Source organism: Siniperca chuatsi, linkage group LG8 (assembly GCF_020085105.1).
Source record: "Siniperca chuatsi isolate FFG_IHB_CAS linkage group LG8, ASM2008510v1, whole genome shotgun sequence".
In the NCBI taxonomy this organism is placed as follows: domain Eukaryota; kingdom Metazoa; phylum Chordata; class Actinopteri; order Centrarchiformes; family Sinipercidae; genus Siniperca; species Siniperca chuatsi.
Genome location: NC_058049.1, coordinates 8572197 through 8688408, shown reverse-complemented (window position 1 = coordinate 8688408; position 116212 = coordinate 8572197). Strand labels below are relative to the sequence as shown.

General features: G+C 39.4%; 4 protein-coding genes and 1 long non-coding RNA gene across 10 annotated transcripts; 2 read left to right on the top strand and 3 right to left on the bottom strand.

Annotated features, from left to right (window-relative positions):
- Positions 1-1115: 1115 nt before the first annotated feature.
- Positions 1116-71151, top strand: fgfrl1a (fibroblast growth factor receptor like 1a). Its single transcript, XM_044205316.1, has 8 exons — positions 1116-1686; positions 3267-3370; positions 30710-30982; positions 57656-57733; positions 61304-61603; positions 64882-65054; positions 65160-65340; positions 66284-71151. The coding sequence occupies exons 2-8, from the start codon at positions 3310-3312 to the stop codon at positions 66706-66708; spliced, it is 1491 nt and encodes a 496-aa protein (XP_044061251.1). The 5' UTR covers positions 1116-1686; positions 3267-3309; the 3' UTR covers positions 66709-71151.
- An 8826-nt stretch (positions 71152-79977) lies between these two features.
- On the bottom strand, positions 79978-87796 carry LOC122880590 (probable E3 SUMO-protein ligase RNF212). Of its 4 annotated transcripts, XM_044205878.1 has the most exons (13): positions 87776-87790; positions 87408-87524; positions 86543-86604; positions 86332-86406; positions 86081-86137; positions 85772-85830; positions 85624-85683; positions 84443-84507; positions 83350-83410; positions 82496-82538; positions 82247-82301; positions 81147-81216; positions 79978-80366 (listed from the first exon to the last, which is right to left on the bottom strand). In XM_044205878.1, the coding sequence occupies exons 2-13, from the start codon at positions 87514-87516 to the stop codon at positions 80237-80239; spliced, it is 846 nt and encodes a 281-aa protein (XP_044061813.1). In that variant the 5' UTR covers positions 87517-87524; positions 87776-87790; the 3' UTR covers positions 79978-80236. The 4 variants fall into 4 exon arrangements, with proteins under 4 accessions (XP_044061813.1, XP_044061815.1, XP_044061814.1 ...); XM_044205880.1 differs by lacking the exon at positions 86543-86604 and having other exon boundaries at positions 87776-87796; XM_044205879.1 differs by lacking the exon at positions 86543-86604 and having other exon boundaries at positions 87652-87791.
- LOC122880592 lies at positions 80381-93174 on the top strand. 3 transcript variants are annotated; one of them, XR_006378979.1, is made up of 6 exons: positions 80381-80411; positions 87422-87539; positions 89535-89626; positions 90214-90282; positions 90866-90963; positions 92780-93174. It is a non-coding gene; the product is annotated as an uncharacterized LOC122880592 (long non-coding RNA). The 3 variants fall into 3 exon arrangements; XR_006378978.1 differs by lacking the exon at positions 80381-80411 and adding an exon at positions 86639-87322; XR_006378977.1 differs by lacking the exon at positions 80381-80411 and adding an exon at positions 86640-87300.
- On the bottom strand, positions 88228-92551 carry si:ch211-255i20.3 (transmembrane emp24 domain-containing protein 11). Its single transcript, XM_044205882.1, has 5 exons — positions 90873-92551; positions 90185-90276; positions 89542-89667; positions 89240-89386; positions 88228-88879 (listed from the first exon to the last, which is right to left on the bottom strand). Exons 1-5 carry the CDS (start codon positions 91000-91002, stop codon positions 88730-88732), a joined length of 645 nt encoding a protein of 214 aa, XP_044061817.1. The 5' UTR covers positions 91003-92551; the 3' UTR covers positions 88228-88729.
- A 141-nt stretch (positions 93175-93315) lies between the features above and the next one.
- spon2b (spondin 2b, extracellular matrix protein) lies at positions 93316-101972 on the bottom strand. The gene is made up of 6 exons (XM_044205877.1): positions 101818-101972; positions 100071-100341; positions 99438-99661; positions 98034-98225; positions 97437-97623; positions 93316-94440 (listed from the first exon to the last, which is right to left on the bottom strand). The coding sequence occupies exons 2-6, from the start codon at positions 100303-100305 to the stop codon at positions 94262-94264; spliced, it is 1017 nt and encodes a 338-aa protein (XP_044061812.1). The 5' UTR covers positions 100306-100341; positions 101818-101972; the 3' UTR covers positions 93316-94261.
- Positions 101973-116212: the final 14240 nt, after the last annotated feature.

The following is a 116212-nucleotide window of genomic DNA, read 5'->3' as shown; positions in this document are numbered from 1 at the left end:
AGGTTTTGTAAGATTAGTCTGTTATCTTAATAAGATTATTATTATTGGACAAGTTATTATTAGTGAAAGAGTACCGCATATGCAAAAATGCACCATCATCCAAAGTGCCTCAGAGAATGTTTATATCAAGCTATCTAAGTACACTGACAATTTAAGATTTTAGAGCATGAGTTGACAACAGAAAATACTTTTCAGATGGGTAGAGGGACATTGTCAACTGTCTGAAGCTCCACTCAGAAGGAGACAGAAGCCTAAAGATTGTTAAAAACAAAGTCTGCAGGATGATTCATTGCCCTGCACAGTACCTGCATAATTCCTACAGGACTCCTTCACAACGGAAACACATTCCTAAAGGACTTTTTTGTATCAGGTCAGATCAGAGATCAACTGGTCAACCACTGTCAATCATTGCTAATCCCCATACATATCGAAAACACACTGCAGTTATGTGCATGTGTGATTTGTTTAGTTGAAGAGAGTGAGAGACTTGAACTTGAATTTATTTATCTTCTATATTTCCTAGGCCATCAATTCTGCAGGACATCTTCAGGAGGAACCAAATTTACTGTTATGTCCGTTATGTCGATTTTTTTAAAAGCACATTGCTGTACTAATGTCTAAATGCCATGAGGTGGCAGTGTTGGTTCATAATGTAACATCAAACAAGCTCGCATGGACAAAAGCAATGAGGTGCTGGACATGCACTAGGCTTCATGAATAGAACAGAAAGTAGAAAAGTAGAAAATAGAAAAAAAAATGTCTGAATTATATAGTTATTTAAATACAAATACTACTTCTACTGTTACTGCGACTACTATGCCTACTATTTATAATAATGACAATAATAATAATACAAATAACAATAATGAAACGAATAAAGGTAGGAAATTAAGAATTGTGAAAAGAACTTTTTCACATTTACTCCTGTAGCCCCCTCAGGGACCCCTGGATGAAGGTTTTAAATCAAATTATTTAAGTTCATTTGAGTTAATGCCCCCCTCCTGTACCCCCAAACCGCTCCAAATTTGTCCAGCACGTTCCTAATCGTTGATTGGTCCGCTCTCTGATTGGCCTGCCCTCTGATTGGCTGAAAGTTCTGTACTGAGACAGTCTGTCGACGTAGTTTGTTTTCTCGCCTGCGGCTGAAATTTACACTGTGAACGCTGCTGGAGGCAATATTGATATAGTATTCAGGTTTTCATTTTAATAGATGTGTGAATAGTCACGCAAACACGCAGAAAATGTAGATAAAGTGTTTCCGTTTTTCTCTTTCTTCCTTTTCCCGGTGCTGTTAGTGGTCTCCCTCGAGCGTTTTAACGTTGCATGCGGACTGTCATTCAGAAATACTACAGCCTGCATTTGGAGCGCTCACGTGTTTGACCTTAGCCTATATATTTTAGATTTTTTTTCCTACATTTACTCATATGTTTTTTCGCTCGCTTAGTTATAGCTTACTTTTGTATACTTTGTATAAGTCGACTTCATTTACTACAAGTTGGCGTTTCGGTGACAGACGCGTCTCTTCACATTTGTAAATGATTCTTTGAATCGCGAATTAAGCTATCAAAATCATACAATCATTGGAGAGGAGTTGAAGAACATTTTTCGGGATAGAGGCATGGTTTACGTGCAGGTCACCAGGGGGTAACAGACTGTGGCTATTTCATCACTGCTGGGAGTTTTACAGTAAGTCTTTATTAATAAGCCAAAGTCACTGTTATATGTAGGCTATATCATGTATCCACAGGGTCTCAATGTTTGTCGCACTTTATAGTACGTTTACAGTGAACTTGTATCATAAATCACCTTTCATTCGTATGTATTTTTCTATATAGGCTACCGAGTTTTATTTTCCCCCGATTAAGTTCATTTCAAGTTTCATTTTGAGTCAAACTTATGTCATATTCCTATATCATCTTCAACGGTATTACTGTACAGAAGTTGGTACTTAATGTTAAGTTTTGCTATATCTGTGAATAATAAGAGTTATAACATGTTGCAGCACTTGACTAAATGCATTAAGTGGTTACAACTATAGACAGCACATTCATATAGTACAATATGGTTTAATAACGTCATACTGTATGGATGCAAAGAGTTTATGATAATTACATTATTATTTTTTATTAATTGGCATGTCAATTATTTATTTTATACAAGTGATAAATAAATAAATCATTAGACCTCCAGTCTGGGATCATCATAATGCAAACAATCACAGGTTGCAGGCTGTTCCTCCTTAAAGAAACTTTTACATTTACACTTTCAACTGCTTTGTATGATGTTTATTGTAAATTTAGGGAAGAAAGATTGTTCTCCCTGTAAGATAAGAACTGTACTTATGCAAATAGAAATGAGACTAAACCTGATTTTGGTAGGTTGAAAATCTACTCTTGATTTCCACAAATCATTTATCCTGCACTTTTACGTGTGTAGCAGATTTTGGTGAACTGAGACACTGAGGTTGACAAAGGCTGATCAAAGATACAGCATGTGAAGTATTGAAATAAGATCTCATAAGGTTCAGGGAAGAATTTATGTGGCGGAAAGATTAAAACCACTGTAAGGAGAGACATATGGACAGGTGGACAGAATAAATCTGTAAGGAAAATAGTTTGACTTCCAGAAAATCTCTGCTCCTTACTTTTTTCTGACTGCCGTGGACATCTGTAGAACCAAATCATGTTTAGAAGACAGTATACACTGAATAGAAGAGATGGAAGCGAATGCATGTGTTATTTCACCTTCTATCTAATGCCTACCTTTAGAAACTTCAGCCTGGTAGGTTTTCAAAACATCTGCACAGGAACTAATGGTGTTATAAGAAATACACCTGTCTCTCAGCTTTGTTCACAGAAACTAGAGACTTTTATTTTATTACTTTCCCTGATTAAGGACTAAGTTGATTATTTTCTACCAGGCTATTCCTACTTTTGTCTCGTCTAAAATTCAAGGCAGGTTTTCACATAGATACTCACCAGATGTCAGCCAGTTGGTAGTAAATTAGGTTTTAATTCCATGGCGCTAGCAGGTATTTTGGAAGCAATTAATCAGAAAAACCCATCAGATGGTCAAATAATGAATGTGGCTGGTGGATTTTTGGAATAAATCAGACCTTGACAGTGGACAATGCAGCATTTTTGATAAATTAATGATTTATATACAGAGATGCAATCTAAAAGATTAAAATGCACCTTCAAGGTGGGAAATAATTACTCAGTATCTCCTAAATATATGAATATTTCTCTAATTTTATTTCCTTTCAGATCAAAGAGACTGAGCATTCTTCTTCCTGAAAATTAAACCAATATGAAGCTTCTCTGGGTCTTTCTGTTGCTGGAGATGGTCCTGATGTCCGCTGCTGCCAGGGGTGAGTAACAGAAGCACTGATTTCAACAGAGACTTGGAGCATTACCGTCATCAGTCCCAGCAGTAAGATAATGGCATTAATATAAATCTCTATCTGGCCATACTTGTAATAAAGTCTTCAAAAGATTCTCCTTCAGAGTAAATTTACTGTAGTGAAATTTCCTATTTTTGCGTTCTTGCTACACTGCTGTTCCAACCCCAGGAGGATTTGAAACATGGTGGTACAATTGCTTTGACTGTGTTTCAGACACAACTGTCTCATTTAAGCTGAAAGTATGATGGGAGGACAGTGGTAGATGCAGGAACGAACCCTCTCCTCTATCTTTTCTGTCACCTGTTGTTTGGAACTACTCTTAATTGTGTGCTTTGAAAAACTTTGTGCTTTGTTATCCTGTATTTGCTCATTCTGCACTGATACATTTGCTCAGATTTTGGAATATCTGCAGACACTCCTGGGGTGAATTTAACTTAATGAATGCTTTTGCTCTTTAGATAGTCAGTGAACCTTTGCCGTTGACTGGTTATTCAGTTACTGGTAGGTATTCTTGCACTTCCCTGGCAGTAGTGTGGTTTTCTACCTTCTGGTTATTTTGCAAGGATGCTATCTTGCTGACTGTAGAGTCAAATTTAGTATTTCAACTCATAATCTAAATTGAACAATACCCTCAATACTCTGCCTGCTACCTTGTTTCTTTCAATGAAACTAAACATAATAAAACAAAAAACAACAGAAGCTCTACATAGATGAGAACGATCTATGACCCAGCCTGCAGGCATTATGGGTAGACGGTTGTGGAGTTGGCGCCTATTCCCGAGATCACACCAGTGATGAGTTTTCAGTGGGAACAAAGCTGCATTCAGCGAGGCGAGGCCGGGCCAGCATGCAGACACGGGGCCGAAAGTAAACACAGGGCCATAGACCGCAAAGAGATGAGATTAGATTAGCCTATTAGGGATGTTTGCTGTGCAATGCCACAGCATTTCCTCCCCCTTACCGCCTGCAGTCTGTCAATGAAACCAGGACAGGCAGCAGAAGGAGACAGAAGGTGGGGGTAAGGGTGGAAGGGAGAGAAGAGGAGAGAGATGGAAGGAAAGAAAAGAAAGAGGGTGAATGGGAGAAAAACAGGCCTCGGGACATAGGAAAATTGGAGTAATAATGGATGATAAAAGAGAAAGAAGGGAAGTAGGGAAAGGAGAAAAGGAACTAGGGGGAAAAAGTGAGGAAGAAAAGGGAAAAAATGGACAAGGGAAGGAAACAGATTATAGGAGGGCATGTGAGCAAGAGAGCAGGAGAGCATGAAGAGGACAGAGGGGACAAAATACCATTATGAACCATTAGAAACTGAAGTTCTCCCTTATCTTGTGATAGGCTAGACTCGAGTTGCCAGACAGATCCTCTCTCTTGGTTAATTTACAGTATTACAGTATTAGACATCTAACTTAAGCTACTGTGAAATGAGGTTGTAGAAAGGAGAAAAATTGTTAATGTTTGTTTCTACATTTGTCTCAGGCAACTGATATAGAGCAGAAAGGGTAAGGTTTAATTTTTAGCAGAGGTCAGAAATAGACAGAGAGTTTGTTTATATGCAACCCAATTTTAAAGGAGAAGTAATTATTGTTATTTTTTGTAATTTATTTTGTTATTGCCTGTGTAACACTGACTGATATTATGGCAGCTGAAAGACAGTACGCCAGTAGGACGCTGGGTTTTGGTGGCTCCATGGCCTGAGGTTCATACCATGTAATTGTGAATTTGTGGTTTTAAACTTGACTAATGCAGCATGTCATCTACTCTCTATCTGTATCTAATCTTTGACGTTCCCTGTTTATAACATATAGTATAATGTTTAAAAAACTGAAGAATTATCTGAAACAGACAGAAAGAATGCAGGAAATTTTCAACAGATGTTTTTAAAACTATGAGTTGGCGATCTTGCAACTTTGAAGGCACACTCAACCAATTTCCACTAAATTTACCTGCATCTTAAGCCAATCCCTGGATTATTTTTGCAGGTTTTTTTCAAACACCAACATTTTACACACAAAACAATCCAAGTCAGAACAATGTTAAGTGCCAAGGTCAAGCTAAATCAATTTTCGACTTCTGTAGTCCAACATGCTTGCAGTTATTGCCAATGTAACTCAATTTCCCCTGAAATTGTCTTCTCAGACAGAGCTTCCACGCAGGCTGTTTGTTGCCCACTGCAACTTCCACCAAATTGCAAGTTACTTGTGGCCTTGCACTTTTTAAATGTTGCAGCTGTTTCTTGAAAATTTGCACACAAAATGACAGAAATTGCATTGCAAGTTTTTAGAAATGCAGCTGCTAGTACAGTCATTTTTGGCCACAATAGTGACACAGTTTGACCTTTAGCTGTAGTGAGAGTTGCCAAGTACAACCACAGCGATTTACCATTAAGGAGTTAAGGGCTTTGCTCAGTGGCACCTGGACAAAAGGTGTTGAGGAACAAAACAGAAACTTTCAACATCGAATCTGCAGTATTCCACTATAGCTGGAAATAATCAATCCTATAAATATCAGAATGACTAAAAAGAGCATATCTTAAACTCTTTACACTAAAAATTCATAAAAGACAGCCTATTGGAAGGTGAACAAACTTCACAACTGCCCCAGTCCCTCAGCAGGGTTTGGGCTAAGTAGGATTGTGCTGAAAGAAGACACTTAAGCTACTTAAATAAATCAAAACCTTCCAAAGGGTCACACTATTGTTCCAACCCCAGGAGGAGTTGTTTGAAACATAGTGGTACAATTACTTTGACTGGTTTCAGGCACAACTTTCTCATTAGAGCTAAAAGTATGATGGGAGGACAGTGGGAGTTGCAGGGGTGAACCCTCTCCTCTATCGTTTTCATCTTTTCTATCACTTAAGCTTAAGAAGACACTGAAATAAAATAAATAAATAAATTCTATTAAACGGTTGACAATTGTATTAGAAACGATTGTGGAAAAGCTTCCTCTCACAGTCTGCCCTTAATGACTTGGTGACTACTGAGATGTCCCAGAGAAATATGCATACCAGAGGTGGGTTACTCAGGGCAACTGTATAAAGAATGAACAATAAAAAGCAAAATATCATAGGACGCATCACAACATTTAAAATTGAAAACATGAACTCTTTTGTGGCCTCATCTGTCTGAGCAGTCTCCTTTGCACACAAGGTTCAGTTACAGTAAATGTAAAGGCGCTATTGTGTAAATCCACAAAGTTAACAGCACCTTCATGACTGCTCTAAAATGACTGCAAAGTTTAGTATTGTATTAAAGAAATCGCTGAATGAAAGCACAGCCCTGTATTGAAAAAAGAGAACAAAACCATTCCTTTAATGATAAATGAATGGCCAAATAGTCTGAACAGTTGTTACTGCTAGTTGCTTTTACCTGGGTGTCCTTGGAGTTGGTGGGGGTTGAAGGCTGTTTTCCACTGTGAGGGCTGATTGGCGAATGGAAGCAAGAACATTGGAATAGCTAAGGGCTTTACTGGACTTCTGCGACAGACATGAAAAGTGGAAGAATGGAACAGGACAGAAAGAGTGGAAGAGAGATACGGATACAGGTGAAGAGAGGAAAAGAAAGGAAAAAGGTAGCCAAAGAGAAAGAACAGGAGGCAGACAGAGAGAGAAAGAAAGACAGCGATAAGCCCAGAGATAGAGACAGAAAGAGATAAAGATGCAACATTTATGTCCTTATTGCAGCAGAGTCACATAAACTGCACTCCAGAGGCTTACACAATCACGCTGTTTGAAGCAGTGTCTGGGCCTCTGTGTGCATGTGTGTGTTTGTGTAGCTGACCATGAGACTGAGCAGCTGAGAGCTTAGCATTCTTCCCTGTTAGCTGAACAACATTGAGCATGAATACAGGGGTCAAAGACAAGTCATAGGCCAATGCATTCTGGGCTACCTGCAGCTCTAGACACAGTTCAAGTGTGAACAATGGGAAGGAAAGGTCCATCTTAAAATACTTTTTACACTGCTAAAATAATAGCGCTTTTTCGCTTTCCTATCAAGAGTTACATGACAGATCTATAGCACTCTCTTATCTGTATGCTAAATATGAAGGTACAGCCTTGGGGCTGATGATGAGGCAGGTGACAAATGAGGATGAGTATACCAAAAAATGTTGGACACTTGGAATGCACTGAACAGATCAAGAGGTTGTTTATTGGTTCATATGTGCATGCCTGTTTCTGCATGCCTCCGCGCGTGCACACACACACACACACACACACACACATACATTAATTGTGCATGTGAAATGCTACGTGTGTTTGTCAGATGGTTATTAGCATGTCAGATGGTATTTATGTAAGCCAGCTGTTAACTATTTCACGGTCAAACAACTGGAGCAGGGCAGAAAGGATAATAATAATGTGATTATTGAAGTTACTCCAGCAGAGATTTTCATTTTTTCTTTGCTTATACCTGTTGTTGAAATGACCTACAGTGTGTATCATCACATCACACTCTTGTCTTGCCTCACTCTTCTACCCTAATCATTTGAAGCAGATTCAGAAATGAAAGGATATACCAAGAAATGAGATGATGATACACTGATGCACAGTTCTGTCTTAATCGAACACCCATTATCCAGAGGGAGGGAGAGGAAAAAGACACATCTAAAGAGTTTGTCCTGTTGTCTTTATAATTAATTGTCCTGTTATAATAAACCATGGCAAGTGTTCAATTAAAAAAGAAGAAAAAAGAAAAAGAGACAGAGATGAGAGCATTCATTTGTTGTTATACCAAATGTAAAGAGCCACAAACACATTAAAAATGCACCTTCATTGTATTGAAGCTGCCAAAACAGAGACGCACATGGAGCAGCAGAGAAAGAGAGGAGAGCATCGTCACTGCAGACAAAGACAGGCAGACAGTGCGGAGTGTAAACAACCGCATACACAGATGCTGAAAACGTATACAACTAAAGGACGCTACCCATAAATATGACTTAACACATGTAAGCACACACAGACACACACACACACACACACACACACAGCCCACAATCACTTAACAACCTCCTGTCCCAAACACTCATTACTGCGGAATGCAATTAGCATGCTAACACTAACAATGATAGGTAGGAGAGAATTGCGGTTAGGTAAAAAGGACTGGAGGAGGAGGCACACAGTCACCAGAGAAGCAAGCAATGGATAACTAGCAGAGCTAGTGGTGTCTGTTGCACTACTGGATGCAGTTTCCCCCAAGGATTATAGTTGAAGCCTTCCATATACATATAAAGTACTGGACAGAGTATTTTTCTTGTCTTTCCTACAAATCACATAAAGAAATGGAAGGTGGATGGGAGAGCCACATGAATGAACGGAGGGGAGCGAAATTGCCTTTAGGGGCCACATTCAGACGAAAAAATGTGTCCTATTCTTTCCCTATGCTCAAAAGGTGACTCGTCTAACTTTTATGGTAATAAACCTTTCTCTTTGTCCCATATTAGTGCTTCTTTGGGTATAATAAATAAGATTAGGTATTTTGAATTTTGGCTAGCATATGATTTAGGGACTGCAACTTGTTTTCTCTGACCAACACCCAAAAACCCAAACATATTTAGTCTGCAATCATATAAAACACAGAAAAGCAGCAAATCCTCATATGTGAGAAGCTAGAACCAGAGAATGTTTGTAGACTTTGCTTGAAAAATGGCCTAAACTATTAATCAATTATGAAAATAGTTTACATTTTCTGTCAATCGATTAATCAACATATCGTTTCAGCTCTAGTATTATTTACCTGCTGGGTCAACTTTAATCTAAATGGTTGCGGCATAAGTAGTGTCCAACTTGCAGGGCTACGAAAGCAGTGGCAATAACTCAAGTAGCAATAATAACTGGTATTATAAAGCCCCCCCATCCCTGAATATTGAGATTTGTTGATAAATGTATTATATGTATTTCAGTATGGAAAGCACTGGCCATGGTTACAAAGGCCACCATCTAACAAGGAGTTATAGGTGACCAATGCGTATTAAGGCTTAATCTTTGATGAATCCTGTCACTTTTATGTTTAAACTACACCCATATTGTTGTGTATTTTCCCACACACTGTTCTAAATGAAAGCTAACTAAAGTAAGCACTGATTGACCAGTTTATTACATTTTGTAACAAAACACATTGTGTTAGTTGTGGTATGCATCTGCCTGTCTCCTCATGTGAAGAATGGAGGAGGGAGATGGAGGAGGAGGAGGAGGAGGAGGGAATCTTGATACCTCATAGAGTAAACAACTGCATACCACAGACAGATGCTTCAAACACACATCTTTACCTCATTGTAAACAGACGCACTGACATCAGTAAATCCCCTCTACCCCGCTCCTGTTTTTTAAGCATGCAACACGTCCTAAGTCACAGTCATCTATCGTAAATACCATTTGACATGCTGATAACCATTATATGGCCTGATGGTGGTGGTGGGCATCTGCCTGCCAGCCGCACTGTTTGAAGTGGAAAAGCTGGATCCAGACCGACATAGACAGGTGAAATCTTTTTCTGCCTGTCAAATTGAATGTGCTTAAGGTGGAAAGATTAAAAAAAAGGCAGAGGAACTGATTTGCGTCTCTATTATGCAGCTTAATTTATTTATTTTTGATCGCTCACATGGTCATTTGGTCCTTTAAACAAGAGAAAAGGCAGAAACATTCACTCCATGTGTGTGTTCGTGTTTGTTGACTACATGGTGATTAACAGACAAAGGGGAGCTTCAAAGGGCACAAATGACTCTCTTTCAGTTCCTCTTGTTAAATCCTAACGTCACGGCCAAATGTTGTCTTGTTGGCTGTTTGGATAAGCAGAGCTGTGACAAATGACAAATTTAAAGAAAAGATTGTCACTCAAACCCAGACTCATCTATTTTTTTTTCTGGTTTTTATTGTAAATTTTGTCTGATTTCAGAAGTTTGGAAGAAATATTTGCAGACTTGAGATAACCTTTAAGAATCTCTTATGGACAGTCTAGAGTGAGATGTCTCTGTGGGATCTTCAGCCTATATTTTGTTAGAAATAATTTTAAAACACAACATTATATACACATATCACTGTCTGTGTTTTGTGCTCCCAAAAGATTAACGAGCACTGACATGAATCCATTTGCTGGGAACTGAATGGAGACCTTAAGCCTCCCCCTTCCACACCCCACTTTTGCAAGCTCGCTCCTTCTCAGAGTTTTACAGGGCCTGTTAATGTTAAAAGCTATTAGCCCACATTTAGATAAAGTCAATGTTTGCTTTGACTTTGCTAATGGTGGGGTAGTAATGGGGCTGTCTGGACGTTCTCTGTGGGGGTTGATGGTGTCGCAGTCATGTGAAGATGTGATGTGTGTATGTGAAGGGGGTGCAGCAGAGTGAAGAGCAACAGGAGAAGATAGCAGAAGAAGGCTTTGTGGAGAGAAATAGTGAGAGACAAAGAAAGAAATGTTAAAGAACAAAGACCCCTTAACATACAGTTTTCCCCTTTTCCACCCTGAAGTAGCTATAAGGAAATACTGAAACTCAAGACTCCATGTCTTTATGGCTGCACCATTCATTCAAATGTATGTATTCTTGATGTCTTGAGTATCATTTTATAAATATTTCCCCAAAATTCAGCCTGACATATTTTGTATCTTTGGAAACTTTTGGACCTCCATTAGAATAAATAAAGTTCTTTATGTTTAAACAGTGTTTGGGTGCACAGCATGTGTTTGCATTAATAATGTATGGGGTTAAGACTTTCATAAAGTTAAAGGAAATCTAAAGAAAGGGAAGTTTCTTTCTCTATTCTTTCTCTTACTCTCTTTCTCCCCAGCTTCTCTGTCTCTCTCCTACATAGTGCAGTATTGTGTGGGTTGTGGTGCCACAGTGCTCTTTTTGTGGTCTTAGTTGGGGTGGGGTATGTTTGGTCAAAACTATAGCACTGCAGGTCAAAGGTCAGCCAGTGGATCAGGGAGGGTCAGGGAGAGTGTGTGTGTGGATTTTGTGCGTGCATATGTGTGTGTGTGCGTGTGTAAGGTAGGGTCAGAGAAAACACATGCCAGCACCAGAGGAGACTTCAATAACACACCAGGAACTCCACAGGACAACACACACTCTGCTTTCACTCCTTTATGTCCTCTCAGTCTCTCACTTTGCCTCAGTTCAATAACCTTATTGACGTGTATGTCAGAAACAGAACGTGCAAATTTGGCAATAATGTCAGTCAACAAAGACATTGCTGAGGATATCAATCATATATTTACTGACATTTTTAACAGATTTACCAATAGCCTTTGATATAAATCTAGTGGATTATTTATGAAAAGCAATTTGTTTAAAATATGTATTTAATTCAAATTGTGGACAACTATGATATCAGTGAAGTTTTGTGTACCCATGCCTCACAGATGCAGGTCCTCACACAATACAATGATTGTATCTGCTGTGGAGGTGTAACATTTCTCATGTATAAAGCTCACGAATGCAAAGCACAAAATGTGTTTGCCATGTTTATCATATTTGGGAGAATCTCTTGCAGAATGTTTTTTATGGTTCACCACATGGATTTTCTGTTCTATTAGTTTCAGCCGTTAACATGAATACATTATTTAAATTGACACAGACACATCTACTTAACCCTAATGAGACTCTCTGGCCAGTTGATAACTTCAGTCATTTCTTCAAGATAAAAGAAATGATGGTATTTGTGACCATATAATGACTTTTTAGATACCATATATGTTGTAAATATGAATTATAGTGATTGCAGTGAGCCTATTAGCAGATTTCACAATAAGAAAATGCAAAGCAGTGTGTATTTCTATTAAGGGACCAGTTCACTCAAACTACAAAAAACACATTTCCCCTTCACCCCTGGTGGTGTCTAACCATGCAGATAGGTTCTCTTTACCCAGCATTGAAAATGTACTTGTGAAAACCAGTGAAACAATGTCTCAGGTTACTTTGGATAATCAATAGACTTTGCAGTCAATGGTTTTCATCAAGAACTATGTTCTTTTAAAGGTGAAACAAAATAGTAAAAACTGTCCACAGGGAGGTCTGAGTGTCACTCACCTAAGTGTCTGTACTCTACTGCCTTTATATCATCTCTCTATGATCAGTCTGTTCTCTCTGTCACTTTCTATCTCGCTCTCTGACATTTTAATTCCTCTGCCACTATCTTTGTCTCTGATGGTTTCTCTCTCCCTTGTCTACCCTTCAATCAGATCCTTTCCAACCCCTTTAACCCTCTCCTGCCACACACACACACACACACACACACACACGCACACACACAGTCTCCAGCTGTTATTCCTGATGGCATTACAAATGAGATGTTGAAAGGTGATCGCTGGGACAGGAGACACGGACCCTTGTTTTCTTTGGGCTTCAGTCTGTCAGATTGGGTCTGGTGGGGGGCGATTCAGCACTTAGGGCAGCTGTGTGTGTGTGTGTGTGTGTGTGTGTGTGTGTGTGTGTGTGTGTGTGTGTGTGTGTGTGTGTGTGTGTTTGTGTTATTGAATGTGATAGACAGAAGGACAGAAACATAAGACTCACCTAAACCAAAAATACCACCATTATGACCTCAGTCTTCAATGTGATTGACATGTTATGGACAGTGAGCCACACTCTATCTCTCCTTGGTTGTTTATTAGACATACAGATGACCTTTGACCCTAAGAAGTGGAGGCTGATAAGGGGGCAGGATGTTAAGGTGGACGGCTTTAGGAAATTCTTTTTGTAAGCTGCTGCTGTAGCTTCTAGCTATGACATATTGTACTTGTTCTGCTGAGTGCTTATTCATGTCAATTTAAATGTACAGTCTTTGGTAATGCAAAACCAAGTCATATAGATAGATAGCAACCTGCTATATGTAAAACTTGTATATGTATATATGGTATCAATATATATATACAGTATATATACATATATAGCAGGTTGCATTACTGAATCTAAAATGACAGGATTCTCAATCATATACAAGATCAATATCATGCCTGTATCTTGTTTGTCACTGCTCTACAAAAGCAGGAAGGAAATGCTATAGTATTCTTTATTTAAAGTATCACAAATGGCAGTAAAAACAGTTCTGGGCTGGTTTTCCTTGTTGTGGCATGTGTTGGGCGAAGACCAAAAAAACTAAACTAAACCATGTCACAAAGTTGAAAACCATCACACGAGGGGACACAAACACACTCGTCTTTTTCCGCAGTGCCAGCTGTCGATGTGGAATCCATACTGCAGGGGGAATGTGAGAGGAGTGTGAGAGATGTGGGGGTGGGTTCAGCAAGATGGGGACTCTGGAGGGGACAAAAACACTGGTGACTGTGACTGTGTGGCCGAACAAATGTCCAAGATAACTTTAATGTATGCGTGTTTGTTTATTTTGACATCATTCATCATTTGCCATCGATGGTCAACATACACTGCTTTCATTACTTGTTTTTTAAGTGTGAAAAGCTGTTAGGGCCGGGTTATGCTGGAAAATAACCAGTTTGTATGACATGTTGTTGGACCATGTCAGAAGGCAAAAGTGTGTTGTGAACATTTACAGAGGGGGGGGAGATGTGATTATTGTTTAAAAATGGGGATCATGGCGCACAAACAGCTTTTCAAACAGCCTCACCTGGAAGACATTCATTGGGTGGCAATCATTTGTACACACAAAAAGTGACAGAAAAAGTTGTGTAAAGAATGAAAAAAGAGAGACAAACAGAGAAGTTCAAACCCTGCTTACTTGCTCACCTCCACACAGCTGACCAGTCACTGCGTGAAGTGAGTGTGAATGTCGGATTGTCAGTTTCAGAAAGTGGCTTTAAAATTGTGAATTTGGCTTTATTGTTGTTTTGTACATATGACATCTAATGCATGTCTGTCCATCCTGAAATAGAGATTCCTCCTCTGTTGCTTTTCCTGAGGTTTCTTCCTGTTTCCCCCTTTTAAAGGGTTTATTTTGGGAGTTCTTACTCATTCGAACCGAGGGTCTAAGGACTGAGAGTGTTGTATGCTATACAGATTGTAAAGCCCTTTAAATTGACTTGAAAAGCCCCATAAAATTGACTTGACCTAGAGACACTGACAGTGTGTTCTGATACAATGTGATACAAGTATTTCAGGACTTCACATGCAGCCAAAGTAGACACTGCATCCTGTGTTTATTCTTGTTAATAATTTGAAAAGCAGCAGAGAATGGCATGATTGGCATTTCTTGCACTTTTCCCAAAGTAACAGGCAAAACATTGACCAGATCTGTAAAAAATTTAAAAATTTCCAGATATTGGTTAAAGCCACAGTGAAGTAATCCAGGACATTAATCCCCTGCCAGTAACCACACAGTGCTGACATCTAGCTGAAAGGCCTGCAGACCAGTTAACTGTGTTAATTATTTCCCACTACATTGCCCTTCATCACACTGGTCAGCTCAGCATACATATTATCTGGAGGTAATCCCTCTGTTGTGCTGGCACCATTATCACACAGGGACACAACAGGCCTATTCTTCCACATGTAATTAGCAAAGGTCCTTATAGGCTGCTTTCTGGGATTTAATTGTTGGGATGGAGAAGGTGGGGGAAAGAAAGCTCTCACGTCAGCGTTGTAGTGGAGGTTTAGGAGTTTAGTTGTGTAGCTGTAGGTTTACTGTGTCTACTGTATGTATCTCTCAGTGGTAGAAAGCAACACAGTTTTTAAAGTTTTGTACTAAAGTACAATTCTGCAGTACTTGTAGTGTGTGTGAGGCTTTTTAATTTTAGAGTTACTGTCCTGCAAAACCCACGTATTTCCAAAATGTCAACTTTTCATTAGCTAAGATAACAAGCCTGTTTTCAGCTTTGTGACAATTCATTGTTCAGATAATCCAGTGGGTTCTTATATGGTTTATTAAAGCTAGGGTAGGTAATGTATTTCATAAGCATTTATTGTTATATTTGTTGAAATTCACATCCCGACAGCAATAAATAAATCAAATGCTCTGGGTGGAAAAAATGAAAAAAAAACAAACAAAAAAAAACGGTAGCTATGGCTGTTGCAGGCCTGTAATAAGCCCATCCAATGAAATGAATGGCTGGTCTACCTGTCTGCCTGTCTGCCTGTCTGCCTGCCTACCTGCGCGCACTCTGCACTCATTGCGTATGAAAATGTGTTTAGGGGGAGTGGCTTTGGAGGGAAGCCTGGGATTTTTTTGGTTGGATACTTTCAAAATCTAGCTGTCTCTTGCTGGTTTCTCCAATGTTATCTACCCTAGCTTTAAGAAGCATGAAACGTTTCTCAACCTATATAATCCTTCAGTTTGTCAAAAAAACATGTAAGATCACCAAATTTGGAGATATATGGTTTTCACTGGACAGCTACATTAATCTACTAAATTACTTCTGCACTACTACATTTTAGAAGATTAGATGTTTAGAAAAATATTAGACTTCTTACTCCACTCTACATGTATTTGACAGCTGTACTTACTAGTTAATTTGCACATTTTGATATTACATCAAAATCATACAGTATTATATGTTATTTTATTTTATATTTTATTGTTGTGGATTCAACTTCCCAACAGTATATAAAGTAGTTCTGCTACTGATGCTGCTTACATTTTAAATGATAAAATGATATACATGAAAGACTCTTAAAGGATCTGTTCTGCATAATGAGTACTTTCACTTGTGAGAATTACAGCCCCTACACACCCATGGCTCACCTGCACAGGTGTTTTTACTTAATATCCCTGGTTAGACCTCTTCTCATGACTGTGTGGGTGTTGTCACCTTTTAGGGTCAGACAGTTTACACCTTTTATCACTCGTAGTAGTATATTGAGTTTGGTGACATCACATAATTCCCATCTAATTTAAACACCTGTGTGGTTGTGCAAGAAATAACATTTTGAATTAAAGACATTTACTTGTAACTGAGTACTATAACAATGCTGTATTAGTACTAATTCTACTATCATAGAAAAGGTTGTGTGCACAATTGAGAATGACTTCCGGATGGGAGCCTAAACGTCTTGATTCTGAAAACAGTGTCCAGATGACTACGACTGAAACCTTTTCTACGATAGAACACTCCTGGACGAATGAGGGACTACACCGTACTAATTCTACTATTATTACATTTATATTGATACTTTTAGTTAGGATCTTAATGGATCTAAATAGTTTTCCACCGCTTGGTAGCTATAGCCTCATAGATTGTAGTGTTTTTTTCGAGTTCCCGACTGTAATTATGACACACTTACTCACATGTATATACAGAATGATGAGAGGGAGACAAGAACAAGAGATGAAGAAAACATGAGAGAGGCAGAGCGAGAGATTAGTCCACACTGATATATAAATGATATGATGACTGATTGATTTCAGGCAGAATTGCTTGTGTGTGTGTGTGTGTGTGTGTGTTTGGTGGAGAGTGTCAACCATCAATCAACACTTCTCAGGCTCTGTTCCTGGCTCATCCTGTGCGTCATAGCAAATACTGTATGTGTCGGAACACAAGCACACACATTTAGTTTGTAAAAGGAATGATTCAACCAGAGGATATTCTTCATATATACTGGTGAATAAGAGGAGGACTCGAGACAATTGTTTTTTTCTGAATTGGGCGTTGTTTCCCAAAAGCATTGTAAGGTCATGATGAGTCTCACTGTAAGTCGAAGGGCTAAGATCATCACAGTATTCTTCTACACCCTCACCTTTTTCATGTTGAAATCAGGTGGACTGCATACATACGATTTTTGTAGCTTTCTGAAACTGATAATCCGGCATGCCCACTTCATGCAGCCATGTGGCCAGGTGTGCAAAAGTGAGAAAGTAATCACTTTTTTAACTTGTCTCTCAGGCTGTCTTTATTACTCATACATCTACTTTATTTACGTCAGTTTGTGCATACGAGTGCAACGCTATGAATTCCTTGTAGGAGATACTGTCCAAAAGCGTGCGCCATTATCCCCATCTGAACAATTATCACGTCACATTGAATGCCAAGAGGAGGGCCTTTACTGATGGTAATAGGGAGGAGGTAAGGGCAATCCAGGCTGACCTGAAGGTGAAGATCAGGGAGGCCAAGGAAAAGTACAGGAGGAAGCTGGAGTGGAAACTCCAGCAGAACAACATGAGAGAGGTCTGGAGCGGCATGAAGAGCATCACTGGCTTCAGACCGACTGGCAGCAGAGGAGTTGAAGGCAGCTTGGACAGGGCCAACGAACTTAATCTGTTCTTTAACAGATTCGATACACCGGCTCCTGCTCATCCCCCCTCTAACTCAGCTGCTGTCGGCCCTCAAGCTCTTCTGAGTACTCTGCTCCCCCCTCCCCATCAGGCTAATGGCCCTCTTCAGACCAATGACTCCCCCCCTCTCCCGCATGTAACCTTTGCTGTGTGCCTGACTACTGACCAGTTGAAAGGACAGCTGATGAAACTCCACTCAAACAAGGCTGCAGGCCCCGATGGAGTGCTAAAAGCCTGTGCCCCCCAGCTATGTGGAGTCCTTCAACATGTCTTCAACCTGAGCCTGAGTCTTCAAAGGGTCCCTGTTCTGTGGAAGACATCTTGCCTCGTTCCTGTGCCGAAGACACCGCGTCCCAGTGGCTGCAAGGACTACAGACCGATGGCACTGACCTCCCACATAATGAAGAGCCTGGAGAGACTAGTGCTGGAACATCTGCGGCCCATGGTCAGACCCCTCCTCGACCCCCTTCAGTTCACCTACCAGCCCCGGCTGGGAGTTGAGGATGCCATCATCTTCCTGCTGAACCACATCCACACCCACCTGGGCAAGCTGGCAAGCACGGTGAGGATCATGTTTTTTGACTTCTCCAGTGCTTTCAACACTTCTCGCTGCCAGCTTCTCACCCAGCCCAGCCCTGCTGGGGACAGCGTGGTCAGCAACATTGGGGCCCCTCAGGGGACTGTCCTCTCTCCCTTCCTCTTCACCATCTACACCACATACTTCAGCTACCACACAGAAGTTTTCTGATGACTCTGCGGTGGTGGGATGTATCAGCAGTGGTGATGAGACTGAGTACAGTGCTGTGGTGGGGAACTGTCTCATGGTGTGAGCAGAACCATCTGCAGCTCAATGCGACAAAGTCCAAGGAGCTTGTTGTAGACCTACGAAGGGCCAAGACACCAGTGACCCCGGTTTCCATCCAGGGGGTCAGTGTGGACATTGTAGAGGATAACAAGTACCTGGGAGTACACATGGACAATAAACTGGACTGGGCTAAGAACACTCAAGCTCTTTACAGGAAGGGCCAGAGCTGCCTTTATTTTCTGTGGAGGCTGAGGTCCTTCAACATCTGCCGGACAATGCTGAAGATGTTTTATGAGTCTGTGGTGGTCAGTGCTATACAGTATGCTGTTGCATGCTGGGGCAGCAGGTTGAGGGTAGCGGACGCTAACAAACTGATCTGTAAGGCCAGTGACATTGTGGCGGTGGAGCTGGACTCTCTGGCGGTGGTGTCAGATAGGAGGATGCTGGCCAAACTACATGCCATCTTGGACAGTGTCTCCCACACACTCCATGACGTGCTGGTCAAACAAAGGAGTACCTTCAGCGGAACCCCCCAAAAAGCACCACAGGAAGTCATTCCTGCCTGTGGCCATCAAACTCTTTAACTCCTCCCTCTAAGTGTCAGTCTATATGACCCGAAGTCATTAAACTGGACATTGATCATTACATCTCTGCAATACTTGACATAATTGTGCAATACTCTGTGTTAATACTCCTGTGCAATATACTCTTTTCAGTTTAAAATTCCCTATTTATTGATATTGATATTTATTCATACCTCTATTACTGCTGTGTAATGTCCTCCGTCTCATTATAATCTTAATAAGCTACACTTAACTTGACAGTTCATGCACTATTACCTTATACCGTATTATTATCATCAACCGGTAAACCCACTTTGTACTTAACATTTATTTTATACTTATACCCACTTGGTACTTAATTTATTTTGTGACCTGTATTATAGTGTATTATATTTTTTGCTTAGTACTTCTATTCCTGTGTGCACTGAAGTGATAGTGAGCTGCTGTAACAAAAGAGTTTCCCCGCGGGGATCAATAAAGTATTTCTGATTCGCGCCTCTCTATGACTGCAGGGTTTTTGCTCCGGCATTAAGTGTGGCTGTTCAGAACAGCTATAAGCATTTTTGCATTCAGACGTGGAAATAGCGTTCAAACAACTTCATTTTGAGCATAACCCAATCTTTAGTCTTACAGTGCTTTTGGAAACTGGGCCCTGTCCCAGAACTGTCCCAACATATTGTCTACTTAGTAAAAGTGAAGTGAAAACTGAAAAATGTCTGAGATGTATATGAAGCAGGGTTGTTAGAGCTGAGGCAACCGCCATTGTTTTTTGAGGGTTAAAGGTAACAACTTTGAGGTTTGTGTAAGACGTCAGTAGAATTGTTCTTCATTTTGCAGTTTTCTTTCCTTTTAAGACGTTGGGAGACATTTAGATGTCAATCAACATGGGGAGATTAGAAATAGAGAGATGTAGGTTAAGCACATGCAATCACACACACACCTAATCCCCTCTCTCTCTCACACATGCAGAGTAGGCTAAGATGAGACAGTGACCTGAGCTGAACAAATGGATTTAGTCACGGCTGAGGATTGGTGTGGAATGTGGGAGGGGGGCACAAGGGTGTGTGTGTGTGTGTGCGTGTGCATGTCTGAGTGTGTGTTATGTGTTATGTGCATGCTTGGAATGTCTGACTCCCCACCCAGTGAATCAGAAAACACACAGGTGGAGAAGGAGGAGGAAATAAAGGAGGAAGAAGGTTCTGTTTTTTCATTTGAAATTAAGTCCTTAGTTCTTCTTTCTTGTGTGGTAATTATTTATTCGCTAATTTATCGTCTTTTTCTAACTATGGTGCACTTTATAATCCTGGTTTATGTGCTATATAAATAAAGTTTTACTTACAGAACGTAAAGACGCAAATGTAGCTGACACTGTTAACAGGGATGTAATATGCAAGAACAGGAACAGATTAAACCTCCGTTACTATGTCATAAACATAAGAAAACAAAGTCAGAAGTGGCAGAAATATAAGCTAAGGAGAGACAGAAGCAATGTTTATTCAGATGATGACCCAGCAAGTATTGATTTGGTGAGTTGCAGGTCAAAAGATGTCTAGATGTCTGTGTTAAAACTGGGCCAAACTTGGTTTTTAGACATCTAGGTTACATAAAAATGTCTATCAACAACATTTAAATTGCTACATTTAAATATGAGGCAGGTCTTAACAATACATTGAAATATAGCAATTGAAATGCTGTTGAAACAACCGCTTTTGCATTTAGGTTTTATTTGCTTAATGACTTCAAACTTCAACACTCAAATAAATTACCTTAAATACAGTACAGTATATTTGTAATGTACCCTAAGTAATTACTCGTTGAAGATGACAAAAGTGTCTGTGTCTGTTGTTTTGGCCTTCAAGGATCACCTACTTGAATATAACCCTTTTATATCTTATCTGCAATTATTTAACTGCTAGGAAGCCAAATCCGTTGAGATGTTTATAAAACCAGTCTCTCTCTCTCTCTCTCTCTCTCTCTCCTTTATATGTGTTATGTCAATATGAAAGGCTCCCTTACAGCAAATATTCACCTCTTTATCACTAAAGTGGACCACAGCAGTTGGTGGTATTGTGTGTGTATGTGTGCGTGCGTGCATGCATGCATGCGTGCATGCATGTTTGTGTGTGTGTTATCACTGCTGTTAATGAGTAACAGTGTCTGCCTCCAAATTGCTGATAAAAGTAAGGTCGAGGACACCGGTTTGCTTCACACACACATGCACACAAACACTCACACACACTCAAGAGTGTTAACTATTTCTTATCATGCGCCAACTATGTCTTGCCTTATCTGCAAGGCACGGTGTACTCCACAGACACACACATACAGGACACACACACAGTATACTTACTATACAAACAGATTTTTATTTACAATGGCCATTCTGTTGAGATCAATATAGCTAAATGCAGTTGTTTATCACAAAGGGTATGTTTAATTGTTCTTTGGTTCAGAGGGTCATTGCTAAGTTGTGTCCACTGCTGGTGACTGTAACCTGACAGTGACTGAATAAGTAAATTGACCTAACCTCGGATTCCTCACATACAACCACAACACCTGCCACTGCTGCACTTTTGGGGACAGACTTTGCAGCCTAACACGTGTTTGTCAGAAGAGACTGGTGAAGGTTGGCTAGAGTGAAATGGTGAAGCTGTTTGCATGTCTGAATTTTTTTCTCTGTGTAAATATGTTGCTCTTTTATTTGTGTATCCTCTAAGTCTTAAAATAAAGTATCTAACTGTAAGACCTTAAATGCAAAACTTGTATCTGATCTACCAAACAGAATCGGACATCATGTTCCTCACCAGTTTCCTGATGTTATTTGTCTATAATTTAATGCTTGTGCATTTTTGCATCTTTTTTTTTCTATTTCTAGAGTCTTGGTAGTGCTAAAGCACCTTAAATATACAGTAGCTGTCAGAGACCTGCAGACCCCAGTTTCTGGAGATGGTAGTTTATCTTATGCGCCTGCTAGATTTATTGTTTTTTTATTTCTGAGAAATATTTAATGCTTAAACATTGGTGATTCAGTAAGCTGAGTATGCTGTCATACTTCTTAGTAATTGCCGCTTGATCAGAGCGTCTGCTCCCTGTCTGTCTCAGGTCTTTTTTTGCCCTAAAATGAAACCCAGTCCTAAGCCTCCATACAGCCAGGAAAAATGTACACACAGACACACACAAATACACACACTGGAATGGAATAGTACTTATGGCCTTTGACTTACTTTCAGCCCAAGCTTTGCCTGCTTACACCGTTTATTCAGTCTTTTTCCTGCTCACCTTTTCTTTCTCAAATCTCTTTCTTACCCTCCTTCTTTGTCCCTTCGTTAAGGAGCTATAAGTTGCTGGTCTAAATTTGCCTAGATACACTAATCTTACAAAACATGATTTATTATCTGGCCAAAGTGGCACTAAAGCTTGCAAAAACCATTTCCTCCTCCAGTTAAAAAAATGAAGTAATCAGGCAGTGCTCTCTTGATGTCTATATATAGCATATACTATATGCTTCAGAGATTCAAAAAGTCTATAAATAACTTGATCCGTAATGTAAAAACAAACCTTGTCAGGTCACATGGATGTTATGGAGACACTCTGTCATCACAGGAGATGTGTCTGGGCATTTTAATATTCTCACTTTCAAACTGTGTAAAATCTTAATTTACCTCTCACCTCTGTCCATGAAAGACAGAAGTCATAGAGAAAACATCTTTCTGTGTCTTCATTCGTGAGCGACTACCAGATCAGTTTTCAACAAGTCATGACTGCAAGTTGTTAATGGACCGTTGAGGATGTCTCTAACTCTGTCAATCTTTTTTGTTATCTTTTTGTCTCACAGGATGTAAACGTAATACAAGGTTGTAGAAAGCAAAGTACGGTTTTTATCCAAGGTAGTCATTAAAATGTCAGTTTCTTGTCCAGTGCGCAGTTTACCTGTAAATCCTCAAATCTTAGCAGGTAGTTGTTTGTGTGGATTAGATCATCTCTCTTTATCCCTTCTTCACTCCATCCCTTAACTCTCTGCATAGATGTCTGTGGTGTGTGTATGTGTGTGTGTGTGTGTGTGTGTATTAGTGTGCAAGTATGTCTTTTCTGCTATCATTGTTATTACACACACACACTAACACAAGTGCATACTGTGCATGATGTGGTTTCCATAAAGCCCTTTATAAGCTTTAAAAGAATGTTCTAGGTTCAAACCGCCCTCAGGTTAGCAGAACTTTATGTTCTCTGTCTCGATTTCCTCAAAAGCCTCCTTTCCACTTTTCCCATGTTTGATTATCCTCCATCTTCCCTTTATGAGATTAAATTACTGCAGTGTTTATTTTGGGACCTTAGACTGCAGGTTTCACAGGTTGCCTTGACTTTTTTTTATTCGATTTTTCGAAACAAAAAATATTTGTATTTAAGCATGATTTTATGAAAAACAGAAACCTTGATGTATGTAGATAGATGTAGTATTTGTTTTCCTCAGCCTCTCTGTGGACACAAACGGAAGTGATGAAAAAGATGCAGGTGTTTTAAGGTGTTACTGTTAAGCTTTTATCACCAGTTTTTCAAGATAAACATATTGTTTACTTGCATGTGCCAGAGTGTAGCCTGGCTAGTATACTTCTTTTCATAAGTGGCTGCTTGGTCAATGCATTCTCTGTAAAATCACTGAATTTGCACTGCAGGAGCTGAAAAATGACGTTTTAATCTGGTTATTATTTTCCCATGAAAGATACTGAGGGTTGTAGTCATGAGTCATGGGGGTATTCTAATGGTTTCAAACCAGACCATTCAATAACAAATGAAAACCATTATTCTATAATGACTCAAAAATAGATCTTAATTTCAGAGCGACATATTAACAGTTAGCAGTTTCTATTAAAATGTATGGGGGCGTTAGCCACAAGCTAGCTTTAGGTTGTACATAGCTGCTACAATAAATTATGCAAAGAGTAGCTTGGTTGACATTTTAATAGCAAATATAGACATTTTTTCCCACAGTTGCATAAACACAAGGCGAGATTTCAAAGTAGCGAAATGTTCCCATAATTGCCTTTTCCTTTTCCCTCAGTTAGTTAAATTAATCGTCTTCATAAATCTTTTCTCCCATACTCGTTTGGGTGGGGTGTGCCATTAAAAATGATTCATACCTTTTTTAGTCTGAGCAAATTTATTTCTCTTGCCAATATATTAAATAAACCCAACAGGAAAAGTTCTGTGGTACATTACATTAACATAAAATTTTAACATGAAATTTAAACACTGGTCTTTGTTTTTGGAAGGAAGAGCATGACTGTATGGCAGTCTTATATAACTTTTACACTTTCATGTTAGGGCACTGTCTCTATGTGTGTGAAGTGTTAATTCTAAAGGAGGTTTAGGGAAATCTTTGAGTTTAAATCTTATACAAGTTTTTCAAACACAGCAACTTGTTTGGTAGGTTTCTTCTAAATACCAGCATTGATTCTTATTCCAAATCCTGATTACGTTTTTCCTCCAGTGAAAAGCAGACAGGTGCAGCAGCCAGAAGGGAAGAAAGGTGGAACAATATAACCAGCTATTAGAAAAGCTGCAGTGAAAGGAGCAAAGAGAGAGGAAGTAAGAAGAAATCACATTTCTAGGAAAGGTCTGAGATTATTATCAGGCCATAAAATATCTGATTAAAACAAATAAAAAAGGATTGTGTGTGTGTGCTCTCAGAAAGCCGATGGTGTGAGTCGCTCAGGGGATCAGGTTGCTGTACCAACCACTCAGAAGTTTTCCTGGCCACTGTGTGTTTTTCTTTTGTGTGTGTGTTTGTGTGAGACAAGTGTAAGCCTTAGGTTTTTATGTGTATAAGGGTGTGTGTGTATCCTGCCCAGCCTCAGGCCTAGTGTTAACTTCCAGGACAGAGTAACAAGCAGCAGTTAACCTATTCTTGGGGTGGAAGTGACAGGGAGAAAGTGTCAGTTTATCTGTGTGTGTGTGTGTGTGTGTGCACGCGCCTGAAGAAGACAACTTAATGTGTACCCGTCAGTCTGCCTGTTGCCTCAGGCCAAAGAAAGGCGTGAGTGTGTTAGAGTGTGTGTGTAAGTGAACTACTGTTAGGGAAGGAAAGACAATCAGCAAGATCTCAGACAGTTTTTGTTGGGTTAAATCTGTCAGTGTAAGCAGCCTGATGAAAAAAGTACAACTTGGTTCAGCTGATGTGGCGTTTCACAACAAGCAGTCCCACTTGTCATAATCTATTTAGAAAGTATTGAAGTGATAGCAGGATTCAGGCTGTAAAGAGAATTCAGACACAAAAGCATAACAGCAGGGGATTATAGGTTTCACTGAAAGTCTTGCGTAAATAGCGGACTTACGGGTATTGGGTTAATTTGAGTAGTGCACACACAAATTCTCACTGCCAATTTTATAAATTCTGAGCTTAGTTAAAAGTACAAGAGAGAAAGAAAGAGTTAAATATTACTTTTATAACGATATGATCTGATAATAATGATGACCTCTTGAGGACCCAGTTGTCTTTCAGTGTTCCAACCTTTCGAGAAACTCACAGCATAGCTTGGCATGCATACACACATACACATACATACACACACACCTCTACCTTGCGCAGTACATTAACGCTGTGTCCCGCTGTTAAGTGCACTCCATCAAAAGCATTCCTCAGCTCTCTCCTCTCACTCCAGTCTCACTTCCCTGCCAACAACAACGGTGTGTTGGACTCTGCAGACCCATCTGACTCTAAGACCAGTGGAACGTTAAGGGCATTAAAAAACAAACTCTCAATCCAAAACCAAAGCATAAAGGGCAGTCCTGACTGTCACACACTGCCAAAATATGCAACACAAAAAAAATTACTAAATTAGCGAGTATTTTTTTTAGCACTTGCTAAAACTATTTAAGAAACCTCAGTTGTGTTGGAGAGTTATAGAGGCATTTAGAGTTCTCATTCTAATGTAAAATATGTTAAAAATCCTACTTTGTCAGCAAGTTATGGCATTGATTTTTTTTTCATGTAAGAAAATTTCACTCATGGAAATATCTGTGAAAGGCATTAGAGAGTCAGATTTGAACAAACAGCGGACATTAGCTGGTAATGATCTATGAATTTCTGAGAAGTATGTAGAACACAGAACCAAAGAAAACATACTAAAACTGAATTTATGTTAAACTCTACGGTATTATACCTGCTAATGTTAGCATGTTAAAATGAAAGGTGTACTGGTTGTATTTGTTGGCCAAAGCAAGAAAAACTGTCTGTCTGCACTTGAATGTGACGACTAGTATCAGAATTAATATCTGTAGACTAATCTACATGAGACAGAGCTAGACAAATCTATGAAACCTAATCCACATGACTAGATTAGACCAAACTGGGCTGAACCAGACTGTACTAGACTACAATGGACTACAGTAAACTGGATTTGTTGAGGCCAGAGTGGACTGGACGTTATTAGAATATACTAGACTAGGCCTAGACTTGACTAGACTAAACTAGACTGACCTAAACGCAACGTTGATACACTAGTGTGGACTAGACTAGACTGGACTGGAATATGCTAGACCAGAGATTGTACAGAATAAACAAATGACATAGTGAGTTTTTAGAAGTGCTGGTAGACAGATTTTGTCACCTTTGGAGTCAGGCTAGCTGTTTCTTCCTGGTTCCAGTCTTTATGCGAAGCTAAGCTAACCCGCTCCGCGCTCCAGCTTCACATTGAACAGACAGATATGATAGTAGTATCAACCCTTTCACTCTCTGGAAAAATTCCCAAAATGTCAAACTTTTCCATTAGTGGAATTAAAGCAGTGTATTTACAGTTGTTTTGGGAGTAACCAGTAAAAGAACAGATGGTATGAACTGATCGCTGCTCTGCTTTATTTGGCCTTCAGACTCCTTCTTTCAGCCACCATCCATGCAGAGGATGTGCAGTTCTGAGCTGGAAGGTTCTGCCTCTGTGGGAGTAGTGTGTGTCTGACGTGGGCTGTGTTTTCCTGTCATTAGGCAGAATACCAGACGTGCACATCTAACCTACCTACACTCGTGGACTGTGGAAGAGGAGGAGGACCGCAATGAGGAGGGGAAGGAAGGGAGGAAAGGAGGCTGCTAGTGTGTGTTCCCTTCATCGGGGAGACATGTAGGAGAGGTTAACTGTCGAAAGTTGAGAGGTTCAGTTAGAGGTCCTGCTCCTGTGATCCTCTGGGAAAGAAACTGGGGAAGTTGTGTGTGTGTCTGTGTGTGTGTGCAGATCTGAAAAGGGCAGGAGACCAGTAAATCAGTCAGGAGTGAAAGGAGAGATACTGCATTGAACGAGAAAGAGGATGGTGTGAATGAGTGTGATGAAAGAGAAAAGAGAGAGCAGGGAGTAAGAGAGCAAAATAGAGAGAGGCAGAGAGAGAGAGGAAAAGAGTGATGACAGGGAACAAGAGGGGACAGGAGGAGGTAGTGAGGGGAAGCAAGAGGTTAAGGGCAAAAAAGAGAGAGGTAGCATGGGAGTGGTAAGAGTTCAGGGGAATGAGCTATCAATCTGCTAGAGAAAGAATGATAAGAAGAAATAAATATAGAGAAAGAAAATATAGGAACATTAAAGGGACAGTTAATATAGAGAAAGGAGGGAATACGTACATAAGAGAATGAAAGTGGGATAAAGAAAGAAAGAAACAGGAGTTAAAGAAAGAAAAGGAGAAAGGGGATCATAACGGGAGATATACTGTACAGTATGTAAAAAGGAAATAGCAGAAAAGAGCAAGAGAATGAGAAAAGTGAAAGAAATAGAGGTAGAGCGTAGGAAAAGGAGAAAGAGTGAGCTGTTGGTCCCTGATGAGAAAGCCATACAGCTGAACGAACACATTTCCCTTCCAGAAACGAGAAGGATGGAGGCAGAAGAGGCTCCCGTGAATACCTCTGTGTGACTAATGTCTTTTTCACACATTTCACCTCTATCCATCCATCATTGTGTCCACCTCCTGCTCTCCTGTTAAAACAACAGCTTGTCGTGACAGCAAATACTAGAAGACTACTGTAACTGTTCTCCTTTTATATATAATCAGCTTTATGTATACTACTCTACTTCACCTTATTCATCTCCTACATCTATAGCTGCACACTGGAGGGATAAATCAAGATCCTTGTTTTGACTGCTGGCCAATTACTTTGAATTTTCTGAAGTCTGAGACCCAGCAGGAAGGCTACAAAGCCATGGCACTTACTGTTGCTCATGCTAACTCCCAAGTGCTTCCTAAAGAAATGCAAAAGAGTAAAATTACATGTATATAAATGCAGCTAATTACCTGTGCGGCAGAGGATTTTTCATGGGAAAAGAAGTCTTTCACTTGTACTTAAAACAACAAATGTCAAAGAATAACTCTTACAACTTGGGTTAAGTCATCGTTCCTATTAGTAATAATAACAAATTATACACCAAGTTGCTGTGATCTGGGAATGTGACCACATCACTAAAACAAAAGTCTAACAGGGCAAGAAATACAATCTGTCAGAAGACCAGACTTTTAAATAAGCTAAACTTATGTATGTGGAAGAGAAAACAAAGACATTAAATCCATAAATTACTTGATAAGTAAAATTATAACCTGTATTGTCCATTCTAAACATCCATCCAGTTGTTCAGGAGGTAGAGTGGGTCGTCCAAAACAGGTTTTTATTTCTATAAACATACTGCACGTTGTTTTTGCCTGCCATCCACTTCTAATTTGTTCCACAATCTGCTTCACTGGGCTTAATTATGGACAAATTAAAAGTCTCCATACTCAATATTTGGCAGCAGGCTGGGTACAGTAATTCTCTGTGATAAGAAAGTATCAGACAAAGGGGGCAATAAATTAAACACACCTTAAATGTTTATATTTGAGGTGTGTTTACATATGTTTCTAAACTATATAAGACCATATGTATTCTTCTAGATAAGCCTCTATCAGGCACATTGTTCAGATCAAACCACCCTTTGTCCTTTAAATATTTCTTAAACTACAGGACATGACCTGAGGTTGGTTGTTTTCTGATGGTTTTCCATACAATTGCCTTTTGTAGTCTGTTAGGACACTCTGTTCGCTACATGGTGGCCTATTATGTGCTTTTTCGTACTATATTTGGAGGGTATTGTTTTAACCCAGAAGGAGTAATGAGAAGACAAACAGAGATGTTCAGTATGCGCAGAACCTTGCAAACTCCTACACACCTCCTGCTTCCGACTCTCTATCTTCCTGTTTGTCTTTCTTTGTACTACTCTCCTATTCGGCCATATTTCTTTCCCTTTTTCTTCTCAGACTTACTCCCTTAAATTCCATCCTCTCTCATTCCCTTCATTTCCTCCCTTCTCACCTACCTTCCTTCCTTCCTCTCTTTCTCCTCCTCCTCACCTCTATTTGTTCTCTCCACCACCCCCCACTTCTTTCCATCACTCTCTAATTTCCTCCCATCTTTCCCAGTCAATCCTGGGCCTGCTCCTTCACCCCCTCTGTTTTTCTAGTATGCAGTTTCACAGTAGACCGGCTACTGAGCGGTCAAGGTCACGGCTGATTTCATGTCTCGACACGACATCTCACTTGATATTAGCTTGGCTTTGTGTTTGCTCTCTGGGGATTCTATTGTTGTCTGTGTTAAAATGTCAATGTTTTAGCTAAGCCGTTATAAACTTCTTAAAGGTTAAAGGATAATTCCTGTGTGCTAAATGCCATTTTGGAGGGTTCTTTGGTTCTGAGAATGGTGGTGAAAATGAGAGGTACATGGCTGCAAACGTGGAGATGGGGGCATGTCAAGAGAATAGGCCATTCAGGTCATTCTAACCTCGATCCTAAACCTGCTGACACACACACTTCCCTCAAAATGCCTCCATCCCTCAACACACCTTTTGCTGTGTTGAAGCAGCGACCTTTATGAAACCACACATTTTGTGCATTAATCTGGTTATGGGTACATCCAGGTTTTCCCTCAATACAATGTCAGTGATAAGTATGAAAATGGAACAGCTTAAATATAACCTGAGAGCTGAAATGAGTAGTCGATTCATTGATTAGTTGTCAACTACTTTGATTATCGACTAATCGTTGCAGTCATTTTTCAAGCAGAAATAGTGAAAAAATGCAAATCATTCTCTGGTTGAAGCTTCTCCAAAATGATGATTTGCTGCCTTTCTTTGTCATCAATTATTGTGAACTGAACATTTTTAGGTTTTAGACTGTTGGTCAGCCAAAATGAGATATTCAAAGAAGTCACTTTGGGCATTTTTTCACTATTTTGTAAAATTTCATAGCTTAAACTATTAATCGGCAGATTAATTGATAATGTAAATCATCTTTAGTTGCAATCCTATATAACCTGAACCTGAATACCAGGCTGGTATCTGGAATCGAATGGGAATGAAAATAGAAAGATGAAGAATGAAGAAAGTTTTTGATGCCTCAATGGATCATAGTCCTTAAGATATTGTATCTCTGCTAAAGTGGGTCAGAATTACCTATTAAGGGAAAGATCTAAACAGTGTGGACTACAGTAACTACTACTCAGTGATTCCCAGTTCTACCCAGTTCAGACAACTGGATTTTGCTGCTGCTGCTGGAAACAAAAAACACAACAATTTTCTGTAAGCTAATGTGAAAAGTTTCATTAGCAGGATTACATGCACTCAAGTAACCTGGTTGTTTACACTTCCTGTAGTAATCTCTAACTTTGTGTAACTAGTCTGAAGAGGGGGTAGAGTGGTGAAGGGGTAGTGAAAAAAGATAATTATTTATCATAATCATAATCTCAATAACTCTCTTTTTCTTCTCCCACCTTTAAGGTCCACCCAGGGTGTCAGAGCGAGTGGCCCACCGGCAGAGCGTCCGTCTTGGTCGCACCATGAAGCTGCCCTGTCCCGTGGAGGGTGACCCCCCGCCGCTCATCATGTGGACCAAAGATGGCCGCAACATCCACAGTGGGTGGACACGGTTCAGGGTGTTACAGCACGCTCTGCGTATTAAAGAGGTGGAGGCTGAGGACGCAGGGACCTACATCTGTAAGGCTACCAACGGGTTTGGCAGTGTGAACATCAACTACACACTCATCGTTATTGGTAAGTGATTTGTAAAAACATTGTTACTGCAACATGAGACACCAATACAAACCTTTGGATTAAGTCAACAAAACATGAATAAACTGCACCAGTGCTAAAAAACACTTTTATAGACTTGACATATTAATAAAAAGCTATTAAACAACATTTTTCAATAAATCTACCAATGTCGTCACTTACACTGATGACTCCAACTTCTTTTGGAGGAAGACTTGTGATTGTACAGGAAAACCACATGAGTCTTTTGATGAAGCAGTGTGGAGTTTTGTGTATTTTTTTGTGTTTATGTGTATGTTTGTATGATGACAGGCCGATAAAAACCAGCCATCCACGAGTAAAGCTCAAGATTTTGCCCTTTTATTTCTCTAATCCTCTCTTGCTTATTTTAAGTTTGCATTTGGTCTACTGTACTAAAATCTTCTCTTCTTCATGACACATGATTTTTCAGTCTTTATTTTTCTTTTTGTCTTTCTTTGTTATTTGCTTTACTTGCTTGCTTCCATTGACTCTGCTGTGTGAGTTTCTAGGATATAATTAGCCGGATTAGGTTGGTGGGGCCATTATACAGTTCTTCTTTTGTCTGACTTTTTTTGCTTGTTTGTGTTTGTGACCACAATTGTTGTGCTTATGTGTTCCTACATGATTCTGAATCAGAGTTTGCAAAGAAGAAGCTTTTGTTTTTCCACGGGTTGTATTTGTGTGGAGGACATTGCGTCAGTGTAGTATGGAATGTCACGTCTGTCTGTGTGTGTGTGTGTGTCTCAGTTTTGATATCTTTATAAAAGACACGTTGTTCTTTTTTCTCTTCATAATTATTTTTCAACTTTGCATCCAGAAAGCTGAGTTGGCTGTCAATGTGTCTGGGTGTGTATATCTTCATGTATCTCAGTTGTACAAACTATGAGATGTCATGTGGTGGCTGCAGTCCGTAACCCTGTGGACTATGACAACCTTGCTGCTCAAATACTGGTGCGTTCCTTTCTATACCAGGACTCAAATAGCTGCTTCCCTCAACTCCTATCCATGTAAACAAAATACCTGGCGATAAGACAGTGTGTCAGTGCACATTTACACATGTAAGTCAGTGTGTGTCTGTGTGCTGCAGTGTCTCCACACCCCTCTATGTGTGTGCATCATTCCATGTGTTTGTCTACATGCCATTCTGTATGAATGTGTGTGTGTGTGTGTGTGCGTGTGTGTCAGGTTCCAGCGTTCCAGAGAATCTGACTAAAGCATCGCTCTCTGAAAAGCGTCAGCACTTCAAAGACGGGCTTGAGTACAATGCTCCGACACAGATATTACCAGCCGATATTTTCTGTATTTTAAAGATTGTAGGTGGTGGATGATGTTTACAGTGTATTGATAAATCTTGGAATTTAAATTACGTTGCATAGCTTTGTTTTTGATATGATTTGTGACACGAGACCAATTAACAAACACAGAGTTATGAAAGGGAATCCATGTTGGTTTTTAGATATTATTGTGCTCAAACTACATTAATGAAACAGCTGATTTTACCCCCGGTTATCCCTGAAATTACATTTTCTGTTTCTGTCAAGTTTGCATTCCAGTTGTAGTTGAATAACTTTTTGGATCGAAGTTGGTACAATTAATTGGAATATTGGCAGTAAATAATATCCTTTTATTCTCCAGTAATCATTATCGATATGCGATCCAAAGCTGTATCGGTCTTGACCTGAACTTCAAAGGCAAACTGGCATACAGAGGGCAGCAGGGGTGGGGGGCAGCAGCTGCCGGTGAGGTCATCCAGACAGACAGCTGCTGCCTCTCTCTCTCTCTCTCTCTCTCTCTCTCTCGTTCACTCGCTCTCATTCACTGTCCCTTTCATTCACTTTCACATATTCATGCACACTCACATGCTTCAGAAATGAGCGAGGCAGGAGTTTGTCATTTAAGTTAGTCTCGTTGGGAATTGAGATTCAGCACAATGAATAAAAACACACCAAAAGAGTGCCAGCCTATGTGAAATAATGACCATTTCATTTCTCAAACATTCCTTCTTTAACAAAGGACCACCTACAGTAATGTAATGCACCTCCGACAATATAGGTGTAGTTGACAAAACAATTTCACCTTTAAATTGTCATCAAAGCAGAGGCTACATCACTACATATGCAGATTACAAAAATGGTACCCAGAGATACTTTGTGCTCTACCAGGTTAACCTTCAAAGATGACCCTTCCCTGTAATCCAAGCCCGAAATCATGCCACAGCATCTCCTTAGAGAGGCAGTTAGCGTGGAAAGCGGTGTTTTCATAGCTGGAACAATCTGCATAGGCAATGATGTTTAAAGCATTGGGGGGGGTCGATGGATGCATGGGTACTGTTGTCTCTGTCTAAGAAGTGATGGCCTGTGTTCATCGGCTTTATAACTAGATGAAGATCATATCACTGTAGTTTTGCTTTCTGCTGCTCTGTTCAGTGTTTTTCTCTCTGCTGTTGTGCTTTGCCTCCTCCCATCTCTCCTCCTTCTCTCTGCTTTCATCTCATCTTGTCTCCTCTCCTGTGTGGTCCTGCTGTAATTATTCTATAACCGCTTCGTTTCACAGTAATGAGCCCACACCTGTGACTTATTGTCTTTCCCTCTCAATTTCTAACCCAAAATATCTTTAACACCTTTTTCCTATTAGCACTCAATCTCGGCCCTCATTCCTCCTTCCTCAGTCGGCCGGCTCATTTTTCTCCGACCATGTCTTAATTTGTATCAATATTTTCACAGTTTCCCATTTTTCCCCAGACGTAATAGCATTTGATTGCCGTAAAATATCCACTGTACTGCTACCCAGTGATTGGAAGTGATGGAGAGGCGTTTTGTGAAGGCAGGCTTTTGTTGGCAGGGGAAATTAGAAGATTCCTTGAAGTGTTTGTTCTTTTATTGTGTGTGGGTTGGCAAATGTTTGCGTGAGTAAATAGTCTGTGTGTGTGTGTGTGTGTGTGTATATATATGTGCTTGTTTATCTGAAGGGTTGTGTATGTGTGTATGTATGCGTTGGTGTGCGCAGATTTATGGGACCACCAGTAAAGTGAAACTGAGAAAGATATTTTTTCTGCTCAACAAACTTCAATGTCCTTCAAAAACTGAATGCCAGGAGAGCTCTCATTTCGTCCTCCCTCTCTCTTTCTTTTTCTCTCTCTTTTTCTCTCTTGTCTGTCTCTCCTACATGCTTGTATGAAATTCTGATATTGTTTTCCTCCTCCCAGAGGAGTGAATGATAGAAAATTTACAGTTCAAACCAGATGTGATGACAATGGGAGCGTGTCTGGAGCAGAGTTGGGAAACCGTGCGTAAGAAGGAAGGAAGCGGTTTGGAGTTGTGTGTGTGTGTATGTGGGTGTATTAGAGTGTGTTTCAGTGCACGTGAAACTGCAGAGTTTTAATGAAAATGTTCATTAATACACTTTTGTCTGAGAGTGTGTGCATGCGGGTCCATTCATATAAGTGACTGGTGAGAAGATTTGCAGTGATTTAAGAGCTCTGCCATAGCAGCTGACATCTGGTCATAAAAGACAGAGAAAGATATCAAACGTGACTTGTTTAAACGTGTTTAAATAAATGAGCTTGTATGTGATTTATGTTCATCAAGCGGCAGATACTAATGAATATTGAAAGAAGAAAAATGGAAGTGCAAGAGGAAGCGTGACAAATGGAAAATATACCCAAACTTGAAAGAGGATTGTTTTAGAAAAATGATTCTGTTCTACATTTTCTCAATTTAAGCTCTGCGGTTTTATGCCAGGAATAGTCCACTAACATTGCTAAACACAATTAAAATCTATTATCACTTAATACAGACTGACATCCTGACATCACACAGCTTAGTCCTGTGTGTCAATTCAATGTGATGTTGCATGCAGACTAAATGGTTTCAAATTGTTGCTTCAGTCTACTTTTATTTCACAATGAGCATCCAGTTCTTTGAAAGCAAATCACGTTCCTTCATTCAGATTTGTTGCATGTGTGAGACTGCAGCTGTCTTCCGGCCAAAAACTAACACATCAGATCAGGTTGCAGACCAACATCATCTCTCTATCCCTCAGTTCCTCCATCCTGATACCTTCCTCTGTTTTTGTGTTCTCAAATTTCTGAGTTTTTAATTGAGATATCTAGTGCCTCGTCTGGAGAGGATGTAGAGGTGGCCAAGGTTTGCAGACTAATCTCATTCACACATTCACCCTCACTCACCTACTTACAAACACACTGGGGTAGCTGTGCCTGTCTTGCTGTATGTTTCTGAATGAGTGTGTGTGTGTGTGTGTGTGTGTGTGTGTGTGTGTGTGTGTGTGTGTGTGTGTGTGTGTGTGTGTGTGCATGTGTGTTGTGGATTTAGTGTTTTTACCGCCAGATTCTTCTGCTCAGGTTACACAGTGCTTTCTCACTAATGGCAGAAAAATGCATGGAGTGAACCTGGAGCTGCAGCATGCTGGTTTGCAGGAACCGCTCGGTTAGTGTTCAGTTGAGGGTTTGAGGCCTCACAGGGATTGTTTGGGGGGTCTCAATCAAGTGGTTTAGTTTCTCTCCTGTGTTTCTCCCTGTGTAAGTTCAAGTTCAAGTTTCTTTTATTACAGCTAGGCTGGTGGAATTAATCTCAGTACAGATGGAATGGCTGTGCCAGGACACCACATACAACATCAGTGCAAACAGACATAAGTGCAAAAAGAAAAAAAACATATAGTACACAACTCCACATACAATTACAACTTTTGCATATTTATCAGCTGTAAGGCTTTGGAGCTCCAGTTAAGGAGCTTTTCTGTTTTCACTATCACAGTCATTCCGTGCTGCTGTGCATCAGAACTGTTCGGTTCATGTTGGTCCTCCTGTTGTAACAACATGCCGCCCTTACAGCGAGGTAGACAAAGCTGTTCCTGCGGAAATCAGGGTGGCACTGTGGAGAATAGAGATGTAAACATGCTGGTGTGTGTGTGTGTGTGTGTGTGTGTGTGTGTGTGTGTGTGTGTGTGTGTGTGTGTGTGTGTGTGTCCGTGCTCATATGAAAAAGCATGGGGGGATTGTGGAGCCACAGATGGGGAGAAAGAATGGAGTCGAGTTTCAAAAGCTGTTTTCCGCCTCGTTGTTGAGTCCAGTTGAGACAAACACACTCAGATGCACAAAGATATATGTGCTGTATCTCTGTGCATATACGTACATATCAACAAGACAGGACAGGAAAACATTCAGTTGTTTTTCCATGCATACACACACATCACAGACAGATGTGAACAAACACACACATCTACACGATTACACACTCCTCGGGGGCCCTGGCCTCCATTTCACGGCTGTCTGTCCCACATCCTCTCGTTCTGCCTCGTTTCACTTTCAGCAAAGAGACGGAAAGAAGATGAACAGGAGGGAGACACAGAGAAAAAAAATGTAATTGAATTGAATTGAAAGAATAAAGCTTCTGTTTTTTCCTGGCTTCAGTCTGAAGACGTCAACAAGTCTGGAGAACAAAAAAGAATAATAATGGATGTTTTGGAAATCCATGTCATAACAGGTTGAGATGTCACGCTTAAATCCAAAACATTGTAGGGATAAAGAGAGGTGTATCTACTGTATCTATCGAAACTCAAACTTCATCAAGAGAGCAAAGAAAGGAAGCACTCACAGTATCTCCACACTGATTGATTAATCTGTAGACAGTGTAGTGGAAAACAACTCAACACTAAGTATTTAGCATCCAAAATATGGAGGAACAATGACATATCGAGGACATCACTGAAAACAAATTTTTACAAGAAGTAATTTGTGTTGTAAAAAAACAATAAGGACTCAGTCCCTAAAAGGTTTGTGCATTTGTAACGTTTCACTGTCTTCCATCGCCTCCTCACCAAAACGGTGTCTCATTTCTTACACCTTGTCACCTTCTCTCAGATGTGTCTCTCTTTGTCCTCTCTCTTTCCAAACTCAACTCTCTTTCTTCTTCTCTCTCTCTCACAACCGTCCTGTGGTCGTATTCCTCCTGCTCCATCAGCCGATAGAAGATGTCTTTTCTCTCGAGTGTCTCTCAGCTCCCCTCATTCTTCCCCCTTCTGTTTGCCTTCATGCTCCATTAACACTTGTGTATGTGCATTTCTGTGTGTGTGTGTGTGTGAGTGAGTGAGTAAGTGAGTGTGGCTTGCATCTACTGATTGTATGCCAAGTCAAGTTCTCATAGACCCCTAATGGGTCTTAAATACCCTCTGCTAGCTTTAACTTCAATTCTCCGTACGAGATGCCATCTGTCAGTCAGCGGGCCTTTTTCTCAAGGCCCTAGCGGTGAGTCATTCTGAAGGGGAAATCCACCCTAAAACAGAAGTAATGCACACGTCGGGGAGTTTAAATGCTATTGTCTATCACTGAAGCTTGAAATCTCTTCATTTCAGCTTCCTGAATTACATTCCTTCTCTCACTCGAGTGTGCTCTGATGCTACAGAAGTGCTAAGTCAGATTTACTGTGAACACAACATATTAACCATGGAAAACTGTTCACGTCTGCTTCCACTTTCTCCCACTTGACACCACGTGTGTAGTTTATTTTTTGTTGATTTTGAATGAATCAACAAAAATAGACAGGGAAGCAGCAACAAGTTACATGCATTAAGTCAACCAATTCTTCTTTTCGTACTGTCCTGCTACCTACCCCTCGCTCTGTCTCTTCCTTCACCTCCATCCTTAGTAAATTCTGTTTTAGGGTTGAATTTGCCTTTCATTTCATCTGCCAGCTGTTCTCAAAGTCTAAAGCAAACGTGTTTTCACTCTGGGTTTCCACAGCAACACAGCTTTACCTCTGTGTGTGTGTTTTGGCATAGCGGACATCCTTTGAGTAAAGAATATAAGTATATTAAGTACAAATGTAGCAGAATTTAACACGGGTCATTTGGTGCACTATTACTCATATCATGAAGTACACTCTGTCCCTAAATAAGACTAAAATTATGTGAAACTGAATATTTGAGGATGTGGGCTGCTTTAAAGTGTCTCAGTTCCTCAGTTTGTTTAATGTAATTAAGACCGAACTCCTCAGTGTGAGTTCAACAGTAACAAAAGAAGGGAGAAAGGAGGAGGGAAAGAGAGGGGGAGGCAGAAGCAGAAGGGGGTGAGGAGAAAACGGCTGAGAGAATCATTGGTGATAATGAGGCAAGAGTGGAGAAAACAGAGCTGCAGAAAGAGTCGGTGAGTAATGGAGTGGAGAAGTTGCTCTGTACCCAAGAAATATTGTAATAATTGATTACCAGAATATTAAAATTATTTCAAAAGTGAACTATTAAAATGTAGTACATATAAATATTAGATATTAATGACAAATGCTTATCAGTTACTAGTAGGGTTTGATATCCAACCTCAGTACTTTGAAATGTGTCAATAATACCAAGTATCAAAAGCTGAATTTCTGGTCACATAGTTCCTGATTTAAATGACAATTTTAGAACATTTTATTTTGGTTCTTATATGACTCTTATATGACTATATTTAACATTCGAGAACCTTGGCTTCTTTTATTGAGTAAAGAAAAGGAATTTGTAGAAAAAAGTGATTATATTTCTCAAAGCAAGGTGTCAAATATAAAGTACTGTTTTTGTATCCATACCGAAGGTCAGATATCATATTGGCAGTAGTGTTGATACATTCAAAGATACTAACCTGAAAAAGAAAAACAGTTTGAGAATCATGTGAAATAGAGAAAAGCAACAAAATCTTGGGAGTTGTGAAGCTGCATCAAGTTTAGTGCTAGTGCTGAATTAATGATAATTACCGTTAATTTGTATCAAACAGCTAATCAATTTCTGCAGTGAGGTAAGTGATGAAGCGAGTAAACGTGAGGTAGTGATCAAGCAGGGAGAGTTCAGACATGTGAAAGGCATCAACAAATCCTCTCAAGGAGACACTCACTGCTCTTAGAGTGGTGCTTATAGGAGATGTGTCCTGCACCCCCCACCCACTTAACAACCACCCACCACCAACCCAAAACCCCACCCCACCTACAACTGAAAGGAAACGAGGTGCTTCAGCATCATTTACTGCATAACTCCCGGGCCCTCACACAGCAAGAACAACGACTCCACATTCTCGCGGCAGAGGGGTTAACCTCTCCAAAACCTCATCAGTGCAAACACTCACACACACACACACACACACACACACACACACACTGCAAAATGATTGGGAGGAGGTGGAGAGAAGAGGAAAGAGGAGAAGATGCAAGAAGAGGAGAAGAGGAATTAAAGCTAGAGTGCAGGATTTTTAAATATAATTGAACGTCTAATACATTCAAGCCCTTGCCAAACGAGTTCACACCATGCTGAAAAATAAAAAATGTAACAGACCTTCATTTACATGTAAAAGTCCTGCACTCTAGCTTTAAACTAAATTTTTGATAAGGATTCCTTACATTACTTTACAGAATTGTGACCAAGACAGATTCTAAGCGGGATATTTTACAGTTAAAAAATATTGAAATTTCTTCTTACTAATTCGAGAAACATATATTGAAAATTTTCCTTTTGGCTAACACTGGCAGAATTACGGTGCTGTTGTGATCAACGTGCATTGCCCCTGAAAATAAATAAAAGAACAAAATATACATAGATAGATAGAACAGGAAGTCAGAAGAGAAGGATGAGGAGAAAGAGAAAAAGAGATTCAGAAAATATTAGAAGGAAGGAAGGAAAGGAGTGTGAATGAGTATTCGTGTCTGATCAGAGCAGTTAGCAGGGGAGCTGTGTACTTCTGAATAGAAAGCTTAGTGGCCATTATGCGGTCTGGAGGATTTGTCCTGTTCACTATTGTTATCCTTAGGAGGTAGCACACACACACACACACACACACAGACACGTATGCATATATACACACACACACCCTCTCTTCCTATTTCTTTCTTTGATTTTCTTCCTATGTCTCTATCACATACATAGACAGATGTACCCATGACTTAAACACCAAAAACACACGCTATGCCCCGAGCCCACCCCCCACCCTGTAACTCCATAATAGGCCAGTCTATTGACAGACATGCTTGTTCGCTGAAGGAGTCTTTTCTCATTAGGGCTGGGATTTTGTTGCTGGCCCTGCAGGCTCCATTGTCCCACTCAGAGCGGGTCATTAGGCCTCCCCGCTGTAACAACCCCCCTGCTGAATAGACCTGAGAGGAGTGGAGAGCCTACGAAGGACAGAACAGGGTCTGGCAATTAGCAAAGACATGTTTGAAGAGAGGAGGGAGAGGAAAGAATGGAAGAATCAAGGAGAAAGAGAAAGCGGACCTGCGCTACTAAAAGGCTTCTTTTGAAGTTTTAGAAACTTTTGTCTGCTTTTTGCTGCTTTGCTCTTGCGCCCTCATCAAAGCCAAAGACTGGTTCTTCAACACGCACCGTCACTCCTCCTCTTCCCTCTCTCTTCTTTCTTTTCTCTCCTGTTCTTCTCTCATTCGTTACTCCTCTCCCCGAGAATGCATTTGTGTCAGCGCTGAAAAGCCCCATATCTTCTGCAGCCGCTTTGATGTCTTAATGACAACGTGAAGAGCGAATTATGCTCAGAGATTCCCCCTTCAGTCTCCTTTTGTCCCTCTCCAGATTCCAGCAGTTACATCTGGCTTTTCCAACCTCACCTCACTGACAAGAAGCAGGCAGGATGCAATGGAAAAAAACGCTTGCATTCAGAGCGAGCAAAAAAGCAGGAAAAAGCACCAGGCATGGAAAAACTTGTTCCACTTATCAAAAGATTTATCACAGTTTCAGCTATGTATCCCAAAGCCAGTGTTTTATCTGGATTTGATAAAGAATTTGTTGCTTATTCAATGTTTTCTTGTCACATGGTTGTATAAGAACTGGGTAGACTAAACTCGTTTTTTTAAAGCTGCCACCGTGCCATATCTCAGCTCCAGGAAGTTTGATAAAAGGCTTTATCGCTTGTATTTTTAAACATTTAACATAGTTGAGGTGAAAAAGGCAGACTGATTACAGAAAATGACTGCTGATTGAAACATCTTATGAAATTATATGTAATTTGAAACAGACAATGTCACTGTAAAAGAAGAAATGAGCTCTACCAGACAGGTTTTGTTTGGAGGCATCAGGTGTGTGTGTGTCTGCATGTACTTACTTGCATAATGTCGCTACATTCCACTGCATTATATTTCACATAAATGCATGCACAATATGTTTTCACTGTGTGTGTGTGTGTGTGTGTATATATGTGTGTGTGCAGTTTTTCCCCATGGTTCTTAGGCAAACACAGCGATGGTTGTGCGGCGCCTCTGCTATCAGCCTGAAGTTTGATCAGTGTGACAGCATGCTGAAAACTGATACACACACACAAAACACACACACACACACACACACACACACACACACAGTGGCCATGACCGTAATCTCTTCTCTACATTCCTCTGTTCTGACTCTATTTTTTATTTGTTTATATGAATGTGTACTACTTTTTTTATAGAATTTGTGTCTAAATGTCCAAATTTTCCAAATATTGATTTAATTGTGCACATCCCTTTGTCTCTCATTCTGTATCGAGCACACTAAATTCAGCACCACCCAGAGGTTTTGTGCTGTTACGAGCTTGCCCACGCTTTCATTCATGCTTTGAAGGGGATTCAGAGCGCTCCATGCCAACATTTGTCGGATTTAAGCCGCCGTGATGAGCCGAGTGTGTCCTTTTCGGTTCTCTGCTGTAACTCTACTTGGCCGTCAGACCAAAGCTCTCACAACAAGTGGAAACAGAAGTAAGAAGACAAGAAGGGAGAGCGGAGGATGTGTAGATGCTGTCAGACATGTCGTTAAATGATGAGAACAAGCTTCAGAGTTTAGGCCCTGTCAGCCCACGCAGACCCTTCTCCTCCTTCTGTACTGCTACTTGTTTCCATCATCCAGCATCCATCTGAGACTCTGAGCATCTTCACTGCCACTGTGTCACAAAATTAAGAAATATGGCATGTTTTTACTGTAAGAAGTGTGCTTCTTAATGTATCCAGTAGGAATTTGAAGGGATTTTCTATGCCCAAAGGGCGTGAAATCCCCTCAACCTGTAGATGACCTTGGGGTGAAGAGATTTTCACCTGACAGCAGCAATGTGTGTTGCTAATTTACACAAGTACACTTCTAACCACATGGGCATACTGTAAACAACTGCCTGATGCATTGCGTTACTTAGTCTTATCCAGTTTCAGAGTCTAAACTTGGAGTCTAAACATACGCTCCAGGACTACAAGACCAAACATATGCAAATATCTGTCCTGATGAAATGTTCTCAAGCAAAACACTGACTATTGAAGGTGAGTAAGCAGCAAGAGAGCATCCCACTGGGAGCAGATAAAAAACAGCTCTGAGCAAATGAGTGTTGAACAAAGCAGGCATCAGGGTGAGTCATGTTGAAACGTCGCCCAGCAGCACAACATGATGAGCAGGTACGTTTTACATTGTTGTAAAAAGTCGTTCATCGAAGACAGCCTGTCAGCGTGTAGCCTCACACTGCAGAGTGTGCCAGCATCTTTGAAGTTAAACAAGACAACCGCATATTCTCAACACACACACACACACACATAAAACTAAACATGTACAGAAGAGCCTGTAAACACACGCTGGCACACTTGTGAGCATGCATGCAGATCTATGCAGAAATGCATCATACATGTTTAGTATGTGCAAAGCAAACAAGCTCATGCACACGCTTGTGCACATGCATATGACCAATACTTAAGAGGTCCAGTAGTTGCTTTGAAGTGTGACTCGTTTTAAGGCCTCTCCGACATTCCAGCAGTGATCACAGTGGAGTTCAGCGCTCGGCACTGAGCAAAGCAGCGGTAAGCAGAGCTGGGTCACATAGAAGCTACCAATGATTTATAATGTGTATATTATTTTCCTGAGAATACTGAGTGGGTGGAATTTACTGCATCAGCATGAAGCAGTCGTGTCTAGAGAAATATATAACTGACCTTCCCCTGCAAGTGAATCTGATTCCTCTAATGTTTAAAAGTCAACATACCAGCATATACTTGCCCTGCAACTTAAAATGGATTCATGTAATTACCACTATGTATGTATAAGCAAAAAACACTTTACTCTGTAAAGAGCCCAAAGTAATACATAAATTAGAATTGCATAGTAGTTTATTTTGTTTTGTATTTACTTTACATCTGCAAATCTTGCCTAACTGAATTGACTGTGTCTACTTGTACAGTAACTTATACACTCTACAGAACTTATTATGAAGTAGTTTTTTTGTTTTTTACCTTTCAAAGGCTTTTTATCAAGTAGTTTTTCATTGTTTTCTAGTTAATGAATTGTTGGGGTTTAACGGATGATACATCAGATAAGACATGAAAGGGAGTTAATTGGAATCTGACTGTAGAAGCCAATAAATGAAAGGACATTAGGAATCATGGATGGATAGTCAGTAATACAGAGTAGATGAGTCTTATGGGGATAGGGAAGTAGGTGAGATTTAGGAGGGAGAGCTTGTGCAGTTTGCAGGACACCAAAAGTAGAAATGTTCTTTTTAGTCTTCTCCACCTCAGGTGGCCCCAGCCCCAGATGGTACCTTCAGCCCGAGTTGTGAAAATGAATTCAGAAATGTAAGATGAGAAAGAGGTCAAATGGGGAGAAAACTACTAAAGTACTAATGAGTAGATATTTAACTGGAGTATAATTTGATACATGGAAGAACAGGGAGGGAATGATTGAGAGTTCAAAGCCCTGAGCCGAGGCCGGCGGTGTGTGTTTCAAAGGCGGCGCGTGGCGATGGATGTGAGAGATTTGTTCATTCAGCAAAGTAAAGCACCGCCTTGATGTTTACTAGAGTTACACAGGCAGCAGCTGGACGAGCACAAACATACACACTCACATATACATGCATACACACAGCCACCTTTACAGTACACACACAAATGCACTTGGATGCGAAAGACGGTGCACATGTCCTTGCTTGCAGGCAGATACACACATAAATGCAGGCAGATGCACTAATATACACTTAAGCACTCAATAAAAAGTACACATTGCATACACATGTTCACGTGCATGGAGACACATGCTCAGTCACATACTCACACTTAATGGCGCACACACATTCAATAACAAATCAACAAAGACAGAAATACAGGCAGATACATGCATATCATAAAAATTAATAAAAAATAAAGATAAACCCACATACATGGTTTACACGTACACATACTTTACATGCACAAATACATACATACATACACTTGCATTCAGGAACAAAGACATATTTATACAACTGTTGTTTTCTTCATTAATTCACCCAATTAAAGCCCAGGGTTTTTGAATATAACAATTACTGTCTCGTTTTTTGCCCAAACATCTTTGCTTTTTAAGGCACCAAGGCAGTTTAACAATGACATACAGGGGCCACGAGCACAGTACACAGTACACCAGTATTAAGTGGTTTTACCATCCATCATTATAAGGAGTTACTGTAACGTTTCTGCCTCCTGTTGTGCAGTGGACCTTCACACAAGAGAGAGGCTACACTGGGACATGGGGACATCATCTATTTTAGGGATATGACAGTAGTTTTTATAAGCCAGGATGGTTTGAGGTTGGAGCAAATTACTAAATATATCTGACTTGGTGCATCTTAAACAGACAGTGCACCTTCTTCATCCCTTCAGAACATAACACACACTTGCTGTTAAAAGTCTTGGTTTAAACTTGGTTTATAGAAACGGTTCCCAAACTTTTTGGCTTGTGATCCCTTAAAACAAAGCAAGGAGTGCCTGTGACCCTTTGTTTTCTCATGTCTACAATTCAATTTAGAGGCCTTAAAAAGTAAAACTATCCAATAGAAAAAGATTAGTTGAAAGAGTTGAAAAATATTTAGAATTTTGTGTAACAGAAACAGTTCCTAGCCTTTTTTGTCATCTTGCAGCCTTACAGCGTTATCTCGCAACTTTTTTGTGTAGTTCATCCCTCAGGTAGGCAACCACTGCGCTGGAGTTTTTGTTTCCCGGAATGCCTTAACTCAGAGACAACAGGCATGGATTTGCACCAAGCATTTATGTCTTGTTCTTTTTGAGTGCTGTCATGAAACTGACATAAGTGAACACAAATAACTGGTGTTGTTTAGGAGAATGAATCTAGAGAGTTACTGAAGACTAGAGGATTAAATTAGTACTTTGGTAATAGCGTCTTTTAACATTGATTTAAGGAACATTGTGTAATGCACACCTGGTAGACAGGTGCATAGGAGAAATTAAGTCATGCAAAAGAAGGTAGTGAACTACCGCATGTGGTTGTTGCCATCTCTGGCTGGAGTATAAAGATGTTGTTTCATATAAGTCTAATGTGTGACAAAGGTCTATGACAGAAATGTTATAGGCTATAATCGATATTTAAATAATAACAATGTATCAAATTATAATGTGAAAACAACGTGACAATATGAAAGGGGTCACTTGTAGTGATGAACCTACAGAGAATTATCACCTGAATCTGCAGCTCCTCTCGGCTTTACAGAACTTTATGAGTTTTGAGTTTCAGCTCATTGTTTAGGTGTCCAGTCCGCAACTTTACTTTACAACTTTCCCACTCTACACTACCTGCTCAGCACCAAACAGCAGACAGACACAGTTAGAGACTAATTCTTCAACATAGTGGTGCATTTCCCTCAGACATGTTAAAACCATGTCTGTATAGTTAATTTAGCGCTATCTGCATCCCCTTTGGGTCACGCAAGACCATCTGCAGCTGTTCACAGACAGTCTTGCGAGTTTGCATTCATGCCTTTGACTTTATATGTCATCTGTGTATCCTGTGTGTACTGTATGTTGACACACACTATTTCCACTTCTGTGATCTCAGAGCCCCCCTGTGAGCAGCGGACATGAAGTAATTCAGTAATTCCACTGAATCATTTCTGTCCTTGACTGGATCGCCTCCATCACGTTAATCTGCTGGGTGGAGGGTCAAGGCTTTAGGCTGCAGCTGTATGTTTGCCAGATTCCTGCGTGGCGTCCATATCGTCTCCATTTTAAGCGAATTTTAGTCTGTGTTCCACACTTGACCCTGCTCCTCCATCAATGAAGTGTGAACAGTGATGTAAAACAGCTATGTGAATAAGCACACGCACTGCACATGCAAGGATTAATGCACTGTCACAAGCACACACACTGCACATGCATGTGGAAAAGAGGAGGAGGAAGGCAAGGAGGCTACTTTCACTTAAAAATAAAATGAACTTAACCAGATTATTTTGTTTTATAAACACACACACACACGTGCGTATATCACACACACAGAAAACCCAAAACTTGATCCCTAACTGTATGTTTTTAGAACTCATAAACCCCATCGCTGTGTGACGTTTATGAGCGAGTGTGTGGAATCACTTGTGCCTCGTGCCTGTATGTTATTTCATCGCTCTGTTGATATTTTACGCTCTGACACAGTCTATGTTCAGCGTTGGAAGAGGCTGGGGTGCTTTGTGTATTCTCTCACTGTTGGTTTTCTCAACATTTTTCATGTCATAACCAAACCCAGGCCTTGCTGTCAACCAAAACCTGACCGCCAAGGGTAAATGGCCCGTGCCTGGCCGCAGCGTCTGAAAATATACCAGAGTTGAATCGAGGAGTAACTCCGCTGGAAAATGGATCTGGACTTATTAACGCCCCATAAAAATGTGGCATGTTAATCACATATTGTGTATTTGGATAATATCAGATGGAGATTGAATGGGGCAAGATTTGTGCTTTGTCAGCTGGAAGCGACACAGTTGAACTCTCTCCTCCTTCCCCTCACTGCTGCAGTGAGGCAGCGGTTGCAAAAAGATTTACTGAAATACTAATATAATATAGGTCAGTGGCCAGGGTCAGCAGTAGGAAAGCAGATAGGGATTTAGTTTCTTACTCAAGGATACTCAAGGAAGGAAAATCAAATCAAAACACGTTCACAGAGTTAAAAGAAAAGAAAAGCTATCTGTGATGTATAGTACATTTCTTGGTACATTTTGTTCTATGATGCTAAAATGTTTCTCCTGTAGATAACTGGCCAGGTGTAGACATTCATGTTTCCAGCAGCTACAGCGGAGTTTGATTGCTACAGTAAGAATCTGTTAGCAATCTAAAGGTATAAAGGTTAGTCTTCCCAACATTTAGACTGTTTGAGTCTCTTCTGCCCTCACTGTGCAGGAGACGCAGGAGTTGGCCTTTGTAGTTTTGAAACTGTGAATATAGTATTGGCTATAAAACACAAATTCAGTGATAGTGATTACGATTTAGTGATTAAACCGAAGGTATTGCACAAATCAATAGACATGACAGATGTTAAGTTGACTGCTCCTAGCAACCACAAAAGTGTGAGCTTATTCTGCTGTTCATCCTGAGTCAGTGTGGACAAGAGCTATAACTACATTTAGGCACTCCAAAATATAATGTGAATTAACATAGAAAAGGACATGGTTAGGGTGAGAAGGGAGAGAACAGTACATTATAATACAGCTGTACAGTGGATCTATAAAAGTCGCAGTGCAAAGGGGTCTGGAACTATTCTCAGTCTGTAGGGGTGGTAGATTTTACTTCCTGGAACAGAATTTTATTGCTAGCAGTTTTAGCCAAAACTCGGCTCCCTGGCTTAAATTAGTCACCTGGAAGCATTAGCTTATTGAGGATTTTGTCAAGAGGAACTGGAAACTTTGGGGGCTTTGCTGTTCTCAAGGAAATTTTTTTGTTATTCAACACTCAAACTACTGCCTGACCTTCATCCTAAGCCAATTGTACTCTCAAGAAAAAACTTAGAAGTTACATTGTTGAGGAGTGAAACACAAGAGCACCAGATGTTTTGAGCTGTGATCCTATTAATATTTACTACTTTTGCCATAAAAATGGCCGTTTTATCTACAAGGGCAGTGTGTGCGTGTAGTTTGTAGCTTCCTGATCGAACACATGAGTAGTCGCCTGCAGTCCATCTTCAGCTACACTAAATGGTAGGCACACATGAATACACAAAAGAAAAAGACACTGCGAAAGACATTCAAGCTGACTTAGTGACTGACACAAAGATTAACATATAAGCTTTGAGTTTTTACCCACTGTTTTTATAAAAATAAAGACAGAAAGTTGAAGAACATTACTTGGAACACAGCAGTGAGTCAACCTATAGCTATTTAATGGTATCTGGGAGGTCTGTCCTGGGGGGAAACAAGCTTTAGTATGGACAGACAGACTGAAAGATACTATATGATGGTGATGAAGACATATTTTTAAGATGGGAGCAAAAACAGCATTAGAAGTGAGATGGTTAGTTTACTCTGATTATTAATGCCATATTCGCCCAATTATTATTATTATTTATTATACAAGTTGCTTTTCTGGAATTCACTGAAAAGGTGAAACGTGCGTCGTCAGGCCTTGTTGCACACATGGAAAACAGCTTCAAAGCAAGCCGCTGCAGGAGTTTGAGAGAATTTGTGGTGAGCACAATGTGAGTGGTTTTATGGATTAATGAAGCAATTGGCCCAATCTGTCTGCCTCTCTGTCCCCACTAAATTAGAGTTTTCTTGTATGTTTAGACTTAAAACGTCTTCCAGTGCATCCCTGGTTTTACTGAGTGACTGACAGCTGGACAGACACACTCAGACATGCTGCCGCCTGGTTGTGAGACACGGACAAGGCCAAAGTGAATGTAACAGGCCTGACACAAACACACACTGAAGGTTAACCTAAGAGTGGAAAACAGCACCTCTGCCTCCTCAAAGTATGATGCTACATTATTTTTTCTTCTAAATGTGTGTGTGTGTGTGTGTGTGCCCGTGTGTGTGTGTGTGTGTGGACAGAGTGGAAACAGCAGGTCGCTTTTTTCATGGCCATACAGTCACCCTCCTCCCTCATGCAGCTACTCATACCTTACACACACACACTCACTCACACAAACACAGGTGGCTGTAATTAGTATGTTGAGCCCATTCATGGCACAAGATCAAACTGCGCTCTGCTAGGCTTCAGGAAATACAGAGCTCTGCTTAGAGTTAGACATACACACTTGCACACACAAAGATGCATGCACCTTCACTTTTTATTTCTCTTGTTCTCTCTCTAACGTGATGCTGGCATACAAAAGGTTTCCCCTAAAGCTGTTTTTGTTTAGTCTACAAGTGAAACAGAGCTCTGTTTGACTTCATTGTAGAAACGTACACACTCAGTGTTTACTTCTGCAGGGAGAGAACACAGACAGGGAAGGTGGAGAGCAGGGGATTATGGGTTAGATAAGCCTTAACTGTTCAACATCTCTAATATAACTTAAGAATATACACGGATGGTTTTTGCTGCAACAGTAAGCAGAACTTACACAGCCGGACCAGCTGGGCATAAGGTTATAAAAGCAGTAACTGCTGCTGGAGGAAAAACTTGTAGCTCTGAGTGGTAAGCTCTTTATATTGATGACTAGGCATGTTTGTCTGTGTGCTGCCCTTTTTTACTTTGTTACATATTCATACATGACATGAAGTACTTAAAGACATAAGAATGGACCATTTCGTATGAAATTATGAATGATTTTACCATGTGATTAAAAAAGAAAAGTAATCCGCACAGTGAATATCATTTAATTTTCACAATCAAGGTCAGGGTTTTTTACCCTGGTGAAGACCTTGATGGTCAAAACTAAACACTTAACACTTGGGAGCTTGCATCATTCATTTTGAACACTACCTCCCTCTTTTTCTATTTCTATATATGCTGTTTTTGTCCTCCCAACTGGAGTTGGATGTGCATGCCATCCACCCTTTTTGCATTGGTTTTACCATGTGACTCTTAGTGTGTCATCAGAGCTACACCGGAAGAGCAACCACATTTTTAAGCTGTTGGGGAAGTCATGTCCTTCATTAAAAAATCCTGGGGAGAAGGAAAGTTTGTCCAGTTTGATATGTACTGTGTGTTTGTGATTGACTTATTAGTTATGATTGATCAGCTGTAGATATTAGCCTTTGTCAAAGAGGTTATGTTTTTGCTTTGGGTCTGCTTGTCTGGTATTTAGCACAGTGTTTCAAAAACCTACTGAACCAATGTCAATAAAATTTTAGTGGAACGTTTGAACATGGGTTGAGGAAGAACTAGTTTGGAATCTAGGGACTTCCATTAATTTTTGTCAGCAGTCCAAAGCATTTCTGCATCACAACTAAGCTGCAGGGATCTCTAATATGACTTCAAACCTTTAGTGCTTCTTATGCAATCCTACTTCTGCTGTTGGGGCTTGGAACAAACTGAGGTTCTTTCTGACTAGCTTTCTGTTATTCTCACTGCAATCTAATTCAATTGTGACTTAAACATTGCACATTTTGTTCCACTAAGGAAAAGTTTAAGGAATGATATGAATCAGTGAGGAAAGCCTTTTTGTATCCTGTGACTTTGGAAAACTGAAACTGTAACTGTAAGTTCCAAGACTTCATGTCAAGTGCACTACTGATCAAAACTGTTAGCCATAGCTACCTGTTAAAAGGCACATTTTAGTCAGTGAAGTGATTATTGTGCATTATCCATTATTAAGTAACAAAACCTCAATGTCAGATTTTTGGATTTCAATATACTTTATACGTACGTATACCTCTTTCTTTCTCTAGTTCTTTACCTAAACCTGCAAAGGGAGGAATAAGACCCATGTAGTAACACACACATGCACACACACACACATCCTGAGCCCCCTTGAACCTGCCTTCACTCTGAAACTCCTGCTAGCAAAAAACCTTAGTTAATCAACCACATACCAAGATCACTATATGAAATAGTTTCTGTGTAAATGTGCATGTGTCTATGTTAGTAAGTATAATCGTGAGTATGTGTGTGTGTGTGTGTGTGTCTGCATGTGTATGATGATGAGGGGTAATGAGATCAAATGTTCCAGAAACATTTCAGAATTTTTAAACTTGGTTCTGTGTACATGTGTGTGTGCTTCAGTGATATAATGAACGTTGGGAAATGTCATCACCTCAAACACACGTCACCAATGTGATCACTGCCCGCTAAATACTCTGGGCTTACACACACACACACACAAGCTGTTAATCTGTCATGTAAGCCAGTGTTGTCGCTCATAGAGAGTAGCAGTTAACTGTTAGTGTATGATTGTCTGTTCTGCAGTTACAGTTAATAAATCTCTCTCTGCACTGTCGCCTTTTTCTTCTCCAACTCTGTCTTTTCATCTCTCTCCTGCTGCCTCTTGACCTCCTCTAAAAGTCAGTCAGTTCCCGTCTTGTTCCCTCTCTTTCTCCGTCGCAGCCCCTTTCAATGTCTCTCTCTCATGCTGTTAATGGAGGGCTGTGTAGCAGCACAAGTTATAATGATTTCCATAAGGCTACACAGCCTCTCCACAGGCAAGAGTGTAAATCACAGTGACGTGTGTGTGTGTGTGTGTGTGTGTGTGTGTGTGTGTGTGTGTGTGTGTGTGTGTGTGTGTGTGTGTGTGAGTCCGTGGAGTAGTGTACACGTGTGTGCTTGTGTGCACTAACACACATTTTGCTTACTTTAAGCATGAAGACTGTGACTTTTTTTTTTTCATACATTGGCGTCTTGATTTTGTGAAATGGCTTTTAAGACAATCCTATGGCGTAGTGATTGGAGGAATTCTAACAAAAAAGTGACAGGAAAAACAATTTTCCTGTGGGGAGTGACAAAGTTAAAATCACAATAATATTAGAGTTGCAGTTAATGATTATTTTCATTAATAATCTATTAGATATATAATCTTTTGACAATGCTGAAAATGGTCCAAGAAGACTGAAAACATCAAACATTGTGAAAAGAAAATGTTATTATCAATTAATATATCATTTTTTAAATAACTGATTAATCATTTAGTCTATGAAATGTCAAAATATGTTGAAAAACACTGATCACAAGTTTCCAGAGCCCAAGGTGATGTCTTCAGACTGCTTGTTTTGTAGAATCAACAGTCAGTTTACAGTGATTATGAAACAGAAGCTGAAACTAGCAAATTACTGGCATTTTTGCTCAATAAACGATTGCCAATTCATTCAGTCAGTCACTTTTTTGATTAATCATCTAATCATTTCAGCCCTAAACAACATTATCCTGAATAGTAATTTGAAAAAAACAATCCCAACTCAAGGTCACATCACTGTTTTTTGCCTGAGCTTTCAGCTGTATCACACAGTCTTCATCAGGTAGGAATTTGCTCAGTTGTCATGGAGATGGATCTGTTGATATCTGAGCTCAGCCCAGTAGCTGTTCATCAATATAGCACTTTAAGGACTTCTCATCTCAAGACCTAACACATACATCAATTCCATCAATTGAAGAAGATTATTTGATATGGTTGAAAGCTTCAGAAATAATGTTGTTAATTTGACCTTGAGTTTGGTCTGTTTTGTTGTTTTCCTTATTGTTAATAAATGTTCCATATTACTACAAACTCCTGGCTGATTCACTGAAATATGATTAGCGTCTTGCAGATGCTTTGTCACTATAAAACCTTTTATTCATTTATATATGTTATGTTATTTTATTTTATTTTTTGGTTAATTAACAAAAAACTATACATTTTCACATTGATATCCACATTTGTTTTACACTGTACAGTCTGGTGGTTTGGCTTGTGCCAAAGTACATTAAACACCTACTGTCCATGGAGGATTGCATGAGCTGCTAATTCCATATGAAACACGACCCACACTGCAGACAGAAAGTTTCCACAGAACAATCTACAGTACTTCATTTAGGATCTGGAGCTACAACATGTAAATCTAGCCATTTATTACAATGGCACTGCGTGTAATGTTGCAACTTGTGGCAACTAAATTCGAATAAATATTCCTAAAATGACTGTGGCTGGAGAGAAAATGTTTGGAACGTGGGGTCAAAATGCAGGACAACTGTGGTGTAATACTTTGTGAGAGAGGGTCAGACAAACAGAGAGAGAGAGATGTTGGATGTCTCTTTCTTCACCCACAAACAAAACCCCTCCAGTTCAGAAAATGTTAAATCTCTTGTGTTATTCCAAAAGCAGCAATAATGAACTTATAACATACGTGTTTCCAGAGTATTGTTGAACTGATGGAGTTATAATGACACTGTGTGTGTTTTAGTAGGGGGTCAGTGCACTGACAGGCCAACAAATGGTGTTTATTCTGCTGGTTGTTACAGTAGATGGGTTTGGAGCATAGATCCTTGCAAAACTGTATTGAAGAATGAGGTTCTAAAGTTCATCTGTCTGACATCCAACATTTATCATCTTATCCTGCTACCCAGGCTCTTCTAAAATGGTAATTCGAAACTCTCTGTGGTACCTATCTTTGCACCTACCAGAGGTCACTTGTTAAACAGATTTGAATTATATGCTCAAGATGTTTCAGTTTTTAAAATTGGATTTGATCTTTGCAGTCATCTGCTATCACTGCTCCAAACAAACTGAACATGTTAAGTGCATCACTTCCTGCGGATTAAACTAAACGATCTCCCTCAGGAAAGAGTTCTGCAGCTACAGATTTTTTTGTAAAACCTTTCATGTACAGATAATGGGCTGAATAAGCATTGTTTTAATGACGATTAGATATTACTATTACTTTAAACATGCATCAAGAAATCATCTGTGATTAAAAAACTATTCTGGTATGGTGGTAGTTTTTATTTACATTATTTTAAATAACTGCAAATTGATCGATTGTACAGTGGTTCAGATAGGTGCAAAAGTGAAAGAATACAACCTTTAAAACCCTGCTCTAAAAGTGAAATAAATAAATCCCAGTTTATAAACTAGCATGAATGAGAAGTCCTTAAAGTGTTACCATCTACAATTCTGTGACAACTGGGCAAACTCTTCTCTCTTCTGCTGATGAAGATCATGTCATATGATCGAAAACATCAGATAAACGTCAGATATGATTGAAAGCTTCAGCTACTAATTGGTGGTGACATTGTTTTCTAAACTGCTGTTTCCAAGGTCAAGAATGAACTTTGAACCTCAGTGTAAAAGAATAAAGTTACTGTACAAGAACTTGTTTGAAACATGACTCATTTATCAGGTTAAAATTAGAACCAATTCATGTGAAGTTTGAAAATTATTTTATGGTATTTCTGTTCATTTACACATCATCCATTTGGGTTAAACTTCAACTTTGGTCAAAACTGCAATCCCCTGCAATATTAAAAGCAAGCTATTGTTGGTGATGCAAAAATAAACCCTCCTGGGACCCAGGTTTAACTGAACAATGCCTCGCCTTCCACTGTTATGTAAAACTTGTTCACTTGCGGTAGCTCCTGTCTGAATTATGAAGTGAAACATCAAATCTGGATGAAGTGTGAGGCAAGCTGTGCCTGTGTAAAGCCTGAAACTGTGACAGTGGTCAGTTTTAGAGGACTAACAGTAGTTTACTGGATTTTTCAGATACACAAACTCACATCAAGCTGGTTTTGGCCCTGATGCTGCAACAACCAGCGGTCAGTAGGAGCCAACACACAACCTTTCTCTCTTCAGAAGCATATCTCCCTTTCAGCCTTAACACATGCACACACATATCCAGTGTCTCTATATTAAAACTGGAAGGACATGACCCTTTAGGAAAACACTGGTCCCCTGGACACAGTCACACAAACAAACATACACTTAAACACACACACACATACACACTGGAGATTTGGGACTCATATTTCTGAGCATGCCTCATGTCCAATTGCTGCCTTTTCTCTACAGAACTAAAAGTAATTACAAGAAGGGGTTATACAAATACACACACACACACTCACACAGGAGTACCCAGCCAGTGAATGTGTGAAATGTAGCACACTGTTGAACCATTGCTCATGGAATTAACGTTAATTAGTGATAGCTGGTATAGTCTGCCGCCGATGACGTTTGTCATTTTAACTGATGACGATCAGCGTTGCCTAAAAATGAGAAGCTTCTACATGAATGTTTTGTACAGACTGCTCTTTGCTAATGATAATTAGCATTGGAGTTTAGCAAATCCGTGTATTTTGCCAACCTCAGTGTCCAAACTCAGTATCCCTCACCAGTGCATCCAAATAATTTTTGCCTTCACCTACACACTCTAATTTTCACTCGCAAATGCAAAGAAATGCTGCACAGTAGAACCCAGCTGTGGTAAAGGAGAGCAGCGCTGCAACACGAGCAGGCTGAGGTGGACAAAACACAGTAGAGTACAGTACAGAAAGGATCCAATTTTGATTTTGATTATTTTAGCCGAAACAGATCCATTAAAATATCTCCGAATCAACCCCATACCAATTCTTTAGATTGGCTGGGGACTCTTTTGAGTATGTAGCTAGCTGCCTTTAGCTTATCTGAGTTTTGACAGTGTGTATACGCTCGCTTATACAACTTGTCTTCACGTATGCATGACTATGTGTGTGTATGTGGCCCTGTGAGTGTGTGTGTGGATGAGTTGCTGTAATCACCAGCCAAAGTATCTGGCCGAACATTAGAAGGTGGAATGGGAACAGAAGAAAACATTTTGTTTATTGAAAACAGCTGAAGCAGGGAGGGAATATGTTTTCTACTCTGTGTGTGTTCAACTTGAAACAAACAGTGAAACATTAACTCTACCCCCAACCTAACACTCGTATAACAGAGCTAAAGAAAGGCGTAAAACTGACTCTGCTGGCAGAAACAGTTTCTGAAAGCTGGATGTCTAACATGCTGACAGATGTGTGATTTGCAGGTTTGACACGGAAAGATACTGTTACATTTTTACTCACTAAAGGACTAGAAGGTTTAAAAGGTGTCACATCCCAGACATATTTATTACAGTGTGTATATATATACATATATAGTATATACTGTATATGTGTGTGTGAGTGTGTAAAGGAATGTTTTTTTTAGCAGGAGCCTTGGGCGACTAACTTATGTATGGTGTTAATGACACTATAGTTAGTAAGACAACACACATTCAGTTTGCTCTCTCTTCTCTCTGAACATCTTTGGATGAAAGCTTCCTCTTCAAGTCATGAGTGAAGTGTTAATGGAGGAGTCAGCTGGTCGTGTGTGTAACATCGTGTGTTAGATATGAACTCTGTTTTGACATCAATTGCCTGGTCTCCACTGTTAATCAAAACACATGTGTTAGTAGATTTTATGTTGCTGATTTGTATTTATGTCTATATATATATACATATACATATATATATATGTATATATATATACACACACCCACTGTAAGTATGTGTGTTTTGAATTTGGGAAAAACTTGAATACTTTGAATGTATGGCTGCACTGTATGGACAGTGGAAGCGGTCCAGCCCCCCTCTGTGAGCGGGTCTCTAGGAGGTCTGCCAAATAAGGTTTACAGGCTCACACCAGGCCTGGGGGAGGGTTTGCTAGCTGTTAAGAGTGCTAAACCATGTTCCCCTGGCAGATCAGACCCCCATACCGCTCTGCTTCAAACATGCTGCTGTTTCTTAGAACACGCTGTGCATGTGGCAGGAGAGAGGGATGAAGGGGGAGTCCGAGGGAGGGAGGAGTGAGGTGCAACGGGAATTCTGGCACCTCAAGTTACCACTTAGTTAAATAACACCAGAACGCACGCACCCGCACATGCACTGACACACCCATATAGTAATTCATATCACACACAAAAAGATACACACAAACAAACATGTACAGGGTCTGCACCACACAGCCTGCCAGTATCCTATTAATACCAGCCCCGAGGATGCAGGTCATGCCTAGATTTGTATTTCAAATGCGTCTTTCATTGCATCATCCAAATAGTGATGCTTTAAAGACATTTGGCGCTGCATTAAACACTCTGAGCTTTCAGGTGGTCTTCTAAAATCCACGCACAGATCCATATATGTACCAACATGCACGATAAACATATCCATTTACAATTACGCACACTCTCTCACATATTTCCTGCAGGTGGTCCACGGCTGTTTGGTTCCTTTTTCTTTTTTTTTTACCCATAATTACCATCAGGTTTGGGTTGAAGGTTCAGGTTCAAGCCAAGTTAACCGCACCGCACCACCACCCTACCCCCCACCCCACCCCCGCTGCATGTATTTTTGACAGACCTGATATTGCACTGTATCAACCCTCCCCACATCCCTGTTAAAGGGCCTCTCGGATACATTGGTTCCATCTTGAAGCGGTTCCTAGCATGAAGGACCAGACAGATGTTTGTATCTTTTTGATAATCACTGTGGGAAGACATGCTGAGAAAGGGAATCTGATAGACTAGCGTGAGAGTAAAAGCAATATGATACTGTAGAGTATGATACAGGCACATACAGCATAAAGGTATTCAAAAAGGAATTTGCTCTTTGTACTATGTAATTTTTTCCCTGAAAGGTAATTTTGGATCTTTTTAGATGTGTAAGGAACACATTTATGAGTGAATGAGTCTTATGATATGTATGTACACACTAATGGACATACATATCATATTATTTGTCATTTGGTTTTCTCATTTGTCAAGAAATGTGATGCTGGTCCATTGCTGAGCAATTTGAAATGCATGGTGGAGTGTTGAGGGCTCAGAGTTTATTTTACTCTTAACTGGAGCTATAAGTGGGTATAGAATCCTGACTTAATCAGCACTGACAATTGAAAGTACAAGTGAATTTGTCTGATGGCTGGAGTTTGTTGCATCAGGTCTCTTTGTATAGTATACTACCCATGATCAACTACTGTATTTAGAAATGGTCAATTCACTAATGATGCTTCTTGTCTTTCTCTCTCCCTCATCAGATGACTCCAGTTCAAGAAGTGGAGCAGGGATGGCCAACGGTGACTCTGAACATGCCCCAGAGCTGGCTGGGAAACTGGGTAACCACTCGTAACTTCTCTGATCTTATCACTACAGGCATATAAACATTTGAAAATGAGCCTAGAGGTGACACTTTAGATAGCTGAGAGTGTGTAACATTTTAATAAGTACAGTAGCAGAATGTACAATAAACACCTTGTACACTGTCACAGGGGAGAAGGTGAGGGTATATGCCCACACACAGGCCCACATCAGGTTGGTCGTTTGCTCAGATAATTGGTTCTGACAAAGTGGAGAGCAGTCTATTTGTGTGAGGTGTGATTTGGTGGGACACATTCCTTCCTTCTCCCCCCTCTCCCAAGTATCCCTGGCCCCTCTGTCATGTAACTTAACCCTTCTTTCTTTACTTGTTTTGTCCTTTTATCCAACTTTCTCTCCTTCCCCTTCTCCCTCTCTTTCTCTCTCTCTCTGTCATAAACATCCATGAACACTCACACTTACTCTCTTTGTTTTTTTCACACACATTTCGCAGCAGCAGGGATGCCAACACAGGGGGCTGTGGCAAAAAATTGATCCTGATTAAAAACAATCAAATAAATAATGTAATGTGAACATTGTATTTCTGCTGTTTACCTTGCGATTGTTGCTGGACTTCCTGGATTGTATTTTATTGATAAATGTACTGATAAATTTTCAACAACTACGTGTGTAAAGGAGTAGTTTGTCATTTTGGAAAATACGCTTATTCCCTTTCTTGCTGAGAGTTAGATGAGAAGATCAATACCACTCTCATATCTGTGAGTTAAGTATGAAGCTAGAGCCAGGAGACAGTTAGCATAGCTTAGCAAAAGACAGGAAGGAGGAGGAAACAAGGCTCTCGGCTGATTTTTTTTTAACCAAGAAACAGTTGCAACTTCTTATGAAACAACAAATTGTCTATTTTTACATTTCTGTTTGTGTATGGATTAAACAAACAATATCTGTGTTAATTACTAAGTTTAAAATGTGTTGTCAGGTGTATTTGTGAACGTTGGAGAGAACCAGGCTAGCTGTTCCCCCCCGGTTCCAGGCTTTCTGTTAAGCTAGGCTAACTGCCTCGTGGCTCTAGCTGCAAACTTGCACAGACACGAGAGTGGTATCAGACTTCTCATCTAACCCTCAGCAAAAGATTTTAACTTTGTTTAAGCTTAACCAAAGTCCAAATCCTGATCTAAATCTTCACCTTAAACCTAAATGTAAGTGTAATGTTAACACTAAACCCAAGTCCTCACCTAAACTACTCAAATCAAGATTAGCCAAAATCTCCTCAATCTCAGAATCCAAGTTGGAAATCACAAGGCTCTCTTTCTCTCTCTCTCTCACACACACACACACACACACATACTCCCTCTGTCTGTCTGTCCATGGCACACTGTCTCATCAAAGGCGGTCAGTCGTAGGGTCAGCAGTATTTTTACACTGTGAAGTCTGGCGTTGAAGTGGCCCCTGAGACTCAGAACAAGCCTGCCCTTTCGCCAGTTCTGGCTCTCACCTTCTCCCCTCTTCGCCCTCTCTATCACTGCTCACTCAGTTCGCCCTCGCTTCTCCTCTCTCTCTGTTTTTCTTTCTTTCTACCTCTTCATGTGTCTCTCTCTTACCTTTGCTTTTTTCTTGTTTTAACTACATGTCTCGTTCTCTTTGTTCTCAATTTCTCTGCCATCACTCCATTTTTATTCTTCTGTCAGTCGTCTGTATGTGCTAACCTTGATTTGAACTTCACTCTCTTTCTCTTTCCATCTGTTTTCTCCTTAACTTCTGTTTGCTTTGGTTCAGTTTGGATAATATAAATCAGTTCATTTCAAATGTATTTTGTTCATTCTCTAGTGTCTTCTTTATCCAATCCAGTTCAGCTGCTCTTTGCATTGACTGTTCTCTCCTCTTTTCAATTATTTCAGTCTAAGCCAGCACAGTTGAATTTATGTAATCATCAAAGTAGGACATTGCCAAAACATTAAACTATTAATCATTGTCTTCTACTTCTCCACCACTCTCTGTTAGATCTATTGACTGAGTCTGGTCACAGTTCAGCTGTAGTCCAGTAGCTTTTCTTAGTCACGGGGGGGACAAATGCAAGACTAAAAAGCTGTTCGGTTATGTTTGTTTTGTCACCCTGCCCAGCTTCCTGTCGGTCAGCAGACAGCTATATTCTACTGAGTAATGCAGCCGTAGTGAAATCTCCTCATTTAAGCGTGCAAACCCGTCACATAACTCTCCCCCCTGTTTGTTTACCTAGCGCTAGAATAATAACTGTATCCAAAGAAAGAGACACAACTGCAGTAGTTTCAGGGTGATTTATTGCCCCAGTTGATGGCTATCTGCTGTGGCTAGAACATGAGGGCTATAAAATCAAGCACTCCTGTGAATGATTTCCTCTCCTCCCTCCCTACTGGATAGTTTTCTCCCTCTTTGATCTGTTTTCACTGCTCGCTGATTGTTGTGTTTCTTTAAAGAGGGATATGTGTGTATTAATAGATGCATGGGTTTAGGTTAGGTTTTGTCAAAAGGAGGAATATGTATCCTTGAATGGCTAGATGGGGTGAAGTCATGTAACTGCGTGAAGGGATGTGGATGTTTGAATAGGTATATGTGGTTAACTGGCCATTTTATGTTTTGTAAGAAAGGATTTGCATCAATTTTTGGTGTGATGCTAAGCGTTTTATGATTTGTGCACAGATATTTATTCATGACGGATATTTACAGTGATGTTACATAGCTGTCTAGCGGGTGTCTGGGTTTTACGATGGGGTCTCATGGATGCATGATTTGAGGTAAAAAAGAATCTGGTGTATTTGTGTATATGCATGTGTTTGTATGTGAAGGTTCCCGGTCATGTGAGTAAGTCTTTTGTGTCAGAGAGAAGAGGAAGTGATTCAAACATTTTTCTCAAACAAAACAATTAGGTTTATTACAGCAAATTAGGCTGTAGATACCAAGAGGCACGTTGCCATATGTTTTTATAGCACAACATGGAATTCTTGGCCCTGCTTGTGTCAATGACCTCAGCCTGTCTGACGCTCCTTACACTGCAAAACAAGTTAACATCTTAACAAGTTAACAAGTTTCGTGTTCAGTCCTAAAAATTCACTCAATCTATGCCTGTTCACACCAGGCATGAATGTACTTGTGTGTAGATGCAGATTATTATTAACTCCAAAGAAACTGATTTCATGGTGTGGAGTGGAAGGTTACGCATCAGTGCAGAGTATTCATGGGGCAGAAAATTAATTTGTAATCACATTAGTTGCTGCAGATGTCTGCATGCATAAACAAGGGTTCAACCAATAAAACGTCAGATTGAGCAACAAGGAATCAACACACAGTTCATAAAGCCAAGCCAAGCAACATGCTACAATATCTGTGTGATTATAGAGTTTCTTTCTTGGAGAATGCTCAGTCCTAGCTGACTGAGAGGGAGAAAGAGAGTTTCTGTGTGTTACATATCTCTTTATATTTACATTTTTGGTTTGAATTTGTATCCAGAGTAACCCATATTCTACAGGCAGCCAATAGCAATACACCTTGTTTTCCAATACTAGATCTCTTTCTAATTATAGTTCCAATTATCCCTTTCACCCTCTTTCCACTCGCAGTACGTCCACGTTTCACCCAGCCGTCAAAGATGAGGAAGCGTGTCATCGCTCGCCCAGTGGGCAGCTCAGTGCGCCTGAAGTGTACAGCAAGCGGAAACCCTCGTCCGGACATTGTCTGGCTGAAGGACAGTCGGCCGCTGGTGGATGAGGACGGTGGAGCAGGAGGAGGAGGGGAAGGGAAGAAGAAGAAATGGACTCTGAGTCTGAAGTACCTGACACCAGAGCACAGCGGGAAGTACACCTGCCACGTCTCCAACAGAGCAGGAGAGATCAATGCCACCTACAAAGTGGAAGTCATACGTGAGTCACCATGTTTTCTAGAGAGAGAAACTGGGTGCTTAACCTCAAACTTATTCAGCTTTGATAAAGATTGGTTGAAGCTTCATGCTAGGAAGAATCTGCCCAGTTGTGTGTGTCCTGTCCCAACAGAGCAGGAGAGATCAATGCCACCTCCAAAGTCTGTCCCAGACTTTCAAAATGTACCAGCATCCTCTATAAAATAGCAGAGAATTTCCCCTTCCATTTTCATTATCCCATTATCTGTCAATAATTCGATTAGTATATAAAATGTCAGAAAATAGTGAAAGTAAAAAAGTTTCCAGGGCTCAATCTGACCGCTAAATAGCTTGTTTTGTCCGACCAACGGTAGAAAACCCCCAAAATATTCCATTTACAGTTATATAAAATGGAGAAAAGCGTCAAACCCTCAAATTGAAGCTGTAGGAAAAAGCTAATAATTGGCATTTTTGCCTGATAATGACACGATTAACTGATCATCAAAGTTGTTGACTGTTTATTTATTGTCGATTGACTAATCCATTCATCAACTAATTGTTTCAGCACTACTTTTAAGAGATGAAGCATACTAAAAATGTTTCTGTAAAATTTTTTATCTATGTAAAAATGTGGCTGCATGTGGTCATTTCATGTTGTGACACATCAGAAAGCATATTTTTGGAAATGTGGTGTGTGACTTGTTGAGCAAACAATAGCATACATTGTGTCGTACACAGTATGTGTGTTATTGTTTGACTGAGAGGCCTGTCTAACTAAATAATAGGGTTTGAAATGGGTATTGTTTCCATTCTGACCCACAATACAGTGATTATGTAGAATGTCAAGAACACCATTATTAACTTTTCAACTATTTAAATGATTTGCTGGCAAAGAGTCTGATGCCAGTGATCAGTATTTTGCTTTCATAAGAGATTGCTGCTTATTCTGTTTGGAAAGGACCCGAGTACAGATTTCCATCGTGTTTTAAGAGAAAAAGACTTGGGGGTGCCCCAGTAGCTCACCTGGTAGAGTGCACACACCATGTACGTTTGTACAAGGCTGAGTCCTTACCGCCGCGGCCCTTTGCTGCATGCCATCCTCTCTCTCTTTCTCACATTTCCTGTCTCTCTTCAGCTGTTCCAAACAAATAAAGGCAAAAAATAATTTTAAGATGGTCAGTCATCAGCAGGTTTCTCTTATACCATTTAATATAGTATGTTGAATGTGTTAACCTACAGTCATAAGAGTAAGTTAAAAATCATGACATTAAATAATATTTTTCATGGCAGATTTAGCTAAACTTGGTCTCTCAGGTTGAATTTGACATTTAGAGAGTACATAAGATTATGTTACATAACACATACATACACTTACAACATAACAAATTTGAACCACAGGGACAGTATCAACCAAAATTTTAATGTCCAAATTTTAATTTTGATGCTGCTTGTGTTAATGAATTCAATGTAAGTCTTTTAGATATTGTGGTTGGTTGCAAAGTAGAGCTACAGTGCCCACATGCACAGTGTGCTGGCTAATGAGTTGCACCCAGAATAGATGTTTAAAAAAACTTTTAAAAGCCACCTTTCACTTCAGTGGCATTTATTGATCACCACCAGGTTTGTCAATAAACACCAGTCAAGCGAGCGAGGAATGTTCAACAGGTTTTTCAGTTTGGAAGGTGATCCAGCTACAGTTTTAGTCTAAATAGGGTATAATTTTGCCTTTGAGAGTAGAATGTGTGTTATGATGAATGAGTGTTTTGTGATGTATTAGGTTGTGTTGGAAGGCTGCAAAAGCTGTTTTGGTGCTGGATGATTTAATGTTAAGTTGTTTGGTGGAGGATGAATTTGTGTGTGTGTGTGTGCACTGAACTGTATGTTACTGAATGTGATAGCTCTGTTGAGAGCCACAGACTAGCTCCTCAATTTACTTTACTCACCACATCTGTTGTACATTAAAGTACAGCTGTAGTCTGTCCTGAGAGACACTTACACACTTATACATGTGCACACACACACACACACACACACACACACACACACACACACACACACACACAGAGAGAGAGAAAGGAAGTAAATCAAACCGCTGCTCGCTTATGTCAAATGTGACATTTTCTCTATCTGTAGAGATTCACTCAGCTGTCAGTCATTCACAGTTGTTAGTAAGAAAACTAGAAAAGAATCCAGGACAGAAAACCTGTAAAGCTGTCACAAAACATAATATATATCCATAATCCATAAATAGAGATTCTTGAATATAGTACATCAGGAACATAATTCCTAAAGGTGATCATTTATCTGGTTGGCATTTGCACCTGCTTGATTAGCGCTCTAAGCGTCCTTTATAAAACTTTTTTTTTTGCAATTCTTTTTCATATGTTAGCTGAATGAGTTCTGGCACTGTTGTTTGCACGTGTGGTTCCTTTGCATTTCATTGTAGGTAGCCATGCTTACCTGATGCCTGTGGGATGTGCTGTGACTACATTAACACATTTAAAGTTTAAATAATTAAATTTATAACACCCTGAGCTTTTAATAAAACCTGTGCAGCACTGTCTGTAACACTGTACAGACACTGAAAACAACAAAGAAAACAAAGCTAGCTCTGCAAGGTGTTCTTAGAGTCTTAAACCTATTTCTAAAGTAAAACATGCACCCGAAACTTTTCCACATCACCACGTGAGCCTCCCTGAAAGTCAGTGAAAGTTTGAAAACTAAAGTCCTTTCCAACTTCACAAATGAATCCTGCAACACGGCCAAAACTCAGGATTCCTTTTAAATTATGCTGAAGAAAGGTTTTAAAACAGCTGATGTCAAACAAGGGGGAAAAAAATCGAACTCATTTTCTCGGTTACATTCTCGTGATATTGCATTAACAGATACTAAAAAGAGACTATTGAATGTCTCTGGCAGGTGTGTTTATTCTGCTGTATAAACTGAAAAAGAAAAGGCAGGAGCTGAAGATAAGAGATCTGTTTGTGTATTTTCAGCAGAAAGGGAGGATGCTGAATACAGCAAATACTATGCAAGTAATACTTGCAAACCATATTATATTCTCTTGTGTTCTTTTATAAGTTTCACTCAGTTCAAATAAATTGAATAAAAAGAGTACATACTCTTTCCTCACTGTGCTTTTCCCCTGATTTTAATTCTGATTACAGCTGAATTTGACAAGTTTACAAAATACAGCATTCAAACAATTTCTTCTATTCGCACTTTGTCAACTGAAATATATTTAAATATTAAATATACTTATATCTTTCTGTGTGTTTGTCTCTTTTGCATCTCTTTCTTCAGAGCGTACCAACTCTAAACCCATTCTGACTGGTACTCACCCTGTTAACACCACTGTGGACTATGGAGGAACCACGTCTTTCCAGTGTAAAGTCCGCAGTGACGTCAAGCCGGTTATTCAGTGGCTTAAAAGAGTTGAACCTGGTGACGAGAACAAATTTAACTCCACCATAGAGGTACAAACACACATACTGCCAAAACAACCTCTACATGTAAATAAAGTATGGTTAACTTTTAATATCTGACTGAATTGATCAGTACTTGTGTGATCTTATTCAAAGGTTGGAGACCACCGCTTTGTAGTCCTGCCTACAGGGGAGGTTTGGTCGCGTCCTGACGGATCCTACCTCAACAAGCTGCTGATAACCAGAGCCAAGGAGGAGGATGCCGGCATGTACATCTGCCTGGGAGCCAATACTATGGGCTACAGCTTCAGAAGTGCCTACCTGACGGTGCTACCAGGTCAGAGGAGAAACTAGCAGAAACTAACATGCACACATAGAGAATTGTATATGATCATGTGTAATCTCTCTGGTTTACAATACTAGACCTAATCAAAGAGTAGATACTCGGCTGCTATTATCTACATTGTATCTACTTAGGCTAACCTACATTGGCTGGCCTGCTGGCTTGACAAAGCATACATTTCTGTCTATAACATTACCAGCTAACACCATCCGCTAACCAGCAACATGTTAAGCTAACTAGCATGCTGCCTGAGCCACCAAAGAAACCCAACAATCTTCCTCAGCTACATCACCTTAGCAAATACCAAAACATACACTGCTGCCTATAATATCACCAGCTCACACCATCAGCTAACAACATGCTAGCTTACAACAACCAGCTAACACCGTGTTAAACTAATTAGCATGTTGCCTAAGCCACCAGTCTTCCTCAGCTTATTCACCTTAGCAAGCAAAAAATTATACACCTGTCTATAATATCACCAGCTAATGCTATCTTACAGCAACCAGCTAAGAGCATGTTTAGCTAACTAGCATGCCGCCTGAGCCACTAAAAAAACCTACCAAACAATCTTCCAGAGCTACCTCACTTTAGCAAGCAACAAATCTGGGGGTTATGCATATAACCAATGTTCCCTGAGGCGCAATCCCCCATACTGATGTGTTGTACCGAGTGTACTAACCAAAAGGGAACATACTAGACCTCTGTCTATAATATCAGCAGCTCACACCATCAGCTAACAACATGCTAGCTTACAACAACCAGCTAACAGCATGTTAACTTAACTAGCATTTTGCCATCACTGGCAGCATGCTGCTCAACCCACCAAATAAACCAACCAACCAAGTGTGTTATTTTAACATCTAGACAGACGATTCTGTCATATTTTCTTTTGTTTTTCCTTTTGTTAATTTCCGCATTTGTCGCTCCTTTGCAGAACTGAAACCCCAAAGCAACTCTGTCCCCATGGCAACATCCCCGAGCCTCCCTTGGCCTGTCATAATTGGAATACCAGCAGGCATCGCCTTCATCTTAGGCACCGCCCTCCTCTGGTTCTGCCAATCAAAACGCACCTGCTCCTCTTCTTCTTCATCCTCCTCTGCTCTTCCTGCTGCCCAGCGTCTACCTGTGGCCAATCGTGACCGAGCCTGCCCAGCGCTGCCTCCTCAACCGGCCAATGGGGATAAAGATTGTCTTTCATATGAGGACTACATTGCCCATCAGCAGTTGCTCCTGGCTCAGGGAGGCACTGGATTGGCTCCCAAGGTCTACCCGAAGATCTACACAGATATACACACACACACACATTCACACGTAGACGGGAAAGTGCACCAGCACCAGCACATTCACTACCAGTGTTAGCAGTGAAGCTAGCAGCAAGCTTTGGTGTTTCACATTCAACTCTTACATGAACATGTTCCTGTGCATGCAGACTCATTCACAACAGTCCATACTAACTGCTGACGTACAGAGCAAAGAACAAGGAAAGCCACATGCAAGAGACCACGCAAATTCATGTACAGAAACATGGGATCACGCCACTCTTACTCATTCTGCTGCAGCCACATTGTTGTATAAACACGGACTTATTCAAGACACAATGAAGAATGTAAAGAAAGAAGATCCTTATTTTTTAGCCAATCTGGAGGCCTATCCAGTGAAATCTATGAGAGAAAAATCCAAAAACGTGTTTTATTCAAGCTTTTTTTAAATATGAAATATTTTCTGTAGAGATTAAATCTCTCCTTATTTGAAACCACAATGAACTCTGCAGCTTCAAGTTAACTTAACAACCCAACAATGTATCTGTTTCTGTTCTTTTAGTACTTTGGACACAACCACAACCTCCTCAATAAGGAGAGAAATACAGCTCGCCTTCACTACAAGCCTCTAACTATAGCTACTCATGTATATAGTGGAATAAGATTATATGGCATTTAGCATGCTACTTCATCCTGGGTAATCTATAAAGAACAATATAGCATGTGTGTAATGTAATAGCTTAATTTCAGAGTATATTTCAGGCCTCAGCCCAACTGAGCCATAAGAAACACAAATCAAGTTAAACTCCCACTGTAGGTTGTAAGGATGAGGGCTGCTGGTTTTTGCTTCTGCCGGGCCGACAGCCATTCTGATAAATGTCCAGCTGCTATCTGGGTACTGTGTGAAAAAGAGCTGATGTCAGACTGGGTTACTGAGTCCAGACAGCATGGATCTGTCATAGTAGATTGATTTTAGCAGCAGCTACAGTGTGATTTCGTCTACAACCAAGGAGCTCCTCCAGACGACAGTTGCATAAGCAGCAGAAGCTGTCCCAACTCTGATAAGTACAGTTTCTGCCCCATTACTTCCTGGAGACAGGGGGCATTTCCTGTTACGCTTCATCTCCTTTTCAGCTTTGTTTGATGCTTGTTGACTGTAGAAGAGAGGGATGAAGGGTATCAATACTCCTCATGTCAAACATTCAACCTCTTTAGCCGATAGCGTAAAGGGATGATCAACAATGCCTCGGTGTAAAATGGTGCCTTCTAAGAATTGTTTCCAGATTTTGTGGATCACTGTTGGATCATTGGATATGTCACAGATTCTTGTTAATCTGTTATGAGATTTAGAAGACTTATAAATTCCTCTCTTTTTTTCATCTTAAACTCTTTAACTTTAAGGATGAGACTTAAAATCCTCAGCTCTTCTCCTTAAAGCACCTCACAATATGACCTCAAGTACAATGGAACCGGGTTTGCATGTGCTCTGTTCTCCACACACAAAGCAGAGGGATTCATCTGCTGTCTCTTGTTTTTATCTATAAGAATAAGGGTTTTTGAAAAAGGGCTTCCTTCTCACCTGCGGAGCCTTCTGTCAGGAAAATGGAAGATAATAAAATGATGGGATGCAGCTTAAAACTAAATTAAATATAATTTTTTTATCACAAAATGTTTTAGCTTTATATTCTGCAGAAAGTTATGTTGATTACTATAGCAGTACCCACTGACTAGCTACAATAAACTACATAAACTGCTCTTAGTCCTGTACAATGGCAATGAATTATAATAACATCTTGATACATTTATAAATATGTCTGGGATATTGGATTTTATCTGCAGATTTACCACTTATTTTATTGACCACCTTAAGAGATGTTTTAAATGAGATCTACAAATGTGTTTTAAATGCATTTACATGTGGGTTTTAGGCATTTTCTTGCTATTTGATTACAATTTGGTCTCATGTTAATGCCCCCACAAACCCATGGCACACCTCCACAGTTGTTTTCACTGCTTTTGTCTGATTAGACCTCACTGGACTATGTGGGCATGTGCAAATAATTGAATAATATTTCCCTCACTCTTATGTAGTTTTGTTGTTTGAGGGTGGGACAACTGAAAGCTTTATCATTCTTATTCACACATTGAGTTTGGTAAACTTCCCAATTCCCAACATTGCTCCTCCTGGTTTCATCCTGAGCAGAGGTCTAATCAGCCAGATTAACTGGAAACACTTGTGTGAGTGTTCAGGCCCTTTCATTTGTAAAGGAGGTCCCCAACAGCTGTTATGAGTAAAGCAATTAGTACACTATATAATGACCTAGAATAAGCTGTTTTCAAAGCAAATGTAAGCTCAAGTTGGAGGAAGTGGGTATAAAATTAAGGTCATATTTTCTTGGTGATGATATTGTGTTTGGGATTATAAATCCCCATGAACCCAACGCATCAGGAGTAAAATATCAGAGATGCACAAAATCCCAATGATCATAATGAAAGAAAAGAAAAATAATTTTTTTTTTTCCACTAGCACTGAAATCCAAAATCTAAACATTACTTTTAAAACTGCAACTACCACAGCCTCAGAATCATCTTACTTGGTTTGTTCATGTATTTGAATGCCTGTTAGTTGTTCTTTTACTCTCGTTGTATCATTGCATTTTTGATTTTGCTGCTCCTGGTCGGTGTTGGGAAGTTTCCTCACACCACACCCTGATAAAATCATTTAAATTTTAAACCCAAACCTCATCGGAAACCAGCCCCAACAAACCTTCGTTTCGCTCTTTCTCAGGTGTTCATCTTGTTGTTCCTGGGTGTGCTCATGAATCTGACCACTGTATAAACCCTGTTTAAAATGATATGCTAAGATAAGATCTAGATTTCAGCTGTTTTACATTACAGCACTCTCTGAAAGACACATTCAGCCATGTGTATGTGTGAGTGTAACAGTGGGGTGACTGTCCAGAGTTTAAACATAAAAAGAATAAAAAATGCAGAAATGTATGTGTGAAATATGAAAGAAACTGTAGGCTTGGCATGTAGTTGATTGTATTTGCATTAAGTCAGTCGTTCTCTCTGCAGACCTTCAGGGCAAAATACAGTGAAAACTTTACAAGGGTGTTTTTAAACAGCCATGCGACAGGAAGTGATATATTGAAATCACCTGGTAACTTTAGTTACACATGTGGTTGTGCTTCAGCATGTATTTTTGCACATAAATCTTTGAGCTCAAGTAGGAAAATGTACAAATATCTTCATGTGGATAATTCATATATATCCATTTTTAATAATACTCACTGGTATGTTATCTTTGTCCTGAAACGAACAGTGGGCCTGCAGACAGAGCTTTGAAACCTACTAGTCAGGCCTCCAGTGTCTTTCTTTGTATATTTTCAATCCCTTTTAGAGATTTTGTTTCAAACCTGTGAAGTCCTTTGTATTATTTCACTTTCTGAATGATAAGACTTTTAACAGGGTGTAGCCTATAAAACATGCAGCCTTCAGATTAGATGAGCCACACCTGTCTACCTGTACAAAGTCCTATTTAACTGAATTATGTGCATTTCATATCCCTAACAGAGACAGCCTGTGACCATAGTGTCTTTCTTGTTCATCTTTCCAGCAGAGTGCCCTTTCTCCTTCCATGTATAACAATTAAAATCCCTCAAAAATTACAAAGTTCAAATTCAAATTAAGTTAAAATTTAAGTACATCAGAACAGTAAAAAATAATCTTATGGTACAGTTCTAAATGGAGACACGTGTTCATTTATTTTCCTCTTTAAAAACAGCTTTAACTGAAAAAAGGACTTGAAGCATTGCATAAGTGTCAAAAGGGAGAGCTCTCCCTTTGACATGTTCTTCTTGTCCTCCTATCTTTTCTGTTTTGAAACATCTGTTGAACAGCTGGAGTGTGTTCTTTCATTTTAAAGTTTTTCTTCCAATGTTGGAGGGGCGGAAAAGTAACAGTAAAATTTTCCTCAATCACTGCAATGTTTTTTCTGTGAAAACCGTCGTCAACTCAGTTACCTTATTTCACACATTAAACCCATTTAAGTTTTTTGTGTCAAAGCTAATGGACTGCCAATAGAAAGACTGTGTATATGTGCACTTACCACTAGCATGTACATGGAATGATATTAGTGTTGAAATTATAGTAACTGTTAGATAATTTAGTAAGAATGCTTTGGGCCATACAGTAGCTCTAGCAACACATTGGCCCACAAAACATTGTAAATGCTAAATTGTCTCAAGATTCAAAAAGAAAGTGTGTTTCTAATTTATTTTGGTTTTTTTTCCTTCTTCATATAATTGGGCATTATATTGCATGAGTGGATTTTGTGTTATAGTAGTAATGTAAGCTATGTAGCAAATACCATGTTCATGTCATTGTAAGATACTGTATTTATATGTGCTGACGAAATATACGAAATTTTATCGATAATCTTTGTATCGACGATCTTGTACAGTCTATTGTCATTTAGGTTAAAAATGTGCTTTCTCCCATTGTAATCATTTTATTGGTGCCATTAAAAAAGTGAAATCTATGTATTATTGTCTTTGTTCTTAAAGATTGAATCTAATCCAAGCATCTTGCACCTGAGATGGTGCATTTGACAGTAGGAACAAAATATTTATCTCTGTGTATCTATTAATCATCAGATATTTTATAGTCTTTCACTCCTTGAATTTTCTGCCTCTCTCTGTCACATCACAGGAAGAGATTCCAGCACAGTACCTCACTGTACCATGGGACTGTCTTTAAGTGAATGTCCTTCTCTAAGTAGTTGTAGCCCTTCAATTGTGAGAGCTGCAGCCGGCGTTTCATCTGTCATCGTGTCTGTCTGGAGAGATGACAGATGGACAAAGCGCTGCGTGCAGATGGAGGGTGTGAAGGCCCAATATTTCTCTGACTCATTTAGGAGAAGAAGATGATGAAAGAAAACACTGTTGAAAGGCTGGGGCACTGCCAAAGGGTAGAAGTGGCAACAGGGCAGGACACGGGAACAGAATAAGAAAATAATAAACAACTAAAAATTGTGTTCTGCATGTTCTTCAGGTTTTTAGCAACATGTTTTTTTATGAACATTTCTTGGTGTTTTTGCATTGAACTAGAGACTGCTTGACCTTGAAACATCCTTAGACTTTGCACTGATGAAGTTGAGTATCTGTATGTCACGCTCTTGAATTGGTCTGTTTAGCATTTGTGGCTGTCACAGCGCGGGCACCCATCAACCAGGAGATCCTTACTTTTGACTTTGCTGTTTGACTTTCCAAAAACATGCTAAAGCAGTTTTAATATTTTTTTAGCCAGTCAGAGGCAGCAGAACAAGCAGTAAATATAACATTAACATATTATTACCTTATGAAGTCGATTATGGCTAATGCATTAGCAAACAGCTGCCTATTTACACATCCAGCAGACACGAAGCAACATTAGCATTGGCAGTTGTTTTTCTGTTAAATATTCAATCTCCTTTGAGCTCCGGTTTCCAACAATTCCTGAGGAAAATATCTGACTCATAGGTTGCTAAATGCTCCGCTGTGTTCACTGGCTAGTTGCTAACTTGCCATTTGAAGCTAAGCAGGTAGCGTACAGTGGGTTTATCAGAGTTTTTTGTTGTAAACAGCTGCCTGCTGCTGCTGGAAAAAGGGTTAATGAGCGTGGTGAGAGTGAACCACAACAATAAAGTAGTCAGATGATAATTTTCTGTGGGTTCATCACTACAAGTATCCCCTTTCACTTTACACATAGTCATTTGATCCATTGTTAACATAAAAATATTCATTAGCGCAGCTCACTTTATACAGAGGGGCCCCTGACCCCTTGGGTCCCTCTGCCTTTGTCCAATAGGCCCATATAGTAATCCATTGCTGTTTGAGCTGCACACCCAAATCTTCCTCTATTTATTTCAAGTTGATGTGGCTAGGAACATAAAGCACATCACTTCCTGTGTGGCAGTGGATTTTACCAGGGAAATTTCTACCAGACACCATGTGTTGATAGCAATAAAGGTTCAATGAATGGTTTTAAGTTCAGTCAGTGCAGTACTTGCAATTTATCAGTAAATGATGGGTAGCTACTGCAACAGGCATTTATTTATATGGCAATGTCATTATTAGTTTTCTAGATTCCATATTTGAACATCACTTTTCAGAACTCCCAAACTTCCCAAAAATCTACCCATGCTCTGTAACTGCTTTGCCCTCCTTGTTTCCCCAAATTTCATTTAAATTGGATCAGGCATCACATATAAATGGGCATGACTCATATATAGTTTCCCTTCATGTATTGGATGTTTTGACCAAAATAGGAATGAATACGCATATACTGTTTCATAACTTTTTGGATTGTAAGGTTGAAGATTGAGCAAGGGGTTGAGGGGCTGGGGAAAGGAAAATAAGTTTGAGAAAAGAAACACTGAAAATATACAAAGAAGCAAAAGGAATCTGCGGTTTTGAAATGTTTGCAAAGTCAACAGTTACTCATGACTATATGACCTAACCCAGGGATTTACAAATCCTGGCCCCCTTGGATTTCATTGCATCTGGTAAGCTTCACTGGTAATAAATAAATAGCAAACGTAGTATGATATGTAAGATTTAAAGCTATGTAAGACATGTTACATTATACAAGTGTGAGATAAGAGCAGGAAGAAAGTGGCCTGATAAAATATACTGTACAAGGCAAATATGTGACTTTCCCAGGTTGTTTTCATAGTTGACATTCAACTCGTTTTTTTCTTATCTCAGAGATTAGCCTTTTCCTGCTTTTTTTGTGTTCCTGGTTATCTTCTGTGAATTTGATTGACTTGAAGATTTGGGGGGAGGAAGATGGGGAGGACAGACAGAGGAGGAAAAGATGAAGAGAAGCAGTGAGGAGGAGGATGACAGAAAGCTGAGCTGCTGACAGATGTGTTGAGCTCACTGCTGCTCTGCACTGATGAGAGGAGATCAGTGAAGACTCGAAGTGAAGTGTCGAATGAGAGAGGAAAGAAATGTGCAGAACAAGAAGGGAGGAGAAAACGTCAGAGGCCTGATACCTTCTGTCCCATTTGTCTCTATTTCTACTTACATTTGGATTTAACTAATGTTAAAATTAAGACGTTCTATAATTTTCCTTTCTTTTTTGCTTAGGCATCAAAGAGTGACCTCCATTTCCAAAAATCTAACAGTGTAATAACTTTCAATTTCTTGTGAAAAACAAAATCTAATTTAGTGTTATGATATGTTATGATTCTGGTGCAGCACTCGGAAGTATCCACTGTGTATTTTTATTGAACCTTTGTTTAACCAGTTGAAAGTCTCATTGCAATTATAAGCTTTTCCAGGAGAGGTCAGACCAAGAAGTCAACATACAGTCAAAGTTTTACAACAATAAACACACAAAGTATCAGGCCAAGGATCCTGTTACACAAAAGAGGCGAGATTGTCCTATTAAAACATGCATGCAGGTATTTTAAGTCTCAAGTGACCATCCAAATAACAATAACGAAAACAATGTTGTGGATTGGACAACAATAAGAGCTGCATTATTTTAAAGTCTGCTGTGTGTAATTTCACAAGGTGTGTCACTGAATTATAAACCGTTTTCTTGGTCTTTGAAGGAAGTATTTTCTACCACAAGACAAGTTGTTTAAAGAACACTTATACAACTTTCAATTGGAAAATTTCGTTCATTTCTCAATATAAAACCATTTTTATGTAAACTGTCTCAATCGCAGATTATGAAATCCTTTTGCTGTGATTTGCCTTTTTGCCCATTGACATATTTTGTACAGTTTAGTGAAGTCTGTTGAAATTCTCAGCTTCTAATTTGTGAATCATGAAACTTTGTTACTTTGGCTTCTTATATCCTGATTATAAAAAGTCCTGAGTGTACCATTCTTATTCATAATGTAATGGTATAATGTAATGGAGGGTTGGTAGTAATTTGAGAAAAACGTATAATGAGATTCAAAAAGGAAAACCGTGCAATTAATAAAAAAATATATATGCTGTTTAAGGATGCTAGTATGTAGCGGACAGATATCCTCAAACTGTTCAGTCTTGAAAGTGAATCTTGAACTGTTCAGACCCTGTTAAGTGAAAAGTGATTATCACAGTATGTGAAAAATACTTTACTTTCTTTTGAGTTTTCATGACAATTAAGATTGTCTGTAGTTGAAGCATGTAGCCTTCATATTTTGTAATCTGATGAGAATTTTTCTCACTGGTAGAGTTCCTGTGGACTTTTGTTTGTTTAGTAGACAAGTGCAAATCTACTGAAATTCTTATCTCTATCCTCCCACTGTCAGTAGAGATATTATGTTGTAATTTGAACATCTCACACAGAAAAAATGTTTGTTTTGCAGAAAGGTGCCTTAACTCAAAGGGGGATACTTAAAAAGGTTCCCACAAAGAGTTTTTTACAAAAGAAAAACAGAGTAGGCAGTGTTGTACATTTTCACTGAAACTTTTTGTGAATGAAACATTTAGCCTTTTAGAGTTTGTGGTTTTGCAGGCCTTTGTGCTCCAGTGTGTATCACTGTGTTTCTGGCTGAGCAGAAGGGTGTGATTTCTCCAAAGACATTCCTGAGCTGGTGGGATGTAGGATGAATCCTTTGTTGGGTTAAGGTCACTGTTTTGTTTTTGTTTTTGTTTTTTTCTTTTTACATGAACCTTCAGTCAACATTACTAGTTTCATGTAGCAATGTAAATGGTTTTGTTTTGTTTTGTTTTTTTTTACAATTGTTTAGTGGTTGTTTGACTTGGAGAGGCAACTATTTAAATAGAGTAGAATATTCCAGAAATAATGTGATGTGTATGTAATTGTGCCAATGTATACCAAAGAGACAAGAGGCTAAAAGTCTGCAAGTCCAGTTTTCTCTGGGTGTTGAAGTGCTTGCTTGCTGTTCCAGCCATTAACATACTTTTACTAGAATTGATTTCTAAGTAATTAAGCCATTACAATTATGGGTGAAGGTTTGCTCTTCTCTATTGCAGTCCCACTTCCTCTGGCCAATAAGATGGCTGCATTTTGACTAAAACTTGTTCATTGCCAGAGCAAATGTTTAGTCCTTTAGACCTTGAGGTCTTGCAGAACCTTTTGCTTACTCACAGAGGGTTCTGGTGTGCGGTTGGCTGGTTAAAAAGGGTGTGAACCCATGGAGGAGATTCCTGGGCGCTTGAGTCAACAACAGCTGGGGTTAGTGATGAAGAGAAGCTGTCCAAAGAGCTTTTTACCGGCAACCGCCTTTTCACTGTGAAAGGACGGCTCAGGTGAATGGAGTCAGTGACCATGAAGGACTCACACACAGACACGCACCTGGGAAAAGAACATACACACATCTACACATAGAAACCCAAAAGATACCTATAGATACACACACTCACCTGGAAAAGAGATTGACACAGTTTAGTAAAGTGCATATGCAACATGTGCGGTTTGCACACCGATGCACACACACAAAAGTGGAGATGCATGCATCACACACACTCACATACACACAGATGGGAACAACAGACACCTGGCTGGCATTGAAGCGCTGTTCTGTTTGCATACCTCTCCCTATCTCCACTCATCCTCCACACAGCCACAAAGCCGCCATTAAAACTAGGAAAACAAAAACACAAAAAAGAGGCTAAAAGGGGGCAACAGGCGGTTTCCATCCCTCTTCCACCCTTCCGCCCTTTCTCCGTCTCTCTGTACCAAATGTTTACCTTCCCCCCGTGAAAAGAGAGGGATATGGACAGACAGGGTGAGAAAAGAAAGAAATCTAGCAGAGGGGAATGGAGCCAAGGCCTTTAAAGTCTGCCACAGAGCCGTGACAAAAGCCTCCTAATCTCGGTGTTGTCTTTCGGCCCCCTTTTCTCCCTGCACATCCTGCCAAGTGTGTGTCTCTGTGTGTGTGTGTGTGTGTGTGTGTGTGTGTGCATAAGAGAGAAAAAGAGAGGAAAAAAGTCAGATTCAGTGTGTGCAAGCAAGTGTGTGTGTATATTTGTTTAAGAAAGTAGTAAAAAGGCAAGGCAAGTTGATGTGTGTTTGAATGAAAAGAGACTGTGTGTGATAAGGAAGTTGTGTGTGTGTGTGTGTGTGTGTGTGTGTGTGTATGACAGGAAAGGAATCTTTCCACAGCCATGCTGACATCACTCAAGCATGCATGGGACAGTTGGAGGAGGCCAGGCCCCTTCAAAGGCAACAGCCTGCCTGCCTTCACATGTGGGATGCCTGTTTACGTGTGTGTGTGTTGAAGAGAATACGAGTGGTCCAGATTGCCCATCCTCACCTGTTCCTCTTTGACTCATAAACCGCCCCTATTCAGTTCTCCTCTGCTAAAATGCAACGAAACTGCCTGTGTTTTTGTGTGCGTGTGTGTGTGTCCAACAATTCCTCGATCTCATCCTTTTCACCCTCTTCAAAAGCAGCAGATGTGAATAGATGTGTGTGTGTGACCTCCTGAGCGTTCCTTCCTCATCCTGTCGATCTCTATCAGAGGCAGCTGTGGTCCAAAGGCCTTCACACACAGCAGAAGAATGCGTACTGCAGCTATCATGATATATACAAGGCTGAGATAGACTATAGTGCCATCTATAGGCCGATCAATTGTGTCAATGTCAAGTCAGTGCAGGGTGCACTAACTCCAACTGAATTCCATATGCCGGTATTCTATAAAATTATTTCGCTCTGTCATCGCAGAGGGAATGGTTTATATTTATGAAACTAAATATCACTTAGGGTTGGGTGACATGGCTGAAATTAATTTCAACATATAAATAAGAATATGTTTTGTGATAACAATATACAGTATATTATGGTAACTGTTTGTCAGTGCAATAAACCCTGTTCCGCCGTTGTGCATTAAATCGGAAACAATTCATTCAACAACCTCTTTTGTTTGTTTTAAATAACAATTATCATATATTCATTCATGTAAACAACAGTATTTTGTAAAATTATGACACCATATGATCATATCATCAAAATACAATTCAGTTGATATATGATAATGTTGACAAGCCAAAACAATTCAACTACTACCAGGGAAAGCAACATTTTTGCAGGTCCTTAAGAGATGCCTTTTGCTTTGTGTTGTTATCTCAGATACGGAGGATTTTTGGAGGGATTCTTTCCCTATGTGATAGTTAATATTGGCAAAAGAAGGAAAAGAGAAATGCTTTGAAGCATGTTTAATGGTACATGCATTAAAAATCATCTCACTACCCCTCAGATTTATCTTGCAACGCACCTTTTTCATCCCCAACCCCCATGCGCACACACACACACACACACACACACACACACACACACACAAAATAGAATGCGTCTCTGTTGCAAAGACAAATCTAAAGAGGAGTCGTCATTAAGTAGGAGCAAAGTCGGTGAAAATGGGATCCTAACTTCAAGCATGTCACTTAAAGTGAGAGATATTTGCTTCCAGAATCTAACTACATGGGGGCATACATACATATACATAAACAACCCCAGGGTGCCGAGTGGACATAGGTCACAATTGGGAAATGTAATGATCTTCATAGAATGACGCCTTCTAGGTTTTAGGTACATTGAGGGGCACTGCTCTCGGCCAATAATTATAATTGATCTACATGAGGTAAACATGGTTTATGGTGGATCATCAAACAGCTTCAAAAGTGGATACTAAAAGTACAGAACCTTAAATGCTTAAAATATTTACATTATAGTAACGGTTTGGTTTCAGAGTATGAGTATACAAATAAGTAAAAGACATTCTGAAAAAAATCCTCCCTTGTGGCCTTTTAGGTATATTTTAAACAAAAACATCGTCTTTTTCTGTTTTTTCAACCTAAATGTTAAACAGTAAAGGTGATGGGGATCACCGATTATCCACTGTATGCCTACACTGGAACACTTTCTGTGCACCTCAGAAAGACAAATAGCTCCATTGTGAAATCATTTAGTTCATGTCGTGTCTTGCCTAGAGGGGATTACACATACAGCACCAGAGGTACAAGACTGAAATACTGAGTGACAAAGTGTGAAATCTGGATCAGATTAAGAGAAGCTTCTCTCTCACACAGAAAGATGGAGATGGAGAGACAGAGAGACAGAGAGGGAGGGGTGGACAAGTTGTGGGAACATGCTGCTGAATAATTACCACTGACATCAGAATAGTTTTCTTTAGCTCTCTGAAGTGGCAGGGCTCATTTGTACAGCCTGGAGCCATGCAGAGGTGTGTGTGAGAGTGTGTGTGCAGAGGAGAAAGTAAGAGAGGGAGAGAGATAAAGAGGTGAGAAGGAGATGTCTTAGTGTGTGAGGAAAGAATGGTGTAACTTTATTTAAAAGAAAAGTGCAATATTACTGTAACTGAGAGAGGTAGAGCACACGAGATGACCCAGTGTGTGTGTGTGTGTGTGTGCATAAGGGAGAGATTATTCTGATTTAGTCTTCTCCCTGTCAGTGTGTGACACCATGACAGCTTAGTCTGCCCCAGGGAGCCATTTCTCTCCAAGTGGACCTTAAAAAACAGGAAAAGACTTCAAATCCCACTGAAGCGCAGAGGAGGATCAGGCCCACTGACTCTGTACAATACCCTTTAACTTCACACACACATGCTAGTAAGTGCCTGAATATAGCGTGCACAAACCCAGAACACACACACACAGTCACACCTGAGCCCTCTTCAATAGACACCATTCACCACCCTGACAACCAGGGACAATAGAGGCAAAAACGCAGGTCGACAAAGAGAGAATCGACCTGTCTGAACACATCTGGCCGTCCTCTCCACCCGCTTCATCGCATCAGCTTTTCCTTGCTGGGATGACTTCAGGTGATATCATGTTTCTATTTGGCTACACTTTGCTTTGCCTTTGCTTGCAGCTGTTTTGTAACAAGATTTGAGTGTGAAATCACGAGTCGTGTTACTGAAGTTGCATGCAGCAGGCCAGGAGTGCGGAAACTATTGTTGAGGGTAGTAGTTAACTATATCGCTGCCTGAAGGCTTTCTTGATGCTACTGCAGCATTTGTCTGTCAAACTTGAAGTCTAGTCTTCTAGAATCCAGTAAATGGACGTATTTTTGTGAACATAATCCCAGTTTATCTTTGGACATTGAACAGGTGCTGGTGCAGCAGAGTGAGCGTCACGTCATTTTGTGCCTTTGGTTAGAGGCTTGTAAGGCTCTGTGAGTTGAGGCCTGTTAGTAGATTAGTGAAAGTAATTCACTTTCAAAACAACACGGCTAAACAACTAACTCTACCGGATAACCTGACCTGTGACCACCACCAACACAGAAATTAGATAAAATGTGTATTATATTTCATCTGGATAAATACAGTATGATACCAGGATGACCAAAATACTTTTAGATACTGTATACCATATTTCATTCAACAGCAACAAGGCTCATGTCATTATTTCATCAGTTTAATTGATTGTGAGACAAAAAAATTGCAATTCGATAACACAGAATCTGAGTTTAGTCATCAATATACAGTACAATAGATTCCCCTTCTGAATACATTTAATTTCACCTGTGAATCCAGGATCGTTAAAACACAACATATAAACTGGCTGATGACTCATTTTAGGTTGTGAGAGACATAAATACCTCTATATACATATGTAAGTGGCCAGTTGTATTTCCTCTAAAGGCTTCATGACGTGTGTTTGTTAAGGAGGAGGGCAGACCAGAGAGGACACGGAGTGTCTGAAGGAGGAGAGAGGTTTAAAGATGGGAGACTTCCATCCAGAACTCTGGCTGTATGAAATATCTGGCATCACTGGTGATCCCTGAAAACGACTGGGAGAGAAGAGGAGAGGAGAGAAGAGTTCACTCACACTTCAGGTGGATTTTATTAAATTCTTGAAATGGGAAGTGCTGCCCATATTTACACTGCGAGCAACATAATCAACTAATAAGAATTCCTTTACTTCCTTTTGTTGTTGTCAACAAATGCCATGAAATGACCAAAACCAACCCTGTGTTAGTCTGTTTCTTTCAACTTTACCATCTTTAAAATGATTATTTTTAAAACTAAATGTCACTCAAACAGGAGTAAATTGTGTATTTTGTTGGGGATTGTTTTCAGCCACAGAGCTGGTATGCTCATGAGTGTATGTGAGATTGACTAAAACAGCGCCCATGTTCATGGTAATAAAGGAGCGTTTCACCTAGTGCAACAGTTTTCATGCTCACTGATGTTTTTAATAGTTTTTGGACAACAATGGAGCTCTGTAGCACAAAGGAATGCTATATCAGGCTTTAGCTACACAGACAGTACTTGTTAGTTGGTTAGGTATTTTCATGGGATTTGTTCACAATAAGAAAAATATAGAATATTACCAGACGTATCCTTTAATATGCTCTATTTTATTGAATTAAATTTTATTGAGCTATGAAAAGCAAAACTGATGCAGGAAAAGTGCAAATGCATTTGCAGCTTCTTGTTAGACTCAATCAAACAAGCTGCTTACAGTAGAGTTGAAATAGCTTAACTTGTGAAAGTTGGGATATTGTAAAATAATAAATTTGCATTATTCAGAATTTATTATGATGTCTTTAATGAATGAAATTAGTCACCTGACAGTGGCTGAGCGAGCTGAATGGTTGACCAACATGTTCTGATTGGACGATCTGTGAGGGATGGTGCCTAAACACAACACCAAAGAGACCCAGTGTTAATCCTCAACACAGGTCATACAGACATAGTGGCTCATAACGATTTAAGAAATGCACAATATATTTCTGGGTCATTATAGGCTTGTGTCTCTTCTTCCATCACACGTGCTTGCTGCAAGTTTCATTTGGAAAATCCTCAAGGAAGACAAGATAAATGGGTGAGGCATCTTACAGAGTAATTAGTATCTCACATTTTTCACTCGACACAAACTTAGATGTTTCTACCCAACAGGGAAAACATCTACAGCATGTACACAACCCTCTGCTACAGAGAGCTCTATAACAAATGGCACATGTCATCCTTATCTCATTATGACAATAAATTAAATTGTCTGTCAAGAATTTTGAATAGCCCAATAAATCTGCTGCTGGTTAAATATTATGATTTCCTTCAATACAATATTTGTTTAATCAAACAGTCACAGATATAGTGATGATCTACAAAATCCTGATTCAGCTGCCACAATGGAGGTCAAATCCTTTAAAGGACTAAATGACATAATCAAAGAGAAGGAGCTCAGTAGGTGTAATCCTAAGCATAACAACAGCCAACATCTGTATTGGTTTAATCACTGTGGGTGGTCAACTGTGTAGTCCATAACCCCCAAACAAGGTTGGGTTGCTATGGTGTTGTCACATGATTATAGTGCAATTATGTCTGTGTCAATGTGACACCTTATTTAGAAATATGTAACTTTAGATGCATACCTTTGGCATAGAGATATACATTGAGAAATTGTGCTATATCCTAGGTAGCATAATGTGTGATTTTTCAAAGTGCCTTTAGTGCCATGTTTCTATACAGAATAAGCAAGGAGGCTTGTCAAACCACTAACACTGAATTTACTGGTATAATACTTTATGCATTGATGTAATGAAAAAGATACAGAGAGAAATCGCCAAAGCAGATCCAAGATTATGAGCAAAATTCGACACAGGCAATAGACACAGGAATAGTACCAAAAACAAAACTTTTCTGACAGGCAGAGCAAAGCACATACCCATTCGTCCATCTTGTGGAGGACTGATTAATGACAGTCTGGGGCCAGTGTTAGGCTGAAAGACAGAGACACACATACAGAAACATCACAAATCATGACTTTTTATTTGCTTTTTTTCCATTACTCTTTATTCCTCATGTACTCAAGTCTTAAAGTGAATGTCAAGATACTGTATAATCTTGACAGAGCTCATACATTACATTACACAAATTGTATAGCAGAAATGGAGGGTGAAATAATGAAACGTACTTTCCTGAAGAGACTCCTTTCATCCACCTCCATGTTTTCAGTGCTGCAAGGCAAGAGAGCACACTTCATTAGTCTTGTTGGGTTCCTGACCTTTTTTATAGCAACCCATACGTCGATATAACAAAGACAAATATTCACTATGTGAAATACTGACATTTACATTTGAGGAGAATGCAAAACCAATTTCCCCACACACTTGTTTGTATTTTACTGAAAAAATTATGCATTGCTCCGAAACCACTGTATAATATCAAGAGAAGCACTCTATAATTAAAATGTATTATACCTATTAAAATTATTTTAGCATGTTCCAAATTATCTTTGCATGAGCAAACAAAAATTTTAAATCAAAACTGAATTGACCCTGCAGGCGCCACAGTAATACTGCACATGGGGTTAATATATGCAATCCATCATGTATACTGCTTTCACTCAGTAGAAGAATCTAAAGTCTCAGTGGATAAAACAACATTTGTACTATTAAACTCAAGCAGCCAATCAATCCTGTGTCAACAGTGTCTAGGAGACCCAACAGGGAAGCTTAGCTTATTCAAGTGTGTGTGTATGTGTGTGTGTGTGTGTGTGTGTAGATAGTTGCAGGGCAGGGCAAAATTATACAGCAGCTAAAGCTAACATAAGACATTGGGGCTGAACCCAGGATATAGCTTGTTTGCACTGTGAAATACCTTCTACATTCTCTCTCTCTGGCTCTTATGGTGAGAGGTAATGAATGGCAGAGTAAAAAGAAACAGGGATTGAGATGGGCTAAAGAGAGGGCAAATCAAAGATGAACATAGAAGAAGGTTAAGGATGTTCACAGATACAGTGAACATTTAGAGAGGGACAATACTCACACATTAGTCGTTGAGGAGTGTCTTGAGAGGGACATGGGGGAGTTATATGGGATCTGTAGGACTGACGCCAAACAAGAAACAGAAACACAACATTAACAACCACCGTATATACCATTAATGATGATGAGACATTAGTGGTCATGCAGAGAATGTATGAAAATGCATAGTTCAGTGATATGACCACAAAGATGTGACTTAAGGCAGATTTATGGTCAGTCGGCAGCCTAATTGCAAACAGTTTCTGGTTTTGCTACAGAAGACATTATGCAACAAGTAGTGGTCTTGACTGGTCAGCCTTATTAAATAGAACAATCCTTAATGTTGAATCCTGATATATGCAATTTTGGGGATATAGTCTTTCTGTATCACTTACTCGGTTGGGAGTCTGGTCTCAAAATACTTTTTCTATTATCTCGAACTTGTCTCTTTCTCGGCCCCCAGTGTCGCCTATTACATTCTTTGGTTGGAATTATAATCACAATTTTAGTAAATAATGCAACATTTTGGCAAATTTACGTTTCTTCCTTTTCCTATCACATTTCAAACTTTTCTAAATCCAAAGGACAGTACTGAGTGAAGTTATATCATATTTGACTCTGACTATGAACAACACTAAAACGACACTTATACTGTCAGAATACTGAATGGGAACTGTTTGTGTTTTTGGTCCTGACTCTGACTCAAGCCCATTTGTTCTTGACTTGATCTGGTCAGACTTGGACTTGTCTTGGACTTAAGTGGTCTTGACTACAGCCCTGCTTTAAGTAGAGTACACTATAATACTGTCTATTATTAATAATATTACTGTTCACTATCTTCATCATCATCTTGGATCACAGCACTGATGACAGCAATAATGTACAGTGAACATAATGTTAGCAGCACAGAATAAATAGGTATTCATGTACAACACATTAACTAAATAATCATGTATAATGATTGCATAGTATAATCAAATTATAGTTTTTATGAAAATGTGAATGGCAGTTCAGGGTGTTTCAGACTGAATAGCTGCCATACATGTACATCTGCCATAGAGATCAATACAATGACCAATACAATAGTGACATTAAATTATGAGATTGTTGTTTACCTGATTTATGTCCATATGGAGTATGGGAACTGTGGCTCATCTGAGGCACTGCTGAAACTTTGGCACTGAGTGAGAACAGTAATAAACAAGGTTAATAAGTTCCAACAAAACAGACATAGCTGCTTCTAACATAGTTGTCGCTTTGAATCCTAGAATGAGAGAATAGGTGAGGAGTCTTCTCTCTTCAAGGTGCACTCAAGCCGCACTCAAGCCAGACACATAATCATATATGAGAATTAGGGCCAGGTATTTTTTTAATAGAATGTCTACCTTTAGTGTGTATTTTAGAGAACATTTAAAAAGGACTTAGCTGCAGTACTCATAAATTATAGGTGAATGATGTAGAGCTCTATGAGGATAATCTACATATGTTCTAACACTGTAGGGTAGGCTGTAATATTTGTTGAAATGGTTCTTATTTAAAAAATATATATTTTAAAGACAGCTTTTCTGGCCATTTTTAAAAATCATGTCCCTTTAAACTAATTCAGCGTTGGTTGTGGTTGCAGCAGGCCAGGAGTAGATGTGCCAGGAGTGACACCTAGCGAGAGGTGAGGCAAAACAGCCAGCTGGTTGTAAATAACTTTATTATGCTAAGGTGCTGCCAAACTCAAAGAGGTACACACCGCCACCATTTAATTCCAAATCATTACAGGTTTTACTACCTCCACAGATCCTCAATTAGTCCTTCAGTCTTTTATTTCATGAGTATAGTGATCACTGAAGCATATGATGTTTAATGTTTAAATCCTGTGTGAATGAAGAATGCTACAAAGATCAGATACAGAATGGGAAATTAAAATGAAACATCAGCCAAATGCTTGTCAGTAAACACTTAATAAAATATATTTTTCAGGATAGTCTGGTTTTTGGAATAGTTAAAGACTGGATAACTATACAACATAGTGGCTGTTAAAGTAGCCAGACTTGCTAGCTACAGATCAAATTTACAAGCATTAACAAACTGATTGCCATATAAACATTTTGAATAGTTATATATTTTAAGAGGTCTCGAATCTTGGAGAATGATAAAATTGTAAGACATGAGCGATACTCAGTAAAAATGACAGATGGGATTTTAAGATGGTTTACTCATCTTTTAATATCCCATTATCAGAACATCAGCATCTGAATCAAATATGATTATATTATATATATTAAGTATCCACTCTATGCTGTACCTCTGATGCTGAAGAGAGTTTTCCAGCTTAGTAATGTAGGCGCTCTGTTCATTCAGCTTCCTTTAAAGGGAAAGAAATAAAAACTTTTCATAAACTGCAGTTAAGAAATATGTATGAAAATGCATTATAAACTTATGCTTTAACTAACTTTGCCATCTGCTGCATTTCTTGCTTCATCTTGACTAACACCTCTTCTAGTTTCTCATTCTGTAATTGATAAAATGGTTAGTGATGCACTAGTACAGCAGGTGTGAATATATTAGACTGTAAGTAATGTTTATATCTATTTTAGTAGGCAGCAAATAGAACAGGAAACTAATTAAGCAAAATGAATGGAATGGAATAGGACTGAACCTCAAAAATATAATCCATTATCTGCCAAATAAAGAAAACAAACCCATAAAGACACACTCATACACCAACAAACATCCACTGCAGCAACATAGATGTTTCTCACCCTTTGCTGGTAGTAAGTCAATAGTCTCTTTTGATGTCTTGCCTGGAACATTATAACCTAAGAAGAGAGAAGAAACAGTGCTATGTGAAGTCTGCACTGATAAATATATAAATACATATATTGCATATATAACTCTACAAAACAGCTGTTTGAGCAAACCATCTTGAACTGACAGAGACAGAACTGATATAAGATCAGTTAATAAGACTGTTTTGAATATTATATGATGTGAAGCTAGAAAATGACCAAACTTTGCTGATTTCCATGAAGTGTTTGGTTGCCACAACGTTGATGTCGGAGAACAGAGCCTTCACCTCTGAGCTGCTCTGAAACAAAGACATTTCACATGACTGTAACATAACGTAACAGTAGGATTATAAACTGATAGTCTGTTTCAAAAAGTTAGAAAGTGTGATGATATCACACCTGAGGATGCCATTTAATGAACAGAAAGATGCTTACTTTGTCAGAGAGAGGTGATACTTGGCATTTGGCATTGCATATTAAACACTTGCCTTGTTTGCCTGAAATAAAAGTTGCAATTATATATAGCCAAAATTAGAAAGCAGTGAATGAAACACATAATCTTTCTAGGTTCATATTGAATTGAGGACATGTAGACTCTGAATCCAATAAAGGGGTTCTCAAAGTGGTTCCACCTGAGACCCAGACTGAATTAAGCATAACCCCTGGGTCTCACTGGGGAAACCAGAGCAAATTAAAATATAATCAAACTCTTGAGAGTTTGATTGAGATTAGACCCATCAGGAACAGACTAATTTCTTGTGAATATGATCAGTGACTCCCAGACTGGGACCAAAAGACCTCCAGGAGTACATCAAGAGGCCCCATATCCACTGCTGAATGGTGTGATTTCACTCTTATTTAATTTGAGGATATGAGAAGCACCCACTGACATGAGCTTTACTGGATCAGAGATTTCACTCTCTCTGCTGTAACATAACAATGGCCAAGAACAATATCAAACCCAGTGTGACAATAAATACTGTCTCAAATCTGGCTTCCTTGGGGAAAGTTTATCTAATGGGTGACTCGTTTGTGTCTTTTGAGCGGGCTTAGGCATGGAAACGTTTAGTTAGAAGCTCCTGGCACAAGTACACCTGGTGTAAAACTGAGTCGTCAGCTCTGCAATGTCACTTTAAGTCCAACAGATGTCCCTGTCTAATCACACTTTCACACTGCCTGGGGCAGCAGACATGGTACAACTGAATTGAAGATTTGGTGCTGAACTGTTAACCTAAATACATCCAAACTTTCTCAACAGTGATTGTTTTGACTGTTGTTCGTATCATAAACATTTTTCTACCTTTTTGATAACAGACACTACAGATGACATGGCCACAGGTTGTGACAGCCAATTTTCGGTCAGCACTGGGGGAAAGGAAGCAGGAGTTGCAGCACATCCAATAAGACATTTGAAGACCTACAAGAAGATAAGGTTAGCGTTAAGTTAACAAGCTAGCTTACTTTGCTAACTCAGTGTTGCTAAGGTTTAGCAACTAAATTTGTTAACGTTAAATCAACAAACTAAGTGGTATTACGGCTGTCACCTTCATTGAGTGCTTTAAAACATTTTCTGTATTTCTTTTAAGTTTGGGACAACTTTAAAACACGGCTAACCCCTTCTTACAGTTAGGTAATTAACGTTAGTTACATGTCGATTTGTTACGTTACCTAGGGTATCCCGCTGCAAAGGAAGCTAAATGCTAACTTATAGCTAGCGTTAGCTAACTAACGGAACAGTTGGAGCCAAGTTCAGAAGAGTAACGTTGTGTTCCAACTGCGTACGTAACCACAGAGCTACCCTTTGTCTGTTAATTAATAATCTCAAGTAACACAACTATTAAACATATATGTATATATTATATCCATTCGTAACTACTATAACGTTAACTGTCAGCTCAGCTTTATATTTCCTATAACTTTAATGTTACTAGCACGTAAGGAAGTTAGTTTTCCACACTAGCTAGCTAACTTAAAATAAGCTGTTATCATAATATAACTAACAGTTAACTAGCTAATTTAAACGTTAACGTTACATACTCATACAAGACAAGTTAGATTAAGTATTGAAACCTAATAAATATTTGAACATGAGATGAGTTATACATAAAAGCTGTTGTTTAATTCATTTTTCTTATTGTTTTAAAAGGGAAATAATCACAAAACAATTCTCCTTCAAATGACATAAGAAGTATAAATTCATTTTAACAGAAGTATAAACAGTTGTGTTGATATCACTCCAAAGCAAGATTACAATGAACTCAAGTCTTATGCAATGCTGTTTTAAGGGCAACAGAGTTGAAAGATAAAAGAAGAAGGAAAAGACAAAGAATTAAAAATATTGTAGTTTTGGCAAGATTGTCCACATCATACACAAACAAGATAACAAAAATTAACTGCCTCACATCCTTACACTTATTTTCAAACATCATTATTTTAGCCATACATAATTTTTAATCTTATATCCCATGTTTGGCAATAAGAGAAGAGACCTTTTAATTTTGAAGTGTTTACAGACATAAAGTATACTTGTTGTAGCCTACATTATAGACAGTGGGACAGGTATGGGCAGGACATGCTATAAGGTGATCAGGCTTAGAGCTGACAGGACAGAGGTCATCATCATCAGACCAGCTTCTTGGCGATGAAGAAGTCTTTGAGTCGTTTCATCTGCCAGAAACCAACCGACAGCAGAATAGAGGTCTGCACCACGGCCCACCATAGCACTTTACCGTTGGTGTCCTCACTGATCTGACGAAATGCCTCCTCTTTCTCCTGAATGAGAGGAGGGAATCCAAAACATGGAGAAGACAGACATGAAATCTGGCTGTTGTTGAAATGTTTTCTACCTGTATTTTTCAAATATTACATTTTCAGAAATAATCCTTACATTTTGTAACATTAGAAGAGATGCAGTATGATTTATTTCAAGCCACAGCATAGCATGTTAAATACTAAAAACGTACTTATTATTTTGTGGTGGCTAACACTCTATGTTAACTAGCTTTTGGATATTTCCAGATACAATTGATTTAATATTAGCAGGTAACACACTGGTCCTAATCTCTGAGCTCCCTGTTGTGCGATGTACTCACATGTACTGTCATATCATGGGACAGTAAAATACTTATTTACCCTCTGGTACTCCTGCTGCCTGGTGATGTACATCATCTGATCTATGAGGTGTCTGAGGCTGTTCTCCAGAGCCTCCATGTTGTCTTTGGTCTTGTCAGTGTTAGGGTCAATCGAGTGCTCTCCCATGTGAACGTTCAAATGTAGCTTCTGTACAGCACGATGGAGGAAAAATATTGTTTATTTTCAAAAATCAATATTTATTCTGCACACAATTGACAGACTTGGCTCAGTGTGCGATATAATATTGTAATACTTTCCCCTCGGTTTTAAATTTATTTTGTGTTTGTGTTCATAGGTCTCACCAGCCTCTCTCCAGCAAAGACAGCAAACCTTGTGGAGTTGGTTTGGAAGCAAAGGTAGTGCTGACCAGAGGCGTGAGCTGTGAAGGTGAATTTACCAAATTTACCATAGCGTTTGGTCATCAGAACCTAGAGAGCAGGAAAGATACTGTGTTAGACCATCATTTCTTCAGCTATTGGTCAACAAATTGGAGATGTGGTTTTGTTTCTATTGGTTCTTTTTTTGGGTCTATTGTCAAAGAATTGATGCGCAAATATGTGAAAAGGAATCAAGTATAGCTGGGAAATTCTCATTGATGTCCATTCATTTTTTGGCATTGCAAACATTTTCAAAAAGTTGAATTTGAAATTAAACTCTGAAGGATTTTTTTCATATTGGGACCACATCAATGGGAAAAAAGCTGAACTGGAGGTGTGAGACAATAATTTTATAATGCAATAACATAGATAAAGGCTTATGCTGTAAGTCTTTCTCATTATTGAAACCGTGCAGTGCTAATCTTAGCAATAGTGTGTTACATACATTTCATCCTTGTTTGGGTTTGGTTTGAATGGAGAAACCAGCCATCACATGTTTTAGTGTACCATCACACACAAGTCTGTGTCACCATGGCTTGGTGATGAATCTCTCCTGTAAGTGCAGTACCTCATGGTTTGGGTCTCTGACTGTCACAGTAACTCCAAGGTGAGGGGAGTTGGTGAACATCTTCAAATCCCAAGGCTCCAACAAGAAATAACCTGAAGGTAAGACACAATCACACACAGTAGTAGTCAAGGTCATTATCAAGCATGTAACAACATCACAGGATTAGATTGAGCATGAAGAGGGAATAGAAATTATGCATTTTATATTGGGATTTACATTAAAAATCATACTATTAAATGTTTATACATAATATAGTATTTAATATATACTTTCTTTGACATGTTTCTGTTAAAACAATGTCACCCAAATACACAAGCGCTCTTATTTCTCTCTTGTCTTTCATTGTAGGACTAATTGTAGGAAATATTTATTACTTGTGAGTACAATGAGTGGAGCGTACAGTGAATAAATGCTCTTTACATTTTCATGGCTATTTGTTGTTGAAGCACCGAATAAGTCAGTTTTCACGAAGATGCTACTTAATGGGCAGTTTGGAAGTCATGAATGGCTTTTGCTCTTGCTGAAATAAGAGACATACTATCATGGAAGTACATATAACATCCCTGTTTGCTTCCACAATCACGTGGCAATTCACAATACACTTTTCAAAATCTAATTCAGCATTCATGACCTCTGTTGATAAATTGCACACCACATTCAGAAGGAATATTCCCTCTCCAGAACTCACCGGTGACCAGCATGTCTTCAGGAATCTCTTCAATGATGCATTTTTCCTCCTGTTCTGCAAGATCAAAATACATGGCTGCTGCCAACATCAGGTAACACTGGAGGAGAAAGCCAATGCCTCGCAAACCCATTGTCAGTTAACAATGAGCTATTAAATTACAATACACTTGACAGTGACCTGTAGTTCCAGTTGACTTTTTTTTGTAGATCTGCAAATTCTAACTCAAGATTGAGGTATTTCTCATCGACTATAGCCAAACATCCATGTCCTATAGAATATACTTAAAGTGGAAGGCTGTAACGGAGACAGTTTGAGTGTGAGAAACTCACAGGTGCTGTTTTGTGTGACGAGACATTCTGGTCGTTTTGTGACTGGTTAACCTGGGAGCCAATAGCAAAGCTGCTAAGAATAGTGATTGATTGGGACTGACCACTTGCAACAAATACATATTATCCAGCAGTGTGCTGATGATACACCAACATGGTCGGAGTGTAGGACCTGTCAAACACATCCCTAAAACATATTTTCTATTGCCATTATACAGAAAATATATACCAGTTAGTATAATAATGTAGTATAAGCTTTGGCACATGGTATTAAACATGTTCATGTTAATATTGCAGTAGACTTGTTTAATACTGTAGTAGACTTATTTTCACGGCAGGGCCAAATGCCTGGTCTGCATTTACCATACATACTACAGCATCGATAGATGCTGAGCTATGACCTAAGGGATAAATCGCTAGCTATCAATAAGATGCAAGAAGAACAAGTAACATATCCAAGAAGTTGTTTAACTGCTTTGGTTGTCCCTCTAGGGTGCTCTAGGGTGAGATTATGTATGAGCACATTGTATTATGGTATGGTGGTTAATCCTGACAAATTAGACAAATGCATTTATCATCCTACTGACTTATTTCTTGTGGATTTTTTAGTCCTTTTAAAATATGGTGTACAACTTTTAACCTTTTAAGCAGTAAGGATTACCAGTGTCACAGTGTCTGTTACCACAGTATGAAAGTCCAAATCTTTTTGGAAATTGTAATCCAAACCATTACATACAATAGTTGCCATATGCTTATAAAGTAAACCCCCACACACAAAATACATCCTTCTCATATTAAACATCTGCAAAAGTTGTTATTCCTCAAAGTAAGCAAAGAATCAGATTCCCTTCTCCTCCCACACTTCAGTAGTAGCTTTATAGAAAGTGTGAATACTAAATCGATAAGTTTAATATACATGCCATCATGTCTGCAAAACATATCTTGTAATAAATACTATCATTAATAATCTGCAATTCACTGTGAACCACAAAGTGCTAGCTATCACTCAGTCAGTTCATGCAGTATTTCCTTCTGCCATTTTGAAAACCTTTTTAACAGGTTTTTTCTGTGGCAAAAGTATTGTCTAGTATCTTGTTGTTTGTTGTATATTATAAACATTATTGCAGTGGGGCACAGTATATGCTCAATTTCACTTTTTTGTCATGTATCCTGAGCATACCAAAACAAATTCCTAGAAACCTGGTTGGTATGGCAATAAAATCCCTTGATGTGTATACATGCCATAATGTGTTCTTCATCATATAGTACTGTATAATTAGTCTTAGTCTTGATCATAGTCTTACCTCTCTCAGTCTAACTGCTGTTAAAAAAAGCCAGAAACTGGATCTGCTCCTCTCCTGTTTCTCCTGATTCTCTGTCTCAGTAATTTTCTTCTCCCACGTCATTCAAAACAGACGGAGCTCCTTAATGCACCATATGTTTAGTTCTTATTGCTGTTCAATCTGTCATCTGCAGTATGGTTTCTATGTTGCTTTATTGGGGAGGAGGCATAAGTGATTTTATCTGTTTATCATACGCCAATGTCGTTCACTAAAGAAGCTATTTTTCGATCTGTTTCAGATTGTGTTGTCTTCAACCTGCCCAGAAACCTTTTCTGAAAAAGAGGTCACTTTTCGTGTAGCTGGTGTCTGTTCTGCCTATTAAATGGGACTCCTGCTTCATACTGGGATGTGCTGCACTGGACATCACAGCATGATGTGAGCTCTTAGAGATTTCAGGCCTCATCATCTAAATCAACATTTGGTGAACTGTTTTAAATAGTTGGTGAGCACATTCATCGTTTTATGACCAACACTTCATCAGGGCGAATCCTAGCCAACACCGGGGCTTGAACCCGTGTCATCGGTTAAAAGCATTTCTCTCTACACTCAATCTGATCCTGCAGCCCCAATGTTAGTAATATTACCTTGGGAGCCCAAATGTAAGTAAGCCCAAATGTGTGGTTGAGATTTAAAGGTCAAACATTGCACTGAGAAGAGGCACTAAAGAGGGATTTCAGTCCATATCGTGGAAAACAGTTTTACTCAGTCAGTATTTTTCTTCAAAATAGACCATCCCTTCCTTGAAGAAACAGTTATCAATGAGGACACAATATCTTAGGTATATTTACACTTTAATGACCATACGGAAAACATACATTTTTTTGTACATTTTTAGTTTTTTTTTTTATTTTTACAGAAAACATTTTCTGTATTGAACTAATATCTCAATAACATAAAGGAATACAATTTATTACTTTCAGATTTTATATACTGTACACTACAGGTTAAAATCCTGTCAATAAATATATTCTTTGTCATTAGGAAAACAACAACAATGTCTCTGTAAACATTATTTTAAATGCGGCATAGTTTAGAGGACCGTACATTAATTTCTATGTCTGACTCACTTTTCTGCTAGTACTACACCTTCTAATGGACCTATTGAGGCTTCATCTTTTCCCTTGTACTGGAGACGATATTATTTGGATTTTCTGATCAGTATTTCTTGGATATAGGGATTTGAGATCTTAAGTATCATTTATATGGATTTATTTCCAAATCTGCTAGATGAAAGCTGCTAGAGTTATAATCCACTGTGGGCAAACAAATGTCTGTGATGTTCAGAAATGTCAAACCAAACCCAATTATAATGTGGAAATGGGTTTTCCGTTAATGGCTGTGTTTAAAACAGCATTTTTCTCTCCCCAGACAGTTTTGATGATCTACCAAAACTGAATTGGTGTCTAATAGCTAGTTTGCCAAACTACACCTCTCTATTGCTATCAGATCTATCAATGTGACTTGAGGATGAGACTTTTTTTGCAGTGTAACTCTCCCAATTTAACACTCAGACAGTCAATCAGTACATTAGTCATTTCCACAGAAAGAGAGCATGGCCAGGGAGGAAAGAGGAGAGTCCGGTTCATCATATTTATGCCTCATGTGAATACACCGCAGACCTTTTATTGTTGTTTCTCCATCTTCTTCCCTTCCTCCCTTTCCTGGCTTTCCTCTCTTTCTTATCTCTCCTCTCTTTCTTCTCCCTCCTTTCCTGGCCTAGTCATAAACAGTTGTCCGGGAAGCACTTTCTCTCTTCCTCCAGCAGGGGACAGGCTGCTCCGTTGTTGGCTGGGTGCATTAGGATGTAGCGTGTGCGGTGCTGCACGCCTGAGTCTCCACACTTGCCTTTGCACAAGCCCCAAGGAGACCACAGTGACACCTCGCAGTCCAGAGGAGTATCTACGTTGAGAGGAGGGCATTATAATCACATTAACATTTAGGTTTGGTTTGTAATTTAGCAGAGTTATTGCTTTCTAGCTCTTGCATTGGAGTGTCTTACCTCCTTTTCCAATATACTGTATTCATTGTGTGGAAGTGGCAAATGGTTGACATTTGTGAGTGGAAATTTGAGTTTCCTTTTATAGGTTTGAATGGAAAGGACAGGAATTAGTCATACTAGGGAAAATCACAGCTCTTCAACCCTAACTTGTCTTGTGAATATAATAATGAAAGGGAATTATAAGAAATGGTGGCATGCTGTGCGTGTAGCTCTTTATGAACCAATAGCTTCTCATTATAGATTCTTGGCAGTGGTTGTGCTGCTGGAGTTTAATTGTGACAAACTTTTTTAACCTTCATTTATTGAGTGAGTTTTTGCTGACTGTGCTTGCTCTTTTTCAGTATAGCCCTCACAGTAAAACAGTGCTACCACTTAATGAGCTAAAAGGCACCTCAACTGTAATACAGGGAAAGGGAGCTGCCTTTTTTCATACATTTTTCAGCTCCCTTTCTCTCTCATGAACTTGCTGGGCTACCTCAGCCAACCTTGTTGTGAGCTTGCGTACAGCTGATATGTATCACAGACTTAGTTGTCAGTTAAAGAGTAGAAAAGCAGAAGGATGGGAGGGGGTACGGATGGACGGTCGAATGGAGGGATGAAACAAGCAAGTCAAATGTCCCTGTCTTGTGTGTCCATTAAGGACAGAGGGAAGGATAACGTGCTGTAAGAAGCAAAGCTGATTTATCTTATTTTACATCGGGATTGTATTTCACAGATGCAATCTAGAGCAGGTGATTGCTAAGCTATAATGAAAGTTGTTCAAGCCCTGGGGAGAAGGCATAAAAGAGATGGAGGGATTAATGGAGGGAGGGAAGGATAAACAGATGGAGGGGTAGGATGAGCATTGGGACCAAGGCAGGAAACCCCAAAAGATTCTTGGCACCTCTCTGTTGTTTGTTGATGGGTAGTCAGGGGAACGGACTTGTAGTCTGTGATGCTGAGTCAAAGCTTTACAGTAACCCTGAACACTGACTCTGATTACCGCACTGTCAGCTCTACTGCCAGGTTGACACGCTATCTGTTTCCCCCCACAGAAAAAACTTTCCTGGTCAAGTCATCTGTTTAGTTTTTCTGTGGTGAATTGTGTTTTCATAAAAGGTTATTTTTCCCCCTTCTTGTTATATTGGAGAACATCAGGTTGTTAGACTTCTGCATTGTTGGCTTTACTTGTAATTTCACACTCTCTTCATCTTTATTTTTCCAAGCTGTCTTCCTATTCTTGCTTGCAGGTTTTTGTTTTTTTACTATTGCCACTAATCTGTACAGCAGGGACTCTTAAATTTTAACAGTCTGGTAACCAACATTAAGTAAATCCAGCTTCACCTTATGGATGCAGATCTTGTTAAAACATGCATGTCTGCATTCTATTTTGGGTCACGACCCAAACGTTGCTGTACATAATTTCTACGTACGTGAAATACTCTTTCACTTTCTCAGCCTCTCATCTTTAGACTTTTCCACTGGATGCCAGATGTGGCCCTGGCATTTTCTGATGCCCTACCCTCACTTGGCTTCTCTGGTTTCTGGTTGGAAGTAATTAAGTTTGTGTGTGGCCCTGTAAGGGTTCCCAAATGCTTTCAATTGGGTCAGCAAAAGACCAAGACCCAAGCTCCTAGCATTGTGTGAAAACCTACATCTGTGTTTTGCACAACTTAGAGCATATGTGTTTTTTTTTCTTAAATGTGTATGTTATTTGATCAGTGCAAGTGCAACGGAGAGAGGCAGCTTAAGGTAGGAATGGTGGATGCAAATCTGCAGTATTGCGAGAACATTGTTTGCATGTTGATTTTACTAATCCATATTTCAGCATATTGTGCCAGCTATGTATAAGTGCTTGTATTTTATTTAAAAATGTTTATCTTATACCTGCAAAATATTCATATTTTAGTTTTTCGTAAACAAACAGTGTTATGTTTACATTCAGCATTTCTTACCAAAATGAATTGTATGTATCCTTGAGGCCTAACAAACCCTGTTGAATGCATTTCCTTCCTCATAAAACATCTGCAAAGCCAATTTTTAAATAATTAAAATAGCTAGCTTGTAGTCTTCTTCTTCCCTGCCTATCCTGGTGCATCGTTACGCTTCTCTGAACAATACTGTCAGCCACTGTTAATCAGCGGAATAGTGTGAAACCAGCGGCAGGAATTTGTCCGTTTACTCACAAGTGTGCATCCTTGTGCCCTTAAAAACATTGCTCCATAGCACTACTAGTGGTCAAAAACTCCTCAGGTGGGTGAAAATTTAGTTTGAACTAAACTGAACTTGTACATTTTAAAGACATCACATATTTTAATCGACTGCAAGGCTGCGTCCTAACCAACTTTGATTCTGTGTGAAAAAATGCAGCCCTCTCATTCATTTGAATGGGGCCAGTCTGGCGGCACTGTGGAGATGCCAACACAGGGTGCTCCAACAAAAAAAAAACAGGGTTTTTTGACAAAAAAGTTCAACCAAGTACAACTTTTGCCAAAACGCAGCGTCATCTGGCAAAGCACTGCATTGACCAATCAAATACATGTGCATATTCCTGGTGGATTATTATATGATATAACATGAATGCCATATTTATACTGTTTACCTCACAGTCGTCCTGATGAAAGATAAAAACGCTGCTATCGTGACAACTTTCCTAACGAAACTTCAGTCTCACCGGTACCTGTAGCACCACACCCACATCAGCGCAGCTCCCTGCGCTATTTTGACACAGGGCTGATTTAATTCACATCTGTTCGTTATAATGTACTTATAGTAATTAAAACATAATTACAGCACCATTCAGTTTTTTCTTTTATTGGTTGTGGTCATTTATAAATATGATTACTGTTATCATGCAAGTGCCTTATACTCATCAATATACCACATTTTAGCCAGTATTTATGGTCCTCAGACTTACTTATGAGTGTGTCCTCAATTTCATTTCCTGTTGGCAGTTGGTTGGACTGGGTGGGCTCCACAGGTAGGCTGATGATCTGATTAGTCTTCTTTATCTTGGTCAGCATTACCTTGGCGATGGGTGGCAGGTGCTTCAGGCGGGGGTAGAAAAAGGAGTTGGCAGGGTGGCTAGGGAAGGAAGAAGTGATCTATGGAGGGGAAATCGACAAGGAATAACAATGAATATATGGTGATTCATTGGAGGTGAAAGGAGGCCTTTTAATTATGTCAAAGGAATGCATGATTTGTGGCAAATAAGATCTTAGTGTGTTGAGTATTTAGGGTGCTACAGTGCTCATGTCAATGTTGATAATAATAGTTTGTGCTGTCCACTATATACACAGTGTGCTAAAACATTGCATATCTTGGATGAAACAACACAGTAAACACAAAAGGTCAACAAAGCCTTCAAGATATTTGTTTTATCTTCTGTTGCCAAATTGAGTTGATTATGCTTCTTCTTTATAAAGTGGCATACAATGCTGGTTTTATCAAGCAACTTTAAGGTCATGTCCCTGTTTGGATTGATGGATGTTGCACTTGGCTCTGGCTGACCCACCTGTGTGATTTTGTCCTGTGGGATGGTCTCGAAGTTTGGAGAAGAGAAGGTGAACCCGCTGTCTGTTCCTGCATCGTATGGGAAAAGCTCCAGCGACACATTCTCTTTCCAGTGTTCGCCATCACATAGGTCAACGCTGTCCACACCCACAAACCAGTCTGGGCTTGGAACGATACGCACGATAAACGACAGCTGCAGAGGAGGAAGTAGACCATGGGGAGGGAGGTGGAGCATAGAGAGAGAAAAAAGAAAGAGAGGGAAATGAGGGGGTGAGTCAGAGTGCAAGATGGAGATAAGGAGAGAGAAAAGGAGAAAGACATGGGCGGGAAAGAGAATGGAAAAGGGTTGTTATTTTACAATATGTTCACTTAGATGCACGTATCATCATAGTAGGGATTCGTAGTCCAGTAACTCACCCACCTCCCTATGTGTCGTTATTTCAGTACCAGAGTATAGTTTGTTTTGTGTTGGTGAGCATCTTTTGTCTCCAACTGGCCTTTTTGCTATTTCTCTCACCTTCAAGTCACACCTTCCCTTTCTCCTCCCTCTGTCTCATTTCTTGTCCAAGCCTATAATGTGTTGGGTCAGATGTGTCCCCAAATTTATGACCTACCCAGAGACTCATGAGTAGGAATTTTAACAGCCAACTCCTGCAGAGTTTTACATAATTTATAGAGACATAAATTAGTCTTGCTTCATTTCAAGCTCTCTTTGGGGTGCAGCATATGGAAAAAACTGTCTGGAGCTGTTTTTATAGTAGCATTAACCATTTTTGCTGCATCAACCTAGTTAAAAAGGTATAATGCAGCTCTTTCTCATAATCTAATGCTTTTTATGATCAGCACGTACCAGTAGTATGACAACTTATTACTTGGCTAAAAAGACACTACAGGGGTAACCACACTCCTGATGTAGTTTAACCCAGGTATGTTAAATACGTAGTTGGAAGTTAAACAACAGTGAATGCACCCAAAATGTCCATCATGATGGTACACTGCTCAACTACAGTAAATATGGTAGGTCAAAGTTGTACCAGTTAGGACCTCTGCAAGGTGCAATGGATGTTTACAACAGACAGTTGGTTTGATAATTCTTACAAAGACTTGCTTTTTACTTCAAAATATTCAGTTTATAATATGGTAAAACTGGAAATCTGCATGATCTATGCACTCAATTGTGCATAAGAATGATGGCTACATATGAACTACATATGAAGATAAGAAAAAAATGTCCTTTGTCTTAACAAGAGCTATGATTGGCAACATTTTTAAGAAGTTCTTTAGCCCTCTGACCTAGGCTAAGGAAAGCATCGCACCACTTGTTGTATATTGACCTGTCAGAAAAAGGCCTCAGATATACTTAATGCCCTGACCCAGACTGAAGGAAACCAGCTTAGTGACTTACATAGGAGTGCCTGGCGAAGACCTCAAACTCAGTGTTCATCTGGCCTGTGCCTCCCACAACAGCGGGAGCGGAGAGGATCCCATAAACGCTCTGGATGCGTTCGCCGGCCGCCTCGACTTCCTTCATGAGCATCCAGGCCTCACCTTTCTCCGCAAACTCCCTCACTCCGTTGCTGGCAAACTCATTACGCTGCCAGATGTGGTAGTCAGAGCTGTGAGTCACCCCTAAGAGCAGAGAGAGGAAGGAAGTTAGTTGTTGCAACAGGTATTAGTCTGCAGTCATCATGTATAGATGATGTATATAAACTGCATTTGTCAGTTTATATAAATCTCTGCAAAAGGATAGAAGAAACATTTTTGAGAAGATTGTATCAGATTGAAACAAAAATCAGTGGCATTCACTGGGAAGAAACATTTAATTGTATCTTTTCTACTTTTAACAAATAGGAGATATTTTTGCCATTTACTTCCTGTATACTGACCAATCAGGGCATTCTTCTTCTCTGGATTTCTCTGTATGTAGTTTTCTACATTAGCTTCCTGTTACTCATCCAGTCAGTATACTGTTCGACATCTGCTTCCAATACTGTGGCCAATGAGAGTACAGTTCGACACCAGCTTGCTGTGCACTTACCAATAAGGTTTGACCACTGTGCAGGGGGACGGTAGACAGGATACTGTTTAGGGAAAGCTGCCTGGGTCCACTTGCCGGTAAATGTTAGCCTGTACTGGGCAGTTTCTGAGGCCGTGCACATGGGGACGTCAGTAGGAACAGGCATTGAATAAACACCTTGGCCCAGTGTCAGTGTCATGACGATCAGGTGGTAGAGGGCCTCAGAGATGGAGAGGATGCTCCTTGTGGTGTTCATGATAATGAGGGCTGATTAGGGGGGAGGATGAGGGACCTGAAGGAGATATATAAACAGGAGGACAAAGAAAGGAGAAAAGTCACTTGTAATTTTTCTATCAAGCTGAGTCATCCAGCAGTAAATGTGTACAAGTGCAATCGCCACATACTACACAGTTTTTCAAGCTTTCTGCTCTGCTGTTGCTACACCCCAAGAGGTTTGATTTATGGCACTTTTACCAAGTGTTACCATAAATGTCTTTATTCTAAGGATTCAACCAGTTTTATTCTACCAAAGAGGATTTCTTCACTTTTTTTATACGCATTCATTGCCTCTGTCCCTGTGCCTTTAAAAGTTTTGCAATGGTCTGATTTGCAGATAGTTATCGTGTGTCTTATTTATTTTGACGTGTCTACTTGCAGTTTTCCTTTACCTGTCAGATCTGGTACATGACAAGAATGAGACGGAGAATTGGTGAAAGGGCAAAGCAGCTGGTTGCAGCGTCAGTGTCGAGTTTAACAAGTGGGACATGTGAGTCAGTGGGAACATTTTTCACTTAAACCTTCTCCACTGTTTTTCCACTGTTTAGACTTGTAAACTCAGTTAAGCTGTGTAGAAGTAGCAGAAGGAATTAATTTAGTTGCAAATACTGAAAGTTTTGTCTTTGTTGTTGCTGTGGTTACAGCCTGGTGAGCTCTACATTCCTACCTCAAAGATATTATTTAATAGAATAAAGCTATGCCAGCTGACAGCAACATGGCACTGATCCTGCAATCCCCTGAGCTCTTTCAGTGACTCTTGAGTGGTGTGGGTCTTCTCTCTCAAGTCCTTCTCTTTTAACAGTATTATTAAAAACTCTTTCATGAATATGTGTGGACAGTCTCTGACTAGTGAAGAGTCCTGGTGCTATGTTCCCTTGTGGGATATGCAAAGTTTCTATGAAGCACAACTTTGCTTCTAAGAGGTATAGACATGTACAGCATGCACATATAGTGATATGCTGTTTTAGTATGTTGCTTAATCAAATAAATATAATTTAATCAAATTCTGCTTAATGCAGAGTTAATAAATGTGTAGACTTGCTTATTTTACAAAAAAATGTATTCTAAATCTTATTAATTTAAATTTTGATTAAATGAAAGTGAGTGCTATTGCAATTGACATATTTTTACAAAAGTAGAGCCGGATGCTTTTAACGTTTGTCTGCAGATTTTTGCTTTTCACTGCAACACTAATTCTTCCTAAATATAATACATTGCATCCATATAAAATCTGTTACATCCATACTTCCTTGTCAGATGTTTGCTTACTCTGTCAGTATCTGAATTTGTTTTCGCTTTAATATGATTGCATACAATTCAAGTGTTACAGAAATTTTTGCCAGCGATTATACATGCATACTTGGTAGCCTTCTATAATACAGCTGTCATTTCCATTAATTTGTACAGACTGATGAATGCAGTCTTCCAAATGTAAGGATCTCTGTACTGTCATGTGGCAACAGGATGAAGATGTGGTGTAGAAACTACTCACTGATTATGCTCAGGGTTCCAGATGAATGAAGGGTTGCAGCAGATGAGTGGAGAGGAGGGCTGAAGGTGAGGAGAAGGGGAGAGGAGAGCGGTGGATGTGGCTGTCAGGAAGAGTGACTGCAAGGCTTCAAGTCCTCTTTCGCCTTTTTATGTCTTCCAGGAGGTTCACCCCTCTCTCTCCTCTCCCTCTTTCCCTCCTTTCTCCCATTTCTTCCCCCTCCTCCCCCCTCTTGCTCCACTCCCCTCTTCAACTTGCTTCACTTTTATTTCAGTACTTTCTATCTGCTTGTCAATGACTTCCCTGCCCCCTTCATGCCCTTTGACTTTGGCTCTCCCTCCTCCACTGTCCTCCTCCTCTCTCTCCTACTCTTTTTAAATAGCCCATTATCTGGCTAATGTGTTCAGCAGTTGTGGATGCTCAGCCAGGGGTCCTGTTCAGCTTCGTGGGTAGATTGTCATTTTACAGTGTGATATTGTCTCTATACCTACAGATATGACTAATGAGGCTAATCATGTATTTCTAGAATTCTCTAAATGTCTCTTGGTCAGATTTTTAAATAGCGGCTGAGCTGCTAGATCCAATCCCAGTACTGCTTTTTAACTCATGTAGGAAGTTATATTGCCTGTGTCACAGTGAAACTGCATAACTCCTTTGATGTGTTTTTCAGGGCCTCATAAAGTCAGGGAGTTGAGGCATCATCCAACAAAATGTTGAGGAATTATGGGCTTTAAGATACAAAGAGACGATGTTTTCTTTCTTTTTTTGGTGTTGCGTCAGGCTGTTTCAGATGTGAATAGTACTTATGAATTTGGATTTGTACAGGACTCAATCGGTCATATATTCCATTTATTTCAAATTGTGTATACTTCAGTGTTTTCTTAACTGCACCACAGAATTTTTGATTTCCTACCTTCCTGGCAGCAGCAGCACAGCTGTCACATTGTTATGCAGTTAGGGTATAACTAATCACAAAACTAACATATTATATATATATATATATATATATATATATATATATATATATATATATATATATATATATACACACACACACACACACAAAAGAGTTGTACTTATGAACTACATTGTGAAAATCAAAAGTAAGACAAAGTCGCATATTGCAAAGTTGGATATGGTGATAACATGAATGTGACTTTGGTCATTTCTTGCATTACAAAGGCTGTGTTTCAGCTGCTGACTGTAAAGTATGACATTGAAGCTTCTGGTGAGTTCTGATTTTCTGGATGGCGTGGTCGCTTGTTGCTGTTTAGGAGATATTTTCGTATTACTCAAGTTTTGATTTGTCACCTCTGTGCACAGATATTTCCTTCCAATGGCAATACTTCATGGCAAAATGTAATTTTTGGTAGTAATATCATAATGTCTCATTAAGTGGAAGCTGAACACATATCGCTATTGTAGCCCCACCTTGTGATTAAAGATGTTGAGGCAGGTGTATTTTTTCAAAAAAACTTGTACAGCTGTAACCACAACATAGTGTCAGAACATCACTTTTGTATTTAAAGTGCTACCACAGTAAGTAAGTAATGCATTCAGTTATCATCATATAATCAACAGATTATTATCTTAAGTTTTGAGCTGTAATGTCTAACAGTATTTACACATTGTCTACAAATAACATGCTGTAAACTAACTCACAAAAACAAACATGAAGTGTTTGTGGTTACATTTGCAGTAGAAAACTTTGGTATAGAGTGAACAGACGATGCAGTGTCTCTCAGAGTGTTTTACAGTGTGTGATGTGTGACTACCACATCTACCGGCAGCCATGATAACAGCTGCTGCTTTCTCCTGTGTTGTGTGTCTTCAGTCTCTTTGCCAGGTTATAGAGGGTATGTGTGTGTGTGTGTGTGTGTGTGTGTGTGTGTGTGTGTGTGTGGAGGTCGGGGTGTGGTGCTTGACTTACTGAACCTGGAGGTGGTAGACAACACTCCACGCGCTCACTTGAAAACACAAAAATGTGCCAGCATGCTGAATCAGCCCACATCTAATGATTTCCATATGGTCACGTTTCTTACAAACTAACACATCTACACACACAGTTGCCCTCACTCAACCTCTCTCAATTTCCAGGATTTATTGTTTGGACTTTAGAGTCCAGTCTGCTTTCAGTCAGTGGCATTTGAAAAAGGAAAGTTAACTCGTCACCACCATCATAACTATAACTATACTGTATTCAATTTAAACAAAATGAAGGAAGAAGCATGAGCAACATGGCTGAAGTGGGTTTTTAGTTTTGGTCCCTGGGACTCAAGAGTACTGCTGGCTTAATTCATGAGGTGGATTTACAGGTATCACATGTACATGGTATGCATCTTAGCACATTGCGTCATCACTTCATTCCACGTATATTATCACACCTTAAAAGGCAGCAGGGTGCCATACTCACTAGAAAGACCATCCTTTATATTCCTGTGTCTGCAGATATCCAGTAGTCCAGGATCAGTAGTCCAGGATCAGGCTTCTGACCAGCTCCTGGTCTGTTGCTCTATTGCAGACCTCCGACCCTTGCTTACCCATGCTTTTGACTGTATCACACAGACTTCATCACTATGTTCTTTGCAAGTCCATGTTTATTTTAACCCACTTTCCGTCTCAGTAGGTGCGTTTTCATTCACCTGTTTTCATACGCATTTTCAGTTTGAGAATAAAAACAGCTGAATGGAAACGCCAAAAATAAAAACTCGAAATATTGCAAAAAAGTTTTATGCATGGCAGAGGTTGAAAAGTTGATGTATTGATAAAAGCAAAATGCAACAAAATGCAATGGAAACAGACTTAATGAATAAATCATGACATACATGAAGCATGTGACTTAACCGTCCACTGGAGAGACTAAAAACAGCCGCAGACAAAAACATCAGATCTTTGAGGAACAGTGTTGGAAATTAACTTTAGTGTCCATCTGCCACTGTGGCTGGTGGATTCCAAAATCTTCCAGCCACTCTTTTTTTACCAGCAATAATTTCATTCACTTTCTTGTGCCGAGCAAATGAAGCCACATTCGAAACATCCATTCTGAGAAAGAGTTGCAGTGCATGCAGAGGTCAAGCTCATCTAATAGGCTAGGCTATGAAATGTGGCAAAGCAAGCTTTCATTTCCTGCAGGCGTTGTGGGTTCAGCATATGTGGGTTGTGGGTCTTTGTAATGTTTCTTTACAAATGCATCACAAATAAAGAAAATGTCAGAGGAGTGAATGATGAATGAAAGTATTTTCATCTCTACTAGTAAACGTTAGCAAGCTACAGACTGCTGCTCAAAGGCTACCGGCAATTTTAAGGTGGAATGTTTTCTTGTATGTTACTCAGTGCATTAGTTTACATCGTGAATCAATCAACACAATTTAAATATGAACCCCTACGATGAAACACCACATGTTTTTCTGTGTCTCCTCGTTAAATTGTCCGAGTGAAACAAGCAGGCTCACAATTCAATGTGCGTTGTGGAATGTTACAAATCGCTCTGTTATACTATTTTTATTTACCCGCCACCGTGGCTGGTAGGTTGAGCAAATTCAGTGATGCTGAGGAGCAATGAGGAGACTGTAACCTTCCTCAAATTAATACATGACATACATAACATACAAACATAAATGCCATATTTCTATCACCGTAGAAAAGGTCTCAGTCGTAGTCATCTGGACACTGTTTTCAGAATCAAGACGTTTCGGCTCCCATCCGGAAGTCATTCTCAATTGTGAAAATGGTCTGAGAACTCAGAAATTTAAGCTAATCTGTGTTGCTTAGGCCCTGCCCTCCGAGAGGAGTCTTCCTGAGTGTCTGCTGTTTACCCTGCCTAGTTTCACCTGAAACTGACCTTCTTTTGTTTCCATGATGGCCCAGTAATCTACAGTAATCAGTTTCTACGATGGAACACTCCTGGACGAATGAGGGACTACACCGTCATATTTCTATCACCTTTTTCTACATTGTTTTCCACCGTTAGAGGTTTGACTGATGCTCTTTTAATCACGTCATCTTGTTGCGCCCTCTTCTTCTGCAAAGATTTAATGGTACCTGACTGGAGAATTAGTGCCACCGACTGTTTATCTTGCTGAGCTCAACTTCTAATATTTGCACAACAGTAGTGGATAGAAATGTGCATGAATTCGCATTTTCTTTTGCAGATTTTCTCTAAATTCTGTTAAAATTTGTGCTACATTTGGATGGAAACCTGGCTAGTGTAATTTCTGTGCTATTTTTCAGTCTTCTACAGCCTGAATATAGAAATATTTGATACCTTGCTGCCTGCTGCAGTGTGAGTGAATGTTGAATTTATATACCGAAGTCACACTGAAGTTTCTGCCTCGTCTCCTGTTATTGTTTGTGAATTCTTGTTGATCCAGAGACAGATGTGACAGACTCTCACGCACACATGTTTTCAGCATATGACTAGATAAGTGATTGCACTGGTCTGAGATGATAGTGTGTTTGTGTAGGAAAATTACCAGTCGTATGTTGTTTGAATGGAAGCTGTAAAAAGAGAGGAGAGTTTAAGAGAATGTAGATTAGGAAACACCACAAGGGCCTGAGGCCAAAGAAGCGAGTTTGGCACGTGTCTATTGCAACCATGGTGGGAGTTGAGGATGTGGGTACATATTGTGGTGGGAAGGCGGGAGTACTGTCAGCATCCTATATATTTCAGTGGCAATAACGATGATATGTGAGTAGAATAAATCTCTAAAGGAAGAGGTAAATATACTCTAGAGCTTATACAGCTCTACATCTGGCTGTCAAACTAGTTTCCTAGTGATACATAAAGGTTTTTATCTATTTGAAGCATTAAGAAATGAGTCATCAAGGGACAAAACTGACTTAACTAGCAAACTATAACCAATTTCTGACACATACTTTCTGACATGACATTTTTAGGTGCTTGTGTTGATCAGTTCACATGTAATTTAAAAGATACTTGCCTGCGATTGTGGCTGCTAATGGGATGACGGAAAAAGGCCAATTATTGACTTTAACAACACACATGAATCACACATGATGTTGATACATGTGACATTTCCAACAGAACTTTTCAACCTGTGTTATTAAAACCCACTTGCCGTTACCACCAGTAACCACTGGCGTTGCCAGATCAACAAGAGCTGAAATCTTGTTAGAACTTCAACTAAATTATATACCTGCCTTCTGCTTTCTTCAGAAATATTTATGATGTAAATTAATCTGTCTAGATTTAGTCAGTTTATTATAAGATCTGTGAGTTTGGGAGCAGCTTCCAGTCCTGTGTTTTGAATTTTGGTGATGGGTTGAGATTTTATTTACATTTGGATCATTACTAAATGTAATGAGTTAATTGGCTGATTGGGTGGAAAATTGTTAAGTAAGTGTCCTGAGTAACCTCCAATTCCTACAGTTAATTGTAACACTGTTAAGGCACTAGAATGTTCAGAACCAATATGAACTGATCCAAGTGTCTGAATTGGACATGCCCTTTTGCAGAATGAACGTATGTGCACTGCCATCCATTTGCAAGATTTGGGAAGGACATATTATCTGCACTAGAGTCAACATCGATAAATCTAATCTCATTGATTTGGTTCTGATAAACTTCCAACATAGGAAAATTTGGACAAAAATTTAAGATGCAAATGCACTAATGTTGGTGTTGCTCATGGCGTTTCTTACATGTTAAAAACTTGAATCAGCCAGCACAATAGTTGCCCTTGGCTGCACCCACTAGCCTCTCCGGTGTTTCATATCAGCAAAGGTTGTGAAACAGATTCGATCCTTTTTATATGCAGGCACGAACTTTCATTGCTAAGAAATATTATCCAACACAGGTTTACAAGCTGGAATTGGCTTTTTTGCCAGGTAACATCATTGAACTTTCTAGCAGAAAGTAGGAAGTAAAGCTGAACACATTGATTTCAGTGACTGGGTGAATGTCAAGATGCTGAAGGCCGCCAAGGGGCCACCATATGTCAATCCACTGGACCGGATAGCCTGTAAACAAAACAACAGTTTGTTGATGTTAGAGTAATGGCCAGTGTTGCTATGGTGACATAATGTGAGGTCATTGTTTTGACTCTCTGGCTTTGTTTAAGAGAGGTCTAGCACTGACCACAGTGAATCTGGAAATACTGATAAACAGTCATGCACACATGGACACAACAAGAGGTTTAAAAACACATCAATCACATGTCATTCATTTATCCATCGTAATCAGTCACTCTCTCCCTGTCTCTCTTACTTTCCCTCATACAAAAACAGTAACTCACATAAACACACACACACGCTCTCTTACTTCTCACCGACACCTGGTCTTAACATTCAACCTTTTTCACACTGTTCTCTCCCCTAACCTCCACTCAGCGTATCCCTGGGGCCTTGTTAGAGCAATAATCACCCCTGATTTCCGGGAATAATTTCCTCCACTGTGTGGGAGCAATCTGTGTGCATGTAAATTCATTTACACATTTCTGGATAGATTGTGTATTTGTGTGTGTGTGTCCCCTCTAATGGAAGCTGCAGGCCAATGGTGATATTGTATATCCATGCAGCACATGGCTCACTCTGGTTTGGCTGAAGCTTTACTCATGTTTATGCTAGGATAATGTTTCTGTGGTTGCTGTTGTGCTTCTTTGTTCAACGGTGAATGAATATTTTGTACTTCCACTATAAAGAAACTGTTGGTTTCACCTATATAGGCTTTAATATTGGCTTATTTTAATGTTGGCTGTACAGGAATTCAATCACATAAACTGTCTGACCTGCCTCAACCTTGTGATGATAGATTATCTGAGTCCTACTGTTTGACTCCACAGAAACAGACTGCTGGTATTGTAACTTTGTGACTTTGTTGAATGTTTGTGCCATCAATCATCAAAACCCACCACAGTCAGACAAGCCAATATTAGATGTCGAGACCAAAGCGATTTATATCTGAGAATTATGGATGAACAGCTCTGGTCCAGGGTATTAGTTGACCGCAGAGTATTAAAACAACGCATATAAATTCAACTTTATGAAATCACAGCTGCTGAGTCTGCTGTTCTCGCGCCCTCTCAGTCGTTCTTGTGTCTTTCATGGCAATTTGCTGAGCAGTTGGCACCTGGACTGCATTGTTCAGTTTTAGTAGAAAGGCTTTTAAAAGCTGCACAAAGCATATTTGCACATGGGCGACTCCAAATGGCAGTGAGGGGTCATGTGGAGGGGAGAGGCAAAGATCTAATATTGGTCACTGTCGTTTAGCTTTGAGTGGCCATAACTTTTGCTAGATTTCACTTTGGGAAAATAGGCTACTGGAGCAGAAAGGCTAATAGTTAGCCTATTTTTCCTTATGTTCTAAGACTTATTGGTAGGTTATTCTTTGTGTTGTTAGAGAGCTTGAGCTTGGTCAGGAACTGTTGCTAATGTGGGCCTGTAAAGCCCATTCAGACATTATACTGTATGTGATTTTTGGCAATACAAATGAATTAAAGTTAATCTACAGCGGCCCCCATCTCAGATAAAATCGATAAAAACGGCAGTCCCCTTAATACTTTGGGGAATGTAAAAAGGAAGTATATTGTATAATGTTGCCATGGATTCAGTGAGTTATGCTGTGGGCTACAGTTTGAGCCATTTTTAGCCTATATTAGTTTACATTTTGGCAAATTGGCACCATTAAAAGTATTCCAAAATACATTTGAGCAGTTTCTGCTTACAGTGTACCCATGGATTTACAAACAACTGTCACTGGATTACTGGATTGGTTCTGGACTTATAAGGAGCGTCTGTTTTCTATGATTTCTGAGCTGATTTAGGGATGTTTATTTGTGATGGACAAAGGAGTTTTGATAGAAGTTGCAGCAATCGGGCGCTAACTGTTTAAGTACCTTAATTGCCTCCGTGCTGCTGCAGCTGCTGACTACAATAACTAACTTACCACTGTTTTCAGAACACCTTCTTGCACTTGTCCCTTTCACCTCACACACTATCTTTGCCTCACGTCTCTCCCTCTGCACCCCACCCCCCCCCACCCCCACCCCCAACTCTCAGAGTTTGAAAACCTCACTGTTGTCTGCTGTTGTCTGACTTCTTTAGGATCGGTGTATTTTTATGTAAAACTCTTGTCTTGTGCAGCTTTCAAAAATGGTCGGGCCCCCAAATAGGTCACAGTACTTTTTCTGATGGGCCCCTTTTAAAAAGTAGCTCTTCATTTGGTTTTAATGAGGCTTGGTCAGAGGTTAAGCGGTAACATTTACTTTAAGTCTGGGTATTCAAGTGACACGATCCCTAGTACAGGAGGTCATCTTATTTAAAAGATGGTTTCTTGTGGGTGAGACTGCATTACTGAGTGGGATATTTCTCTGTATCTCCAGCACCTGCACAGTCATTTTATCCGCCTTTCAACCTCTTCTCATTAGTGAAAATCAAATCCTGAAAACAGTACCTCTATGGTACACATTAATTGTTGCTTATGAAGGGTGCAAAAACTGCTGTAGTTGAAAGAACTGTCATGTGCTGTAACTAATAGAAAACAGGTATTTGCTGTAATAAAGAGACTAAACTAGAGAAAAACAGCAAGTATTGACATTTGAGAGGCTAGAATCAGTTAATTTTAAGTTAATATTCTGTCGATCGACCAATCGATTATTCATCTAATCGTTATCAGTGGATCAGTTACTTATCCACTGATTATTACCTGTGGGAAAAGGCATCAGCTAAATATATAAAATGGTAGCCAGTTAAACGTCCAGGAGGGGAAGACCAAAATATTGTGTATAGTATCTTTTTCAATAAAAATGCTTGCAAAAAATTTATTGGATTGTCTTCTAACAATCTATAAAATATCTGCAACTGCAGCCTTTCCATTTTCTTTCCCTGTGCTAATAAGTGAAGAGGCCTGTCATTACTATCCTGTATTTATGTTTTTTTATTACTTTTAATTCTGTTTTTATGCCCAGTATGGAATTGGGTCTAAACCTTGCCGGTTACTTAAAAATGTTTTGAAATAGGGAGTCTGATTTTTATTGCTGTTACTGTGGTTTTATGTCTTCATATTCTTCTGTCTTTATTTCTCTTTCTCTGTCTCACTATATATCAATATTTTACCCCCTGCTGTCTGTGTGTCTCTCTCTCATCCAGTGTAGACAGCTCCTCCTACCTCCTTCACAGCCCCTCACTCTCTTTTACCCTTTTTCTTCCTCTCTGTCTCTCTCTCTGACCCACTAAAGCAAGATCCCATCATGTTTTTCCCATCATGCTCTCCTCCCACCCTGCGGTGAGGCGGTGAACCCCCGGCCGGAGGTATAAAGGACATGATTTACAGGGCCCCTTCGCAAACAGAAAAAGGGAAAAAGAAAGAAAAAACATTAAATGAGAGATCAGTTTTCCAGCACAGAAGTCTTGTGCTTCAGTGCAGGTTTCACTAATCAAAGTTTTGACTTGAAATATGGTGCTCCGACAACAACACGGTGTGGTCTAATTTTGTCAGGTTGCAAAAGTGCCTACATATATTTCAATAAGAGAAGAAACTGTGATAAAGCCGGTTTCGGTTTTCTCCATGTGTGTTCTGTTGACATGTCTGGATGGAGCGACAGGGAGATCCAAATGAGGGAGGAAGTGGGAGCAACAGTTTAGCATTAAGGCCCAAGGCTGCGGTATTGACACATTGTAATTCTCTGTTTTAAAAGAAAGCATGGGATGTAAAGTCCCACTTTGGCTTTTTCATCTTCTTAGCCATACAGTTTAAAGCTGAAACATGCAACTTTTGGCATTGTTGCAGCAGTAAGAGGTGAATGAAGTGATGTTTGATCTATGGAAAGATGGTGTTGTTGTTGTAGAAAGCTGTCTCCAAAAATACTGTTGATTTTAATTAGACCTTGCAAAACTTGGAAGAGGCGACAGTTAGAAAAGTGTGATGCTGCTGGGCTGTTGTTGAATCTGAAGCCAGAAAATCAAAAACATTTCGATTGCATCACTACCAGTGCGGTAATTCCTTTTTAAACAACTTGAACACGTGCGATAAGCATATCAACATTTCTCACAAGCAAGAGTAACTGGACTGGATTTCTGATAGTCTGCCACACAGATGGACATTTTGACTGAAAAACATTGCACAATGGCTGTTCCAATCAAAAATATTTTGAATTACTAAAGCAAGATGCCAGCAAATATTTGATTTCTTCTTACTCTAAAATAGTACTTTTTTTAACCACAGTTTTTCCTGAGAAAGGTTGAAAGCATGTCTGCATCTTTTTCAGAATCATCCTGTTTCATACTTCCACAAATTTAGACCTGGGAGCTTTCCAGCATAAACACAGTCTTCTGCTATTGACTAAGGCCAACAAAGCAGAGTCAAGTTGATCATACCAAACCTCTAATTGCTAATATGAAAATACAAATGTTTGTTACACTAAAGAATCAGTTACAGGTTTGACTAAGCCTATCACTGATTCCATAAAGTGCTATAAACCCAGTAGCCTGGAAGTTAGAGCATCAGGCTTGAGGCTGGAAAGTCACTAATTTGCATTTTGGACAGAGTTAAGAAGAAAAATGAACAAATGTTTCCACCCCCTAAGCAATCGAGGCATTTTAGTTCCAACTGGTCTGGTGAAGCAGGTCCATAGTCAAAGGAGAAGACTGTGTTGATACTGGAAAGCTCCCAGTTATAATTTTAAAGTATGAAGCAGGTTGTTTCTGAAAATTTAGACTTTCCCTAGATTTTACTCTGTATAACTGGCTAATTGTAAAACTGTGAAAAATGATGTTGTATCGAGACTGGAGTAAGAATTTAACCTCTAAATGCTAAAGTTATTAAGTTATGCTATTTTGCCTGCTGCCACAAAACGGTGGCTGCACTTCATTGAGGCTTTCTACAAATGTTCCATATCACATTTACACCATTAAAACTGAACATCTGTCCTGCTGGGGCAGCAGCTGCAGTGGTGACTGTTAAACTCAACACACTCATCCTCGCATTAGGTGATTGATTCTGAGTTGGGAACAGATATAAGAAGTATTTGCATGTCTGGCTTTCCTCATGAAAATCTAACAAACATCTTTTTAATCGTCATTTTGGTAAAAATCTGAAATGCTGCAACAGTTGTATTTTTTTTTTTTTAGCAAACAACCCAATTTCACTTCCCATTTTTTTCCTCTTTAGGAAGAGCAGTTACTGTATGTGACTACAATGAAAATGGCACTATTGCTATTTTTAAATACCACATTATACTTTGAAGCTAACATTAGATACATTTTGAAGTAAACAAAACAGCAAGACTAAATTTTTTTATTGCCAACATTTCAAGCTGTCGGTTTAAAGTGTAGGAACTGAGCTCACACTCTCATCTTGAGCACCTACCATTGCATGAACGGTGTGGGTGTTGTAAATGCAGACTCATGTGTAAGGACACATTTTTGTTTGAGATTCAAACATGCAGCCTGTTGGGTACGAGATGGTCTAGCTGCCGGGCAGGTCACTGTGTGGCAACATAATCAGAAACACGTTGAATCCTGGTCAACATCTCACCTCTCCTGTCAATTGAAAACAACAGTGCCCAGACAAACAGACACTCCTCCTGAACCAAAACACTGTCAGACAGCGACAGGCTAAGCCCATAAATTTCACTGCTGGATACACACCAGTACATCTGTGCTTCAGTGTCAAAACAAACCCCAAACACTCATAAATAATGGTTATTACACTTGCGTAACCACAACTAAGAGTAAAGCTAATGTAGGCCCAAAATGTGTTTTAAAAATTGCAAATACAAAAAGAACGTAAAAAGAAATCAAGTAGAAAATTTAGAAAATTATAAAATGATTTTTCATTGAAGACATCTAAAGAGACAATGTGCTCCTCTGACAGTATACAGCACTGTCAAAATACTCCAGTTCCTTTGAGAAGTTTGTGTTTCTTTCCATGTTCATGGTCAGTTTTGATGTACAGGATTTTGATGTATCGGTGGCAACATGACATCCTGTTATAAATTCACTTAATCTGTCCTACTGTTGACACTGAGGATGGGTATGGATGCAGACATTTTGATTCAAAAGCTATGTGACAACATACGATCACATTCAGTCACACACAAAAAATGAGGAATTCCAGGCTTTTGCTTACCTGAATTTGAAGTTTGGATGTAATTTATTTTTAAGGGTGCCATGGCTGTTTAGTTCTTAAAATATTAATATTGTAATAACAAGACTAAGAGTTTACAGCCATGCTCGCTGCTGTGTAAGGCTGTTTTTAGGCAGAGTGACGTGTGGAGCTAAGTGCTAATATCAGCATGTAGCAGGTGTTTGCTTACAAACCAACATACAGGACAAATTAAAATTTTGACCTGATAAAGGTTCTATATGGAAAGTTAAGGGATCACCAAAGTTATAACAATTCATCCTGAGAGGAACATTAATGTGTTTCATAGCAATCCATTCAACAGCTGTTGAGACATTTTACTCAAAATCACAAATGTCAACCTCATGGTGGTGCTAACGGAAAAGTCAGGGGATCACCAAAGTCAGTATGATACATCGTCTGGGGACCATGAATGTATGTGCAAAATTTTATGGCAGTCCATCGAATAGTTGTTGAGATATTTATATATATTTTTATAAGTGCCAGACTGACCAACAGACCTACACTGCCACCCATAGAAAATCAGAAAAATCAGAAAAACAATTTAAAACCTCAGAACAAGTTACAAACCTGCCATTTTAATAGTTCTACAACATATTCTGGGTGATTTCTGTGTTTTTTTCTCATGAATTCTGATTATGTAATCGAAGGATTACAGTTGGAGTAAACTGATGCTTCTTTTGAACATGATGTGGTAAAACGATCAGGGTTTATATGTACTGTACACAGAGGCCTTGACTGGAGTTTGCCTCTACATGATGATTAAATACTGATATGAGGATTGAGGCCAATTATTAACATCAAGGTCTGAACAAAACTATAAAGCAGAAGTTTGTGGCGCTAAACAGGAAAGCTAATGGGTTAAACACTCACACTCTACACAGAGATTTCCATTCAATATATTTAAATTATATCATCATATTATTGTTTGGCTGTTGCAGTGTTTCCAGTTTGAGCTATTACAGATGTGTGTCACTGCTGTGATTGTACTAAGAAATGTAAGAGTCAATAACCTTTTGATGCTAATGTTTGGAGTTGGTGAAAACAAACCCGTCAGTTGGTTGTACTTCGATGGCCATCATATCTAGACATCTGGATTTATCTGAACATTGAACATGCCTTCAGTTTTCGGATGATGAGGGTCTTGGCTCCCTGATAATTCCTCAAAAACATACATTTGTGAAGTGGGCAAAACTGAGATTCTATGATGTGGACCTGAATTATGTTTCTCCACTATGCAAGAATTACAGTGTGTGACAAAACGTGAATAAGAAACACAATTTTCACAATAAAAAGGTTAGATAATGCTTACATTTAAGGAAATAAAATAACTTTGGATAAAACTTATAGTACTATCCTTCCCTCAGTTTTCTTGCATTTATGATTTTCCAGATAAACTGCCTGTATCAGTCATTCAAAATGTAATTAAACCAGGCTGAACCAGCAAACACCACCACCATTTATTTTTGACTTACCATCACTCTCAAAGATGCCTTACCTCTGTCTAATATTTAAAACGGGTATGATTAACATGCTTTACTTTTTAATGTTTGTCAGTGGAATTAATGCAAATGACCAGCTATATTACATAATGCAGATCTTATGTGTACGTGTAACATCACTTTTTGACAGGATGTTGGAAGGAGCTCACTGCTCTGTAAAGGACACACACAGTGATGGTAGATCACTCTATTTTTCCACTTATTCTATAGATAGATGAGAAGTTGTTACGCTGTCATTTTCTGATGTACCTGTATTGTAAAACCATCAGGAGTTACAAGTATAGGCATTTGCAGGTCTTACCTTGTATTTGATGATGGAACATTGTCAGGAGGCTTGAGGACTGAGAGTCAACATCAGTCATCAAACAGATCATTCAAATATTCTGTTGACTAAAATAAGCCAATAGGGATCAGGGTAATCACAGGTGACTGTATTATATAACTTGTTATTTACACAGTAACATAAAAGATTTGTTTTCATCCAAGAAGAATATAAAACATGTTGTTCCACGCACAACAGTATTATGAAGGTGAACCTCCACTCCATGTGCAACATTCAAGAATATTTCAGTTTACAGTAACTTTGCCTGCCTAGATCAAATGATTACAGCTTGTCATTTTTGTTTTCATGCACTTGATAAAAAAGGAAACCAAAATTAAACTACTAAAGGCTAATAACAGCTCACAATTTCCATGAAGTTGACTATGTCAGTCTACTAAAATCCTGTAAGTGTCCAGATTTTACAAAAATGCAGTGAATATAATCATTCATGTATTCATGTTTTGAAATCTTTCA

Bases quoted from the DNA above. Each gene is read 5' to 3' on its own strand.
- fgfrl1a (XM_044205316.1), top strand. From the start codon at position 3,310: ATGAAGCTTCTCTGGGTCTTTCTGTTGCTGGAGATGGTCCTGATGTCC. The intron at 30,983-57,655 runs GTAAGTGATTTG...CTCCCTCATCAG, and splicing joins CTACACACTCATCGTTATTG to ATGACTCCAGTTCAAGAAGT. The intron at 65,341-66,283 runs GTCAGAGGAGAA...GCTCCTTTGCAG, and splicing joins CTACCTGACGGTGCTACCAG to AACTGAAACCCCAAAGCAAC.
- LOC122880590 (XM_044205878.1), bottom strand. From the start codon at position 87,516: ATGTCTTATTGGATGTGCTGCAACTCCTGCTTCCTTTCCCCCAGTGCT. The intron at 86,407-86,542 runs GTAAGCATCTTT...TCTTTGTTTCAG, and splicing joins TATCACCTCTCTCTGACAAA to AGCAGCTCAGAGGTGAAGGC. The intron at 82,302-82,495 runs GTACGTTTCATT...TCTGTCTTTCAG, and splicing joins AAAGGAGTCTCTTCAGGAAA to CCTAACACTGGCCCCAGACT.
- si:ch211-255i20.3 (XM_044205882.1), bottom strand. From the start codon at position 91,002: ATGGGTTTGCGAGGCATTGGCTTTCTCCTCCAGTGTTACCTGATGTTG. The intron at 90,277-90,872 runs GTGAGTTCTGGA...TCTTACCTTCAG, and splicing joins TGAAGACATGCTGGTCACCG to GTTATTTCTTGTTGGAGCCT. The intron at 89,668-90,184 runs GTACTGCACTTA...CCTGCTCTCTAG, and splicing joins TCAGAGACCCAAACCATGAG to GTTCTGATGACCAAACGCTA.
- spon2b (XM_044205877.1), bottom strand. From the start codon at position 100,305: ATGAACACCACAAGGAGCATCCTCTCCATCTCTGAGGCCCTCTACCAC. The intron at 98,226-99,437 runs GTAAGTCACTAA...CCTCCTCTGCAG, and splicing joins TCTTCGCCAGGCACTCCTAT to CTGTCGTTTATCGTGCGTAT. The intron at 94,441-97,436 runs GTAAGTCTGAGG...CTCTCAACGTAG, and splicing joins AATTGAGGACACACTCATAA to ATACTCCTCTGGACTGCGAG.